The sequence below is a fragment of the Phyllostomus hastatus genome, unplaced genomic scaffold (assembly GCF_019186645.2).
Source record: "Phyllostomus hastatus isolate PE091 unplaced genomic scaffold, TTU_PhHast_1.1 phas_scaffold_317, whole genome shotgun sequence".
In the NCBI taxonomy this organism is placed as follows: domain Eukaryota; kingdom Metazoa; phylum Chordata; class Mammalia; order Chiroptera; family Phyllostomidae; genus Phyllostomus; species Phyllostomus hastatus.
In genome coordinates this window covers 1,775,916-1,913,689 of record NW_025334023.1, presented here as the reverse complement: position 1 = coordinate 1,913,689, position 137,774 = coordinate 1,775,916, and the positions used below count along the sequence as shown (strand labels likewise).

The 137,774-nt window shown below is 54.3% G+C and overlaps 3 protein-coding genes and 1 long non-coding RNA gene across 17 annotated transcripts in view; 2 read left to right on the top strand and 2 right to left on the bottom strand.

Annotated features, from left to right (window-relative positions):
* ATG16L2 (autophagy related 16 like 2) overlaps positions 1 to 10,350 on the bottom strand; it is a 14,075-nt gene extending 3,725 nt beyond the window's left edge. Inside the window, exons 1-10 of one of the 6 annotated variants that reach the window (XM_045818332.1) lie at positions 10,227 to 10,350; positions 8,067 to 8,166; positions 7,365 to 7,467; positions 3,551 to 3,624; positions 3,026 to 3,277; positions 2,772 to 2,837; positions 2,360 to 2,476; positions 1,274 to 1,336; positions 377 to 485; positions 1 to 7 (exon numbers count right to left, since the gene is read on the bottom strand). The exon at positions 1 to 7 is cut by the window's left edge and continues 99 nt beyond it. In XM_045818332.1, the coding sequence (XP_045674288.1) occupies positions 1 to 7; positions 377 to 485; positions 1,274 to 1,336; positions 2,360 to 2,476; positions 2,772 to 2,837; positions 3,026 to 3,277; positions 3,551 to 3,624 (688 nt within the window). In that variant the 5' untranslated portion in view covers positions 7,365 to 7,467; positions 8,067 to 8,166; positions 10,227 to 10,350. Of the gene's footprint in view, positions 8 to 376; positions 486 to 1,273; positions 1,337 to 2,359; positions 2,477 to 2,771; positions 2,838 to 3,025; positions 3,278 to 3,550; positions 3,625 to 7,025; positions 7,047 to 7,360; positions 7,468 to 8,066; positions 8,167 to 9,894; positions 10,082 to 10,226 lie in introns of those variants that run through there. The other 5 variants (XM_045818329.1, XM_045818330.1, XM_045818334.1 and 2 more) reach the window with 5 other exon arrangements.
* Positions 10,351 to 21,556: 11,206 nt separating this feature from the next.
* On the bottom strand, positions 21,557 to 35,684 carry LOC123805626. The gene is made up of 3 exons (XR_006783323.1): positions 35,590 to 35,684; positions 26,492 to 26,629; positions 21,557 to 21,664 (listed from the first exon to the last, which is right to left on the bottom strand). It is a non-coding gene; the product is annotated as an uncharacterized LOC123805626 (long non-coding RNA).
* Positions 34,326 to 61,678, top strand: STARD10 (StAR related lipid transfer domain containing 10). 3 transcript variants are annotated; one of them, XM_045818298.1, is made up of 7 exons: positions 34,326 to 34,462; positions 35,615 to 35,925; positions 57,341 to 57,488; positions 58,109 to 58,212; positions 59,103 to 59,220; positions 60,959 to 61,011; positions 61,255 to 61,678. In XM_045818298.1, the coding sequence occupies exons 2-7, from the start codon at positions 35,719 to 35,721 to the stop codon at positions 61,498 to 61,500; spliced, it is 876 nt and encodes a 291-aa protein (XP_045674254.1). In that variant the 5' UTR covers positions 34,326 to 34,462; positions 35,615 to 35,718; the 3' UTR covers positions 61,501 to 61,678. The 3 variants fall into 3 exon arrangements, with proteins under 3 accessions (XP_045674254.1, XP_045674252.1, XP_045674253.1); XM_045818296.1 differs by lacking the exon at positions 34,326 to 34,462 and adding an exon at positions 35,004 to 35,229; XM_045818297.1 differs by lacking the exon at positions 34,326 to 34,462 and adding an exon at positions 35,004 to 35,306.
* Positions 61,679 to 63,969: 2,291 nt separating this feature from the next.
* Positions 63,970 to 131,299, top strand: ARAP1 (ArfGAP with RhoGAP domain, ankyrin repeat and PH domain 1). Of its 7 annotated transcripts, none has more exons than XM_045817931.1 (35): positions 63,970 to 64,111; positions 83,135 to 83,215; positions 88,555 to 89,106; positions 100,211 to 100,383; positions 100,987 to 101,051; positions 101,671 to 101,801; positions 101,916 to 102,071; positions 102,452 to 102,521; positions 102,791 to 102,911; positions 103,312 to 103,511; positions 103,880 to 103,986; positions 105,076 to 105,275; positions 107,676 to 107,761; positions 109,047 to 109,229; positions 110,323 to 110,497; positions 111,631 to 111,765; positions 117,950 to 118,085; positions 118,401 to 118,503; positions 119,339 to 119,534; positions 119,777 to 119,828; positions 119,938 to 120,101; positions 120,279 to 120,491; positions 120,828 to 120,933; positions 121,360 to 121,507; positions 121,596 to 121,682; positions 121,765 to 121,833; positions 122,074 to 122,191; positions 123,592 to 123,705; positions 123,985 to 124,130; positions 124,632 to 124,664; positions 128,117 to 128,199; positions 128,905 to 128,955; positions 129,140 to 129,203; positions 130,290 to 130,439; positions 130,678 to 131,299. In XM_045817931.1, the coding sequence occupies exons 3-35, from the start codon at positions 88,598 to 88,600 to the stop codon at positions 130,693 to 130,695; spliced, it is 4,362 nt and encodes a 1,453-aa protein (XP_045673887.1). In that variant the 5' UTR covers positions 63,970 to 64,111; positions 83,135 to 83,215; positions 88,555 to 88,597; the 3' UTR covers positions 130,696 to 131,299. The 7 variants fall into 7 exon arrangements, with proteins under 7 accessions (XP_045673887.1, XP_045673886.1, XP_045673883.1 ...); XM_045817930.1 differs by having other exon boundaries at positions 63,971 to 64,111; positions 101,919 to 102,071; positions 103,309 to 103,511; XM_045817927.1 differs by having other exon boundaries at positions 63,971 to 64,111; positions 103,309 to 103,511.
* The last annotated feature ends 6,475 nt before the right edge of the window (positions 131,300 to 137,774 follow it).

Here is a 137,774-nt window from a genome sequence, read left to right as displayed (position 1 = left end):
GGGCTTCCTGTGGGGGAAAGGGGAGGTTGGTGCCCCTGATCTGTGTCATGGAGGCCCCTGTGCACACTGACAGGCTCTCTCTCGCGTGCACCCGAGCACACAGCAGTGTCCCATCACCTCTGCCTAGACCCCTGCAGCAGCCACGATACCCCATCCTCCCCTGCCTGGTTACCCTGGGCTCCCAGCCTCCTGCCTCTCCCTCTCCAGTCCACGTCCCCACTATAAGAAGCTGAGGGGTTCCCACCACAAGCTGTGGCAGGAAAACTCCTCCTCCTGCCGAGGAGCCCCACCCGGCTTCCCTGGCCTCCTCAGCCCGCTCCTGGGGCCCGCACTCCGCACACCAGCACCCCCTGCAAGGAGCCCAGGTCCTCCTCACCAGCACATCCTGAGCCCGGGTGGGAAGTCGGGCAGCCACACACACAGGGATGCTCTGGTATCGCTGCTCAGGGACTCCCCCAATGGAGTGTCCTCTCCTCTTCTTAAAACTGGGGGGCAGGGGGAGTCAGGAGGGCATTCAGCAAGGCCTTCTGCTGTGAGAGCCTCACATTCCCCCGAGGCAGCAACAACAGGAAGCGGACACAGAAGGCAACAGAACATGGCCAGAACGCGCAGGAAGGCCAGTCCCCAGCCCGGCCTCTGACCCCTGGGGTCAGTGTGGAGGTGGGAAGAGCACAGAAAAGACACAGAGGCAGGGCAGAGCCGGTGGATGCGGAGAAACCTTGGGGCTGAGGCTTCAGCCCTGGCCTTGCCACTGCTTGGCTCTGTGGTCCTGCACGAGTCCCTGACATTTTTTTTTTAATCCTCAACCAAGGATATATTTATTGATTTTAGAGACAGAGAAAGAGAAACATCGATTGGTTGCCTTCTATACCCGCCCCAACTAGGGATCGAACCCACAACACAGGTGTGTGCCCTGACCTGTCCCGCAACACTTCGGTGTATGGGACAATGATCCAACCAACTGAACTGCCTAGCTGGGGCCAGCCCCTGACATTTCTGAACCTGAACTTCCCAACTGAGTGGCAGTCCCTGCCCAGCCTCAGGCTGGAGCTCCTGGTCCCCTGTGAGAAAACTAGGTGAGGACAGAGCCTGGAGGACAGCTGAGCAGGGGCTGAAAGTGAGGCCATGCACCTCCGGGTCTCAGCAGAGACTCACACGGACTGCTGGACAACACACAGATGGACAGACGGAGGTGCACACACAGGCCGAGCCTGGGCTCTAGAAGCTGCAGACAGGGCTCCGGGGTGCCCTGGCCCTTCCCACACACACTTACTCCAGAAGCCCCTTCACCACATCCACACAGTGAGACAGGGTCAGGGAGGTGGCAGAGGCAGACCTGGGGCAGAATTGAGAGAGAGACGTGCTAAGGGACCAGCAGTGCATGTGCAGACAGCAGTCGCCAACCCTGCTCTGCCAGAGACCCTGGGGCTCACAGCGTCTGGAGTCCTGGAGGAGAACTTGGCTCCTCCAAGACCAGGAGACTGGCATGCCCCAGGGCGGTCCCATGAAGATGGAGGCAGAGAGGCAGCTGGCAAGGAAGTCTCCCAGAGTTTTCACCACGATGGTAAGAACTACCTCATCACCCCATTTCCCCCCATAATCAAAGTCCCTGGGAGGGTGAACTGGGGCCTATGGAGGGGTGGTGGTGAAGGTGCCCCAGGCTGGGACAGCATAAGGCTGGGGGCAGGGGATGGCAGAACCTAGACATACTGAGACCTCAAAAATGCCCAAGGATGTGTCCTGGGATGAACTGGCCCACCGGGGCTGCCAAGAGCTTCGGGGCCCAGCAGCGCATGCCCTCCCCCAGGTTCCTTCACTGCCCTGAGGCCTGGACACCAGTGACTGCAGGGAAGAGCTGGAGGAGAGCCTGGGGAATGGGGGCAGGGAAGGGCAGCGCCAGTGCCAGGCAAATCCAGACAGATGGGCAGACTGAGGGGAGGGCACAAGGACCAAAGCCCTAGTCAGGTCCTCCAGTGTGAACTCACATCCACACACACTCAGATGTTCATATACAGTCAAGTATGCTCGCCCAGGCTTGCACACTCATGTGCTCTCACACCCCTGGGTATGCAAACACATGCCTACAACAGCTGAGCCCTGGGCCTTGCCCACAGGTTCCCTCCTAGTGACACCCTTTCACCAGCCAGGCACCCCACCCCCAGAGACATGATTTTGGGAATGAAAGAAAGGGGTGAGGACGGGGGGAAGGGTCCCCGAGGCGGCTTGGGAGGTCAGACCTGTCTAAGGAGGCCTGAGCTATACGTCTCTCCAAGGCCCCTCCCAACGCAAGAGCCTGCTCAAGGTCCTACTGGAAGACTCTGAGATGGGGCCCAGTTCAGGGCTCTAGGACAGTCCTCACCTAAAAGGCCTCTTCCACTTCTCACCAGCCTCACTCGCTAGAAATTCCGGCTCAGCAGGCAGTGTCAGAGTCACCTCGGCCTTCTCCTTGATCCCGACACCTAGGGTGTCTGGGCTCCTGGAAGAGGGAACGGAGCTCAGGACTGACAAGGGACCCCAGGCCCCATATGGTGAAGATGTGCAGACCCTGCATGATGCCCCCGTACTGGCTCCTATGACCACACATGTCTGCACGTGTCCTGTGAGCTCGGTCTTCACACCCCCTCCCTACTGTGATTGTGCCCACGTGTGGTCAGGTGGCCGAAGGCAGGTGTGTGGTAAGGTAGAATTGGAGGAAGTGGCCCAAGAACAGGGCACTCCAGAGCACATGGGGCAGAGCCAGCATCAGAGGTTCCGGGCGCCTCGCCACTCACTCGCTGATGCTCACTGTCCGCTTGGCAGCCTTCCTTAGCTCCTGGGACACCCGTGCCTGCTTGGCCCTGTGGGAGAGGGAGGGGAATATCTTGGGATCCAGGCACAGGACGCTGCCACCTTCCTGTGAGGGCAAGGGTGGGTCACCCCTCCTGAGGAAGGTGCAAGGAGTTCCCGCCTAGAGGAAGGGATGGGACTCTCTCCTTCTGGGGCCGAACTGCTCACCTCCCTGAGGGGTGAGACTCGGCGCTCTCACCTCTCGCGGCGCTCAAGGCGCAGGTTGCGTTCCGCAGCAGCGCGAGCCTTGCGCTGCACCAGCCGCTCGAGCAGGTCGCGCGCCTCCTCTTCCAGCTTGCGCAGGGCCGCTTCCTGGAGTCCCAGGTGCGCGCGCAGCGCCTCGTAGGCCAGCCGCAGTGCCGCGTTCCGGGCCTGCTGCGCTTCCACCTGCCGGGTCTGCTGCGCCCGTGCCTCCTTCAGCTGCGCCACCCTTGCCTCCAGAGCCGCCAGCCTGGAACGGGGCAAGCCAACATCACCGCCTAGTGGGAACGGGTCTCAGAGCTGGGACAGACTTGCCATGGCTACGCGCCACCCAAGTGGCTAAAGCAAGTCTCCTACCTAGCCTTCCCCCTCAGAGTCCTGTGGTTCAGGTCTGGGGAATGAGGGGAGAGCTGTCGGGCCCTGCTAGAGGCACCAGGATCATCCCATCCACCCTCCCCTGCAGAGATGGCTCCGAGGCTTTTAGAGGTGGGTGCAGTCCCTGTGGCGCCCGCCCACACCTTACCTGCTGTGACGCTCCTCCAGTTCAGATTCTAGGGCGGCCAGGGCTGCGCTCTTTTCCACCACCTGGTAGGCCATCTGGGGGGTGGTTAAGGGACAGACAGGTGGGCCTCTGTGTAGAGCTTCAGCCAGAGTCTGCTACTCCACCCACCTGCCGCTTTAGTGAAAAGCAAGCTGAGGCGCAGGGAGACTTGAGTGTCTGGCATGGATGCACTGTTGTTTGATGGTACAATTAAAAGGCCTTAGGCTCTGGAGTCTAACACTTGGGTGTCAAGCCTGTGACCCCGGGGTAGTCATTTAACCTCTCTGAACCTGTGTTCCTTTACCATAAAATGAGAATAATATTACTTACCTAATAGGGTAACACGGAATTATTATAATATTAATAGTTGTTCAGCCAGGGCACATGCCAGGGTTGCAGGCCACGGCCCCCCGCAACTGCACATTCATGTTTCTCTCTCTCTCTCTCTCCTTCCCTTCCCTCTCTAAAAAATAAATAAATAAATCTTTTAAAAAATAGTTGTTCAAATAATGGCAAATTTATAACTTTTTAAAAAAGATTTTATTTATTTACTTTTTAGAGAGAGGGGCAGGGAGGGAAAAGTGAGAGAAAGAAACAGCAATGTGTGGTTGCTTCTCACGTGCCCCCAACTGGGGACCTGGCCCACAACCCAGGCACATGCCCTGACTGGGAATTGAACCAGTGATCTTGTTGGTTCACAGGCCAGCGCTCAATCCACTGAGCCACACCAGCCAGAGCTTAATTTTTTAATGTAGCACTTATGTGTTTCATTTCTTGTTCTAAGCATTCTACACAAACTAACTCTTAATCCTCATAACATCACCGTGAGGTAGGTGCTGCCACTCTTTCCATTTTACAGAGAAGGACACCAACACAGAGAGGTTAAGTATCTTGCCCAAAGTCACACAGCTAAGTGACAGAGCCAATATTGGAACCCAGACCACCTAACTTTATGTTCCAAGTAAAGAGCTGGTCTAGAGGAGGGGTTTGAGGGATGTGGATTCTGTTCCCCACCCCTCCAACACCTGGCTGATGCAAGCATAGATCCTGGAGAGGAAGAGGAGCCCTGAGCAGAGGCACACAGGCCAAGAACGGAAATGGACTTCAAGAGCACAGGGCCCAGACTGAATACTGTGGCTGAGGGTGATCTCAGCCATAGCCCAGCCTCACTGAACAGTCCTTCAACCAAGAGCCAAGAGAGCTGGGGAAGCCACAGAGATAGACTTCAACTCCCACCTTGGGAGCTGAGCAATCAGTGGGAGAGTCAGATGCCGGGCAAAGTAGTTCCCACCTGTGTGGCAGAAGGAGCATGAGGAAGTAACCAAGGCTGGGGGCTCTAAGCTGTTCCCGCGCTATCCCCTATCCCCCACATAGGCCTGGTGATGGCTGGACTGAGGAGCGAGGTAAGTGCCGGCCACCCGCACTGACGTCACTCCCCGCACTGACGTCACTCCCCGTGTGAGCCCGCCTAGGGAGCAGCCCTGCACACACAAGGCGGCGAGGCCTACTCACGGCGTGCCCGGTTTATACCACCTTTCATTCCTTTCACAACCAAGCAACCTGCCCACCACTTCTGCTTCCTCACTTGTCATTCACTTCATTACTTTCATGGATGTTTGGTAGTACTTTTTTTTATGTGATACTTTTCAGAATTCAAATAATAAGAGATAGAAAACAGATGAGTGGTTATCAGGAGTTGGGAACAACTGGGGGAGAGGGGTAAGCTGTGACTAAAATTGGGAGGCAAGAGAGGGATCTCTGGTGATGAAATAGTGCCGTATGGTAAAGTTCACACAAATATGACATGTGACAAAAACACAAAGGACTGCGTACAGCCCACACCAATGGCAACTCTCTGGTTGCGTGTGGTGCTATAGTCACATCAGATGTAACCATTGGGGGAAACCTGGTGAAGGGTGCACAGGACTTCTCTCTGCTATCTTTGCAGCTTCCTGTGAATCTATGCTTATTTCAAAATAAAAAGCTAAAACAGAAAAAAAAAGGAAAAAAGCTAAGATAGTAACAATGATACACGTGTGTTGTGATATGTGAAATAATACTACCAATCAAAGGAAAGCCCCTCCTCATCCCCTGGCACAGCCAATGGGAGCTGACTGCTGTGCCTGAGCCCATGAAGGAGGGGGATGCTGAGGGTGAGGGGTGTGTACCAGTGTCCCACACTACGGGAGCCAGGAGCTCAGAGAGGAGAGTGGCAGGTCACGTATATACCAACCTGACCACGGGGAGAGGTGGTGAAAGAGACTTTTACTTTTTCACCCAATGGACTTCTGTTCTTTTGAAATACTCACAAGCAAGTCTTGTGTAGCACTTGTCTTTTATTCATGGAAGTCATTTTTATTATTAAAATATGTAGCTCTGAGTGCTGTATGAAGAATGGGGGCTGCCAAGGGAGGAGCCATCCAGGGTGGAGGGAGGGTAATCTGGACCAGGCCAGATATGGTACAGGAAACAGAAGTGGATGGATTTGGAGGCAGGGTCTATGACCCGGTGACCAGCTCAGAACAGAGGGCTGGGAAGGGTGAGGGGTGACCCCGGGTTAACAGCCCGGTGACTGACTACCAACGGAGGGGTGTGTGTGATCTACCTCATTCATCACACTCATTCATCAGTTAGTCTCCAAATATTCATGAGCATGGACTGGAGACAGGCCCCAGGGACACAATGGAGGCAAACCAGAAGCATCCCAGGCCTTGGGGCACGCACAGCCTACGAATAGGGCTCAGATATTTGAAAACCACTTCTCCAATGTCAAGTTGTAACCACATCAGGACTCTGAGGAGAGGCTCTCACGGGGTTCACAGCCCCAGTCCCACATGAGGCAGGCAAGTGGCTGGGCGTGCTGTAGCTGGGCATGAGTTCACTGGCCAATCAGTCTCCTCGAGTGGACTCACAGCTCTGTGAGGCCAGGTCTTGTTTATTACTGCACCCGCTGGGCCTTGCATAGAGAAATTATCAATAAATAACTGCTGAAAGAATGGAGAGCACCGAGGATGGATTCACACGGTTTGTTGGAGTTCAAATCCTGCCTCCACCTCTCTAAGCCTCGGTGTCCTCTGCAATCATAAAGTTGCGGAGAATCAGCTAACACTTAGCACAGAGCCTGCAGGGAGTTGCCTCAATGTGATGTTGGCCACATTATTACAGGGGCGATGGGGAGTCCGACTTTAGATGTGAAGTCCAAAACAGCAGCTGAGCAAGACATTCTGGGTTAGAGACGGGTCTGGGAATCAGCAAACAAAGTCTCTGAAGCTGTGGGAGTGAGTGAACCTATCAGAGCTCCAAGGAGAATGCGCATGTAAAGGAGGGGGACAGGGAGTAGGGGAGGAGCCAGACAAGGAAGTTCAGAAGCAGCAGGTACAGAAGTGAGAGGAACACCAGGAGAGTGTGGTGACATAAGCCAAGAGGCCCCATGGGGGTGTGAGGTGGACCCCCTTACCCATTTAGTCTGTAAACGTGCATGGAGCATCAGCTGGAGACAGGCCCTGGGGCTGGCAGGCAAGTGGTGAGCGGAGCAGGAAGGGGGAACAGAGGCGGCCTGGCCCGAGTACCTCACATTCCTCCCTGAGCTCTCACCGCACTTCCTCCAGTTGCTGTTGGAGTCCACCTCACCCTGGGCTGCCAGAGCCAAGCGAGAGGGCACTCTGACCGTCTGGCCTCAAGGCGCTGGACTTGGGGAATGTCCCCCTTTTGCTGGCTCCCTTGGATCACAGCTTCCAGCCCCCGAAGATCCTGACCCCAACCCATTCTCTCTCAGACCCCTGCCCAACCTACCTACCTCACCACAGACCAGCTGGAGCCCCTCCTTCTTCTCTTGCCATTTCACCCTCAGAGTGGCTGGTGACGGGACCTGGTCGGAGTCAGACCCCAACTCCTCATCCCTGCCAACCAATCAAGAGAGTGGTGCTCACTGTCCCTCCATCCCTCCATCCCTCCATCCACCCATCCACCCAGGGGCTGTGCAAGGAAAGCCCAAGACCAGAGCCATGAACGTTCTCCTGAGGACTGTGGGAGCCAGAAAGGCAGCAGAGGAAAGAGCATGTCTCCAGAAACTGAAGTTGTCCATGACTCCTCAGCTCTGGTGTCCTTTCCATGGTCAGGGCCCTCCTCAAGAAGCACCTCCCCACTCTGAGCCCCAAACCATTCCAGATTCTCACCTTCACTCCCCCTTTGGAATAGGCAGCAAGACCCTTTCTGTAGGCACAGGGTAAGGAAGAGAGAGACAGGCAGAGAAGGGGAAAAGATGAGTGTGGGGGTGGGAGGGGAAGGAGATGGGACAAAGGTGGACATGGACTGAGACGGATGGGAGGGAAGGACATGCTAAGCAGCTGGCCTGGGGGAAGGCTGAAGAGCTGGCAACCCCCTCTTCTGGCAGCAGCCAGGGGCTGAGGAGGTGCCAGGGGGAGAGCCCAGCATAGGTAGCTGGGGCTGGGCCTACGCACAGGCAGCCCATGGGGACCATGAACACACACACACTCACCAGGGGCCCTGGTGGGTCGCAGGAGTAACATTGTTTGGCTCTGGGTGCAGTTTCTCTGAGAATGGGGCCAGCAGCTCAGCCTTCTCCAGGAGACGATTATCTAGGGGTGCGAGAGGGTGAGCCTGGGGCAAAAACAGACACCTTCCAACAGACTCCAGGCATGTGGGTGACCTCTCTGGCCGGGAGGACTTTGAGCCCAGGGGTGCAGCGTGGGAGAGCTGCTGGCACACTGAGCTCTACCCCTTGTGTACGGGGTTTTGTGCAGCTCTACCAGCACCTTCAGCCTTGGCACAGCCTCCTCACAGCTCTAGCCCTCAGGTCCTCCCAGGAGAAGACCTGCTCTCCTAGGGCAAAAAAGGACCACCACCATCAGGAAAGAAGATGGCTGGGCATTGCCCCACCAAGGTTCCTGAGAAAGGAAGGGGCCAGGGACTGATCGCCCTGCCGCAGGACAGGGCCTGGCCTCAGAGAGTGACGACACAGAGCTCCACCGGCCCACAGCCTTACTTCCCCTAACTTTTTGAACTAAAAAACAATCATGACTTCTCCAGGTAGGGGGAAGGTTCCTCTCCCCTCCTCACCCCGATCCCAGCCAAAAGAGAAAGCCCTTGCACGATTATCCAGGGACCCCCTCAAGTTGGCCAGTTTCTGCAACAGACCTGAAATTCACACCTTCCACCCCCTCCACACCCACCACTGTCACTTCCTCTTTTTTTTACCAATTCCAGGGCAGGGTGCGGGGTGTAAGTCCAGGCCTAGCTCCTCAGCAACTTCCCTCAACCAGTGCCCTGGCTGTCACCTCCACCCAGGTGGGAGCCTAGTTCTCACACAAAACCCCAGTCCCTGGGGCACTGCACTGTACCCCCCACCCCCCTGCCCGCCCGCGCCACGCCAGCAAGTCTAAAGATGCCGTTTTGCCCAGGTCATGGGTGAGAAATCTGAGGCTTAGGAATATAACCTGCCTTAAGTGTATCTGATTTCAGCCCTCCAGAGTCTCCCCAGTCTCAAGCATTTGCTGGGGAGAGGGGGTGTCTGTGGGGGACAGCTGGTTAAGCTTCAGCCAACATTAGGCCCAGTGATGGAGCTGCAGAGACCGTGGTTAGACTTTCAGTCGCAAGCATAACGATCTCAGGTGACCAGAGGCCCTATACACAAATGCACACCTGTTTATCGCTCTTGACCTACACACCCCCTGCTGACCAGCTAGCTCCCTAGAAACAGCGCTGTAAAAGTCTGACTTCCAGGGCTCGGCCAGCTCCCTCCCACAGCCTGCGGCTCCCTGTTTCTCCCATAGGCCAGGGCAGGCTGGGCGCAGAGGCACTCCAAAATCCTAAGCCAGGATCACCTATCAGGAAACTCTGCGCCTCTTCCTTAGAGACTGTTTCACTCCGTCCTTTGATTGGCCAAAAATAATTGCTCTTGATAGTCCCGCATTCTGTCACTGGGCTATGGGTACCAATCGGACTGACCTGGATCTATCTTGGGAACCGCCCAGCAGGGGGAAGCACAAGGGTGCCTACAAAACCAACGCTGTGCGGGTGCCTAGGAAGTACAGCTCGAGAGAGGCAGAGCCGGGCCCTGAGGAGCAACAGCGGGAGCATCAGAAGAAGCTCCAACCAGGAAGGGGCTCTAGGCAAAGCCTGGCCTGCAAGAGGCAGGAATGTGGCTAGTCGGAGATGCGGCGTAACACATGCGGGTCTACAGGCCCAAGGCTTCGGAGGGAAGAAGGCACTGGTGCACTTGCGTCACAGTCGGAGAAACCACACACACTGTCCCGGAGCCCCGTCCCCTCCACGGCCATCTTCTGAGCCCCCCGGGAAGCACTCACAGGCCTGCACCAGCTCCAGGAAGAGTGCCTTTTGCGTGCGGTCCCGCTGCCGCAGCTGCCGCACGATATGGCGTTTCCAGCAGGCAGCGGGGGATCCGGAGCTGCAAGGCCCCGCCATAGCAGTGCGCTCCCGCCTGCCCCACGCACACCCGGGGCCTAAAAAGGCGCTAGTGGGCTGGGGCGGGACCTCCAGGGGACTCCGTGATGTCATGGGCCGGCCTCAACGGGAAATCCCCGGATTGTACCAAGAGCATACTTGGTGGGGAGAACGAAATGCAACCGTTAGTGGGAGCGCACCGCCTACACCACGGGGACCCTCAAAAAATTCTCACCCAAGTTGGAGCTCCTATTGCTGGCTTGGGCAATAAGCAGAACTCGAGATCGGAGCCTCCCGGACGGCTTCCCCCGTGCCTGTTGGTGCGCTCCGCAGGCGGGGCCACCAGGGCCAGTGCTGCTGGTCCCTACCGCCCCGGCTGAACTCACCGCCCCAGACGTTGGTCCACGCCCCTCTGGGCCGGGCTGTGCTGTAAGGTCAGACCCGGAGGCCTCCTCACACCAGGCCCCCGCCCTCGCCCTCGAGGCACTCAAGATCGTGAAGGGAGGCCAGACTGACCCGACGCACCTTAAAGGACAGCGAGATAAGAAAGCTCAGAGGAGGAGGGGAGGAAGAGGCCCTGCTTTCCTTAGATGATGGCATTTGAGTTGGGTTGTGAGGGATGGATGAAATAGGAGTTGGCCAGAAGGAAAGAGAAGAGGATTCCAAGCAGTGGGAAGAACAAAGTTCGATGACATAAAAAACGGATTCGCTCCCGGAAGGACAGGCGGCAGAACTGCTCCTGTGGGGAGTGAGGTTTAGGGGTCCAATTTGTCGCAGAAAATTTAGGTCCCTGAGAGTTAAAGAGTGCAGCTGACTTCATCCAGCAAGCCCCTGGCCCAGAGGGTGGTTGGCGGAGCTGGTTAGCAGCCCATATTTTGATTCAGGGCTAACGAAAGGTTCGCCTTATTTGGTTGGCCGCTGGAGAAGCAGCAGCATCTCTTCCAGGTACACTTGTCAGTAAATCATGGGTTGCGGGGAGCTGTAGTGAAATTACCTCTAGCAAGACCCGGGTCCAGAGCTTTGCAGACACAAACTAGTGCGAAGAATAAGAGGAGGAATTCACTGGGCCCGGCCTCAACCCCTGGTACACTGTGTACGGCCCCAGCAGGCCCTGCTCCCGGTGAGTGAATGCAGACCTGTCCCCAGGAAATGAGAGAAACTGGGCAATGTTGGGGAGCCAGACAGGCCCTGGGGGTGACAGGTTTGTTGAGATGCAAGTGGTGGGTCACAGGACTTGGAAAGTAAATGCCAATGATGTCCCAGGAGAGTACACTCTGCTCTGCTTTGAAACCCCAGTGTACTGAGCTCAGTCCCCGACATGCCATTATCTCTGACTCTGGTTTCCTTTGCACGTGTTCCTTTGAAACACCTTCCCCTCTAGTCATCCTGGCTTCCACTCGTGGGTTACCTCCTCCAGTAAAACTCTCCAGCCCCTGCGCTGAGTTAAGGCTTCTCTGACTTCAGCCCAAGCTGCCCTGTCTGTGGAAGGATCGGCTGGTGAGCGGTAGCATTCACTAGAAGGCACGCCCAGGAAAAGGTCATGGTATACCCAGGGAGGCCCACAGCCAAGTGGCAACAGTGACGAATTAATTCCTTTTAGGACTGGGAACTCAAGGGTGCCTGGGGACACCATGAAGGAGTTAGGGCTGTGGGCATCGAAGGGCATATTCACAGGGCTCTGCCCAGCTGTGAGGTGCAAAGGCACTATTTCTCTCAGGCAAGGAGTCACGTTGGGGTCAGGGCCTCCTAACCCTTTTTCTGATTCACAAAACATTCCTAGGAAATTTTAAATCATTGACATTTTTAATGGTATGCCATAAAGATTTTGATTAAAAATATCTCCTGTCTTTAGGCTATGAGAGATTATATATAAAGTTCACTTAAAATAAAATTTTAAATAACATAATACATGACAACAAATTTCTACTGTTCATGTTTAGCATGAAAAATTTCACGTTTAATTTATCTTTAGTTATGTTAGAAAAACATGATTCTAAACAAATAAATATAAAAGTGATTATATCATGATTTAGAAATCTAATGTACTTGTGAAACTTGCACTTGGGTTAGACATCTCCCAGCAGCCAGAGTGACTATTTAAAAATGAAATCAGTCCTGGCCAGGTAGCTGAGTTGGTTAGAGCATCATCTGATACACCAAGGCTGTAGGTTCGATTTCCATCAGGCACACTTACAACAATCAACCAATAAATGCATGAATAAGTAGAACAACAACTCGATGTTTTTATCTCTCTCTCTCTCTCATCAATACATTTTTTAAAGAGAATTATAAAAAAATAAAATCCTAAATCAACTTATGTTATTCTCACTTAAAACCCTCCTAAGGCTTTCCGGCATGTTCAAGGCAAATCACAACCCCTTTCTGTGGCCTCACGACCCTGCTTAATCTGGCTCCTGCCTCTATTTCTGACCTTCCCTCCTTCTACTCTGCGAATAAAGCCTTACTCACAGGACCGAAATCACTGCTGCGCTCAGCCCCACTGTGGCTGCAGCGTCCTGGTTGGCTTCTGTTCCTGGGGCTCTTCCTCCAGAGCTTTCAGGGGCTGCCATTACCCTTCATTCAGAAGACCTTCCCTATTCACCCAATCTGTAATAGCCCCTTCCCAATCAATATCTACATCATGTAGATGCTCTTCCGTTCAGAGCACTTAACACGCCCAGAATGGATGGTGTATCTGTGTCGTTTTGGTGGTTTGTGATTTGTCCCTCCTAGCAGGCTGGAGGTTCTGGGAGAGCCGGCATCAAGTCAGCCTCCATCACAGCTCTCTCTTCAGCCCCTGAAGCAGCCCCGGCACCAGCTGAACAGGTTATTAGTAAATATTTACTGCTGTTGCTCTGGTTTCAAAAATATACAAAACCAGCTTTCATGGCCCAGTGCTTAGCAGTTTTGAGTTCAAAATCGTACCTATATTTGATTGAAAAATAAATCACATGCACGTAGCCAAAAATTTAAATAGCACGAGAGTGAAGCTCTTGGTCTCACACCTTCAGACTGGTCAGGATAGGACAGGCTGTTCTGTGGTCTTTCAGCTATCTGTCACTTCATGCCACTGTTTTTCACTATCATAATTCTGAGTGTGGCTAAGCTCAGCTGGCTGACTCTCACTTTGAGTCTCTTATGTGGCTGCAGTCACACCCAGGACTGGGGTCATCTGAAGACTGAGCCGGCCTGGCTGCTGGTGACGCTCACTCATCTGACTGGAAGAGAAGCTGGCAGTTAGCTGCAAGGACAATTATAACCGAAACCCGAAGTGCCTCCTTTCGGCCCCTCCATGTGGCCCCTCTATGTGCCTTAGGTTTCTCAGACAATGAAGGTTACATTCTAAGAGGGGCCATCCCACAAACATGCCATTGATCAAAACAGCTACAATCCCACCCAGATTCAAGGACAGGAGACACAGACCCCAGCTTTCAGCGAAAACAGCATCAAAGAATTTCTGACGCTCTTTAATCTGCCGCATGTGGTATACCAAATAAACCTTCGTATTTCAGTGGCTTAACACAACAAAGGTTGGTTTCTCACTGACATCACAGGGTGGGGGAGACAACGTACCCTTCTCCTCCTCCAGCAGTGACTCACAGCCAAGGGGCTTCCACTCAGTATCTCCATCGTCTCAAAATTCTTCAATCCCAACTGCTCAGAAGCAAGAGAAGTTGGGGGTTGGGGGAGTGGGGCAAAGATTCACACTGACACTTAGTTGCCTTGGAGCTGAAGTGACACATTCCTCTGCCCACATTCCCAGTGGTGAGATCACATCTCTGGGAGGGGTGGGAAATGTAGTCTTCTCATGTTCCCTGGAGGAGAAAAAGGGGTGCGAACACATCATTGTTGCTGACACACACTAACTTCCCAATCTCCTTCTCCAGAAGCACCATCATTAATAATTTAGTGTATATCCCCCCAGAAAAATGTCTGTATATGTAAATATATAAAAACAAAGGTAGGAACTGGCTGGGTAGCTCAGTTGGTTAGAATGTTATCCCCATACTCCAAGGTTGCAAGTTCGATCCCTGGTCAGGGCACATACAAGAATCAATCAATGAATGCATAAATAAGTGGAACAACAAATTAATGTTTCTCTCTCTCTCTCTCTCTCAAATCAATAATTAAAAACAACATAAATATAGCATTCATACACTGTTCCACATAACAATGCTTCTTTACATAACAATATATTTTCAATATATCTTAGAGAACTTTTGATATCAGAATAAATAGATCTATTTCATTCCTTTTAAGGCTACAAAGCATTTCATTGTGTGGATACACTATAATTTACCTAACCAGTCCTCTGTTGATAGACATTTAGATTTCTTCCAATTGTTCATTCTTACTATGTTACATCATATAGCCTTGTACTTAGATCTCTGCTTAAGTATGTTAGTGAAACTGTACCTAAGTTTTGATAAATAATATTTAGAATACATATATTCAGCCCTGGCTGGTGTGGCTCAGTGGATTGAGCTCTGGTCTGCAAACCAAAAGTTGATCCCCAGTCAGGGCGCACGCCTGGGTTGTGGGCCAGGTCTTCACTTGCAGGCATGCAAGAGGCAACCAATCGAAGTATCTCTCATACATTGATGTTCCTCTCCATCTCTTTCTTCCTCCCTTCCCTTCTCTCTAAAAGTAAATAAATATAATTTTTAAAAAATATATACATATTCAGTAGTTATCATATAACCCAGTGATATCCAATTAGAAGAGGTAGTAAAAATAACATCATTCACCACAGCAACAACAACTAATATACTTAGAAATATACTCAAGAAAACATTTACAAGCTGCAAATTAATGACATAGATTAATTTGAATGTTTATATCATATATATACACGTGTGTGTGTGTGTGTATGTGTGTGTGTGTAATGTAGCTTAATGTGATCAATTAAAATTACTGAAGGACAGTCATGACTGGTGTGGCTCAGTTGGGTGGGCAACTTCTGGCAAAGCTAAAGGTCACCAGTTCGATTCCTAGTCCAGGCACATGTCTACACTGCAGGTTCAGTCCCCCGTCAGGGCACATGCAGAAGACAACTGATGTTTCTCTCTATCTCCCTCTCTCAAAAAAACAGGTAATAATCAATAAACATATTCTCAGGTGAGAATTAGAAAAAAGACTACCTAAGAAAAAGGTTTTTAAAGAATGAGGTAAGGCGCACTCTCCCTCCCTGGAGCGTGCTCGCCCCTTTCCCTCCTCCTCCCCCACCTCCTCCCACACAGATATGCATCTCCTGAACTCTAAGCATCCTCAGGGGAAATGGGCAGGTGGCAGCTGTTCTGGGCATACCCCCTGAACCTGTCCCCAAGGCCGCCTTTTCTCTAGCTCTCCTGTGAGCAGCCTCTCCTTGATTTTATTTCTTTTTTAGAGAGAGCGGAAGGGAAGGAGAAAGAGCAGGAGAGAAACACCAATGTGTGAGAGAAACATTGATCTGCTGCCTCTCACATGCACGCACCCCAACCCTGGACCAGGCCTGCAAGCCAGGCATGTGTCCTGACTGGGAATCGAACCAGCAACCTTTCACTTTCAGGGAATGACACCCAACCATCTGAGCCACACCAGCCAGGGCTTTGGCTCACTTCTTTTCCATAACATTTCTAGACAACCAAAGCAGCCCAGCCTAGTCTCTGTCCTGTCGCTTCTTCTATCCTAAGCCCCTTGCTTATTTCACTGCCCCCAGCTTCAATAAACATGCTCTCACAATTAAAAAAGAAAGAATGAATAAGGGAAAAGACTGTTATAATGAAAATGGTGTGCTGTTGTTTCAGAAATAATCCAGATTAATAACAGACTAGAGATCAGAAATAGATACTCCTATGTGGGAATGTAATATGTGATTAAGGTGGCATTTCAAAAAAGTGGAAAATGGGAGTCTATTCAATAATTTGCATAAGGAAAATTATTTGTCCAGAAGAAAATATAGTTGGATTCCTTCACACTGTGTGAAAAAGTAAATTCCACATGGAGTACAATATATTATGGTTTATAACCATAAAAGAAACAAAGTTATTAGAAACAGTTAGGATAATTTATCTATAACCTTAGAACAGGAAAGACCTCCCTAAACAACATGCAAAACCCCAAAATCATAAGAGATAAGATAGATAATTTAACTACATCAATAGGCAAAACTTCTGAACAATAAAAGACACTATACCCTATCAAAATTCCTCCATTTCCCCAAGAGGAATTCGTTTCTTGGAGAAATGAAAACACCAATCCTCAAATTCATAGGGAATTGTGAGGGGCCCTGAATAGCCAAAATGCTCTTAAAAAAGAAGGTCAAAGTTGGAGGACTTCGCCCTTCGAGATATGCTGCTACAGAGCGCCACAGGGAAAACAGTGGGCACTGGCAGAAAGGCAGGTTAGACTGTTAGCACAGAACTAAAGTCTGAAAGTAAACCCGTATGCCTATGGCCAACTGATTTTTGATGAGGTTGCCAAGTCCATTCAACAGGGAAAGAATTGTTCCTTCAAAAAATGGTGCTGGAATAACTGCTTTGCCACGTGCAAAAGAATACATTTGGACCCTTACCTTACATTACCGTGTGCAAAAATTAACTCAAAGTAGATCTAAGGTCTAAAGTTAAGAGCTGAAACTTTTAAGAGTATAAAACTCTTAAAAGAAGCCTTGGGGGAAATCTCCATGACCATGATATCATGGATATGATACCAAATGCATGGGCAACAAAGGAAAACACAGAGATTGGAATTCATCAAAATTAAGAAAGCTTGTGCATAAGAGGAGACCGTAAAAAAGTCGGAAGCTGACCTACAGAATAGGGGAAAGAGTTGCAAATACACATCTGACAAGGGTCCAATAACCAGAATATGCAAAGAACTCTCAAAACTCAGCAACAACAAAAACAACACAATTCAAAAAATGAGCAAAGAATTTGAATAAATGTTTCCTCAGAGAAGATATACACAAGGCCAACAAGCACGTGGCGTGAAAGTGTGCTCAGCATCAGTACTCATCAGGGCAAGGCAAATTAAAGCCACGATGAGATGCCACTTTACACCTACTGGCATGTCTGTAATTTTTTTACTTGTTTATATTTTATTAACTGAATTTATTGGAGTGACAAAATTATACAGGTTTCAGGTGCACAGTTCTGCAACACAGCATCTGTACACTGCGTTGTGTGTTCACCACTCCAAGCAAGTCTCCATCCATCCCCACTTAGTCCCCCTATACCTTCCTCCACCTCCACCACCTCCCCGCAGTCACCACATTGTTATCCATGTCCGTGAGTCTTTTTTTTTTTTCTCAATCCCTCCAAAGCCCTCCCACCCACTGGGCAGCTGTCAGCCTTTTTAAATTGTTGGGTTTTTTTAAAAAAGATTGTATTTACTTATTTTTAGGGAAGGGAGGAAAAAAGAGAGGGAGAGAAACATCAATATGTGGTTGCCTCTCATGCACCCCTCACTGGGGACCTGGCCCACAACCCAGGCATGTGCCCTGGGAATTGAACCAGTGACCCTTTGGTTCATAGGCTGGCACTCAATCCACTGAGCCACACCAGCCAAGGCTTTAAATTGTTTTTTAATGGAAAATAACAAGTGTTATTTGGGAGATGTGGAGAAACTTGAACCCTTGTGCATTGCTAGTGAGAATGGAAGATGGTGCAGCTGCTGTAGAGAACAGTTTGATGGTTTCTCAAAATGCTAAATGTAGGATGAACTCCTGCTTGAGTGTGGTTGGTAGGGTACATGAATGTCTTGCATCAAATGGACAGCATTTTGACGATTTCCCCTAAAATTTCATATGGTGTGCTTGAGTGTGATATTGCTATGTTTCAGAATTACATGCTTATGATTTTGTAATAAAAGATTCTTTAATTTAAAAAAAAAGCATGTTATTTGCACCAGACCCTGTATATATAACCCAGCAATTCTACTCCTAGGTGTATACCCACAAGGACTGAAAGCAGGGACTCGAACAGATGTCTGTATTTGCATCCATGTTCATCGTAACATTATTCACAGAGTCAAAGATGGAGACAACTCAAATGTCCACCAACACATGAAGAGATAAACAAAATGTGGTACATTATTCAGCCACAAAAAGGAATAAAATTTTGATACGTGGCTGCAATATATGTGAGCCTTGAAAACATATGCTGTGTGAAATAAGTCAGATGGTAAGACAAATATTGTATGATTCCACTTTATGAAACATATAGAACAGGCAAGTTCATGGAAACAGAAAGTAGATTAAGGTTACCAGGGACTGAGAGGAGGGAGAAATGAGAAGTAATTGCTTAATATTTACAGAATTTCTGTTTGGGCTGATGTAAGACTTTTGAAATAGCAGTGGTGGTTACATAAACATTGTGAATGTAATTAATGCCACTGAATTGCACACTTAAAATGGTTAAAATGGCAATTTTCATGTTATATATGTTTTACTACCACAATAACCACAACAACAAAAAAAATCTCACTCAAAAAAAGCAAAAGATGCTACATACTAAGTAAAAAGGGAGACAATAGATGAAGAGAAAATACTTGCAACATATACTGTAGTCACCCATCCCCAATTTTGCTCTCTGTACCTTCAGTTACTTGAAAATATTAAATAGAAACTCCCAGCCCTGGATGGCGTGGCTTAGTCAGCTGGAGCATCGTCCTGTAAACCAAAGGGTCATGGTTCGATTCCCAGTCAGGGCACATACCTAGGTTTCAGGTTTGATCCCTAGTCAGGGTGCGTGTAAGAGGCAACAATCCATGTTTCTCTCCCTCTCTCTCTCTCCCTCTCTCTTTCTCCCTCCCTTCCCCTCTCTCTAGAACCCATGGGCATGTCCTTGGGTGAGGATGTTTTAAAAACTTTCAGGAATAAAGAATTCATAAGTTTTAAATTACATAGCCTCTGCATGGCATGATGAAATCTCGTGCCTTCCCACTCTTTCCCACCAGTATGTGAGTCACCCTTTGTCCAGGGCATCCGTGCCCTATGTGCCCCCTGCCCATGTGACATTTGGTGGCCATCTTGGTTATCAGATCAGCCGTCAAGGTATCACAGTGCTTGTGCTCAAGTAACTTCTATTTTACTCAATAGTGGCCCCCAGATACAAAAGTGGCAATGGTGGCAGTTTGGATATGCCAAAGAGAAGCAGTAAACTTTATCATAGGTGTCTGTGTATAGAGAAAAACATAGTATATTTTGAACTCAGTACCATCCCCAGTTTCAGGCAATCAATGGGGTTCTTGCAATGTATCCCCTTGGGTAAGGGGGGACTACTGTATAGCTAATTAGTAAAATCCAGAAGGCATGAAGAACTCCCACAAATCAACTGAAGAACAGAAAACCCAGTGTAAAAATGGGCAATAACTTTTCTCAGAAAATGAAAACAGTCCACAAAAAATACAACTATGCACTACTAGTGAGGTGTAAGTTAAAGTATGACTGAAAGGTCACGTTTTCACATTCATCAGATTGGCAAAATTAAGAAATCGAATACCCTTCAGAGTTGGTCAGGGTATGGGGAGATGAAATCCATCATTCTCACTGGTGGGGCTGTCAATCTAACTTTTTAGGAGGGCACTTTGGCCGTCTCTCTCTCTCCCACCTCCCTTTCTCCCTCCCTCCCCGCTGACCAACACGCACAACCTTGAAGCCGACAATTGCACTCCAGTGTGTACAGGACAAACAGTTACATAAGTCAAGGTCCATCCACAAGCTGGAATTCCATGAAATACAAAGATGCCAGATCTGCATGTCCTAACATTGGGAACACGTGTGTATGTCTGAAATACTGTATAACACTTCTCCAAATCCAACAGGTTTATTTTCTGTTTCCAACTCATGACCTAGGGCCCTGGTTGGGCAGCTCAGCTGGTTAGAGCATTGTCTCACACCAAGGTTGCAGGTTCAATCCTCAACCAGGGGAGGCTGTGTATCGATTTTGATTGGATAAATGCAAGTATTTGGTGACAATTATCTTGAGGTAAATTTACAGGTTTTTTAAAATTATATTATATTTTATTTTTTAAAGATTTTATTTATTTATTTTTAGTGAGAGGGAGGGAGGGAGAAAGAGAGGGAAAAAACATCAAGGTGTCAGACATACATCAGTCAGTTGCTTCTCGCATGCTCCTACCCGGGGACCTGGCCTGCAACCCAGGCATGTGCCCCAACTGGGAATCGAACCAGTGACCCTTCAGTTCACAGGCCAGCACTCAATCCATTGAGCTACACGAGCCAGGGCAAAAATTACATTTTATTGATTATGCTATTACAGTTGTCCTGATTTATCCCCCTTTGGCCCACTCCACCCTGTACCACCCACTCCCTCAGGCAAACCCCCCACCATCGTTCATGTCCATGAGTCATGTGTAGAAGTTCTTTGGCTACTCCATTTCCTATGTTGTACTTTACATCCCCATGGCTATTAAGTAACTATTTATTTGTACTTCTAATTCCCTTGCCTCTTCACCCATTCTCCCACACCCCCTTCCCATCTGGCAACCATCAAAACATTCTCGATATTCATGATTCTACTGTTTTTCTTGTTTGCTTAGTTTGTTTTTATATTCAATTTTTGATAGATATGTTTACTGACATTTTACAGTTCATAGTTTTGATCTTCTTCTTTATATTAAACAAGTCCCTTTAACATTTCATATAATAATGGTTTGGTGATGATGAACTCCTTTAGTTTTTTCTTGTCTGGGAAGCTCTTTATCTGCCATTTGATTCTAAATGATAGCTTTGCTGGGTAGAGCAGTCTTTGTTGTAGGTCCCTGCTTTTCATGACTTTGAACATTTCTTGCCAATTTCTTCTAGCCTGAAGAGTTTCTTTTGAGAAATCAGCTGGCAGTTTTATGGGAACTCCCCTGCAGGCAACTAACTCCTTTACTCTTGCTGCTTTTAAGATTCTCTCTTTATCTTTAACCTTTGGCATTTTAATTATAATGTCTTGTTTTGGCATTTAATTGTGTGTCTTGGAGTGGGCCTCTTTGCATCCATCTTTTTTGGGACCCTCTGTGCTTCCTAGACTTAAATGCCTATTTCCTTCACCAAATTAGGAAAGTTTTCTTTCATTCCTTTTTCAGATACATTTCCAATATCTTGCTATTTATCTTCTCCTTCTGGCACCCCTATGGTGGGAATATTGCTACACTTGCAGTTTTCCCAGAGGCTGCTTTATCCTCATTTCTTTTTATTCTTGTTGTTCGGTGTGGTTGTTTTTTGCTTTCTTATGTCCCAAATCATGGATTTGATTCTGGGCTTCATCCACTCTACTGTATATTGTTCTCTATTTTAATTAGTGCATCCTTCATTTCTGGGTGAATCTTTCTTATGCTGTTGAATTCCTCACTGAGTTCCTTGAATATCCTTATAACCAGTGTTTGGAACTCAGCATCTGATAGATTGCTTATATCCATTTTATTTAGTTCTTTTTCTGGAGTTTTGATCTGTTCTTTCATCTGGGCTATGTTTCTTTGTCTCCTCATTTTGTCAGCCTCCCCGTGTTTGTTTCTATGTATTAGGAAGAGTTGCTTTGACTCGGTGTCTTGATAGTGTGGCCTAATGTAGTAGGTGTCCTGTAGGGTCCAGTGGCACAGTCTTCCCTATCATCCAAGTTGGGTACTCCAGGTGCACTGTTTGTGTGGCTGAGTACAATTCATCTTGTAGTTGAGCCTTGGTTGCTGTTGGCAGATCAGTGAGAGGGATTTACCCAGGCCAGTCAGCTGCAAGGACTTGCTATGACCACTGACCACCAACCTCCACCCTCCGTGGAGAATCAGCTATTCAGGGGCAGGGTGGTGGTGCTCTGACATAGCCTGAAGCTGTCCCCTGGGTATGCTGGCCCTGGGGTTTTCCAGGTGGTACAGGCCAAGGTCAGCCCCCACCTGTGTTTTGCCTTAGGCTGCCCTGCCTGAGCTATAAAGCCATCTGAGATGGCCACTACTTGTGCTGGGCTTGGAGATTCCCAGGCAAAGCCAAGCTATGACTCTAGACCAGTTGATGCTAGTGCTGGGCCTGAGGCTCCCTGGGGCCAGCTGTTGCTTGTTTGAGAGGATTTAGGAAGTTATGTAGTATGAACCAAGACCAGCCACTCATATGGAAAATCGGCTTGGGTTGGCCTGTAATTTGAGTGGAGCAGAATCTCTGGGGATCTCCAAGATGGGTCAAACAATGTTAGCCAGGTTGATGGAGTCTCAGGTATGGCACCAGCTTGCCAGCTCCATGGCTCTGGGTGGGGGGACTCAGGAAGGGGACAAATGAAAAAGGGCAAACAGTGGAAGAGGGCTGCAAAGAGCAAGAGCAGTGAGTGAGCAGGAAGAAAACTGAAGTGTAGGTCTCACAGAGCAGAAAGATGACTGTTAGTGCTCAATGCTGCTAGGAGGTCTAGTATACTGTGCTGCTGTCCAATGGGGTATTAAAATGTAATTAAAATTTTAATTATTTGGCTATTAAATAAGCCAAATGGCTATTAAATAACCCAATGGCTATTAAAATTTAATTAAAAGTGATTTGTTAAATTTAAATTATTTTAAGGATAAAATCAATTAAATAAAAAATTTTTATAACTCCTTGGCACTTAGCCAATGTCAAGGGTTCAGCAGTCACAGATTAGTTGCTACCGCATTAGACGGTGCAGACTTAGGACATTTTGATCACCACAAAAAGTTCTATTCAACAGAAGAAATTGGAGTCCCAGGCAACCGTGATACCCCTTGAGTGGTGTCTCCAAGGAGTTGTGGTGGTGGCAAACCTGTGGGAGGTCCATATAGGTAGTTAGTAGTATTCTTTATAAACAGCCCTAACAATGCTACTCTCCTCCTATGATAGCTACTGTGTAACTCATGCGTACCTCAAACACACAAGCTCAAGCAAGAGCAAAGCACATCGTTCAACAGCTTTAAGGGTTTCCCTGCCAGCACAAACCCTTATAGCAGAGGTGGCAAACACAAGGCCGACAGGCAGAATCCAGCCCTCCACCTTGTCTTATCCTGCCAGGCACCTTGTTTCTACCCAGCAGCACCACCGAGCTCTCCCTTAACTGTTAAGGAGTAGTTACATTTACACAGACCTAAAATTACATTTGGCCCTTTGAAGGCAACCTGGAGGCTGATGTGGCCTCGGTGAAAATGAATTTGACACCCCTGCTTAAGGTCCCCAAACTCCATCTCCCATCATGCCCTGAACCCTTCTGCGACTCTAGCTCTTAGACTTCTGGGGAATGTAGTTTTTACAGAGCTCAACTCCAGAAAGGTTCTAGCCCTGAACTAAGGCTCCCATGTGGCCACGCATCGGCTTCCAATTCACTGCAGCAGCCAGTTCCAATTCACTGCGGCGGCCAGGTCTGTCAGGAGAAGGCGCCAGAATCAGCACCCGAGGTTCAGTGAAGCGGCGATGGTGGAGTCCCGGAAGAGGAGTATAGTGACAGCGCTGTGCCTCTTCCTGCCACTCCTCAGATCTCCGCCGCTTCGAGGCTGTGGGGACCGGTCAGCCGAAGTGGAGCCAATAGGGGCCCCAGGGAGCTCACTAGACGACTCGGGGTAGCGTGGGACAGCACGCAGCTTGAGGGCCAATGAACGGCCCTGGGCTGGAAGCGCAGGCGCAAATGCAGAACTTGGCGGCCTCTGTAAACACCGAAGGGCGCCTGCGCTAGAGGAACGAATGGGGATGGACTCTAGGGGGCGCCTTAGCCAAGATAACAGAAATAGTAACACAGCGGTCATGTCTTACTTCCGTTGTTCTGTATTTTATGGTTTGCAAAGCTCGGCCCCCTGTGTTATCCCTCTTAATTTGATCTCACGCCAGCCCTGTTACAGGTTGGATAACAGGTCAGAGAAAGTCCCACAGCCAGAGTCCTAGTATCATGGAGTTAGAAGGACCAGATATGGTTCACGGTTTACAGACTCTAGCCCAGGCTCGGCCTCTCACTCGCTGTGTCACCTTGGGTAATTTTGGTTCCTTGGTGACCTAAGCTTTCTCATTTGTAAATGGAAAGAGGTTACTGGGAAGATCAAATCGGATGCAGGAGTGACACTTAATTCCCAAGCTGTCTATAAAGGCAAAATATTATAGAGAGGTGATTGTAGATTGAGGGGCCCATTTTCTCATTCTACAAATTACAAAACTGAGGGCCCCAAAAGGGGCAGGAGCTTGCCCAGGTCTCAACAGTCTGTCAGCAAAGGCTAAGCTCAGCTCTTCTGCCTTCGGTTGTGGAGCCTTCCCTTCACCCAGCGATTTTGCCGGATGCAGTCTTAGAGACACAGGCTGTACTCTTGAAGGTCTGAGGGATGCCCTAGTTCCAATCCTTCTACCCAGCCTGGGCCTAATGGAGGAGGGCCCTGCTCTGTTGGGATGGCTACCAAGAGGCAGGAAGCTAAGAAAGATCCAGAGAATCCTGGAGAATGAGAACAGTGTAGCTGGAGCTGTACAGACCTTGCTTCTCAGGACAGTGGCCCAGGTAAGGGAAGGAGAGGAGCCCAGGTGGGACATATGTGGGGGTAGTTCTTAGGGAACAGACTTTGAGTAGAAAGGAATAGGAAGGCATTGGGCTGTGTTTATTTAAATTTTTTCCCTTCTATTGATTCCAGAGAGAGGGGGAGGTAGGGAGAGAGGGACAGGAACACTGATGTGAGAGAGAAACATGGATCGGCTACCTCCTGCACATGCCCAGACTGAACCTGCAAGCCAGGCATGTGCCCTGACTGGGAGTTGAACCCACAACCTTTTGGTTTGTACAAAGTTGCAAAGTAGCCCTGAGCCACACCGGCCAGGGCTGTGCTCTGTTTCTGAATGTGGGAGCAACTGGGCACTCAGGTGGCTCCAGCTAGGGCCGGCAGCAGCTGAGTTGATGCCTGGGCTGGCTTGAGCAATGAGGAGAGGAAGTAATGTACACTGAGGTGAGACCGTAGAAGCTACTGCCGCCAGTCAGGTGAGCAAGCCAGGTGGCACTATGGGCACACTGTGCCACCCCCAGGATCGGTCAGCTGCCCGCCAGAGAAATGAACTTTTCTCTGTCCCTGAAGTGATGGAGCTGGGCTGTACCCAGGTGTTTCTCTCTGGAGTGTACTTAGAGTTTCTGGAGATAGTAGGGGGAGGGGCTGGGAGACCCTGAGGTCTGGTTGCAGATAGGCCTCCTCAGGCAGGTCATGAAAGGCAAAGGTGTGTAGAAATGGAAACCCAAGATCCTCCCTACACCCAGTATCTAACTCTCTTAGTCTTCACTTGTCAGTGGGGTAAACTGAGGCTAAAGGGGGAAAGGTCTCTGTCAGGGATACACAGGAGTTGGGGTAGAACCGAACTAGGATAGAGATCTTTCCATTAAATGGCAGTATCAAACATCTTCATCAAACATTTATCGAGTCTCTAATGTATACTCAGGGAAGAGCTTCCTTGGGACAGCAGACAGAAGCCAGGATTGTAGTCGAATCTAGCTTTTAACCAGCCTTCCCAGTGACTTCACGCTGTTACCTGGTGTGAGTCACTACCCCTCTCTGTGAAGCATGTGTGTGTGTGTGTGGGTAGGAAACCTTATCCAGGGCTGCCTTGATGTATAACTATGAATTAAAGAAGTTAAGACTTGTAAAGTGCATAAAACAGCACTGGGCATGTGGTACAAACTCAGTAAACATTAGCCACCATAGTGACTGGGGGGCACAGGGCTGAGGCTAGCAGCAGACAGTGCTCTTCCAGAGCCCAGCGGGGGCGGGGATGCTGCAGCCCCAGGTCTGCTCACCTCTCGAATACCTACACTCATGCCCCGGGAGTCTATATTTCTGGGAGTCAAGGGGAAACTCACATCCCTATTTTTCCCTCTGACACTGGGAAACTGGCAGGGAACAGGCACCTTGAGTGTTTAAACTGTTCACACCTCCACATGCAACACGATTCCCTCCCCCACAGCCGGAGGCCCAGTGTTAAGCTGCATATCAGAACCCTGGACAGTCAGACCAGAGCCAGACCCTGGGCTCTTTCCAGCCGCTTCAGGCTGTGGGGTCATGCACAGCCCTTCCTCCCAGCAGGGCAGAAGCCAAAAAAAGGCTGCCGGCAGGGGCTTGGCCTGTGTGTCCCCTGAAGAGAGCACAAGGAGAGGGGGAGCTGGGGAGGGGCCTAGGTGGGACACGGGCCTCTAATGTGGTCAGATATCCTGCCCCTGACCACCCTCCCACCCCCCCACCCCCCGTTTGAAGGTGAATGTCAGGCTCAGTGCCTATTTCACTGTGCTCCAAAGCCTCTATGATGGAGGTCTGGTTCAAACCCCTTATTTATAGAGGGGGCAAGAGAAGTCCAGAGAAGCCAAGAACTCACCAAGGGCCCCACAGTAAGGTGGGAGTGATACTCTGCCTGGCAACTAATTTGGAGGGGGTAGGGCTTCATTTCATCTCTCCTTCCCTGCTGCCCCCACAGTCCTGCTTGGTGCCAGCCCTCAGTGTGGCCACCTTGGTGGGTTCTGGTCGGGGAGTGGTGGGTTAGAGGGGGGTGTTTGGAAAGGTAAGGGGTGGCAGAGTACAGACCTGGTCAGAGAGAAGCCCAGAGCTGACCTGGGTGAGTGGATGGGGAACTCTCCTTGGTGTGGCGGCTGCCGTGGGATTCTCGGGCCTTATTAATCAGTCTGAGACAGCAGAGGATGAAAATACCGTGGGAGCACAATCCTGGAGGAGGGGAGCAAAACGGATTCAAGAATGAGTCACAGAGCCCAAGCCCTAAATTTAGATGATATTGAAGGAGGCATCCTCCCCCAGGGAGCCCTGTGGAAATGCTGCTGACCCAGGGCCTTGGGGCCGAGGGCAGTGGTTGGCAGGTGGCGCCTGCACATCAGTGCCCCGTAAAGAGAAAGCAGTCATTTCGGGTTGCTGCGTAGGCATTTTACAGTGTGTCAGCCCTGTTCACACCCAGAATCTGGACATTTAAATAAGGACTTGAGCTTAGGATCCTGCCACAAGTTCCTGCCTCGCTTTTTCCAGGCACATTTTTAAATGACCACTCAGAGTTGAGCCTGTGAAAAAATTAGTGCCTCTGCTGGGTGCTTGTTGCTGCCCAGCTCTTTGTCTCCTGCCCCCTCGTGACCTGGGACAGGGGACTGCCCTTCTTCCCCTCTTGAGCTCCCTCATTTCTGGGATCTGTAAGTAATAAATCTTGTGACTACTTCCTTTGTGTTAAAGGATTGAAACTGCCTTCAAATCAAAAGGACGGTGGGGTTTTCACTTCTCCAAAGTCAGGAGTTCTGATGCTGAGAGAGCATCCTGCCACCCGAGTGTGGGTGGCTTGTGCTCCGTCATTCAGCAGGTCATCGTTTGCATCTTCTTAATTCGCCAGCTCTGAGTTTTCCAACACATGCCCCATGGAAAAGCAGAGCCTGTCCCAGGCCCACTCCCGTGTGGATTTGGCTCCAGAAGGATTCCTGACACAGAGCAGAGACCATGGTCCCATTCTCAGAGCCCCTGTCGACTCTTCCCTACACCAGCTGTTTGGGAACCAGCCCCTGGAGAGCCGACATCTCAGTACTGTCCTGCCCACAGCCGGGCATGGTTGAGCTCCATGTGTCCTGCTGCTGTCCCAGCATCCAGCTGTTAGACACTGAGGGGGCTCTGGAGATGCAAGGAGCCACTGAGTGAAGACCTCTCAAAGGGGACTGTCCAGGTCTTTTGACATCTGTTTGGAATTGGGGGTAAGGGAGGAGCACAAGACGTCACAGTGCCCGCCCCCCTGCGCCCCCCCGCCCGCCCCCCCGCCCCCCGTCTGCTTTATGCTCAACCAGGTGAACCCATGCTGTTTTGTTTCCCTCAGGTCAGAAGGGGGAGGTACTGTTTCCAGGTCAAAAGAGGCCAGATCTTGGGCACGAAGGCTGTCACCAACCCCTGCAGCTCAGGGACTCAAAATCGTGGTCATTCTGCCCATTGTCGCTTGTGCTGACAGAACAGAACTATGTTCAGTAAAACAGATCAGAAACTGTATCTTTTGACTAAGGAATGGAGAAAAATGATCTTGTGCTTTTCCTCATTCTGTGGCGTTAGGACAATCTAAGACTTAAAGGGTCTGGGGAGGAGTTGGGAGGGCTCAGGGGCAGAGATTTCCCAGAAAGGGGCGGAGAGTTCTCGGACTTCCTAGGGAGCAGGTGCTGTTCCCACCGAACATGCCCAGCCATACCCCTCACGTCTCGTTTTTTGTTAGATCTCCACCCCTGGATTTTTATTGTACTAATGAAGGAAGTTCATCAGAGGTCCCTTTGGAAGGGGTTTCGGGTGCCATCTTGGATTGTTCTGGAGCAAATTTCTTAGTCTGGTTTCTTAGTTGTGGTCCTCAGATTATCTGGTTCCAGCGGGCAGGTTTAGGTAGTCTGCCTGGAAGTTCTGTCTTCTCTTGACAAGCTCAACCTGCTTATGTCAGAGGATATGGGGAGATACAAGAAAAGTAATGGCAGCTTAAAGATGACTAATGTGGTGGCACAACCTGACGGCAGTGCCAGGCCTGGGGGTCGGGGGCTCAGGAGACTCGAGCTGACGGCAGCCGTGGTGTTTATGGAGCACTCGGTGCGTGCCCAGCACAGAGCCGAGCACCCACGTGCACGAGGTCGCTTCGTTGCGTTGCAATGATGTAAATCCCCACTAGTCTACTCGCTTTAGAAACGGGAGACTGAGACACAGAGAGATCAGTACAGTGTTCTGCATCGCACAGCAAGAGGTTCTCGCCCAGACCATTTAGCTCCCTGGCCCAAGCTCTTAGCGATTACGCTGGACTGCAGAGAAGGGATTTCACCAAATTTGTCCTGCCTCCTCTACCACCCTCCCCCCACCCCCTGCCCTCCAGCCCCTGCAGGATAGAGCCCTGGGAGCTGCCCTCCCATCCTGCAGGGCGACCTGGCTCAGGGGAGGGAGGAGTCTACTAATAACCCCACCATCTTGTAGGACTTCCCCATTACAGAGCCCTCCCACCTGCCCCGGTGTGGAGGGGTGTGGAGGCATCGTAAGCATCGCCATCTGACAGAAAAAGACGCCTAGAGAGGTGCAGGACCTTGTGCAAGGTAGGCAAGGCCCAGAGCTGAGCCATGGAGACTTCTGCTTTGGGAGGGCCCCAAGCCCAGCTGGACACCCACACTTCCTCCCCCAACTCTGAGTCTCCCTGCTGATGACATCTGCTGGGCACTGCCGCCTGCAGGAACTCAGTGCTGCTGCTGGGTCAGTGCAGCCTTCCAAAAGCCCTTGAGTTTCCTGTCAGATGTTCCCAGGCCATCTGCCTGACTCCAGGCCCTCCCGGATGAGGTTGTCTGGCCTTTTTACCAGGACCAGGACTCCAGCCCTGGGACCAGGCCCCTTTTCTGGCAGCCCACACAACTTCCTTCTTACGGTTTCTTATTTTTTCAGTCTTAAGGCTGGGCCCTCAGCACCCTGGCTCAGGACATTTTCTACCTTCTGGGACAAGAGGAGCCTCAGGGAAGCATTTAGGATCACCCTTTGGATGGTCAGAGGGGTGAAGGGTCCACCTCCAAAGCCCCAAGGCCCAGGCCATTTGCTCCTGAAGCGAGAAGCTCCTCCAAGAGTCCCACTTGAGGAGCTTGGACCTTCCCAGGGATGCAGCGTGGCCCAGGTGTGAGCATAAGAAACATGCAAACATACACAAAGAGAATTTTTATAAGTTTATTTGAGCCAAAACAAATGACAATTGCCAGGACGCAAGATCTCAAATGCTCCGAGAATGATAGATTTGCAGTTTCTTTCGTGCATTTGAAATTAAGGCAGGAACGCAAGGAGGACTGAAGGAAGGTGGGAGAAAGCACGGTGGGGACAGAGATACAGGACAGTTAATTATGTGCTCTCCTGCCAGTGGTCGGCTTCAGGAGGAGGGGCCTGAAGAGAGAGGCCTTCCCAAGAGGTGTTAGCTAGATGCAGGGAAACAATGGACGCTCTCACTTAAAGCAAAGACGATCCTTTTACTGAAGAAGTGACAGACTCTGGGGAGATGACCCACCACGACCCGCCCCACTAGGAATTTATGATCGAATCACCCTGTGAGGTTACTTTCCATAGAACCCCCTTTTCACCCACAAAGGCACAACATGATTTCCCACACACCCCTACTGCCTCATGCCCCGGGGGCCACAAGCAGGGACATCAAGGAGAGGTTGTTTCTTGCTGGGCCTTACTCGCCTCCTCTGTCAAATGGTGCCTAATGGTCCCTGCCTGACCTTCCACTTGCGGTTGCTATGGAGGTCGGACCAATGAGTGTGGGAGCCTCTTGCTCTGGCCCAGTGCCTCTCCAGAGAGGATGTGCAGACTGCTTGCAGGCAGGTGCATTCAACAGCTGTGCCTGTCTCTTCATCCCCAGGACAGGCGAGGCAACAAGGTCAGAAACGTCCCCTGCCCTGGGGATGCACACAGTCACTGCTGTTGCATGCACATGCTCCAAGCCCAGAGGGAACTTTTATGAGTTTATCTGAGCTAAACTGATGACATATGCCGGGGAGCAAGATCTCAAACGCTCTGGAGAATAACAGTTTTGCAGCTTCTCTTATGCACTTGAAAGTAGGCATGGATATAAGGAAGACTAGCGAAAGAAAGGCGGGGTGGGGTTACAGAACAGCTAGCAGACCAGTGCTCTCTTGAGGGTTAACACCCGCTTCCAGGGTGTTACGTCTGGCATTTCAAAAGCGTGTTTGCCTAGATGCACAGGAACAATGGACAGGGCTGGCTCAAAACTTTTCGCTAAAGAATTCATGGGCCTGGGCATGACTGCGCACCATGACATATAATCTGATCACCCTGTGAGTTTACTGTCCACAGAAGAACCCCTTTTTTTCCCTTCACAAGCGACAGAGGACGATGAGGGGACTGGTGAGACCTGAGCAGAGCTTCGAGGCTTTGTGATGTGGCTATGGCAGTGCCTCAGATGTAAGGCTGCCAGATTTAGCAAATACTTGGGACATACTTATACTAAAAATGATTCTTTGCTTATCTGAAAATCAAATGTCATTAGGCATCCAATGCTTTATCTGGTGACTCTACTTCCTGAGAGCTCCAGCTGACCTCCCATGCCCAAGCACGCCCACCTTTGGCTGGGTGGCTAAGGAAGAGACTGAGATGGTGTGTGGCTGTGTGGGACTGGGACAGGACATCGGTGGGAGGGTATGTTGGCTGTGACAGAGTCTCCAGGAAGAGTGAGGATGTGGGTGACTGACTGTGTGCCTCTCTGTAACTCCCTCAGGCTCCTGCAGCTGTCTTGAGGCAGGGTTTGAGCTGTTTGCTGAGGGAGGCCCAGCAGCTGCCCTGAGCAAACACTTAGATCCGGCTCAGGAAGGGACTAGGACACAGAGCCCATTGCCACCGGCCACCAGATTGTAAAGGAAGTGTCCTTCTCAAGGCCAAGCCAGCCCTGGGGGCCTCAGAGTGCTCTGCCCTGTGCCTTTCCCAGGGGCCCGTGGAAACTGCTCTCCACTCTGCTACTTCCTGGTGACATCACACAGGTCACTGCCCAACCTTCTAGAGCAGTGCCTCCTAGGATACTGCCTTGTTGCTCTAGGCAACCTGGAAATTTCTCCACCCAAACTGGCAGGGGCTCCCCCAGAGGAGGGGGTAGGGGGAGAAGGGACATCAGTGAGGGCCTTCTCATCTCCAGAGGGAGATGGAGGCAGCCAGCCATCCGTCCAACTAGAGGGTGAGTAGGAGGGGTACCCGGAAGCAAATCAAGGCTTGGGACACTAACCCTGGGGCTGAATCTTGAGGCAAAGAGAGGGTGGTGACTGTGTCAAGGTTGCCCCCAGGGTAGTGTAAGAGCTGGGAGCCCTAGATTCTTATCTCTGCTTTGTCCCTGCTGACTGGACCTTTGTTTCTCTCTCTGGGCAGTGAGGGGCTGGGGCTGAAGGACAGTAGTCTGAAGGTTTTAGTTCTGATGGGGACCCAGTGGGGGGAGTTGAAGGGAATGCTAGGGACTAGGCCAGGGATGGCTCCGGCAGCTGCCCTGCCCCTGCTCCACCGGCTTTCAGGGGGCAGTGTGCAAAGTCTGGCGAGAATCTTTCCAAGTGAGCCCCCAATCTCACTCCAATAGTCACAAACCTGAGGCACCAGAGGCCCCCATATGGGCTCTGACCTGCTGTGTGATTCAGGAGCGTCCTGTGCCTCCAGGAGACTCAGTTACTCTCTCTGTGAGGCACACATGTAAGACCCAGTGCTTGCTCAGCACCCTGGGTAATAGTTCCTCACATTCCCTTGCCACCTCTCAGTTTTCTAAGCACCTTCTCCTCTGGAACACACTCCTGCCTTCCACGCCCACTCTGACTCCTGCTTGGTGATGCCCATTCTGCGGTGGGACCCAGACAAAAGAGAGACCTGGGCCCTGTCCTGGGGGCCCAAGGGGCACCTCCATCCACTTCCTGTGGAGGGGGCCAGTGGCTGGGACAGGGCTGAGGGGCACAGCAGGCTCACACTTTATCAGCCTTTTCCACAGTTGATTTAACCTTTCATGAGAATCTTAACCATCGTACCTACATGTTGTTACCTTAACACTTCCTGTTGAAAACTTGCCATTTTGGAATAGTTTATTCCTCCCTGCTATCTTCCCTCCCACCCCCAGTTATATTTTTGATTATTTATTTGGGGGTGAAACTGACACACTGCCACTCTTTGCAATAATTCTCAAAAAAGTAGGTGTTACTATTCTAGAAGCTCAGAGAGGACATGAAACGTGCCCTTGGTCACACAGGTAGGAAATGGGATAGTCAGGATTTGAATCCAGGTCCACAGGCCCCTTGACTGCCAGACGGTAGGAAGCAGGGTTGGCTGAGGCCTAGGACTCCTGTTCAGGCTCCTTCTCCATGGCCCCTCCCAGCCTTCACTCTTCGGTCCTTGCGCAGATCCTTTCAGCTGCTTGGGAGTGTTTGAGACAGGATATGAATCTGCTTTGATGCTGGCATGTTTGGGAAGCTGTCATAAACCCCTGAGCCAGAGACATCCAAATTCCTGGTAGGGGGGTGCTTGCAAAGACAAATTATTGATGAGTAGGATGGGGAGTGATGCCCCTCTGTCCACTGGCCAGTTAGCATGGCCTGAGCCTAGCACCCAGGGTTGAGCCCAGAGAGTGGCCATCTAAGCCCAAGGACACCAGGTCACCCACCATTTCTGACCCAAGACTGAAAAGCTTCATTCTTGGTTAATCTACGTTAGGATTTAAGTAATGGTATGGTATTTCCGTCTCTATTTCCCTGTCTGCCTGAGACTGGCAGCTCTCTGGGTGTGGGAAAGTCCTTCTGTCAGCCTGTCCTCATTATTACCTCTTGCTGTCTGTCACCCCAGCCTGCCTTATCTGTTACCCTGGACTGGGTGATAGGCACGCGCAGTTTACTGCCCTAGTGCCTGTGGACAGCTAAAATGTGTGTTGTTGGGGCCCTCGGAAGGCAGCAGCCACCAGGCCTGTGCTCCCCTCTCTTTTCCTCATGGCAGATCCTAGAGGCTACCGTTCCATTCACAAAGCAGGCTCTGCTTACGTGTCTTTGTGTCTCCCACAAGCCTGAGTGTGAAGCTTTCAGACAAAACCACTGAGGCCAGGGCAGGGGCAGTGACCTGCCTAGAGTTGGGGTGGAGGCAGAGGAGGTACACAGTGAGAGCCAGAGCCCCAGCCTCCTGAGACCAGAGCCAGCCCGCCTGCCACCCGCTCCCAAGCACTTAAAGATTGTGGCTTAGGAGGGGAGGGGTGATTATCTGCCATCCGTACTGCAGATCTAAAGTCTCACTGCGGGCCCAAAACTTACTTTACAGGATTTCCTTTATAGAATACCATCTATAAAGGGATGTGATGGCAAGGAGTCACTTGTCATCCCATCCCTGCTGACCATCACCACTTTTGAAACATCTCAAAGCCCAAAGCTCCTCATGAAGAAACACCTGTATTTTCGAACCCATTGAACCCACTGTGATAACTCCTCATCTTCCTCTAGCGACTTTAGGAGAAGCTGTTCCATCCCAGAGCTCTAGAATGGTGAGGCTAGGAGGTTACACATTCTGATTGCCTCATTTTACAGATGGGAAACTAAGGACCAGAGCAGATAGGCAGCCAGAGCAGAGCAGAGCAGAGAACCCTGTGATGGGAGGAGGCTGAGACCTGGGTTCTGGACAGGATGCCGAAGTAGGATGTACTCACTGTGTGATACTGGGAAAATGGTGGGCACTTGTTGGGCCCTGTTAGCTGCCCATCACTCTGTGGTTAAGGGACAGTCACTGGGGTCAGTGAATGTTCAGCCTTGGGCCCTCTGCCACACTGGCTAGGCCTCAGAAAAGTTTAATTATTGACTTCAGTTCACACAGAGCAGTTGGAGGCAGAGCTGGCACTAGGACCCAGAGGGCAGATGGCAGCCTCCCAGGCTGGAAGGGGTGGCTGGAGGGCTGGTGGATATATCTCCCCATGGCTATGGAGCATGGCCAGCTCTGCCTAGCAAGGGACATGGAGCCCCAGTGCTCTGGAGCCAGAGTCTTTTGAGAGCCTAGTCTAGTCCATGGGAGGTGTGTGGACAAGCACATGGGTGCTCAGGAGGGGTGGTGATGGACAAGGGCCAGAGTCTCAGGCTGGAGGGTAGCCTTGTTAAAGCTCCCAGATGGAAGTGGAGATTTTGCCAGCCTGTGAGCCTTTCGGCTAGTGGTTGGTCAGGAATGCAAGCTGTGGGCACCTCTGAGCTGTTCTTGATTGTGGTGGGGGTGGTGTGCCCATCCTTGGGTCTCTGGGGTGTTGTTTGGCCGGGGGTTCTCTGTGCTCTGGAGTCAGCATGCCTGTGTGTAAGTAGGTCGTTGCAGAGTTGTGCACCTGTGAGTACGGGAGGTGGGTGGAGAGAAGGGGGTCACAATTACCTTCCAGAGTCTCTATTCTAGCGCCTTCATGCCCGTCTTCTCAGAGCCCGCTCTATCTTGGCCCCTCCCCGCCCTGTCTCCAAACCTTGCCTGAGCACGGGTCCTGCCCAGGTCAGGTCCCCTCCCGGAGGGCGGGGAGGGCGCTAGGACCCTGCGGGGCGGGGCGGGGCGGGGCTCCGAGCTCCGTCCGCTATACCTCCGCAGCCTGGAAAATACCGAGCTCCAGCGAGCGGTGGCCCCGAGCCCCCAGCCTAGCCCGGAGGGAGGGAAGGGGCGCGCGGGGCGGGGGGCGCGGGGCAGGCCGAGCGGCAGGACCACTGCTCCTCCCCCCAGACCCCCTGCGTGGCCCCGGGTCGCCGGGGTAGCGGTGGCGCGGAGGCTGCGGCGGTGCTCGCACTCCGGCCCCGGCGGAGCAGCGGGCACAGGTGAGCTGCCGGCCGGCGAGCGTCCACCCCGCCGGCACCCCGCCCCGCGCAGTTTCCGCGCCGGCGCCGCTGCCCGAGTGAGTTGAGCAGCCCGGCCAGCACCGCGCGGACACCTCCGGACCATCCGTCACCTCGGTCCTGGCCTCTCCCGGGACCCGACGGGCTCTCGCAGCCCCTCGCCCCACACCCGACACGCAGCCCCCACTCCAGCCCCAGGGAGGTCTGGGGTCGCTCCTTGGGGATGCCCCCAGTGACTGCTCTTCGCCGGTTCGCTCTCCCCAGGGGCCAGCCCCTGCTCATCTCGAACTCTCCACCGCCCAGGACCCCGGACAGCCCCACCCGCACCCCTAGCGCACTCACTCCGGTCCCCAAACCGGTCTTGCAGGTCCCAGGAAGGTGGCGTCAGCATCTGCAGCCGCGTCGACGTAGTTGGAACCTCCGCGGAGGACCCAGGAGAGCCGGACTAGGACCAGGGCCCTGGGTTTCTCCATGGAGAAGTCGGCGGCCTCAACAGAGCCGCAGGGGCCTCGGCCGGTCCTGGGCCGCGACAGCGTCCAGGTACCCGACGACCAGGACTTCCGCAGCTTCCGGTCAGAGTGTGAGGCCGAGGCGGGCTGGAACCTGACCTACAGCAAGGCCGGTGTGTCTGTGTGGGTGCAGGCTGTGGAGATGGATCGGACCCTGCACAAGATCAAGGTAGGGTTGCGCTCCTGCACGTGCAGCCTCACCGCCTCCGACAGGGACTCTCCTGGTCCTCCCTCAGAGTCACAGACACCTGCTTGTGCATTTCAGAACAAGCCTCTTGCCAGGAACCGGGAGGAGGCACAGTTTGTTCTATAAGCCCCCATCACACAGATGGGCCAACTGAGGCCTGGAGAGGGGGTGTGACTAGGTTTGTAGTTCAACAAGCTAAACCCAGGCTTCTGCATGCCCCTGCCTCATCCAGGGAGGTGGACCGCTGCCAGGCCCATCCAGGAGAGTGACTCCCTCAGGGACCCCTCTGCCCCCACTAGCTTTCACCTGGTACCTGATCTGAGTCATTCAAGGTGGGAGACTGAGCCTTCTCTCCCTGGTTCTCTCATTCCAAGCTGGGTCTCTTTCCCTACTCTCTGCATACTTGGGTGCCAGGGACCTGATTCCTTCCTGCCTGGTGCCCTGCTCTTCCCCCTTCCCTCCCTGTCTGCTCCCTGAGTCTCCTGTAGGGACTCAGGGTTGAGGCTGGCAGGTCCTGAAGGCAGGGCTTGGATGTGCTTGCTTTACTCAGGGCCAGGCAGGGGGTGAACTGGGGGGTGAGGGGGAGGCAAGAAGAGGCGGAGCACATCAGCCCCTTCACAGCCATCAGCCCTGTTCCTCATAGCCCCATGATTTTTCTCTCTTTGCCTCATCAGGACGGGCTTAGAGTGTGGAACCCCGTGAGCCCACCTCTCCTGGGGCACTAGATAGGGCAGAGGCTGGTGAAGACTCTGGTCCAGAGGCATCAGTCGCTGCCCCTAGCACATGTGGCCTTGTGTGAGTGCCACGTTTTGAGGGGGGTGGTCTCCCTGCAGTGGGCTCCTGGCAGTAGGCTGTGCCCTTTACCTCCCTTCCCCTTCCCTTGCCTCTCCCTTTCTGTGTCCTTCTGGAACTGTGAAGGTATGTGTTCCTGTTGCAAGGGATGGTGGGTCAGGGCCTTGGACTCAGACTTCCCTCCCTTCCCGCACTCCAGCCCCTCCTGCCTGGGCCCTTCTCTCAGACTTAGCTCAGGCATCTCGGTCTCATCCCCAGAGATGTCTGACTCTCCGTCGTCTCTGACCTTGTGCCTTTCTGATCCCTTTTTACAGTCATTTACAGGTTCGTCCATCTGTCCCCATGTGGCCCTCTGGCTACCCTTTCTGGTTTTCCTTCTCCCTTCTATGACCCTCTGCAATCTGCTTTTCCCTGTGGGACTCTCTGCCCAGGCCTGAGGACCATGGACTAGAGGACGGTGGGCTAGAGGACCTTGCCTGGGGGCCTGACCTGTGTCTGAGCCTGAGGTGCAGGGAAGGGGAGGGCAGCTGGTACCTGCCAGCTTGGCGCTCGCTGAAGACAAGGAATAGGTCCTATCCCAGTTTGTGTCTCCTGCACCCAACACTGACAGAGCAGGGATGTTGGTTGAATGAAGGATGGAATGAAGGAAGGAATAAACTGAACAACTGAACAAAAGGTGAACAAGGTTGTTGTGAGAACAAGGTTGTTTTCCTGACCTTGGCTTGGGAAAGGCTCAAGGATGGCTGCATGGCGGGGTGGGGAGTGTAGTCTCCCCACTGCGATGGCTCTCCAGAGGGGGGAAGGGGAAGATCTGAACTGAGTCTGGTACTCCCACCCTGTGTCAACAGGGTGGAGCTTCCTCCTCCAGCTGCCTTGGTTAATGAATAAACCAGCCCGGTTCAGGACTCGAGTTGATGGTCTGGGGGCCAGACCACCACTACAGTTCAGACTTATCCAATAGCCTTCCCTGGGGGCGGAGGGGACCTGGAAAAATCAGGGTGTTGCGGGCTTGTGGTTGGGGCAGTCACCCTCCCTAGCAGCCAGGACACTGACCCTTCTTCCCTCTCAGACTGAGCAGAGACTGGAGGTGCCTAAGGGCCCTTGGCAATCCCCTGTTTCAGACTCCCCCTCACTAGGGTGCAAGTGAGGACGCCGAGGTCCAGAGAGGGACAGGGGCCAGCCCAGGGTCATATAGCCAAGTTCCAGCAGAGCTGGGCTTGGAACCCAGATATCCAGCCTCTCAGCTTAGCCCTCTCTGTCTTATTTTTCTCCCAGTTGCTGCCTTCCAGATCTGCTCCCTCCGGTGGGGTGAGGGTGGGGGGCTGTAGGTTAGGCAGAACTGGGGTGTCATGTACCCCACTCCTGATCCCCTCAGCAGTCAGGTGGACCTCTGGGAGATGGACAGAAGTCCCTGACCTGCTCACCCCTAAAATTTCAGGAATACCCTTTCTAAGAGCCTCTGTTTTGAGCCAAGCATTTTTCTCCAGCATCTAATGTACCCTCAGGCTAGGCGTGGGCAGTGGTAGGCTCGTTTCTGTGCCACAAAGAAACTGAGGCAGAAAACTGTGATGACATTGACCTAAGGCTGCAGGGCAGCTGGGTAGAACCCAGGCCCACCTGGCTCCAGAGCCCCTGCCCCTCTCTGCCTGGGCTCACATCTTAGTCAGCATTATGGCATTTGACCCCATCAATTACCATGTGAAGGACACCGTGTTCTCATCCCATTCTCTTTTGACAAATGAGAAAGCTGAGGCACAGAAAGGGGCATGGCTTGCCAAGGTCACACAGCAGGTCTGAAGCCAAAGTCCCAGAGCTGATTGGGTCACTCCTGGAGGCTGGAACTCAATCACAGGTGTTTGTTGAACTTCTGCCTGCTCCCCCCACTCCCTCAGAGGGCGCTTTCTAGGCCCGCCCGCCCCCTGGGCTGGGAAAGCCAGCAGCCCCTGGACTGGGCCTGTACTGGTAATCACGGGGTGGGTGTGTAGATCTGGATCCGACTGTCTGTCTACCTGATTGATTTTCTCCATCTTATCTCCCTTCCCCCACGCTCCTGACTTATCTCTTCCTACCCCTGTTTCCAGAGGTCCCTGGATGCCACTGTGGCACTGGGCCCGGCATTCGGTGCCAGGACAATGAGAAGGGGCTGCTGGAGGCCCTTTCCCTCCCTCTGGCCTCCAGCCCGGCCTGGCCCAAGGCCTGCGCTGTGCTCTGGGCACTAGAGAGAAGGCAGACGCCACCTCCTGGGAGGTCAGGCCCTGTCCCAGAGGCAGATGTCGAACACGCATCCTGGTCCAAGGCAGAGGGCAGCCTGGAACCTGAACCCAGGTCTCTTGGCACCCAGACCAGGCTTCCTGTGACTCCCGTAGTGTTGCGAGAGACAGGTGTCCAGAGGCCCCGTCAGTCAGTCGGGGCCAGCTGGGCAAGAGGTTGGTGTCTGGCTGAGCTGTCCTCTTCTGTGTGTGTGACAGTGGGCACATCCCTGCCCCTCTCTGAGCTGTCTGTCTTTCTGTGTCATGGGGCTCTCTGGGCCCCAAGAGCCTCTGAATTCAGTGTTTGTGCCGGGGCCTGTGGGAATGGAATGAGGAATGGAGGACGGAAAGCCAGAGGGGACATGGCCTGCCCAGCCCTGCCCAGTGCTGCTGTGCTCAGGCTCTCCAGTGCTGCTGCGCGCCTCGCCTGGCACCTGGCTGGCCGTGTGGGAGAGAGACAGAGAGACAGAGGAAGAGACCTGGCCCTTGTCCTCAGAGGTTTTCGACCCTGGTGGGGAAAGGGTTGACAATTCCAGGTGACCCCTGTCTACTCTTGGAGCAGGCAGACCCCGAGGCAGGAGTGGGCCCGGTGGGAAGGGTCTTGAGGGGCTCGGTGGCTGGAGTAGGGGTGGGCGATCTCTTGGGGGAGCGCGGCTGAGAACCTGAGGTTCCTGTTGCCATAGGAAGCTGGGCAGCGGGGACCTGTCTTCTCTGACTTCCTGTCCTATGGCTCCTCCCCTTCCCCCTTGGAGAAAGCTCCAGTAGCCCCTCACTGCCCTGTCTCATTATCCACCTGCTCCCCACCCCCCACCCAAGCTCTCAAGCCAGCGCGCAGTCCTGTCAGCTCTCGGCACTTATTCTCTCTGCCTTTGACATGGGGGGTCAGGGGTCCTATCGGGGTGCTCCAAGGGCCCTTTTCACTCATACAAGTCTGTGGGACTCAGAAGGTCATGGGGAAGGTGGGGGCAGGGGTGGGGCCAGGTGTTTGGTCTTTCTACTGTGTCTTCACAACTGTCCTGTGGCATAGGTCTTATTAAGCCCATCAAACAGATGTGGAAACTGAGACTCAGAGCAGGAATTTACTTGGGCAAGGGCAAATAGAAAGTGGCTAAAGCAGGATCAGAACCCAGGTCCTTGAGTTCAAGGCTGAGACCTCTAAAGCTGAGATCTCTCTGCTCCCTTAGGCCTTTCTGTCTCCAGGACCTCGTGGCTCATAACTTTCTCTCTCTGCTCATTTGGGTCTTGCTGTGCTGTGTCACTGTGGGAGGGCATCCTGGAGGGGACCCAGCTGGGCATGAGCCCAGTCTTTGCTGTGTGACCTTGGGGGTCATTTCACCTTTTAGAGTTAGTTTTCTTATCTGTGGTGGCAGAGCTGGGAGTTAGTCTGGTTTTAGGGCTTTGCATTAGGTGAGTTCAGGTGCAGGGTGGGCCTCTGTCCCCTCTGGGCCTCAATTTCCCCATTTCTACAGGAAGTTGCTGGGCAGGTGGTCTGTAGAGGCCATCCTGGCCTTAGGCCATGGTAAGGGGTTGTGGACACAGAGTAAGGGCAGATAGCTAAGGCCTTGCCAGTCTTTAGGTGTGTGTGTTTGGGGGGTGGGGGAGCAGTGCTCAGAAAGGGAAAGATCAGAAGTGGCTGGAGGCTTTAGAGAAGGCTTCCTGGAGGAGGTGTCTGGGTCAGTTTGAGGCTGTAAGTGAGAGAAAACTGGGTCCAAAGTGCCAGCCCCATGGCCATAGGCAGGTTGCTGCCCCTGCCTGGGCTTTCACTTCCTCATCTGTCAAATGTGGATGGCAGTGCTGCCCTGCCTGTCCCAGGCATTTTCATTCATTCACTCACAAATTTAGTGGGCATTCACTTACAGCACCTCTGCCTGGCTTTGTGCTGGAGGTTGGGGACAGAGAGGGGAATCAAACTTGAGCCCTGCGCTCAAGGAGCTCCCTATTTGGGTGCTGCGGCAGCCACTTGTCACGGGAGCTGTGGAGACCCAGTGGGGGGCTCTGAATCAGCCTTGGGGGCCTGGGAAGACTTCACATAGAAGGAACACTCAGGTGGTCCCTTTTGAACTGGGTGGAGAAGGAGGCATACCAGTTTGATAGTGCTGGGAGCTGGCTGTGCAGAAGAACAGCTATATGGAGGAGGCAGGAAACAGGGCGGTGCGTTAGGAGAACTGCAGGTGTCTGGTGGGGGGCTTGGATCTTGGGGCTGGAGGTGTTGAGAGAGCTAGACTAAGGAAGGCCCCTGGGACTTGGATCCTGGAGCTCTTGGGGTTTCAGGGGAGGATTTTACATAATGCGGTGGGAGGAGGAGGCTGTTGCTGTATCGTCTGAACAGAGGGCCTGAGGCCTGCACTAAAGGAGGCTCTGCTGGAATGGAGCAAGGGATTGCATCCAGAGAGAGAGAGCTGGGAGAGACAAAGGATGGGACATGCCGGCCACAGGGTAGCCCTTTGCAGTGTGCCAATTGGGGAGTGTTGTTCAGGTTGAGGTGTGGATGTGCAGCCCCCTTGGTGCCCTTTTGGGGACAAAGAACCCTGTGAATGGGAGTAGGGCAGGGGGTGGGGTGGGTGCCTCTAGTCAGTGTCCCCTGGGGCTAGAAGAGCCCCCAGCCGCCAGGCTGGCTCTGTGCCCTCCATGCCCAGCTCCCCAGGCTCTGGCTTTTAAATTTTAACGAGCCTCAGCTCAGTTTCCAGTTGAAAGTCTTTAAAGTTTCAGGAGATAAGAGAAAGGAAGGAGTCCAAGAGACAGATGGGTCTTATTTCTTCCCCTACGTCCCCACGCCTGGCTGGGCCACCTGGAGCCAGAATTGAGGCGCCGTGACCCCACACATCTGGCACTCTTTGGGGATCTGGGACCTCCCTGGGCCACTCTAGCCTGTTCCTGAGGGACTGGTGGCCACAGGCCTGAGTGCCAGGTTGTCACCAACATAGACAGGGATAGAAACCCTATTCCAGCCATGACCCCTGACCTGGGCAGATGCGCATGCTCCAGCAACAGGTGGGAGGAAAGCTGCTCAGACCAGGTGGCAGGCTCGAGGTGCCTCCCTTTATCTCTCTTGGCATGCTTGGACTGGCGTTGATACTCTGGAGCCCCTGGAGCTTCAGAAACACAGGCAGTGGAAACAAGTAGTGGGTCCAGAATTTAGTGGTGGGTCCCATGCCAAATGCAGGCTCTTCTCACCTGTCATTAAAGAGAGCCTGGAGCAGGTGGCATGTGGCACGGGGCACAGAGCAGCTGGAGCAGTTCTCTGGGGCTTTAGCTTAACTATTGCCTCTCTTCCTCTCAGCCTGGGCTCCCTGCAGTCAGGTAGGTACTTGCTACCTGTGCTGTCTCTAGAATCTTTATGTCCTGGGGCAGGAGAACAATGCTTGCACATGTACACCCCACATTACCCCGACACACAGGGGGAGTGAAGGAGTGAATACCCATGCAGTGCCCAGGCCATTTAATTTCATCCTTTCATTGCACATCCTCCATCTTCCCCTGGTTCCCTGAGATCCCCTCTACCATCTCCAAGATTCCCCTTCTTAGTCTTTGGACTCTCTCAGATTGCGTGGGACCTGGTATTGGGCCAGGGAGGTGATGAGGTGGAGCCTGACAACCAGAGGGGATGGTATTTCCTTGTGTGTTTCTCCAACATTTAGTCATTCAATACATATTTATTGAGCACATACTATATGCCAGGTTTTGTGTTATATCCAGGAACTTAGTGGCAAACCAGACAGATTAGGCCCTGCTGTCATGGGTTTACATCTTGAGGGTGAGATAAGCAAAACAGAAGCAAGCAGTAAGTAAATAAGACACCAGATGGTGGTTGTGTGCTTTGAGGACAGGACAGTATGATGGGGGTTGTCTGGCCTTCTGCGTGTGGGCGTTCTGTGTGGAGCTGGGTTGTGGGTGACTGTGTCCTTATTGAACACATGCTGGTGCTCCTGTGAGGTTGTGTGTGTGCCGCTGAGTGTGAAGCTGTGTGTGTTTCTGTGTCTGGTCTTACTCTGCGTGTGAGTCACACCCCCTCACTGCAGCAGAGCTGTCTCTGATCCAGTTACGTCTCCTCAGCTGTCTCCTGGTGGCTCCTGCCCCCTGCTCTGTGCAGCTCTGACTCTGCGGAGGTTTCTTCCCTGCCCCCATCCAGCCTCCTGGCCTGGCCTCTGGGCCTCTCTCTGGGTCTCAGAATCTCCCCGAGGGGTATGTTTCCTATTCCTGTCTCTGATGGTACTGCCTTTGCCTTAGTCCCTTATCCTTTTCCCCCATTTTTTTTTTCTGTCCCAGTTGTTTATTCATTCAACAAACTTCTCATGTCTCCCACATACCCTGTCAGCTATTATGCTGCTGCTGGGGACCAGACACATATTGGACCCAGGCCCTGCTCTCCAGTGCTAGTGGGAGACTGATGTGACAGCCCTCTGTGAGAGCTCAGGCTGAGGGAGACCAGGGCAGCAGGAGTCTGGGGGGAGGGACTGGGAGGCCAGCAGGAGCCAGGCAGCAAGTTGAGAGGGTCTTGGTGGGTCCCTCAGGGAGGTAGACTCCCAGGGGCAGAGGCATGGGCTGAGGGTAAGAGTGGAGCCAGAGCCAGAGCGAGGAGGATGCTTTGCAGTGAGGGTTTGCTGAAGGCAGAGAGGCAGCAGAGTCTTTCAGGTTAGTCAGTGCCATCATTAGCTCTGGGTTTCAGAAAGCTCCCTGGCTGCAGGGGACAGATAGTCCTGGGAGCCAGGAGATGAGGATGTGTCTGCAGTACTCCAAGCAAGGATGGCGAGGCCTGCCTGGGGTTGTGAGGAGGAACTGCTGGGAAGGCCCTGGCTGAGTGGAGTCCCAGGGATGTCAGTGGGGGACGAGTCCAGAACCTTGCCTGGGTTCCAGGCACAGGAGGGGAGTGGAGCCGAGCAGAGCAGGCCTTGGGGTAGACATGACAACAGTGGTGGACATGGTGCATATGAGAGGCCTGTGCGCTGTCCGGGGGCTGATCCCCAGGAGGCTGTTGAAGAAGCAGTCTGGAGTTTATTAGAGAGGTTTGGGGACATTAGGCCACTGGAACCCCTGAAGGAACCCCTGCAGCCCAGGGGGACCTTTATCCAATTTGTCTTTGTCTTGATGTCTGTGTGTAAGCCTGGCCTTTTCTTATCTCTCTGGTCTCTTGCCACCCCCTCCCTTTTCTTCCAGGCCCACCCACTCTCTGCTTTTTTTCAGCTCTCCCTCCCTTGTCTGGCTTCCTCACCTCCCCCAGGGCTGGAGCTCCAGACCAGGAGGTCAGCTTCTGAGACGTCAGCAGGATGTTCCTCACAGCTCTGCTGCAGAGCTGGGGCCTGCTGCTCGGGAGCCTGGGGGATGGGGGTCCAGGTAGACGAGGGGGAGGGAGAAGGAAGGAGGCCGAGCAGCCATGAGTCATTTAGCCCTGGATAGAGAGCCGCAGAGGGCCCAGCTTGGTCTGCCTGAGCAGACCCAGGAGCAGACTCAGGGAGCTCTGTCTTGGGGCAACGTAGCAGCGTCCCATGCCCCCCCAGAGTCTCGGATAGGCCCCACTTTTGGGGAGAAGATGGGTTATGGGTATATTATTTTATTTTTTAAAGGTTTATTTTATTCTCATTTGAGAGAGAGAGGGGAAGGGAGATAGAAACACTGATGTGAGAGGAACATGGATCGCTTGCCACTCGCCTGTGCCCCAACTGGGTATTGAACCCGCAACCTAGGCATGTGGCCTTACCAGCAAGTGAACCAGCGACCTTTCAGTTGCAGGATGATGCTTTAACCAACTGAGCCACAGTGGCCAGGGCAGGGGGTATCTGATTTTAGACCCCCTTCTTTTCAGAAGAGCGGGCCGCAGGACTCGTCTAGTCATTTTGCAAGTGGGAATACTGAGCCTGAGGTGGGGGAAGGAGACCCTGCATTGGGCCCACCACACCACACGTGCTCTCTGTATCCTTCCGGCTGCCCCCACTGCAGGCAGAGCCAGCCCCAACAGCCACGCCCCTAGTGTGGAACCCCCAGGGACAGTCCTCCTCTGGCCAGGGGCTGGCCCGCCTGGGATCCCCTGGTCCTCCACAGAGCAGAGCCTGGTTATTGGGGAACAGCTTTGGGGGCAGACTTTGGGTCACAGTGGGTTCCAGGTTGTTCCTCCACTTCACCTTCCTGAGCCATTGTTTGTAAATGGGCATAATCTTCCCTCCTAGGCAATTGAGAGGGTAGGACTTGGTGAATTTGCAAAGCCCCTAGCACGGAGCATGGGGCAGAGCTGGCACACCATTCACATTTGCTGAATGGACGAAAGGATGAACAGTCTGAGGCACCCAAGGGACAGCTCCGTTTCCTCCAGCTCTATCCGAGTTCACTCAGGTTACCTCATGGAACTGTGTGAGCCCTCTCCTTCCCCCATCCCATTGAGGCTGTTCCAGGCCTTGGGCTCATGTCAGCTCCTCTGCCAGGAGTCTCTTCCTCCTTCTAACATGTGGGTGCCGTCTGCTTTCTTTTCATCCCTTAGGGCTCCACTTCCTGAACCTTCACCCCTAGCTCCCCTCTGTCCTTGCCCCGACTGCCCAGGGTTGTCATGCCTGTGCCCCGGCTGGAGGGTAGAAGGGCCCTGAGCCCCCTGGCTCCACTTCCAGCATGGCCACGCGATGCAGAGCCTTTCCAGAGTGACTGAGCGTCAGCATGGGCAGCCTCAGGCCCCATCTTACCTGAGTCCTGGCTTCCATGTCCAGGGAACAAGGACCTTGGGATTCTGGATATTCTTTTTTAATTTTATTTATGTTTTTATTTTTAACCTCACCCGAGGACAAGCTTATTGATTTAGAGAGAGAGAGGAAGGGAAGGATGGAGGGGGCAGGGAGACAGAGACAGAGAGCCATCGATGTGAGAGAGAAACATCAATCAATTGCCTCTTGTATATGCCCTGACCCTGACTGGGGATCGAACCTGCAACCTAGGCATGCACCTTGACTAGGAATCACCCCTGTGACATTTTGGCATATGGGACAATGCTCGATCAACTGAGCCACCTGTCCAGGGCAACTGGACAACATTCCAAACTTAGGAAAATTCATATATAGTTTCTGTATCTTATATAAACTATATTGTATCAACAGTAACAAGAATCCAAAAATGAAAAATAAATCACCCAGAGCCTTAATTTCTGTGTAAAACTTTTTCTGTGTTCCTTCTAGCTCTCATTCAAGGGTGTAGATAATTCATACATAGTTTAGACCAGCAATTTTCAACCAGTGTGCTGCCGTACACTGGTGTGCCACAAGAATTTTTGAAACATGCAGTATCTGACTATTTAGTCAGGGGCACTGACCTCTTTTCCCTGAGATTGTCAAATAAGACAATGACAACAGCCAGCACAACAATAGCTGTCTGCTGTGAGTGAACCAAAATTTTTTTTGTCAGAGCAGCAAAAAATATATGTCTTGATGTGCCGTAGAATTGTAGTAATTAGTGTATGTGTACCATGAGATGGGAAGGTTGAAGACTGCTGGTTTGGACTATGGCACAGGTAGAGGTTTATATTCTCCTTTTTTCATTTAACTTTGCATCTGTGAAAGTTTCTCACATTGCTGAAGGATTATTAATTCGTGAACATTTCTGGCAGCCGCTCCTTGCCAAGCCTGTCCTGGGTTTTGAGGGTTCAGAGCCGGCTCGGCGCCTGCCCCTGCCTCCGCGCTGGGGGAGCCCACAGTCCTCCATAGCTGCCAGCAATTCTCGAGGGGATGTGTCATCCTTTTCTGTAACTTTTGGTTTAGGTTTTATTTATTTTTATATTTTACTGTTGTGTTATTACAGTTGTCCTGATGTTTCCCCCATGGCTCTCCCCTGCCCCCTCACCCCCCTCCCATAGTCGTCCCCTCCCTGTTGTCTGTGTCATGGGTCATCCATACATGTTCCCTGACTAGACCCTCCCCCTTCTTTCCCCCTCTCCGCCTTCCCCCTCCCCTCAGGTCATGGTCAGTCTGCTCATTATTTCCATGCTTCTGGTTCTATTTTGCTCATTTGTTTTGTTCTTTAGGTTCCTGTTAAAGGTGAGATCATACAGTATTTGTCTTTCACCACCTGGCTTATTTCACTTAGCATAATGCTTTCCAGCTCCATCCATGCTGTTGCAAAGGGTAGGAGCTCCTTTCTTTCTGCTGTGTAGTATTCCACTGTGTAAATGTACCATAGTTTCCTGATCCATTCATTTACTGATGGGCACTTAAGTTGCTTCCAGCACTTGGCTATTGTAAATTGTGCTGCTATGAACATTGGAGTGCATAGGTTCTTTTGAATTGGTGTTTCAGGGTTCTGAGGGTATAATCCCAGCAGTGGAATTGCTGGGTGAAAAGGCAGTTCCATTTTTAGTTTTCTGAGGAAATTCCATACTGTTTTCCACAGCAGCTGCACCCATCTGCATTCCAACCAACAATGCACTAGGGTTCCCTTTTCTCCACAACCTCTCCAACACTTGTTGTTTGTTGATTCATGATGGCCATTCTGATGGGTGTGAGGTGGTATCATTAAGGTTTTAATTTGCATCTCTCTGATGATTAGTGATGCTGAGTATCCTTTCATATGTCTCTGGGCCCTCTGTATCCTCCTTGGAGAAGTATCTGTTCATGTCCTTTGCCCATTTTTTAATTGGATTAGTTGTCTTCCAGGTATTGAGCCATATGAGTTCTTTATATCCAGCACAAATAATGCCCCTTTTTAATCACAACATCACAAGCATGTAATTCTGTGACATAATAGTATCACATCCAAGCATACCATATGCCATTTTAGGCAAAATGTTCGAATTAAAACTATAAGTTATTATACCCATATTATTACTCTTTTCAACCACACTCAAGCAGCCATTACTTCTGCCAGACCCTGTCTTTTGGAGACCAAACCCTTGTCTGAGGTGTCATTGGCAAATATGTTTTCCTATATGGTTGGTTCCCTTTTCATTTCGATCGTTTTCTTTAGCCATGCAGAAGCTTTTTATTTTGATGAGGTCCCATTTGTTTATTCTTCCCTTTATGTCCCTTGCCCTAGGGGACACATCAGTGAAAGTGTTGCTGTGTGGAATATCTGAGATTTTCCTGTCTGTGTTCCCTCTAGGACTTTTATGGTGTCACACTTACATTTAAGCCTATTATCCATCCTGAGTTTATTTTGGTGTGTGGGGTAAGTTGGTGGTCTAGTTTCATATTTTTGCACGTACCTGACTAGATCTCCCAACACCATTTATTGAAGAGGCTATTTGTACTCCATTTTATTCTCCTGCCCCCTTTATCCAATATTAACTGACCATGGAGACGTGGGTTTCACGTGTCATTCCTGACTCAGCCAGGCCCTGCTGGGGGTGGTGAGCAGGGTCGTTCTCCAGCACACGAGGCATTTTGCTAATTACAAGAACAATAATGTTCTCATGAATATTGTAACAGTACTTTTTCTTATTTTGTATTTTTTCCCTGAGTATAAATTTTTGGTCCTGGTCCCGGGAACTAAGGTGAAAGATACATTTTTATTACTTTAAAAATATTTGCTGAGCGTGGGCTGTGAACCAAAGCATCGCAGGTTCGATTCCCAGTCAGGGCACATGCCTGGGTTGCAGTCCACGGCCCCCAGCAACTGCACATTGATGTTTCTCTCCCTCTCTCTCTTTCTCCCTCCCTTCCCTCTCTAAAAAATAAATAAATAAAATCTTAAAAAATATATTTGCCAGAGTACTTTTCAGGATAGTGAAACCCAGATTTGCTGTCACTCACCGTACCAGTTTTACCACACCCTCACAAGCAGGGGGTATTATATATATTTTTGCTAATTTACTAAGTATAAATTGGTACCTCAGTACAATTTTACTTTACTTTTCTTTAACTATCAGAACCATGAAAGATCTTAAAACGAAGTCCTGGGGTCGCCCCTGGATCTGTCTCAGACATGCCTTAGCCCTGCACCCCATTTTGTGAGGATGATGGCAGAAGTGGTAATCAGCTTCAAATGCCCTAGGGGTTTTCACAAGCATCCCGGAGTCAGGCTGACTCTTCTCCGAATTCCATAGCCCCAGCACTCTTGACTCTGGAGATCAAGAGAAGCTCCCACGGGCACAGTCTCTTTATTGGCTCACCTGTCCAGTCTGCTGTTGAGGCAACAGGTCTTTGCTAAGCTGTGCGGGGCCCAGGGGATGTGGGGGTGAACAAGGGGCCACGGCACTGCAGGTGCATCGGTGCATCCAGTGTGTGCTGATGGAGCAAGGCATGGGGCTGGAGGGCTGGTCCCCCAGCCCAACCTGCATAATTTAGGGACAGGGCAGGCTGCCTGGACAGGGGTCAGCCGGGCCAAGTTTGAAGAAAAAATAGGAAAGGAGCCAGCGAAGGAAGGTCCTGGGAGTATCAGTAGACCGCTCTCCTCCTGCCCCCGTCCCACCACTGCTTCCCCTGACCCCAGTGTCAGTGCCTGAGTGCTGCTGTCCAGACATTGGAGGGCATGGAGGAAGGTCTGAGGGGGGTCTCCCTTCTAGGGGCCCCAGAAACACAGAAGCAGGGGCAGGGGCTCTATCAGCCTGTCTCAGTGCTGGCCCTGTGGGCTTTGGGAAGGGCAGAGTGGAGGGCCCTGAAGCCAGCAAGCAGGCAGTGAGTGGGCCCTGGGTGGAGAACCCGAGGCAGGCAGGGAGAAGGGGTCCCTGGAGCTGGTCTCAGCATCTCTCAGCCCCCATGGGACAGGAGAGGGTGCGGCGTCTGGCTGTGGTGGGGAGGGTGGTGTGTGTGTCGGGGGCGGTGGGGGGCAGGGAGGGGGGTCTGTGCTGGGCCCTGGTGTAAGAGGGCCACCCACCCGCTTCTTGTTGGTCTGCTCTGTGGAGAGAGAGGGGGCTTTTTTGTTGTTCTTAATGTTGTTCCTTGTCCCTGTGTATCTTGGCTGCCCTTTGGGGACCATAAGGAATGTGGTCCCCTGAGCAGGGCCTGAGAAGTCAGGAAAGCTGCTGGAGCTGGGGCTGGAGGAAGAGCAGCTGCTGAGGCTTTACATCCAAGCCTCATTTAATCCTCACAGCTCTACTCTGAGGGGAGGATTATCCCCGTGTGAGAGATGGAGATACTGGGACGCAGAGCTAGAGTCCTTTGCCCAAGCCAGGGCCCCCCAGGCAGGATGTGGCCGGGGCAGAGGCCTGTCCAACCCAGACAGCCCCTGGAACTGCTGAGTAGACTGTAAGCCTGTGGGGCCTGGTGGGGCCTGACGGGGCAACGCCATGGCTGAAAGGTTCACAGAGGGGCTTCCAGGGGTAGAGCTGCAGAGCTGGGAATGCTGGGGGTTGGGAAAGCGCGGCCCTGCCTTTGAATCCAGTGAAGGCTGAGCAAGGAGTCAGTGACCTCATTCAGAGGAAGAACCTCTGGGCTTCACCTCCCTGGTGAGCAAACCCTCTGAATTCAGTGAGCACTGCATAATAACCATCAATTAGCTCAGACAGTCTCCAGTTGCAGCCGGGCCAGTCCTGCTCCCTGATGAAAGTGGCAGAATGTCCTGACACTTTGGGGTCAGGCACATGCAGGCTCTGGTTCTCTGCCTCGCCACTGTTTAGCTGTGTGGCCTTCGTCAGTCATTATGACCCTCTAGCCTCACTGTCTGCATCTGTAAAATGGAAATGATGACACCCACTGGGGGTGCCGGGACGGTAAGAGATGGTTTCTCCACAGGATGCAGTTTGGTGTCTGTAACAGTTGGCAGAGGTGACCTGGCCTAAATTTTAGCCCCTGTGGGGTCCGTAGCCCAGCGCAGCACAGTCCATGCTGCTGTGTCCTTTGTGGGGTAATAAATTAGTGACTTGAGCACATGGTAGTGGTTATCGAGGTTGTGGCTGTTGCTTGGGGCTGGATTGAGTTGTTACTTAGTGCCTAGGAGGACTTCCTCTGATTTGAATATGGTTCTGTTGGGAAAGGGCAATTGCCTGTTACTCCTTTTACCAAACTGTTAAAATGCAGCATGGGGAGAAGTCAGCACAGCCTGAGGGGTTGAACCCAAATGACCCCATTACCCTTCTCTGGCCTCAGTTTCCCCAGTGCAACCCAAAGAGTTGTGGTGGAGGAGGGACTTTGGGAGGGACTATGCCGTGTGCCCCACATAGCCCGTGGGCAGGGATACTGGAGACCTGCTGTGTGAGGTCTTGGAGTGGGAGCCAGATTCAAGTTCACCTGTCCGTCTCAGTTTGCTTGTTACTGCCCTGGCCTCTGGCCCTCAAGGCTGTACCACAGCCCCATGGGGGTGACCTGACTGACTTCTTTCCCCCTCTCTCAGGTCAGCCATCTCCCTGGGTCCTGGGCAGTACCTCTGCCCCGCCTTCCCTCCTCCCATGGAGACCCTCCTCTAAGGCTGAGTGTTAGGAAGTCTCCCAGAGAAGTGCCCACTAGGGATGGGGGAGAGGGGAGGGGGAGAGTGAGACGCAGCTTCAACCCTGGGCCCTGCTCTGTACATATTTAGTGAAGCCTCCAGGCCTTTGAACCCACCAGCCTCTGCCTGAAGTGTCCTCCCCCCTTGTGAAACTTCAGCTCCTTCTCCTCTGAGACTCCCTCACCCTCTGCTCCCATGGTTCCCTCACCTCCACCCGCCATCCCCCAACACTGCACATTCTCTGCTGGGATTTTGTGCCTGTGTCTTTCCTACCACCCACCTGTCGGGGCTCCTTTGGGGCAGGGCCCAGGTCTGGTTTGTCTCTGGGTCCACGCTTCCCAGTTGCAGGCCTGCAACAATCGGACTCCCAAAAGTGGTGAGTGGATGGATGGACGGGCAGGGCCAGGGTGAGGCAAGAGAGGTGCCAAGGGCACAAAATAAAGGACGCACGTGTGACCTAGTCCTGGCCTGTGGGAGGGTGAACTGCTGCTTGAGGGAGCCCACAGGAGCAATAACAGTTACCCTGTTTTGAGTATTTGCTATGTATATTTGAGTATTTTTTACTATATTTTAGTATTTATGTACATTATCTCATTGAATGTAATCACAACATCCCCATGCCATAGGTACTATTAGTTATCCCTATTTTTCTTTCTTTTTTAAAAAAAGATTTAATTTATTTTATTTTTATGGAGGGGAAGGGAGGGAGAAAGAATGAAACATCAATGTGTGGTTGCCTCTTGCACACCCCCTACTGGAGACCTTGCCCAAAACCCAGGCATGCACCCTGACTGGGAATTGAACCGGTGATCCTTTGGTTCGCAGGCCTGAGCTCAATCCACTGAGCCCCACCAGCCAGGGCAGGTATCCCCATTTCTCGTATGAGGAAACTGAGACTCAGGAGAGTTAAATCTTGTGCCCAAGGAGAGGATCAGAACCTGGGATTGCCAGACCCAAAGTCTGCAGGAGTCTCCCCAATGGCCTGCCTTGATTGTCCAGTGCTTTCTGCTCACGGCTCTGTGGGACTCAGGGTGCTGGGGGCTGGGGTGGGACCAGGGGCTCAAGGCAGTAACAGTTCTCCCCTCTGTGAGGTCTGGAGAGAATGGAGTACAGGGGTCACAGTCTCTATTTACCCTGGGCCTTAGTTTTCTCAGCTGTGAAATGGCTGCTTGTCAGTCTCCCTGCTGTAACCAGGCTTTAAGGGCTTTGTAGCCCAGTGTGGCTCCTCCCCTTTAGTTCTGGATTCCAGGGGGAGCTCCCAGGTATTCACTGGAAGTGATTGACTTGCCCAGGGCCCAATGGATGTGCTTTCCACGCATGGGCCCCATCCACCAGGTGCTCTCCAATAACTCACTCCTACCCCCATGCATGCATCCCAAAGCCTCTTAGAATTACACCTTGTCTTTGCTGATGTGGCAGCTGGCCCTGCAGGCAAGAACAATGCTAGATGTAATTTACCGGTCTTGGCGGCGCAGCCGCACTGGCCTCCTGGGGCTGTGGAAAGAGCTGGGTCAGGAGCCAGGCCAGTCGCTATGGGTTGTGGGAGCCCACGGACACTCTCTGCTCTGTAGACCGCAACCCAGGCCTCAGTGTCCCCACCTGGAGGGCCACCACGGCTAGGACTCTTACCTTCCCAGTGCCCCCGCCCCGCCCCAACAGGGCTGTCCTCCCTGAGAGTCTGCCACCAGCTGGGAAACCTTTGAAGTTTCCATCTGTATCTTGAAGATAAAATGTTATGCAGAGTTGACTCTTGACATGTGCCCAGTCTGTCTTGGGGCTATGCGTGCTCCGCCCACGGCCTGCTGTGCCAGAGGGAGGCCTTTGGTCCCAAAGCCACAATTCTGGTCCGAAGGCCCAACTGAGAATGGGCAAAATCCCGGCCGTGAGGGCCCCTACTCAGTGTGCACTCAGCAGCGGCCGCAGCTGGGCCCCGGAGCCCTGGGGCCCGCCTCAGGGAAGAGGCATTCCCACAGAGCATCATCCTGCTGCATGGCCCCTCCACGCATGCGCCGTCCAGCATAACACATCTGAGGACTTGCAAAGCCAAATCAACTTCCCCACTTGAATTCAGAGCAGTTCTGGTTTCCTCAGGAGCCACACCTGAGTGCTCCTTGATGGTCAGGAGTCCAGGAAGGTCTGGTTTTGTCTTGAATCCCTGCTAGGCCGCTTTCTGGCTGCCGGACGTGGGCAGGTTGCTCATTCTCCTGCACCTCAGTGGTTTTATTTTGCAGCACAAGCATGACACCGCTCGCACATGTGAAGGGTGAGGGCGTGTTGGGTGTCTGGTGCGGCACCCAGACCACCACATGGCTGCTGACTAGAAGGTTGTCTGGAATATCCCAGTGATGCCTGGTCAGCCTCTGCGGGCTCCTCCCTCGCCCGTCTCCCCCTCGCGCCCCTCCCCTCCTTGTGCCCCTCCCATCGCGCTGTTCACGCACTTACGCACTCAGGCACTCACGCACTCAGGTTTCATTAGTCTCGTTAGTTTCATGAGTCAGCCTGATACAGCTCTTGAGTCTTTCCTTGACTTTTATGACCCTGACTTAAAGGCCAGTTATTTTGTGGAAGTTCCTCATTTTGGCTTTGTCTGACTTGCCCCATGATTAGATTTAGGTTATCCATCTTTGGCAGAAATGCCGCGTCAGTGGTGCCTGTATTCTTTTCGCTGTGTCCTGTCCCGCAGCACCCGGTCGCACTGATGATGCTCACTTACTGATCGTTAGTAGTGATGCTCGTTACTATGACGTTCTCTTTGATCGCTTGATTAAGGTGGGATCTGCCAGGCTTCTCTGTCATGAAGTTACTTATTTTCCCTTTGTATCAGTGTTTGATGAGAAGGTACCTTGAAACTATGTAAATACCCTGATTAAGCATTCAATTTATTTATTCACACCTGTATATACTTTGGTTCCCTATTTTATTAACTGGAATACAATTTGTTACGATCATTATTATCTATTTTAATACCTGGATGCCCCGTCTTTAGCCCACGGGAGGCGGCCGGCTGTCCTCGTCTGCCCTGGTCTGAGGGGTTTCCCAGGACGCGCACTTTAAAGCGAACACTGGGAAAGCGCCAGGCACGCACTGATGAGCTGGCCACCTAAACCAACGGGAACTCGTCGTGCTGGTTCCGTGTCCTCCGGGCGAGGTCCCTGGCATTCTGTGGGTAGGTCCTTTTTTGCACCATAAGGTGTTCCAGGCTCATCTTATACTTACTCTGACCCAGCCCCAGAATCACGTATTTCCCCCAAGGAGACCTGGAACTGGGGCCTTTTGACTGTTGGGCTATATACCACACCATGGGGACTGGAGCGAATGGAGCGAATGGAGCTCATCCGGCTCCCTGCAGGCCCCCTCTCATCTGCCTCTGTGCCTGCTCCCTGGCTGCTCCCTCTGCCAGGGCCACTTGGCAGATACCTACCGTCCAGACTAAGCTTCTGCATGAAGCCTGGCCCCTCACTCACCCCACGGAGCTGACCTCCTCTGTGCCCCTACTGGGCAGTTTAGGGAACCTCCTCACTTTCAAGTAGGTCTTCTCTTTCCACTGGCAGCCTTTTGAGGACAGGCCCCAGTTTCATCTCTGGCTCTTCTGCGGTCCACACAGGGCGGGAACCAGGCTGTTACATGATTGGATCTAGTCATGCTCCCTCATGGAGCAGGAGAGCAAACAGAGAGGGAGAGTGTTTGCAGGCTGAAGTCTGTCCTTGAACTCTGGTTTTCTTAATTCTAAAATGGGGCTATTACCTTAGAGTGTTGCTGTAAGAGTAAAATGCCGTAATATATATAAAGCACCTATTAGGGTGGTACCTGGCAGGTGGTGAATGCACCTCTCAGTATCTCTGAGGGAACTTTTTTTTTTTTTGCGAGTACATTGATTAAAGCTTGGGGCAGTGAAATAGAGGAAGGGCTTAGGGCAGAAGAAGCAACAGAAGAGCCTGGGCAGTGGGGCTGTGCTTTGAATCCCAAGAAACGTAATAGGAAGGAAGGAAGTCGAGGTGGGGCTGCTGTAAGCTCACTACAGGTCAGAGAAAAGGGGCCTTGGAGATAGGGTCAGGGAGTGAGCCCAGGACAAGCTGCTGCTGCCTGCTGCTTCCCTTGCAAGTCTCATAGGGACCCTCAGAGTTTAGGGAAGAAAAGTAAAGCTACGAGCCTGAGAGAGAGAAGGATGTGGGTGTGCTCCAGAGAGAAGTCCCTGGGGGACGTTTTTATTTAAATTTTTTCCTTTATTCCAGAAGCAGTGCTATACATTTTAGAAAATTAGAAATACAAACAGGAAAAACCCCCAACAAAATAAATACCATATTCTCATCATTTAGGGATCACTGCTGTTAACACGTTAGCGATTGTGATGCCTGAGCTTTTTCTGTGCATCTATTACCCTCCACCCAAATGAGATCACACCATGCATTCCGGTGTGTGATTTGCATATTTTTTTTCAGGCAGCAATCTCCACCATTTTGATTCAGCAGTTTTTGGCACATATAATATTCGGGTCATGTTCACATTTCTCCAGTTGTCCCAGATCTGTCCTTTCCAGCTGTTGGGCCCCAGCCAGCGTGCACACCAGGACCACACTTTCTGTCTGGTTGTTGTGTCCTCTGAGTCTCTTAGTCTAGCCTAGTTCCTTATGACAATCTGTAGAAAAGACTGGACCAGTGATCCTGCGGAATGCCTCACCACCTGGTTTTGTTCTCATGGTGACACTTAGTTTGTTCCTCTGTCCTCTGTGTCTTCTGTAAGGTGAAGTCTGTCCAGGGCTTGATGAGTTCACGGGTGCCGAGAACCCCCAGTAGGTGGTGATGTGTCCTTCCTGTGGCCTCTCACATGGTTAGCAGTGCCAAGGCCTAACCTGAGATTCTGGGCAAGGCGGTGCAACCCTCCCTCGTAGGGTTGTGTGTAGGCCCTTTTAGGAGAAAGCAGTGTGTGTGCTTCCCCTGGCGCCGTCTGAACATGCAGTTCCCAGAGACCTTTCTAAACTGCCAGAAAACTTGTTCCCTTGCTGAGGGGAACTTGATTCTGGGGGTTGGGCTTTCGGGTAAAGGAATTACAGAACAAGGCTGTGGACTGAGTTTCCTCTTGCTGAGCCCAAATCTGGCCCCCTGGCACCGGGACTCCAAGCCCGGCGTGTCCCTGGCAGTCCATGTGTCTGTCCTCAGCGACGGATGGAGAACCCTGAGATGGTTCTGTTTTCACCCGCTTTCCAGGCACGTGATCTGGAGTAAATCCCTTATCTCTGCCGCTTACCAGCCGGCAGACCTTGGGCAGGTTACTTCACTTAAACTCTCTGAGCCTCAGTTTCCTCCTTGGATTTCTTGTCTGGCAGAGTTGTTATGTGGGCTAAATTTTAAAAAAGGTATCCTTGGCTCTTTTCTCCTCTAGATGGAAAGCTCTTTGAAGACAGGCTTAGTAAGTAATAAGAAATCAAAATAATTTAAAAAAAATGCAGACAACTGTACTTGAACAACAGTAAAATAATTTAAAAAAAAAACAAAAAATGTTTATTGGATTTTAAAAAAGGGAGGACAAATAGTACGACCTGGTGATAAGAACCATAGAGGAAGGAAATCAGCCATTTAGGCATTCGTTTGTTCCTTCATGCTTTCATTTCATGTCACATGTGTCCATACCAGACTCTGTGCTGAATCAGCTGTGAGCCTCCAACCGTGAAGGTCAAGGGTCCAAGAGGGCACAGATATACAGAGACTCAGTGTATGGGAGTCCAGAAAATCTGGCTGGGTAATTCAGGAAGGCTCCCTGGAGGAGGAAACTAAGACAAATGGGGAGGTTTGGTGGGGGCTAGGATGGGGGAGATAGTCTCTGGAAACAGGGGCTGCTGTCTCCTGGCACAGGTGGCTTCTGGGAGGGTTGGACAGGACTCACAGCAAGTGGTGAGCCCATGCTGGCTTCAGAGGTCACTGATGCTTCTAGTTCCTCTTTTCCTCTCTGCTTTGCCCATCTGCTCTCTGGTCCCCTGGCACCAGGGCTTTGAGCCTTGTGTGATCCTGACAACCCACGTGTCTATCTTGCAGTGCCGGATGGAGTGCCGTGATGTGCCAGCCGAGACACTCTATGATGTCCTACACGACATTGAATACCGAAAGAAGTGGGACAGCAATGTCATTGAGACCTTCGACATCGCTCGCCTGACAGTCAATGCCGACGTGGGCTATTACTCTTGTGAGCAGGCCCCCGCACACTGCCCCGCCTCCTGCAGGCTGCCCCCACCTCCCGCCCAGCTGCCTCCTCCCGTCTCCCTCCTGGTGATGGCTCCCAGGGCCAGGCTGCCCAGGGACATGAGTGCTGAGATGTAGGGCTGCCCTCCTCGACATCTTTGTCCACTGCCAGACAGTTGGGTACACACACCACACACACGCACACTTACAAACACATGTGCACTCCCATGTTCGTGTGTCCACAGTCCACACAAATACATTGGTGTACATGTATACGACCCACAGCCATCTGCCACATGTTTGCAGCCATACGTTTTCATGTACACACACCACAGTAGTCCTGTTGTCTCATACACTCACACGTACGAGCAGGCCAGGCCAGCAAGGTAAGGACTGTGTGAGGTTGTGAGGAGCAGGGATGGCTGGAGACAGGAGGGGAGAGGGTTGTGCTCTGTCTCTTTCCTAGTTCCAGGTCTGGGACTGTGGTCTGGTGTGGGGGGTACCTGTTTGGTCCAGGGGAGATGGCAGTTAACTAGGCATCCCTGTGGCTCTAGCATCTGCCGTGCCCTCCCTTGCAGGCAGGCAGGCCAGTGGTCTGGCTGAATTGTCCCTTGCCTTCCACAGGGAGGTGTCCAAAGCCCCTGAAGAACCGTGATGTCATCACCCTCCGCTCCTGGCTCCCCATGGGCACTGATTACATCATTATGAACTACTCAGTCAAACATCCAGTGAGTTGATGTGCCTTCCCTGCTGGGTGGGCAGGGGAAGGTGCCAGGCAGGGCTGGCCCGGCAGGCCTCGCACACAGAGAGGACCCCGGTTGCTGCCATGGCTTCTCTGTGACTTCCCACGGGCCCTCAGTTTCCTTCTTTTTTTTAAAAATTTTATTTGATTTTTAGAGAGCGATAAAGAGAAAGAGAGAAGGAGGGAGAGAGAAAGAGAGACACCTCAATTTGTTGTTCCACTTATTTATACATTCATTCATTGATTCTAGTATGTGCCCTGCCTGGGAATCAAACCGGCAGCCTTGGCGTATCAGGACAATGCTCCAACCAACTGAGCTACACAGCCAGGGCTTGTTTCCTTCTGATATAGTGAAAATAATGGTCCTGTCTCCCTGCTGGGGCTCTGAAGCAGCTGAGGAGAGGGCAGTGTGGGCCATCACTGTGGGTGAGTGGGTGGGATGGGCTGGATTTTGTTGGATGGAGTCTGGCCTGGCCTGGCTGGGAAAGTGGAGAGCAAGAGGTGAGGGCAGGGCTCCCCGGCTTTCCTTGAGGCTGGGCTGCTTCGATCTCCATGACAGGCAGGACGGGCAGGTACAGCCAGTCTGGGCAAGGATGAGAGAGAGTGTGTGTGTGTGTGTGCACATGCGTGTGTGTGCTTGTCTGTGTGCTCATAAACCCTGACTCCAGGCTGGGGTCTTCCCAAAGGGTAACAGGGAAAGCTTAAGAAGGGTAAGAATGACCTAGTCTGACTCCTCCCTTTCTCCTCACCCCAGCAATGGGCCAGGCCTGGAGTGGACGCCAGGGGTGTGAACTAACTGTGTGTGTGTATGTGCTCACAAAGACACCTCCTTTGCCCCCGCCCTGAGTCTTACTTCCCTGTGCCTTCCATCCCCAGAAATACCCACCTCGAAAAGACTTGGTCCGGGCTGTGTCCATCCAGACGGGCTACCTCATCCAGAGCACGGGGCCCAAGAGCTGCGTCATCACCTACCTGGCCCAGGTGGACCCCAAAGGTGAGGGCTTGGCCCTGGCAGACTACCATGGGATCCTCCCCATATACTGCAGGGCATGGGACTTGATCTCCTTGGGATCTAGAAAGGCCTCTGTTAGGAGCTGTTTTGTATTTTGGGGCATACATCCAAAACACCATTTGAACCAAGGTTTGAGACTTTACAGTGGTTTGAGAAGCAAGGGCTAAGGTGGTGGCCACTGCCCCATGATGAAGCTTAGAGCTGTCTTCCTGGGTACCCACACTCCTGCACTCTGACCTGCTCCCTGCTCGCTGGCTACTGTCTTGCTGGTTCCCAACCTCTGCCCTTCCCAGAGGCCTGGATCTTCCAGCCTCAGGTCTCTTCCCCTTGAGAAGGCTCTGCCACTCCCAAGGCTCTGCGGCCTGCTGAGCACATGGCTCAGATGTGTGTGGCCGCTGACCTCCGAGACACGCCCCTCAGGATGTCTTCTAGGACCTGAGACTCCCTGTATCCAATGCTGAACTCACCATCTCCCCTCCTGACTTGCCCCTTCTCCTGAGTCTCCCCTGCAGTCACCTATGCCAACAATCTGGGGTCATGCAAGGCTCCCTCTTCTCAGCTCCCAAACCTAGTCACCGATTCTTATTGATTCTACCCCTAAATAGCTCCTGAATCTGGCATTCCTCTCCATACTCATCCACCTTGTCTGTCCGTACAGCTACCAGCGGCATTTTTCCAAAAATACTTATTTCCTCATGATTCTCTTCTGCTTAAATTTCTCCTGTGACTTTCCATTGCCCTCAGAGTGGAGAGGCTAAGCCCCCTCCCAGTTTTCTGGGTCCTCCTCACACCTTTGCACACATTTCCATCTCCCTGTCTAGGCAGACCTGTCCCTCAGCCTAGAAACACCTGTCCTCCCTTACTCATCCCTTCAGGGCTACTTCAGGTGTCTCCTCCTCTGTCTGATACCCAGAGGCGTCACGGCTCCCTGCTCTGTTGGCCTGTGTCCCTCTAGCGGAGCAGTTGGTGTACGGTTGGACCTCCCCTATAGTCTGTTCCTCTCTGGGTCCCCAGGGCTGGTCCAGGGTGGGTATCATGGAGTGAACGTGGAGTGAGTGAATGGATGAGTGGCTGGAGGATGGGTAGGCCCTGAGCACCTTTGCCTGGGTATGCTCTGAACGCCACTGAGGGCCAAGTGCCCAGGCCCAGGGCTCCCCAGCATCTCATTGAGTGAGTGTGTTGGGTGTCAGAGGCAGAGCGGACACTTGGGAATGAGACAAGGTGGAGAGCTGGGCTGTGGATTCCAAGTCAGGCCAGGCTGGGGTGCTGAGCCATGAGGCCTGTGTAGCAGGTAGGCTTCTTGGGGCAGGGGACGTGGAAGGACAGGCAAAGGAGGGGCTAAGCATCCGGACCATTCACCATAGAGGGGCTGGGTATGAGAAGGATGTTAGTGTGAGTGGAGGTAACTGACAGGAGCTCAATGGGTCAGGATTTCAACCCATCCGTGCATAGCCTGTGCTTATCTAGGACCCTGTGGTTTTCTTCCCTGCAGCCCCCTGGGGCTCAGCAGAAGAGAGCAGGACATAGAGTTGTGCCTGAGGGCCTAGGTCCGAGGTGGAAAGAGGGAGTGAGGATGATGAAGTCTTGTAGGACTTGTCTCACCCCCCACCCCTATGGAGAAGAGGGTGGCCTCCCTGGAAACCCCAGAGTGGAAGCAGGGGCTAGGTCCCTGAGGCTGCTTCTTCCCCTCTCTTCTAACTACCCTGTTCTGCTCTCATAGGCTCCTTACCCAAGTGGGTGGTAAATAAATCTTCTCAGTTCTTGGCTCCCAAGGTGAGTGGCCTTGGGACTTTGAGGGGTATGGAGGTTGGTGGAGAGGGTTTGGGGCCACAAGGGTAGAGTCAGGGATGGAGACTGGGAGTCAGGGGGTGTGGTTAGGGCTGGGGGCGGGGTTATGAAACTGTAGCAAGAACTCTGAATGCTCAGAGCTGGGGCTGAGTGGCAGCAGAGGAGGGGATATGGGCGTGCCTTGTTCTGCGCTATTTCACCTGACTCAGCAGTGCTGCGGGTCCACAGGCCATGAAGAAGATGTACAAGGCGTGCGTCAAGTACCCTGAGTGGAAGCAGAAGCATCAGCCTCACTTCAAGCCGTGGCTGCACCCGGAGCAAAGCCCGTTGCCAAGCCTGGCGCTATCGGAGCTGTCGGTGCAGCATGCGGACTCACTGGAGAACATCGACGAGAGTGCAGTGGCTGAGAGTCGGGAGGAGAGGATGGGTGGTGCTGGCGGAGAGGGCAGCGACGACGACACCTCGCTCACCTGAGCCCCGAACTACAACAGGGACTGAGACAAGACGGGCAGAGCCCGGGGGTGGCAGATCTTCTTCCAGCGCTTTCTCCCCTCCCACATCCCCTGCGCCTCCTGAGGACGTTGGGCTCAGGCCTAGGTTGGCGCTGTGGCCTGGCTGGGCACAGCCCTAATAAACAATCCCACAGCCTCAACCGGCTCGTCGCAGTGCCTGCTCCCCACCTGCCCCAGCCAGCCTGCTGCCCTTGGCCCCCTTGTTCTACGGCTCATTTTGTTAATGCTTTCATTGATCCCCTGACCTTTGCGCCTTTAGGCATCCCCTCATCTCCCCGTGTGTAAGTGGAGGGCTGGGTTGTTCTGTTTCCTTTGTGTCTATTCAGTAGTTCACTGCAGTTTTTATAATTTTTAAAATATGTATTTATTGATTCCAGAGAGGGGGAGAAACATCTATGGGTTGCCTCCTGCATGTGCCCCAACCAGGTACTGAACTGCAACCTAGACATGTGCCCTGACCAGGAATGGAACCCGAGGCCCTTCAGTACACAGGACAATGCTCTAACCAATTGAGCCACACTGGCTGGGCCATTATTTCACTCTTTCTAGCCACTTGTCCTGGTTGCATGTTCATTCTGTCATTCTCTCCAGGCTATTTGACTGTCTTTCACTGCTCTGAGAGAAGGAGCAGATCTGGCTTAGAGGCCCTGCAGCAGGGGTCAGAGGGTGGGCTTCTTCCATGTGACCTTCAGGTCCATGGGGAGGGACGTTCTACTTTGTGACCTTCAGCCTCCCAGGGTTCAGTGTATGGGCTGGGGGCCTGACACTCTCCAGGCATCAGGGAAGGGAGGTGGAGAGGTCCCTGGGTCTCACACCACAGGGCTGAGGTTGGGGCAACGTGTTCTGGAGGAGGGAGGTTGGAGTTGAGGTGAGAGTCATCAGACTCCAGTGCATTGAAGGGACCAGGCCCTGTTATTTGAGCCCTCCTTAGGTCATTTTGAAGACCTCTGGGCTGGCCACATAGCTCATTAGGTTAGAGCAGTATCCTGATATGCTAAGGTTTTGGGTTCAATCCTTGGTTATGACACATAAAAAAAAATCAACCAGTGAATGCGTAAATCAGTGGAAAAACAAATTGGTGGGCATTTTGCCCTCTGTCTCCCTCTGTCTGTCTGTCTCCCTCAAATCAATTAAAAAAAAAAGAGAGACCTCCAGCCTGTGGTAACAAAAAGGATGGGGGTCCCTAATCCCCTGCCAGTGGTCGAATGCCAGGCCCTTGTTCCTGTGTTCTACCTTGATGCTTTGAAGTCTAGAAGGATGCCTGGGTCTCCCCTGTTCTCTGTGGCCCCCAGGTGCCCTCTGCTGCCTGAGGGACACCTCTGCTGTCAGGTTGGGAGAAGGGCCCTGTGCTCTGCCCTCCCCAGAATTTTTGCACCTGATATGAATTTGGGGCCAGAAAGTTCTCTCCGAGGTATGGCCCTGTCTTCCCTTCTGGGAAGCGACTTGCCTCAGCCTCGTCAGGAAGACGCAGTAGTGGACTTTCCTGGAGGGGCAGAGTAAAGGGCCAGTGGGAGGCAGGAGATTCTATAACTCACCAAGACTTGGGTTCCAATCCCAGGTTTGCCCAATACTGGCTTTGTAATTTGGGGTAAGTTGGGGAAATTTTTGGAGCCTCATTTTCTAATCCATAACCTGCAGTGATGATTTTTGCCTTCAAGCAGAGGAGGATTGAGATAAAAGGAGTGAATTGTTCAGCACTGGGCCTGGCGTGCAGTAGGTGTAGGCACTCAAATTAATGACTCCCAATCTCAATGAGTAAACCTTCATGTCCCACTCCAGTGAGGGCTGTTCTTCCAAATGTGTCCACAGGGCATTTGGAGAGGTAGAGTAAGATCTCTGGCTTGGGTGGCCCCAAAAGTGCCCCGGACACAGGAACCAGGAATGCCTGCCCAGGACCGTCATCTGTGTGTGTGCTTGCAGAGTGGTAGAGAATATCCCGTTCTTTAGGCCAGCGAAGGTGCCTGTGTGCCAGGGCCTTAGGCCTCAGCCTTCAGCCATAGGATCTTTAGGCACTCTGGGCGGGCCTGTTCCCCACCACCCCGCCTCTGGGGGCGTGGCCCAGGGAGAGAAGTGAGGCAGCCTCAGAGAAAGCGGTGGGGAAGGACTTCCTAGAAAAGGTCAGAGACCTAGGTCCTACTGTCTTTCACACCCTGGGGGTGGGGGCTCCTGGGAGGGGGGTGTGGCTCATTCCGCTGGGGCACAGTCATCAGAAGAGTAGTAGCAAGAGGCCGGGAGACTCTGGAAGTGATGGAGTCTCAGCGGGTGGTGGGGATGGGGATAGAACCTGAGCCTCAGGATACAGAAACGGACCTCCGAGTAGCAGCAAGAGGAACCAGCGAGACACACACACCCTTCTAGTGCTGGGCGAGCCGGGACTCTACAGAGCCGGGTCAGAGAGGGGGCGTGTCCATGCCCCTGCCCCGCCCTCCCCTCCCTAGGGCGTCACGTGGGGCGGACGGAAGCACCCGGGGGGGTGGGCGCGCCCGGCCTGAGGCCGCGAGTTAGCTGGTGCGGATGAGTCTGTGGCTGCTCCGGAACGCCGGGTCCCCGTGTAGAGTCTTCGCTCAGAACAGGTCAGTGTGGTTGCCGGGACCTCCCCGTTGCGCTCCTTCCCCAAGTGTGGCCCGGAGTTTCCCATTCCGCAGAAGGGAACGCTGAGGCCCCGCGACAATTCTGTGCCGGCACCTACTTCCGCGGATGTTTCGGGTTGTGTTTTCAGTTCTGCTATTCAGTGGTGGGGATAGGGATCGCCTCCTCAAGGTGCGCTGTCCGGTCAGACTGTAGGCAAGAGGGCGAACCGGCGGGACCGGGAGCTTCCAGCCCTCAGCCCTATGGCATGAAGGCTCTCGGGATCCGGAGCCAGCTCTTCCCTGGACGCCTTGCTTTTCATATTTGTGAAATGAAGGCTCCCACCTCGTCGACAGCGGAGACCCCTACAGCTCTGCACATGGCAACGACCCTGTGCCCAGGACCTGGGCAGTGACCTTGGGAAGACTATTTCCGGTCTCTGCGCCCCAATTCCCCACCAGTAAATGGTGGCCTGGACTCCCAAGAGCCCCTACCTGGCCCAATTGCTGGAAAAAGGAGGTTTGTGTTCACACTGAATGGGGTCAAGGCAGCAGTGGGTTTTTGGGACTGGAGAGAGCAGACTTGGAGTTCAGCCTGCAGGGCATGGTGTGGGTGTTTAGTCCCAGATGGCCAGAGGTTTTTTTGGTGCTTGGGGGAACTTGGGTTAAAAGCCATCACCGTATGGCTTCTGGCGTATGCACACCATCCCCCAAAGCTCCTGCCCTGGGAGCCTTCCCTCATCCTCAGGCTTGGGGACAGGGAGGGCTGCGGGGTCAGGCAGATATGTAGAGGTACTCGGGTTACTGCGTGAGCACTGAGGTCCAGACAGAGGCACCCAGGATGCCTGTCCTCAGACAGCAGATAGTGCCCAGGCTAGGGGAGACCTCCCAGTAAGCTCATTACAGGTTAGAAGGATACTGGCAGAGTCACAAAGACAGATGCAGGTAGGCACTGAGGATCAGGGACTGGAGCTCTTGGAGGTCCAGGAAGGAGATGACTGGAATGGTCCTCAGCAGTTACGTGGCAATTCACAAGGATAAGGACCCTCCCGAGGAGGACATAGCTTGTGCAAGGGCAGGAACTTGCACGGAATATTTGAGGAATGGCACGGAAATGGGTATGGTGTGAAAGGGTGTCAGGGGCCAGGTGTAGAGAGAATTGACCCCCTGTCCCATGGCAGGTTTGGGATTGGCCAGACCTTGGCCTGGGGACTCTGCCTCCCCATTTGCCACTTGCTTACTGGAGTAGGGCAAGAGGGGCCTGTCCCAGGCAGAGTCCTGACAACTGGGGAGGTGAAAGTTGGCAGAGGCCACCAGGGGCTCAGATTGTACCCAGGCTTCACTGGGGCATTACCTTCTTGGTCCCAGCCTCACCCCGGTCACCTGTCAGGGTCCAGTCATGCTTGTCTGTACATCAAGCCTCAGCCCTTTGTGCAGGTTGCTTGTCTTCCCCCACCCCCAAAGTTTTCTCTCCTCCAAATGTCCCAGATCCTTTGGGGCTTCAGAAGTGGGCTGCCCTATTGCTGCCTAGCTTTTCAGTGCTGTGTAATGGCTCAGCTTAGCAAGGGCCTCCTTGGAGCCCTGCGGGGAAGGGGCCTGCAGCGCTAAGGGAATGTCTGGGACCTGGGGCAGTGTCTGTGCTGCTACCATGCCCCATGTGATTGCACACCCTTGGACATCTCAGTTCCTCAGAGCCTCCATTTCCCCATCTGCAGGATGGGCTGGTAAGCCCATGCTCCGAAAAGAGCCTGGTCTGGGCTGGAGCTGGGCCTGAGTCTAATCCTGCCCCCAGCAGTGAGTATTTGAATGAAGAAAAGGCAGAACTTGGGGGAAGGGGTCAGCTCAGAGGGGTAAGGGGCCTCGGAGAGTCCTAGGGTCTGGTGATGGACTAGCCCAGTACTAGGGCATCAGCTGGAAGAAGGGAGTCCCCTCTACTCTTCCTGGGGTTGGGGGGAGGGGCAAGGGGCTCTCCCCTCTCCATCCCCTTCTCCCTTTGGCCAAGCTCAAAGCCAGCGGGCTGATGCCCAAAACAAGTAGCTTCTGTTCCCAAGGTAGGGGGAGGGGAGGCAGGCCCTGGGCTCTAGCCCTGACCCTGCCTCTTCCTCCCCCCACCCCCCTTCACTCTGGATCTTAACCCTTGGAGGCCTGGGATGGGCCCTGGGCTGCTTGAGGTCTGGTACCCCTTGCCTACCAGCTGTGCCTTTTAACCTGCTTTAGGCTTCCAAGGTTTCTGTTGCAGTGGCGGCGGGGGGTGGGGGGGGGGTGTGCAATAGGACAGGAGCTGGAAATGGAGAAGGAAGGAGGAAATGAGGTGGGAGGAAGGCTGGAGCAGATATGGCCATGGCCAGTCAGTGACCGCTTGGCCCAGCTTTTTTCACAGATGGGGAGACTGAGGCCAAGGCCAGAGATTGGACCAGGGTCACACAGAGAGCTGTGGTGGGAGCCCAGACTGACCCTGACTCCTAGTCTGGCCCATCTTGGAACCTCCAGTAAAAGGGGAAGACACTCAGAGCTGAGTAATGGCTTCAGCCGGAATGACAGCGACAGTGAACATGCACACAGCACTGCTGCACTTGTTCTTACAATTTCATTTATCTGTTAGGGATGGGGTGGGGGGAGGGAGAAAGAGAGGGAGACAGACATGGATGTGTGAGAGAAACATCTACTGGTTGCCTTGCGCACACTCACAACTGGGGACCTGACCTGCAACCCAGGCATGTGCCCTGACTGGGAGTCGAACCCTTGACCTTTTGGCGCTCAGTCCACTGAGCCACACCAGCCAGGATGCAGGCACCTTTATGTATGTTAACCAGTTTCATCCTCCAAACAATCTTGGAAGTTAGGTTTCAATCTACAGAGAAAGAAACTGAGGCACCGAGTGGCAAAGTCACTTACCCAAGGTCACAGCAAAGAAGTGGTAGAGGCAGAATCAGGATCCAAGCTTTTGTTTACCGCTTTGGCCTGAATTCCCCTTCCCTAGTCTGACCTCACCCCGTGAGCTCAGTCCAGGGTCTCACTCAGTAAGGGGCTTTCCCCTGGTGGTGGCCAAGGCAGCAAGGTGTGACCTCAGCCCAGCAGACTGGGCCCTCCCTCAGAAGCAGAATCCACTCCCTTGGGCAGCCCCTGTCACTCCTCCTCTGGTCCCAGTCAGGCCAGACTCATTCCTTCCACGGCCCTGTGCAGAGGGGTCTTTGGTGTTTTAGGAAGGGGTTCTGCACTAAGGGTGGCCACTCCAATGGTCTGAACAGCAAAAGGATATGGGGGTCCTCAGAGATCCCCTATAAGTGCGCTACTGATAAGGCTCAGGGCTTGCTGCTGACTCCTGAGAGCCCCCGGCCCTGCCCAGAGAGGACAGCTTGTCCGCTGAACCTCACCCCTGTCAGGCCCCAGACCTGTGCATTCCAACCAGGGCTCCGGAGTGGACAGTCATAGCCCAAAGAGGCAGCCGACCCAGGTGTCAGGGACAGCCTGGGGGTGGAGGGCGATGCATGGTTGGCCTTCTGCATGACCTTCCTTCCTGTGGAATTTCTCTCCAGCTCATCCTTTGGAGTATGTCCAGAAGGGAAAAGTCTGTTCCATAATCAGGACATCTGTCCTAAACCATTGGGACAATCCGAGTAGCTGGAAGGGCATGTGGAGTTAAGCGATCAGTTTTATAACCACATTATTAAATAGTAGTAGTGAATCCTGGCTGGGGTGGCTTAGAGGATTGCGTGGCAGCCTATGAATCGAAGTGTTGCCGCTTCGATTCCCAGCTAGGGCACATGCCTGGGTTACGAGCCAGGTCCCCAGTTGGGCATGTGTGAGAGGCAACCAATCTATGTTTCTCTCACACACTGATGCTTCTCTCCCTCTCTCCCTTCCTTCTCTCTCTAAAAATAAATACATAAAATCTTTAAAAAATAGTAGTAATGATAGTAGTGGTAGCTACTGTTTCTTGGAAGCTCACTCTGTGCTAGGACCACTGAGCTAAGTATTTCATGTCATGGTTTCATTTACCATTTTCATTGCACAGATGAGGAAACTAAGGCCTGCAGAGGTTAAGTGATTTGCACAGGATTATCTGCTCCATAGTAGAGCCCTGAGCCTGGGTTTCTCTTGTTTCAGAGTGAGAACCCTGAGCGCTGGGAGACACTGCAGCCCAGAGGGGATCCAAACCTTGTCCCACCCTGGGTCCCACCCCAGTCGGGGTGGCAGGCAGGGACTGGAGGGCCACCTGCTCGGGTGACATTGCTGGTGACCAGCTGTGGCGATGGAATGCCTGTGAGGGCCCCCTGCTTGCAGGTTGAGCTGGCGGCTGTCAAGCCCTCAGCTCCTGTGGGCCCAGCCCTAGGATGAGCTCCCCCTGAGGTCTGCTCCCTGCTCTCATCCTGTCAGCTTGGCTTTGCTGAATGCAGCGGTTCTCCCAGAGCCCATCTTGTTCATGAGGACACTGACATCAGTAGGACTAAGTGACTTGCATGTGTGGTCATTCAGCCCAGGAAAGGGGAGAGCTGGGCCTGGGAGCCAGGCGGGGGGCTCCGAGGCCTGCATTCCACCCCCCTGCCTAAGGCCTGATCAGGGCCTCCTGAGACTCTGACACCCTGAGGTGCCTTCAGTCACTGCCTACCTTCCTTGTTGTATGGCCCAAGCCTTTCTTCCTGGCCAGACCAGGGGCCTGATTCTGCTCAAGGTGCCTGAGATCAGCTGGGTGTCAGTGACTAATTGAACAAACCTGGAAAAAATGGTTCCGGAACTAAGAGGGCAAGAAGCAGAGACCAGCTGTGGTCAGGAGTGTGGTGCCCAGGGTCGCAGGGGTCCAGAGGAGGAGTCAGGGCTCAGAGAGCCCGCCCCAGGAGGGAAGGCTGTGGTGAAGTCTTCCACCTTTCCTTATCTTGTTATCTTCGTGGTGGGGGTCAAGACTGTGAGCCAAAGGGGGTAGGAAGAGGAGGGTTCAGACCTCTCACAGCCACTTTTTATCCCTGTTCTCAGGGCAGGGAGACAGAGGTCAGCCTGGAATCTCAACTGCCCAAGCCCCCTGGGCAGCCTGGCCTCCCTCCTCCTGGCCATGCTGGGGTGGGTCCGCATCCAGGATGGGGGTGGGGGGCGGCAGTTGGGGGGGCAGCAGCAGGGCTGAGCTACCACTGCATATTTCTTCCCCAGGTGCCTGAGTCCCCTCTGCCCCCTTCCCTACCACTCCAGAGGGCATCGCCCTGCCCCTGGGCACCCCCTCTTTCTTCCCTTCCTTCCTACCATAATGCAGGGCCGGGGCTCTGCCTACAGTCAGGCCTGCAATCAGGAGTCCATGGTAGGTATGCCCCTGACCTTTGGCTCAGCGAGAGGCCTTGGGTCACTTATTTCCAGTGGACTTGGCTTCCCTGGAGCTTCAGGGAGGGAGCAGCAGCCCCTGGAACCTCCCAGGTCCATCAGCCCCAGGTGTGGACAGCAACCCACTACACAGGGCAGGTGAGAGGTGAGGCAGATTGAGGTGGGGGGCTTCTCCATGCCTCTCCACTCTCACCCTCCCTCTCCTTATATGGAGCAGTTGCAATTTTAGGATTCTGAGTCAGATCCTAGGTGTTAGGGATTCAAGATTCTAAGGTTTTATGTGCCTGCGATTCCCAGCTTCCAAATTTCCAAAATTCTAGGTTCTATGAGTCTCAAATTACTCACATATGAGTCTGTGGTATGACTCTCAAACCCTCAAATCGGGTAGGGTGGACCCTGAGTTGAGAGCTAGGTAGACTCTGCCACACCTTGGCCAGCTGGTGCCACACAGGTGAGGACTGGAGAGTTCCTCAGGGCCGCTTGGGGGGCAAGTCGGTCTCCAGGCTGTGTGTGCTCTGTGCATTCACCACCCGAGCGTACATACCCAACTGCCTGCTCTCAAGAAATCTGAGAACCAGGCCCTGCAAGGGACCTGGTGAGGAGGGGACAGACAGGGCCAGGCCTCCTTTTCATTCAATGGTGGTAGAACTGTCTTCCTGGATACCAGGATAGGACTGACAGATGGAATGCCCCAGGAGGGCTGGTGATTGGCTGGGTCACAGAGCAAGGTCTGGGCCACACTGCTGGGCAAAAACCAGTCCTCTGGGGACAGGATGTGGTTTGGCAGGCCCGGGGCCAGTCTTGGGGGTTGGAGTAGCAAACAGAGCCCAGAGCCCTGTAGCCTTCGAGTGTCTCACAGCACCTGCCCCAGCTGCTTCTGGTGCCCACTGGGCCTGTGGGCACAGCAGCTGCCCAAAAAGAGCCCTGGGCGTAGAGGGGGACCTGTCCCTGAAGGGGAGGCCTGTTGCCTCCTGTGAAGGAGATGCACCCCATCCTGCCCCAAGGAGCCCCTTCCTACTCCACAGCCCTCTGGGGGCACTCTGTGTGTGTGTGTGTGTGTGTGTGTGTGTGTGCTCGCGCACGCGCGCACGTACCTGTGCACTCTTGGGTCCACACACGCCCTTGAAGGTCCTGTGCTTTTCCCTGTGTGTGGGTGTGACCAGCAGTTGATGTCCTGCTGGGTAGGGGGAGGAAGTTCTTGGCTCTGCAGCCCTTGGTAGGTGAGCTGGGTGAAACTTTCACCCACTTGAGTGGGGCCCTTGCTCCAGATGGGCCGCTTTGTGGGTCTGCAGGTAAAATGCAACAACGTGTTCCCAAAGGCCTCCCTAGCCTGGTGGGGGAAAGGGACTGCCCTGAGGGCAGGGCTGGAGACTGCGCCTGGTCAGAGGGTCAGAGGACAGCGGACCAGCTCTGGGGCGGGGGCCTCTCTTGCTTGGTGCCACAGCCTCAGCGAAAGGCCTACCCCTGCCCTCAGACTGGGGCTGTTCCTGCTCCCTCTGTCTTCTCCTCAGCTTTAAAGATGGGCCTGCTAGGCCCAGGGAGGCTGAAGATCCGGGGATTGTCTGGTGGTTCTGTTCCAGGATGTGAACTAGGACACTTACCTGCCTCTACGGCCTGTGGCCTGAAAACCCACATTTATCAGTGCAGGGCCCACCTGGCCAGCGCGCTAGGAGGATGGGGTTGCTTCAGTATCTGGGAAGTCACCTGAGAGAAGCTCCCCTTCTTGGTTCTTTCAAGGAGCAGGGGGCTGGGGTGGGGCCGGGGAAGGCCTTGGTCTTGACTTATTGGGTGGCCCTGCTTGTGTTCTTGCCTCTCTCTGGGGTTCCCATTCCCCTTCTGGAAGTGGGAAAGGCTAGACTAGGTGGTCCCTACATGCCTAAGGAGCAGGTGGTTGTGGGGTGGGGAGGTCCTGGCAGAGAGGATAGTGCAAGCCAAGTAAGTCTTGGAGGTAAAGAGCCAGGCAGTGGGGCTGGGGGTAATGGGACAGGAGAGGAGGAGTGAGCTGCAGGAGCCAGAGGGTGGAGGCCTTTGAACCCCCGTGGGTGATGGGGAGCTATGGAAAGGGCAGGCAGGTAGTGGAGAGGCCTTGAGTTGGGGGCAGGGGGTGTTGGTCTCGGAATCTCCTGGAAGTCCAGGTGGTTCCGACCTGCTCTGGGGGGCATTGTAGGGGTGGGCAGCTCTGGGGGTCTGAGAATCAGCACTTTCTCCTGTGAACAAGGGGCCCCCAACCCAGCAGTGTTTATGGCCAGCACAGCAGGAAGTGGCTGGGGCAGCCTCAGAGGCAGAAATACCTGTCAGGCTTAGCCATGGAGGGTGCCAAGGGCTCTCAGAATCGAATCTCTGACACCTGACTCAGCCGACCATTTCCCTCCCTACCCTTGTCACAGGCCCGAGTCCCAACTCAAGCTCCTGACCCCAGTGAGCCAGGCCTTTGTAGATTTCCATTCCTCCATTCTCCTTGTGGCTGGGCGTTGCTAGCCACGGGGGACAGAACTGTGAATGAGACAGTGTCCCGGCCCTCCAGCTGAGACTGACAGTGAACAGTAAATATAGAATACAGTGTCCCAGTAGTGGTGAGTGGGATGCTGAGAAATGGCACAGGGTCGGGGGATGGGGACTGGTGGGGGCACTTTTTAGGGAGGATGGCCGTGGAAGGCAGGCCTTGTGTTCGAGCAGGTGCTGGGCAAGCGTGGCCGTGAGTCACGTCGGTGGCTGCCAGAGCCTTCCAGGCAGAGGGAGCCCCAGGGCCCACCCCTGAGGTGGGGCGCGTGGAGTAACAGCAGGGGGGTGGGAGGCGGCAGGGACGGAGCAGCCGGCCTGGTGGGCCATGCCTGTGCTGGCTTTGGGGTCCTCTCTGGGGCAGGTGGGACGTCCCTGGGAGTGACGACCGGTCAGACTGGGGATCTGTTTTGAGGGCCTACATTTATTCCTCATAAGCCTGCAAAGTGGAGTTGCCACAATCCCCGTTGTGCAGGTGACGAAACGGACTCAGAAGAGCCGTGGATTTCCAAGTCTCACAGCAGGAGGAACCCCTGCCTGCCTGCCTGCCTGTCCCCCCATGCGTGGTCTGGGGCACCCTGCCGCCCTTTGTGGCGTCCCGTTGCCTGGTCATCAAGGGCGAGTGTCTCAGCATGGCCCCCCAGGCCCTCTCAGCTGGCCAACCGCCCCGCTCCCTGCCTCTCTGGTGCCCTCTGAGGAGATGGAGTGGAAGCAGGGCCCAGGCAGCCCGTGGGTCCGATTCTGGCTCGTGTCATTTTGGGCAAGCCATCCGCTTTCCAACATTGTCGGGGCAGGGGTGTCCAACCTGCCACCCGCGGGCCGCATGCAGCCCAGGGTGGCTATGAATGTGGCCCAACACAAAATAGTAAGCCTGTTTAAAACCTTTTTCTTGCTCATCAGTTTTTGTTAGTGTTTGTGTATTTAATGTGTGGCCCAAGACAACTCTTCTTCCATTGTGGGCCAGAGACACCACAAGCTTGGATGCCCTGGGGGAATTATGTGAAACAATCCGTGTAACGTGTTTAGCACATGCCTGGTAGGTGGTAAGCACTCCCTAACCACGATCTTTAAGCAGGTAAGGCTGGATGATAAGTGGGTTGGAATGTTCCCTCTGAGTTGGGGAGGCGGGGCCTCATCGGGATCTTTCCCATCCACTGTCTGATTACCCGGCGGAGGAGGCTGAGGTCACACATCTAATTGCAGACTGGGCTGGTGGGGCTGGTCCCCTCTCCCTCTCTCCCTTCTGGCCCCGCCCCCGCCCATCTGGTCACCTCCACCCACCAGCACAGCCGCTTCCCCTTTCAGGTGCCAGCAGCGTGGGGCCACTTATCTTCCGGCTCCGGCTTCTCCGTTTCAGGGGCCACTCAGGGAGAGGACGAGTTCAGGTCTCTCTTCTCCTGGGCTGCTCCTTCAAGTCTCTCTCCCGGGTGGGTGCATGTCAGGTTCCTGGTCACTCAGAGGGTGGAGTCCAGCAGCCCTCTTCCCCTCCCCTGTCAGGGCCAGGGATGGCCCTCAACTCCTCTGGTGAGTGGGGGGCGGGGGGGCCTGGCATGTGGCTCTGGTACTGTCCACTCTTGCTGCCTGGGAGTCTGTTGTCCGCAGGGCACTCCCACCCCCCTTGTGGTTAGCCTCTTTCTTCCTGTTTATGCCTTATTTACAGTGTTAAGGGGGCAGTGGTCACAGAGGAGGGTCTTCCCGCAATTACCTGGAACACCTCAGGCTTCCCCTTGGCCAGCAGTTTTGGTTGGGGAGGCACTCCCTGCCCTACCTGGGAAGTCCCCAGCCCAATAGGGTGTGTCTGTGACTGAGGGCAGAGGGCCAGTGCAGGGCCAGTGCAGAGCCGGGGCTCTCCTGGTGGGAGTGCCCCAGGTCTCCACAGGCGCTGTGGGGCTGGCTGGGTCAGCCTTTAAGGTGGGAGGGCCTGGGTGAGGCCTGAAGAGGGACTGGTGGGGGGCGTGGGGAAAGGTGGATGTGAGTCAGGGGTGTGGGTTTAGGGTTCCAGTTAGGACTCTGCCTTGTGGCAGGTTGGAGGTGTAGGTTAGAGGGTGCCCTGGCTGCGGGTGGGGGAAGGGCAGGAGGCAGGGAGGAGAGCCGAGGGGTCCAGGCGGACTGGGGAGGCCTGCGGTGGACAGGGGCAGTGGGGATGGAGAGGAAGGGGATGTGTCAGTGTCAGCGTCGTGGTAAGGAGGCGGCAGTTAGGGGAAAGTCCAGGCATGGCCCGAGGGATCCATCTGGGGGTGGGGGGTCCACGGTAGGGCTGAGGGGGATTCAGATGTCACAGCTCTTTGACAAGGCCTAGAAACCAGACCATGTGACTTTCAGTGTCGTTTATTTGCAGTCGAGATACTTCAGACCTTCGCACTGCATCCTCACGCCTTACTCCCTGTCTGACCCTCTCCAGGTGGGGCTCGGGCATGAGGGACTCCTGGGTGGGGTTTGGGGGGATGTGGGGTAGGGTCAGGAGCTGTTATAGGACAAACCGCAGGGACCCGGAGGCTCTCGTGTTTACTGATGGATCTCAGCCGCTTCCCATTTGAAAGTCCACTTTGTCCCTGCCCCTGGGTCCCGGTGCGGGGACCTGATAAACTGCGCCTTAGACCTTTGGGAGGGTGAGCCGGTCAGGGGACGGAGCAGGCTTTGGGTCTCAGTTTCTCATTCTCCCGTCCAGGGAACCGGCAGTTTTGCTTACAGCAGCTCTCTTGGTGGTCTGTTCGTGTTGTATCTAAAATCACAAAGCTGCTCTGTAACGACAGTTTGAGGAACAAACTCAATTCTAACAGACTTAAATACTTTTCTCATTTTGTCTTCTAATTATAAAGTGATTCCCAGCTGCACAGACTTGGAGCAGGACAGGCCTGAAGGCTGCAGGAAGTGGCAGTCTTTCGGGGCTAGGGTGAGAGTGAGGGCCAGTCCTGAGACCCAGGTCAGGGGTGTCTGCGGTCGCTGAGTCTTATTCTTGCTTTAAGGTTTCTCTATTTATTTATTTACTGTTAGAGGGGAGTGGAGGGAGAAAGCGAGGGAGAAAAACAGTGTGCGACAGGGACATCCATCCATTGGTTGCCTCTTGCGCGGCCTGGCCCGCGACCCCGGCACGTGCCCGGGTGGGACAGTGAACTGGTCACCCTTGGGTTCGCAGGCCTGGGCCGGCATGCAGTCCACTGAGCCACGCCAGCCAGGAGGCACGTAGTCTCTGATGTCCTTTGGTCATTGGTAAAACTCGATTTACTGTCCACAGGTCAAGGAGGTGGTTAGAATACCCTGCCCGTTGCCGAGCCTGCCGTGTGGGGGTGTGCATGCTGTGCGCCACCCGGGGGTGCCTGCCGGGAGCCCTGGTGTGGGGGGCTCCTGAGGCAAGAGGCATTTTTTGATTTGCTCAGCGGCCCTGTGTAGGTTGGAGGCAGCCTTGCTTTATCTGGAGAGGGGAGCTGGTAAATTCAGTGTGGGATGAGCACTGTGTGGTGCCCGAGCCCACCCAGGAAGAGGTCCAGGGGATAGTGGGGTGTCTGGTCCTGAACCCCGGCGGGAGAACAAGGTGGGAGGCAGGGTGTGGTGGTCACTGGTGTCTGGGGTAACTGAGAGCTCCAGGGTGCTGAGGGGGTCCAGACTAGAGCCTGGCTACAAGATCAACACCAAGGGCCCCTTGGGGCTAGGAACCGGAAGTGTCTGTCTTAGCAGCGTAGGAGAGAGCAGATGACCAATGTGTCTGCTAGTACACACCTGGTGACATGTCACAGTCATCTGGATGACAGCTCTGCTTTGTGGAGGGGGAAGCTGAGGCTCAGAATGTGACCTGACTTGCACAGGGCTTCAGGTACGAGGAGGTGGAGCCAGGACTGGAACAGGACTGGCCCTGTGTTCTGCAGGGAGGGGGCTCTGGCCTGGAGCCCAGGGAGTTGCCAGTGGTGCCACCAGGCCACTGATGTGGCTCTTTATGCGCCTAGGCCCTGGGGGCCCCCGACTCAGTCCTCGCTGGCCCGAGGGCTGCTTCTTGACCTCCCCCACTGCTCCTGGGACGCCTGTGGCCACAACACAGATGGGATGGGGCAGAAAATTGGTACAGGGCAGAGATTCGGGGCTGGGGCAAGGCAGGGGCCTCCTTGGGACCAGTTTGCAGTTGCCTCCAGTCCCTGAGAAACAGAAAATGGGCTTCTCGGCCCAGGGGTCAGGCAGCTGTGCACCTGCTTGCTGCCTCGCCCGGGCTGTGGGGAGCTGGCTTCTGCAAAGCTGCAGGAGCCCCTTCTGCACCCTCCGGCTGGGAGCCCAGCCCCACCTAGTTCCTCATCTGGAAGGGAAGTGTCTCCGAGGTGCTTTGCCTCTGTTAGTGGAGTACTGAGAACACCCTGCAGACTGAGGGAGGCCTTGCCCATAGGTATCCCCTGGTGACTGGGCTGGAGGGAGGAGAGTAATGGACATCGGGGCCTCTGGTGCAGTTGTACGAAGTCCAGCTATTGGTGGGGAGAGTGGGGAATGAAGGCTGTGTGTGTGTGTGTTCGCACGCATGCACGCAGATCCGTGTGACTGCTGGGTCTGGTGGGACGTGTGTGTCCCTGTTGGCGGTGTGAGGTGTGCATTTGCGGTATGGGTGGGGTGTGGCCTGGCCAAAGCTGAATGGGTGGGGCCCTCGGTTCCTGTGTGGGGAGCTCTGAGGGGTTTCCTGAGGTCTGGACGCTGGGGTCCCTGCTCAGCCTGCCTGGGGTGGGGGATGTGCAGGGGAGAAAATGGTGGGGGTGGGTAAGCTCAGGTCTCAGGTCTGGACCCCTGAGCCTGCCTTCCTCCCCTCCTCTTCCCCACACTGTGGGCCTTCCCTTGAACCCAGAGCCCAGCTTAGTGTGGAGGGGCGATCTGAAGATGCAGCTGAGGCAGGGTGTTGGCTGCAGGGCCTCCAGTAGTGAGTGTGGAAGGACTTAGGACCTGCAAGGCTGCCCTGGCTTAGGCCAGACCCACTGGTGCGGGTCAGAATGCACCAGGTGCTGTCATCCATGTGGTCAGCAGGCCGTGTGGACACCCGAGGGAGGGTCTCCAAACCTCTCTGCATGTCACTACTGTCTCTCCACATTCTCTGTTCCTGCCCCACTGAAACCCCCAGTGGCTGCATTGTCAGGTCCTAACCTGTCCCTGGGCCTTGCACACGTGGTTTCCTTTGCTTGGAAGGGCACGCTCCTCTGTGCCCTTCAAGGCCCGTTCAGGAGTGCCCTCTGGAAGCCTTGCCTGCCTCACCGGATGGCAGTGGTCACATCCTCTACGGGCCCTGTTGGCCCTTAGCACCTGCCCTGGGTGGATTTTCATCTCACACAATCTCCATGAAATGGGGTGAAAATACCAGGCCTTGGGCTTGTTATGAGGGTGACGGAGATGAAGGTGGAAATTGGCAGTGGCTGGGTGCGAGGTGAGCACTTAGCGAATGAAGGAAACGGTGTGTGCCTGTCCCTGAGGAAGGCTCTGGGCCGCCCTCCTGCTGGCCTGTCAGAACTGGTGTGTCTCTTCAGCAGTGGGCAGGGATGGCGCTGGGGACACACTGGGCTGGGACAGAGAAGGGGCGAAAGGGTTTAAACTCTGCCCTTGGGGGTTATAAACTCTGCCCTTGGGGGTTAAAGTGGTGGTTAGAGACAGAAGGGTGACCGCTGTGGCTCCAGCAAGAGGGATGCGGCCAGACCTGAAAAAGGGTTAGAGACTCCAGATGACCCTCACTTGCCTCAGGACTGAGTGCTCTGTGAGCCTAGTCAGGTCCTGAGCTCTACTGTGGAGGCAGGGGGCACATAAAGGGGTGCAGACTCCCAGGGCACCCCAGGCCAGGTTAGGGGTTGGATGGAGATAGACCCCCACAAATAGAACAACCAGAAATAGAATAGAAGCAATTCTGAGCTGCATGGCCCAGTTTCTGAGGCCTAAGAGCCCAAGGGCAGTCAAGGAGAACTGTCTGAAGGAGGCAATATGTAGTTAGTACCTGAAGGTGAAGAAACTTTTGGGGGCTCCTGTGTACCAAGCTGGTGCCTGATGCAAAAAAAAAAAAACACCCCGAAATGGAGGGAGCTGTGGGCCAGCTTAGCCTGGCTGGGGCTTGGGGTATGTCACAGGCAACTTGGGCAAGTCACTTCCTCCTTGTGGGTGTTTGTTTCTGCATCTGTAAATGTCAGGGCTGGAGCAGGTTGAATGACAGTCCCAGTGGCTGGACTTGAGGGCACGGGGACTGTGGGAGGCCTTGAGCAGTGGCAGGACGGGTTGGCACAGCAGAGGAGGGCTGGAGGGAGACGGGGAGAGGCAGGCACAGGGTGGAATGGAGGGGTGTTGAGTCCCAAGCGCTGGGTCTCTGGGATGGGGATGGAGGAGAATCCCCCAGCTTGTGGCCATGCTGTCACAACAGGACAGCACTCCCCTCTGACTGGGTCCCTGCCTCTCTGGGGGTGGAAACTCAGTGATGTGCCATAGCAGCTGAGGGGCTTAAACCCGTGGGGGAAGGGGACACAAGAACTCAGTAATCAAGATAAGTAATATATTTTTTAAAGTCAATATAAAATGAAAAAGTCCAAAATAAACAAAATATCCAAATTTTAAATAAAGAAGTTCAGTATTGCTGATTCTTTCTTTGCCTCAGGCTCTGGCATGGCTCAGCAGGGCACTGCTCCAAACTTCTTTTTTTAAGGAGCTGCCTCCTCCAGGAAGCCTTCCCTGACCCCTGGTTTGGTGAGGGCCATGTGGGCTGTTTCTGCTGGCTGGGTGATATCTGATCCCACCCCCCACCCCCTGAGGTTCCTGGAGGGCAGGTCTGAGGTCTGGCTCCTGCTCCCAGTGTCTGGAATGGAGCTATCCTAGAGGGTTGTAAGTGCGGAGTTGCTGAGTCTGACCTTGGCCTGAAGTCTCTGGTGCAGGAGTAGGAACTTGAGAGAGGCCCAGGATGGGGCTGGGCCCTTTGCACATCAGAAGTGGTTTCCTGTTTTCCAGCCCTGGTCATTCCCATAGCAGGGTTGAGGTCATCATCAGGCAGTCCACGTCGAACCAACCTGTATAGCAGGGGCTCAGTTGCTCGGTCAGTGTTAATTGTCATTTTTGAGAGGCAGTGAGCAGAGTGGTTAAGAGTCTGGAGCTGCACCATCCAACAGAAATATAATTTGAGGCAAGTGCAATTTAAAATTTTCTAGTACATGTTAAAAGAAACATGAAATTAATATTAATAATATATTTTATTCAAATAGCCAACATATTGTTCCATTACAAAATAAGTAGAAAAAAATTATTGAGATTGTTTATATTCTTGTGTGTGGGTTTTTTTTTTCCGTACTAAGAAGAACACTGATGGGCAAGAGGAACATTGATTGGCTGCCTGTTGCAGGTCCCCAGCCAGGGACCTGGCTGGCCTGCAGCTCAGACACGTGCCTGGATGGGAATCAAATCGGCACCCTTTCGGTTTGCAGAGTGATGCCCACCCACTGAGCCACATCAGTCAGGGCTCCAGTGTGTATTTTGTAAAAAATACACTTTATTGATTATGCTATCACAGTTGTTCCAATTTTTCCCCTTTTGCCCCCCTCCACCTGGTACCCCCATTCCCTCCAGCAGTCCCCTGCCTTAGTTCATGTCCAGCATTGTGCATGTAAGTTCTTTGGCTTCTCCATTTCCTATACTGTTCTTAACATCTCCCCTGTCTATTTTGTACCCACCAATTTGTATTTCTTAATCCCTGCACTTTGTCCTCCGTGGTCCCCCTCCCCTCTCCCAGCTGATAACCCTCCAAATGATCTCCACATCTATGATTCTGTTCCTGTTCTGCTTGTTTGCTTAGTTTGTTATTTGGATTCAGAGATTGATAGTTGTGAATTTATTGCCATTTTAATGTTCATCATTTTGATCATCTTCTTTTTAAAGTGTTTGCTTTTAAGATTTATTTATTTATTTTTTAGAGAATGGGGAAAGGAGGGAGAGAAACATGTGTGGTTGTCTCTCGAGTGTCCCCTACTGGGGACCTGGCCTGCAGCCCAGGCATGTGCCCTGACTGGGAATGGAGCTGGTGATCCTTTGGTTCGCAGGCCAGCACTCAATCCACTGAGCCACACCAGCCAGGGCTGATCATCTTCTTTTTCTTATATACTGTAATTCCCTTTAGCATTTCATATAATGACAGCTTGGTGATGATGAACTCCTTTAGTTTCACCTTGTCTGGAAAGCATTTGATCTGCCCTTCCATTCTAAATGATAGCTTTGCTGGATATCTAGGTTGTAGGTGCTTGCTTTTTATCACTTTGAAGACTTCTTGCTAGTCCCTTCTAGCCTGCAACGTTTATTTTGAGAAATAAGCTGACGGTCTTATGGGAACTCCTTTGTAGTTAACTGTCTCTTTTTCTCTTGCTGCTTTTAAGATTCTCTCTCTCTTTTTTTTTGTAGAGAGTAAAGTTTTTATTCACTCTCCAAGAAAGGAAAAGGGCATAGTGTTAAGATTCATCTTTAATATTTTGCATTTTTAATTATGATGTGACTCAGTGTGTTCCTCTTTGGGTCCCTCTTGTTTGGGACTCTCTGTGCTTCCTGGACTTGTATGTCTATTTCCTTCACTGAATTGGGGAAGTTTTCTTTCATTATGTTTTTCAAATAAGTTTTCAATTTCTTGCTCTTCCTCTTCTGGCACCCCTATAATTCAGATGTTGGCATGGCTTAAAGATGTCCCCGAGGTTCCTAAGCCTATCCTCTTTTTTTTTTAATTCTTTTTTCTTCCTGTTCTGATTGAATGGTTTGTCCTTCACTGTGTTCCAAATCATTGATTTGATTCTTGGCTTCATACCCTCCACTGTTGTTTCCCTATAGATTTTTCTTTATTTCACTTAATGCAAACTTCATTTCTGCCTGGGTCTTTTTTTATGCTGTTGAAGTAGCCAGTGAGTTCCTGGGGCATCCTGATAACCAGTGTTTTGATCTGTGACAGGTTACTTATATTCATTTTGTTTAGTTTTTTTTCTGGAGTTTGTTCTGTTCTTTCATTTGGGCCATGTTTCTTTGTCTCTTCCTTGTGGCACCTTCCCTGTGTTTGTTTCTGTGTATTAGGTACAGCTGCTTTGACTCCCTGTCTTAGTTGCATGGCCTATTATACAAAAGGTACCTGTAAATTGTATGGGGCGGAGCCTTAGGTAATCACCAGGGTGGTGCAACCTGTCTCACTGCTCTGTGGCTCTGTGTGGGGGAGGGCTTGGAGAGAGGACAGTGCCGCTGCCTGGTCTCTGGAATTTTGCCCGGGAGGAAGCTGTCTCCCCCGCACTTGCCCAGTTGTCAGTCATTTCACTTCCTGCCCACATGCCAGAGGTGCCCTTCTAGATGTTGCCCTGGTGCTGAATGCCAGAGTTAGTAGGTCTGCATGAATCCTAAGTCTGTTGTGGAGTTTCTTCTTGGCTGGTGTGTCTCAGTGGATTGAGCATGGGCCTGCAAACCAAAGGGTCACTGGTTCAATTCCCAGTCAGGGCACGTGCCTGGATTGCAGGCCATGACCCCCAGTAGGGGGCATGTGAGAGGCAACCACACATTGATGTTTCCCTCCCTCTCTTTCTCCCTCCCTTCTCCTCTGTCTAAAAATAAATAAATAAAATAATAAAAAAAGAGGAGTCTCATGAGAATCCTGCAGTTTCTTCTGGCCTCCCAACCCCCCATTGGTTTTTACAGCCAGAAGTTGTGGGACTTATCTTCTTAGCACTGGAACCCTGGGCTGGTCTGGGGCTGGGATCCCTCACTGCTGAGGTATCCCTCCCGATTTTTATCCCCACCCGTGGATGTGGGACCACCCTTCCCTGTTTCTGCCCCTTTCCATTCCACTCCACACCTCTCCACACCGCTGCACCTCTCTGCGTGTCTCCGTGTCTCGCCACTCCCACCATCTGTGCCAGTGTGGCTTTTAAAATCCTGGGTTGTTGGACTTCCACACAACTTGACTTGCTGACAGTTCTGGGTGGTGCTCGTTTTGTAGTCTAGTTGTGTTCTTGGCTGTGGTTGTGCGAGGAGGCGAGGCACATTTACCCACGCGTCCGTCTGGACCGGTGGTCTCCAGGGTGTGTTTGAGATGGCACACTTCATTCTGCGGGTCCATGCTGTATTCACACTGCCCCTGTCCTCACTGTGCGATGTTGGGCAAGCTGTTTAAACTCTCTGTGCCTCAGTTTCCTTATCTTGATGGTATAAGTTACGTACCTCATACGGTTGCTATGAGGATTAAACAAATTGATACAGAGTGCTTAGGTACTTGGCATACAGGAAGGACTATTTATGTTGTCTATTTTTTAAATTCTCATTTGAGTAGCATTGCCATTTTTTGCCAATTCTTTCTGAAGTACTAATTACTTAAAATTTATTTTTAAAATATTCACTTTTGAAACATACCCCTATTTTAGCTGTGTCCTGAGAGATAATGGTTGAGTCCACCTGAGATAAATACCTGACTAGTACATTACAAAGCCATCGTGCAGAGCCTAGCAGTTTGCCGCTGACCCCGCCCCTGTGGCAGGGAAGGTGGCTCTGCCCAGGACCTGCACGTCCCACCCCCCTCCCAAACAGAGCCCGGCAGTCCTCGCTGGCTGGTGGTGTGCCTGCAGGGATGGCTTGTTTCCTTCTCTGGGCTGGGAATGCTTCTTTTGACCCCTGTCCCCTGGCCTCTGTGGTCTCATGGCCCTGCCTCAGTTGCAGCCTCTCTGTTCCTACCCCATCCCCTGACTTCCAGGTTTAGTGGAGAGGGTTCTGCCTCCTTGGGTCTCCCCAGGGTCGCCCACCTCTCTGACAGGCCCTGTGTTGTGGGGAACTGCCTCCTCAGTCCTGGGGCTGTGTGCGCCTCCCCCCTGGGGTCTTCCTGGGGCCGTGCCCAGCCTCCTGGCCAGGCCAGGGGTTTCTACCACAGCCCGCTCCCTGCTCCCTACCGTTGGTCCTGGGGGAGGGCCAGGCAATAAGGAGTCTTGACTCCCCTTTAAGACAGGCCTGCACCTCTGGGCAGGCCCGTCTGCTGGCCTCCTCGCCCCCCACCGGAAGGCCCTGGCTTCCACTAGGCTCCCTGCACCCTCCCCTCTTCTTCCCCCCTCTGCCCTCTTCCCCATCTCTCACTCTCTTCCCTCTCTTGCCTTTTCCCCCTCCCTCTCTCCCTTCCTCCTCCGCCTTCTTCCCTCCACCCTCCTTCCCCATCCCCATCGCCCTCCTCTTCCTTTTGGCATCTCCCAGCTCCAAAGGGCCTTGCCTCATGGACTTTCTCCTCTATTGTCCTTGCAGCTTCCGCCTCAGGCCAAGATGAGCTGCTGTTCGGAGTAGCTGCGCCCTCCGGGAGGACCAGTGTCCTGGGCAGCCCAGCAGGTGAGTTGGGGGGGGTGGGCTGGGTATGGTGGGCTAAGCCCCAACACAGGTCAGGGAGGAGACTTACTGGAGGCAAGACCTGAGGGCCCATTTCCCATTTTGAAAACAGGTTGAGAGGCAGAGAGAGGGGTGAGGCCCAGAGACTTTGAGAAGAGCCTCCCAGGTGGGCTTCCAAGGGTGGGCGAGGCCGGGGGGGTGCGGGTCCAGTGGGGGGGTGGGGTTTCAGGGTGAGTCTGTGGGTGTGTGGATGTGTATCTGCTTATTTGATTTCCTTCTGTGCCTGGTGAGTTACCGTGTCTTTCTCATTCCAGATGATCACATTTTCTCTTGAACTGTATTTCTGTTTTTGAAAAATGGTACAAAACTAAAAAGAGACAGGGTACAGTGAAAGGAAACCTTCCCTCTCTTGCCTTCCCAGCTGCCAGTGCCCACTCCTCCACAAAGGCAGTTTCTTACGCATTGCATCGGAGGCCTTCTGTGTATGGGTGCTACACCTGTGTTTTCTTGTGCTTCTAAAGTTAAAGGTATTGAGGTAGCATTGGTTAATTGTATAATAATTTATAATTACATAAATTTCAGGTGTACAACATTGTATTTTGATATCTGTATTCTCTGCTCTGTTGCATGCTCACCACCCCAAGCCTAGTTTTGTTCTATTGCCTTATATTCGCCCCCTTTTCGCAGTTCACCCTCTGCCACCTCCCTTCTCTGGTGACCTCCGTTCTGCTGTCTGTATCGCTGAGTCTGTTTTTGTGTGCTTTGTTAGTTTAGTTGTTACTTGTTTTATATGTCACATGTGAGTGAAATTGTACAGTTTTTGTCCTTCTTTGACTTTGCACTTAGTATAATACTCTCAGGATCCGTCCCTGTTGTCATGAATTGCAGTATTTCATGCTTTTCATGGCTGGGTAACATTCCATTGTACAGAAGCACTGAATCTTCCCTACCCTTTCCCCTGTCGGTGGACATACAGGTTGTTTCCATGTCTCAGCTATTGTAAATAAGGCTGCAGGGAACATAGGGGTGCCTGTGTCTTTACGAATAACTGTTTCCATGTTTTTGGGTAAATATCCAGAAGAGGAATTGCAGGGTCATATGGTAGTCTTATTTTAATTTTTTGAGGAACCTCCGTGCTCTTTCCCATGGTGGCTGCACCAGGGCACATTCCCGCCAGGAGTGTAGTGCACGGGGCTCCCTTCTCCCCACGGGCTCTCCAGCACGTGTCGTTCTCGTCTTTCTGAGAGCAGCCTTTCCAGCAGGTGTCAGGTGACGCCCGTTATGGTTTTGATGTGCATTTCCCTGATAACCAGGGATGATGAGCATTTTCTCAAAAATGTTTTCTTTTTCTTTACCCAGATGTTTACATCATAAAACACTTTTCTGCATCTTGCTTTTTCACTTACAGATAAATCTTTAGTATCATTTGACATGCCCTTTATTTTTTAAACTTTTTAAAAAAGATTTTATGTATTTATTTTTAGAGAGAGGGAAAGAAAGGGAGAGAAACATTCACCGGTTGCCTCTCACATGCCCCGGATCAGGGACCTGGCCCGCAACCAGCCCTGACCAGGAATCCTGCTGGTGATCTTTCAACCTGCCCGTTTGCAGAAGGACACCCAACCTACTGAGCCACACCAGTCCGGGCTACATGTACTTTAGACTTTGCCACCGGGAAATTTTATTCATTTATTTATTCATTCATTCATAATATATATTTTATTGTTGTTCTATTACAGTTATCACAATTTTTCTCCTTTGCTGTCTTCTGCCCATCCCATCCTACCTCACCTCCCACAGACAGTCCTTGTCCATGTCCATGTCCATGTCCATGGGTCGTTCACACATGTTCCTTGACTGGTCCCTTTCCCTTCCTTCCACCCTCATTCTTCCAGAGGTAGCTTGACTCTGGAGGAACCGATGACTTTATGTTGAGAGCTGGCCTATCCAAGACATCCAGTGTATTTCTGTTTGTGTCTTCCTTTGGGGCTCTCATTAACCTTTTAAAAAATATTCATACATTTCATAGTTTAGGTGATGGAAAAATATGTGGAGTGGAAAGGCCCCCCACCAGTCCGAGGTGGGCTTCCAGGGTGGGGCCCACCCGTGTGTGTCTGCAGTCGTGTGTTTTGTAAATCTGTACAAAAGTAAGGTATTCTTTTTTTTTTAATTAAAAAAATTTTAATGGAGATTTCATTGACACATAGCATTATATTAGGTTCAGGCATTATAACAATGATTTGATATATATATTGTGAAATGACAAATTAAGATACTTGGTATTCTTTTTCTTAAAGAGGACCCCTGGGTTGTATCAGCCTCAGGCCGAGGGAAGCCTGGCTCGGCGCCTGCTCCCCCGGCCCGCTGGCCCGCATTCCCCCTCCTCCGGGCAGCCGGCATCGCCTGGTCTGCTGTGCATCTTTCAGAGAGATCTTGCACATCTGCCACTGGATGCGCACTGTTCTGTCCTCTCCCTTGGTGTTTCCTTCCCCTACATAAAAGGCAGAATGTTATACACACTGTTTTGTGCCTTCCTTTAGTCACTTATCAACAGCATATTTTGGAGGAGTTTCCTCATGCTGTATAGCAGCTCAATATTCTGTATGACTGCACTGTAATTTAGTTAACTGTTCTCTGTTTTATGGATGTTTTGACGGTCTCTGCCCTTTTGTTATTCTGCACAGCATTATAGCCACACTGTCTGTAAGTGTCACTTTGGGTGTGTGCCAGTGTGACTGTGGGGTGAGCGTCCAGGGACGGCCGGGCACGAGGGCAGCAGCTCTGGGGTTTCCCACCTGCTGTGGCCTTGCCCTTCCCGGGGGCATCCAGCCTGCCTGTCGCCACTGTGTGTGGGCAGTGGAGTTCTTTTCATCTGTTTCAGAGCCATTTATAGTTCCTTTCTGTGGATTTCTCTGTCCATGTCCTTTGCTCATTTTTCTTTCAGGTTATTGATCTGTTTCCTATTTTTAGGCAATTTTCAGTTTTTGGGAAACTATGTTTGGGATATGAACGGCAGATTGCCCCTAGTTTGTCATTTATCTTTTGGCTTTGCTTACGGTGTTTTTTATCATGTGGGAATGTTTGATGTTTATATAGTTGAATTTTTCACTTCTTTCTTTATCCTTCTAGGTCTGTGTCATTTCCAAAAGGCTTTCGCTCTCTGAGATGATTCTTAAAATCCGTTTATGGTTCTTTTTATAACCAAATCTTGGATTCTTCTGTAATTTGTCCTGTTGTAAGTTAAGTTGTGAGGTAGGGAGGGGTCCAACTTAGTTTGTTTCTAGATTGCTCTACAGGTATCTCAACAACTTAATAGTCCATCTAGTTTGAATTCATTTCATTGTATGCTACATTCTTATATGTATTTGGGTTTGTTTTTGAATTATCTGTTCTGTTTAATCTATCTGTCCAGGTGCTGGTAACATGTACAGTTATAGTCACCCCTGGGTACCGCCGAGGAATGGGTTCCAGAACCTTCTGTGATGCCAAAGTCCACGGGTGCTCAAGTCTCTTATTAAAAATAGCGTAGATCAGTGCACACAGTCGGTCAGTCCTCTGTGTCTGCGGACTCCCAGCTGTGGATGGAAAGTACAGAGGGCCACCCGCACTGTGTGAATTACCATCGCTTCACACGCTGTATGTACTAGGTAGTGAGGCTGATTCTCACCCATCACCCTTCCTCTCTCTCACCCCCACTTCCACGGTTTTCCAGGATCTTCCCGCTTATTTGTTTTTTCACGTTGGCTTTCAAGTCAGCTTGTCTAACTAAAAAAAAAAAAAATTCTTTGTGTATTTAATAGGATTGTGCAGATTTGTAAATGAGAGAGAATTGCTATCTTTTTGCGGTCTTCTGTGCTAGTGCGTACTGTGTGCTTCCGCCGGTCCAGGTCTTCTTTCCGCCCCTAGTGACCCTCCAGATGCCCCCCACCCCCACCTGCAGAGCTCGCTTTGATTCTCGATTCTCCTTAGATTTATTCGCGTTTTAGATTTTGTGTTGCTGTTGTAAACAGGGCCTTTCATCCTGGTTTTTACCTGGCTATTGGTTATAAGTATCGATTTCTGTTACCTTACTTCTGAACCCAACTATTTTACTAAATTCTTTTATTGTTTATAATAGTTTCTCAGTTGAGCTTCTTGGGTTTTCCAATTTAAAATTCATGTTATTGGTAACTAATAGATCACTTATCTCTTCCTAGTCTTTATAACCTCTTATTTATTTACTTAATAATAAATAAATACTTTTAAAATGTTTAATAAAACATTTTTATTGTTCAAGTACAGTTGTCCGCATTTACCCCATCTCTTATTTATTTTCGGCGTTTAGAACTTTCAGAGCAATGCGGATAACATTAATAGTAGTAGTAGTGAAATGGATATCATTGTCTCATTCGTGACTTTAATGGAAGTTTTTCTACTGCTTTTCCATTAAGCAAGATGCTGGGTTTTGGTTTAAGGAAGTACCATTCTATTTTTACTTGTTTGAGTACACTGGGTGTTGAGTTTTACTGTGTGCCTCTTTTGTGTCTGTGGAGGTGATCACGTGACTTTCCCCTTTTGGTCTGTTAATCATCATCTCTTTACGTCATCTGTTTCTTGGTTCTGGCCAGGCCAGGAGCTCTTGAGTGCAGGGGTGGGACCCGAGTCCCCGTTGCCCAGTGCAAGGCTATTTTGGATGAACAAATGAATGAATGGCCTTTCCCATACATCACTCCTCTTCCTCCTTGGTGGTGAGAGAGGTCGCTCACTCACAGGGCCATCGCACATCAGACTGTGTGGTGCTGGGTTGACTCACCTCCTGGAGCGTCCTGCTTCCTCCAAGGCCATGCAGATGCGGTGAGGCTCAGCCCCTAGCCTGGGCCAGCAGTGATCTTTCTCAATCCCAACTGTACTCACTAAGCCACTCTGCCTGGCCCTTAACTGGTACCTGGCCCTCAGAAGGAATTGGGACCTTGCCTGGGTCTGGCAGGGGGCAGAAGGGTGTGTGTGTGTGCAAGACACAGACACTGGCCAGCCTCTCAGCGTAGCTGAGGCTGTGGATAGGGGTGAAGGGTGGTACCAACTCAGGAGGTCCTGGAGGGCCTCCTAGAGGAGACATGAGCTGAGTGCTAGGCGGCCACAGGGGTGGGGGTGGGGGTGGCTGGTTTCAGGCAGAAGGAAAAGCCTATGTTTCCAGAGTCCCAGCAGTACCTGGCCTTGCCTGGCACCCCATGTGCCAGGGGAGAAAGCTCAAGGACAGACCTTGAGCCCATGGCATGGGAGAGCCACAGAAGGAGGCTGGTTGGGGAACTGCACCTGGGCGGCCATGCCACTGCCTCTGACCCATGCCCGTCTGTCTCTTCCAGGTCTGTGCAGAGCCCTGCTGGCTGGCCTCCGCTGCCAGGAACCATGACAGAGGCGGGGGATGCAGCACTGTCGGTGGCTGAGTGGCTGCAGGCCCTGCACCTGGAGCAGTACACCGGGCTCTTTGAGCATTACGGACTGGTGCGGGCCACAGATTGCCAAGGCCTCAGTGATGCTCGCCTGGTGGCCATGGGTGTGCTGCTGCCGGGCCACCGCCGCCGCATCCTGGCTGGCCTGCTCCGTGCCAATGCGCCCCCAACCCCGGCCCCCCGCCCCACCCCACGGCCCGTGCCCATGAAGCGTCATATCTTCCGCCCACCCCCTGCACCCACCACTCCACCTGAGCCACTGTCCACAGCTGGAGAAGATGAGGGACTACCCGCCATCCCGCCCATCCCGCCCCGGAGGAGCTGCCTTCCTCCTGCCTGCTTCTCTGCCCCATCCACAGCCGTCCCAAACCCTGTGCTGCCCCCACTGCCTGCCAAGCGGCATTTGGCAGAGCTAAGTGTTCCACCTGTGCCTCCTCGCACTGGGTCCCCCCGTCCACCTGTGAGGTGAGTGGATGCCATCCCGGATGGGAGGTACACAAGCAGAGGATCCTGGAGGGTGGAAGGGGAGTTTGTGGCTTTGGGCACTGTAATAACAAAGGCAGTTCAGTGGAGGGAACAGCGTGTGCAAAACTCAGAGGTAGGAAGCACCTTCTGGGTTACTCTGGGCAGACGCTGTGGCTGAAGTTTCAGGCGAGTGAGGGTGAGGCTCGTCGATGGTGCTGGTGGGATGTGCTGTGAAGGCCAGGTGGGCAGCCTGCGGGGTTTTAAGCAGAATGCTCTGATGAAAGCTGAGTGCTAAAAGGATGACTCTGGCTACTGCTGAGGTTGCTGGGAGAGGACCGAGGAGAGGAATGAGGCACGGGGCCGGGGGGGTGGGGGGGGCCCCACTCAGGCTGTGTGAGAGAAGCAGGCAGACTAGAGTGAGACGTGGTTTCTGGAGTGGACAGGGCTTGAGGACAGCCAGGGCGTGAGTGGAGAGGTCGTAGGGAGTCACAGGGGGGTGTCCAGGTTTCCATCTTAGGTGGACACCGGTGCCATCACTGATCTGGGGGCCCAGAGACAGAAGTTAGTGCGGGAGGAAGTCTAGAGTTCAGGCTGGGGCCTGCTGTGTGTGAAACCCTGTGGGTGATGAGGGTACGTGCTGGAGTCAGGAGGCTGCATGTGGAGAAAGTGGGGAGTCTTGGGTGATGAGCTTGTCGGGGAGCAGGGCCTGCCCAGGGTCTGGTGCTTGTGCGCCGTCTTTCCTCTTTTCACTGCTCTTGCCACAGGCCGCCAAACCCTAGGGATGCTTCTCTGGCCTCAGCCTACCTGCTCTCCTCAGAATTATCTTCTCCCCTCCTGGCTCCTGGTATTCTTTTTGTTTGTTTGTTTGTTTGTTTGTTTGTTTCCTCCTATTTCTGTGGACATTTCATTTAAAATTCCTTCACATGTGCCCTCCCTTTCTTCCTTTGCTGGGGTGCCCAGCCAGGAAGGGAGCATTCCCAGATGGGCTTGGATATGTGTTCAGGGGTGTAATGGAGATTTATTGCAGCACTCAGACCTAGTCAGCCTAATCTGGGAAGACTTCTTGGAGGAGGAAAACATGTGCAGTGAGAGGTCTCCTGGCCCCTGTATTATTGTTGGGCTGTGCTGGGTGCTTTGCTTACATGATCTCATTTGATCCCTGCAGCAAGCTTTCTGGGGGATTTGTGTCCTGTTTTCAAGCAGAGAAACTGAGACTCAGAGAAGGGAGGGGGGCACTGACTAGATCTATGGCAAGTTCATGCTTAGGGAGCCCCTGTGGGGAGGGCCTGGGAGGTTTTCCCCAGCCAGAGAGAGGCGTTGAGTAAGGGGCCTTGAAGGCAAGCCAGGCTGTGGTGTTTTGAAGCTTGATTGGTGGAAGCAAAGGAAGGGTTTGTGGCTTTCCCCTGGTTCATGTAACTGGGGATGGTGCTAGGGTCCCCCAGGAGGAGCCTGACTCCCAGCCGAGATGGGAGTTTCTTGGTGCTACTCCGCCCTCTAGTGGCTATTGTCCTGCATGCAGGAGTACTTTGTATTTCTTTCAGCTCCATCATCAGGATTGGGGGACGGTGTCTGTGTGTCTGTCTCTGGGGGCATAGGAATGGGTAAACAAGGGAAGGAGGTAGGGCCCTGTTCATGGGGAGTTCACAAAGGCTGAACAGGCAAACCCCCAGTGGAGTGGTGGAGGTCTGGATTCCTGCTTAGAAGGCGGGATCCCTGGGGCAGGCCCAGCTAACTTTGTGACTCCTGTTAGGAGCTGTCCCTCTGGGCTTGTTTCCCCATCAGGTTTCTTCCTTGGCCTGTCATGGTCCTTCTGGTGCTGACCGCTGAGCTCAGAAGACTTGCTGGGTACAGTAAAAGTCTGTGTGCTCCCCAGGGTGCCAGCCCCCGCTCTCAGAACCCGTTTGAACTTAGCCATGTAGCCAAGTTGCGGGGGAAGCCATGTGTCCATGTTTAGGAATCTGGCTCCTTGCAGCGAGACGGTCATTCCCGAAGTTCAGTCCATGCCGAGAGAATCCGTAAACAATTACTCCTCACAATTTGGGGCTATTCCTTAAGGCAGATGGTGGTGGACTGGCAAGCCTGGCTTCCTGTGTTCTGGGGCCTCTGGTGTCGGGAATTGTGGGCACCTGTACTCCTAGTGCTCCCAGGCTGTACAGAGGCTTTAAAGTGGTAGAAAAATTCACGGCAGAGGGAGCCTCATATATGTGTACCAGGTGCAAGCTGGGCAGGGTAGGAGTCAGGATGGAGCCTGGTTGGCTATCCCATCCCCTCACTCCCCATTCCTGTGACCCTAGGCTCCACGGTGCGTGGTGGGAGACTGCTCAGCCTGGCCCGTCCTGCCCCTCTTGCAAAAGTCCTACTTCCTGTTCTCACTCGCAACCTCTGGTGATGGGAACCTCACTCTATCTTAGGGCCACTTACATCAGATCATGTGGTGGCTGAGCGAACACTTCTGCCTAACTGCAGCCTGTCACCAGGCTCCCAGAGGAACTGGGAATTGTATGCTGTGTGTGCATGTGTATATTCCTGAGATAGTGACTCCGTATGAGGGCATGCCTGGCCAGTTTGTGCTTGCACGCCCCTAGGTCTGCGTGTTTGTGCACGCTGTCAGGGGAATCATGTGTCTGTATTTGCACATCTGACAGGTTCTAAGGGAGGTGGTGTGTGATCCTGATTCACCATTCTGGTGGTGCCTTGTGAGTTCCCCAGGCCCCTGTGCACATGCATGTGCCCGTGCGTGCTCCTGGGGTGGGGACTCCAACAGCGTGAGTCCATTTTTGAATGCTCATTTCTGGGTGGGTGGTGGAGTGGCCAGTGTGGTATTTATGTATCGTCAGGTGTGAACCAGCATGCATGTGTATGCTTGCGCGGGTGAGGTCAAGAGGAGTCCCCTGGAACGTCAGCTCCATTAGGGCTGAGAGCCTTTTTGGTTTTCTGTATTGCTGAGTCCCCACCGCCTAGAACAGTGCCAGGTACCTGACAGGCACTGAGAAGGTGTCTGTTGTGAGAGTGAGCGGACAGAGCCTGGTGAGCCCCTGTGCTGCTGCCCTCAGTGCCCGCGGGGCACCGAACGAGAGGGTTAGAGGGCGCTAGGCTCACCACGCCAGGTGCTGTCCCACCACCCAACCTGCGTCAGTCCAGACGTCTCAGAAGGGAGAGGCCCTCGGAGGAGACAGGCAGAAAACCAGCAGGGGCAGGGTCCTGTCCACCTGGCTTCAGCTGGGGCAGGACTCTTAGAATTGTGCTCACCGTTCTGTCTGGCCTAGGCGCTACCCACAGGCTTATTTCAGACTGGTAGGGAACTTGCTGATGAATCCAGAGATGCTGAGAAATTTGCTCAGAGTTATGTAGACCTGCCGATGGAAGCCGATGTTCAGACTCTGCTCTGGGCCTGGGGGCCCAGTCTACCCAGCTCCGAGTCTCGTTGATGTGAACCCTCTGAGCCTGCTTCCCTGAGAGTGACACAGGGGTCAGTTATGATCCAGGGTTCCAGGGTCACTTCACCCCTGTGACTGTACCGATCAGCCTTCCTGTGCTGATCTGGGTCTCAGTTTCCTCCCCTGATACTGGATGCCTGGAGATACCGGGGGAAGATGGAGTACTTGCCTGGAGTGGGCAGCTGCCATCTAGAGTCACACTGCAGGGCCTCCTACCTGTGCCTTTGACTGCCCCATAGCCCAGCCAATCCCCGGTCTTCCTGAAGGCTGATCACTTGTTGCCGTGGCAGAACTTGCTCCTTTCAAAGAGCCTCTTTCCCAGCCTCTCTAGGCTTCTTTGTTGGGGTTGGGGAGGGGCCAGCCAGGGCCAGAGCTTCCTGGGCGTCCACTCAGTAAGTCCCTGCTAGATGGCACTGGGGTGGTCTGTTCCATTCCAGCTTGGGGTGGGGATTGGAGGGGGGCGGCCTCGGGGCGGGAGGAAGTGTCTGGCCCGGGGGATTCTGGGTGACTTTTCTCTTTCTCAGTCAGTGTTTTCAGGAAGTGTGTGTTGACCAGGGCTGCAGGGGTTGGGGGAGGCGGAGAGCAGGAAGCCAAGGGAAACCAGGGCTGGATGCAGACACACACACACATACACATGCACACACTCCTCTGAGACAGATCCACAGTTATACACAGAAACACACGCTCACACAAGTGATCAGAGGCACTCAGTGACACAGGCACGCAGAGCCATACCTGGACCCAAATGTAGTCTCAGACACACCCAGGGAACAGGTGCCAAGCTTCTGCTAGACCAACCCAGGTTGGCCGGGAGCTGCCGGGGCAGGCACACAACATACTTGGGCACATGCTGGCCCCACCTGGCCAAAGCTGTGGGAGTCCTCAGGACCCGGCAGGCATCTGAGGGTGAGCGAGGGGCAGCTGGGGGGAGGGAGGCCCCTGCCGAGGGCCCGTGGAGGCAGGAGCCCCTCTTTGCCTGCCTGTCTCCTCTGCGCTGTTTCCTGTGGTTCTCTCCTCCCCATTCCCTCTTTTTGCTCTTCAAATTTTCTCTTTCCCTTTTTCCACATTTTTGGTTTTTCTCCTGCTCTTTCCTTTTCTTCCCTTTCCTCTTCCTTCCCAATGCCTTGGGCTTTCCAGTTTTCCATCTCTCCGTAAGCCTGTCTCCCGGGTCCACTGGGAGCCTACGGAACCTGTTTGCCAAGCCACACAGATGGCTCCCCTGTGGGGCCTCTGCCCTCTAGGGACTTGGCGCTGATCTCCTCAGTTCTAGCTCCCGGCATGCCACTTAGGGTTCTCTCAGGAGGCTTACATGGGCTTCTCTCAAAGTCAAGTTCAAGGGTGCTGTGGCTCTGGGCAGCTCCTGCCTGAACACCCTTGCCCTTCCCACCCCTCACCCCCTGCCCCAGTTCAGGATGACAGGGAAACCTGTGGAGGGCTGGCAATTGGTTGGTCTGGTCCTTACCCCTCCTCCCCAGGGCTGGTAGTGTGGTGAGTGCCTGTGTTTTGGGGGTCAGTGCCTCCCCACCCCCCAGTTGCTGTGGTTCTCTAATGCACTCAGCAGCCCTGTGCCCTGTGCTTGGGTCACTGGGGACATAGAGATGCCTCTCACCAGGTCCTGTCGGTGCACCCAGCCCTGCCGCCTTGGCTCATCTTCCACAGGGCTCAGCGGGTGTCTGCACTTTCTCCTGCCAGGCCAGCCTGGGTTGGGCAGTTTGGATGGGGTAAGGGGTTCAGTAGAGTGTGAGCTCCTTGAGGGCTGAATTTCCTCCCCCTGCTACCCTCTGGAGGCAGCACAGGACCAGGCCTGGGAAGCACATAGAGCTACCATGGCAGACCCAGGCCTCCGCCTCCTCCTGCCCGGACAGCAAGGCTGGCCTGTGAGGAAGCTCAGTGGTAGACCTGGTGGTAGATGAGCCACGAAGGGCTCAACAGGCTGTGTGAGCTTAGAGAGGGGAGCAGCTGGGTGGACTTCCTGGAGGAGGAGTCGTGTCTGAGCACAGTGAAATTGATGATCTGGGTCATTGCGGGGATTAAATGAAAAAAGGCCCCCAGCAGAATGCCTGGCATATAGTGGGTACTTAGCAAGTAGTAGCTCTTGTTCTAGGGAGAAGTGCTAAAAGCTGGGTGAAGCCTTACTTGCAAGGATAGATGCCAGGTTAATGGGGCATTGCTCTATGGAAAAGTGAGGGAACTGCTAACCTTCTCCGGTGATTTGCACATGAGGGGATGGTGACCCTCAGTCACTCAGCATTCTTGCTGAAGCCCCCTCAGCATTGGGTGGCGCTGCAGCATGGAGAGGGCTCGGTCTGAGGAGGCTCACAGCATGCGAGAAAGCTACAGATACCACGTCTAAGCAAGTGAAGTGCTGGGCAAGGTTTTCTGTGCTGTGGCCTGAGCAGAAGTTAACAGAGCATAACCATGCTGGAGGCGGTGGCCTTTGGACCTCACAATGGGGAAAGAAAGACAGGGGTAGCTGTGTGGAGGAAGTAAGAAGTGAAGGACTAAGGCCTGGGCCTTGTGCAGCCAGGGACCAAATGAGGAAGCAGGCAGCTGGGAAGGCTTCCTTGTAGGGAGGGGAGGTCAGGGTAGGAGACAGAGGTGCCCAGATCACTGGGCCTTACCCCATCTCTTAGCCCTACTGGTGGGAGTCCAGGGGCTAGGATTGGCCTGGGTCCCTTTGAGGCCTGTGTGAGGCTCTAGGGAGAAGGTCCTGACTCCAGGACAGGGTGTAGGCCTGGGTCCTTGGTCCTTGGTCCTTGTTCAGTTCAGTGAAGCAAATATTGCCAGACACAACTCTACTGAGTGACCGGAAGTGTGGAGGCTAGAGGAGCCCCGAGAGGGCTCCAACCCAGCCTGGGGCATGAGAAGAGGCACAAAGTGGAAGAGGATTTGAATCTCTTAAAGGAGGAGTAGGAGGTGGCTGGACAGGGAAGGGTATTCTAGGTGGAAGGAACAGCACATACAAAGACCTGGAGGTATGCATTTGTGCAATGCAGCTCAGGCAAGGATGGCTGGAATGGAGTGAGAGAAGAATTCAAGGCCAGCCTGAGGTAGTCAGATCGCCCTGCTCTGTGGCCCACCTGCACTTGTGGTGAGACCTGGTTCCTTTTGCCAGAGATTGATGCAGACAGAAAGATGTGAAGGGAGAGCCAAGCGCCGCCCTGGAAAAGGAGGCTCTGAAGCAGGTGGGTTCCTGGCCCAGCCTGTGGGGCCTGAGCCACCTTCAGCGACAGCCAGGGTGAGAAATCTGTGCTGGTGACATATGGGAGTGGCTCTCCTTCCTGAGCAATCAGTAATAACCCTGGAAGCAGATCAGACAGGAAACTGAAGCTCAGGGATGAAGTGACCTGCTTTGTGAGGTCGCAGACTTCTGAGTGGTCAGGCCAGAACTCAAGCCCAGGTCCGCCTGGCTCCAAAGCTCTATTAGCAGGAGTGGCTGCACATCTCGTTTTGCCCAAGACGGGCCCTGTTTACACCTGTGCCCTGACATGGTTGTTAACAGTGCCTCTTTTAACCCTCAGGAATGTTCTGGTTTATGCAATCAATTGTGTGTGATCCCTCTGCTCTTACCCATTCTGGTTTGGGTCCCTCACATGTGCCCCAATCCCGAGGTGTAAGGGCGGCTCTGTGTAATTTGCCCTAATCCAGTGAGACAAACCTTAGGCTGAGGGCCCAGACTGGGGTGGATCAACTCCTGTCCATGAGTGTCCAGTCTTGCTGTGGGCATAGAGGGGAGAGCAGATGGGTCCACGTGTCACTTGGATAGAGGAGAAAGAGGCTGAAGGAGCAGGGGAGCCAAGGGTGGGGGCAGGGGGAGAGCAGCTCTAGATTGGTATCTCGGAGGCTGCTAGAGGCCAGGTCCCTTGAGCTGTATTTTGGAGTACAGATGGGCTTTCCATGGACTGAGATGGTAGAGAGAGGGCAATGAGGAAGAGGAAGCTGTTCTAGCACAAGCTTGGCGGTAGGGCTGCTGAGCACATGCTTAGGGTTGGGGCTGATATCTTCGTCTAGTTGGTCACAGGTTAGTGGGAAACATCCCGGCGAGGCCTCAGCTGCAGATTGGAGCTGGAGCTGGGGCGGAGGAATCAGATGCAGGCACTGCATGGCCAGGACTCCAGCTGGGGAAAGAGCACTCTGTAGCCTCTGCCCCTTCCCCTGGGGTTTTCCCACATGCTGTACCATCCGGACTCCACTTCTCCTTTTCTGGGCTCAGTCCTGACTCAGCATGGCCTGGTTCCCTGTGGTAGGCAAGCAGGGGTCAGCCAGGAGGCTTCCTGGAGGAGGTGGCTAGAATGAAGTATGGAGGTTCATGAAGGATCCCCTTGCTCCCACCATCTTGGCACACAGTCTTTTTCCTGTAAAGGCTCTGCCGGAAGAAGATCCCTTTGCACCTGTCCCCTTCTCCCTTCTTTCCAGGGTCACAGCAGTCGTCAGAGCTGTGATCACATCCCCTCTGGCACCAAACGTCAGCCCCAGAGCAGCTTAGATCTCAAGTCAGGGTGGGGTGTGAGGGGCCGGCCTCAGAGAAGCCCTCAGATCCTGGCTGTGGTTGAGCTTTCAGGCTGCGGTGCCAGACTACCTGGATAGTCTAATTCCAGCTGCGGGATGCAGGGCAGATTACTTTGTGTCTCCGAGCCTCAGTTTCCTCATCTGTAAAGCGGGGAGGACAGTAAGCCATACCTTATAGAGTTCTGGTGATGAGTAAATGAATGAATTCATGTGAAGTACTTAGAAGATGGCTAGGAACACGTACACACGTTAATACAAATGAATTAATCTAGGTCTTCACTTGTTTACTGATCCCCTGCTGAGTGCTGGGCCCACCTTAGTGATGGGGTAGTGTGGCATTTGCCTCAGGAGCCCACATGCTGGGGAGGCCTCGGATGGTCAGGTCCTTTGAAGATGATCGGGACAGTGACAGGGGAGGACTGGGAGCCAGAGGCAGGAGGCCCGAGGCTGCTTGGGCTCAGAGGAGGCTTTGTTGCTACTACCTTCCCCTCAGTGCTGGTCCTCATGCCTGGGGGAGGTCAGGGAGCCAGGCCCACTCAGCCCTGCCTGGCTAGAAGGGGCAGAACCTGTCCCCATCTCCCCTGCACCAGCCTGACTGGTCCTGGCCCCACCGCTGGGAGCTCTGCTCTCAGCTCATCAGCCCTGGCCCTCGGCGACAGGGTGAGGTTGGGGGGGAGGGGCGAGGTCCTTGGAGTCTGGGAGGCTGTGTGTGACAGATTGCTTTGCCCATCGAGGGGCCTCCCAGGGCATTGTACCTGACCAGCTGGGGCCATACCCCAGGTCATGCCTGCAGGGACTCAGTCTCTTGGTCATCATTCCTCCTTTCCTTTCCTTTGCTTTCCTCCCTTCCCCGTGGACACCATATCCACTTACCTGTCCGCCCATTCATCCATTCATCCACTTGTTCTGTCCATCCATTCGTCCGTCTGTCTGCCCACTCATCCACACATTCAACATGCTCTTATTGATGACTCAGCCAGGCCCTGTACCGGGTTGTGGGGATAAAGAATCAAGTCCAGTGCAGCCTCTGCCTTATAGAGACTCAGGGTCAAGTGGGGGAGACAGCCTGGGCAGTACCTACCAGTGGGTCTCCTCAGGTCCAGCTGAACACTGATGCCCTCAAGACCACCATACGCCCACTTGGCATCAGATTCCCCGAGAAGCATATAGGGAGGGATCAGCTGGCCACCAGGCCACTGACAGGTTTTCCTCTGCTGTTGGGGTCCTCTTAGCGTCACTGCCACTGTCCACACAGCCGCCCAGGAGCCATTCTCTGTGGCCTTTCAGGGGACAGCTCAGGGGTGAGGGACTGAGACTCACAGTGGACAGGTGTTGGAGCCACCCTGACTTAAAAATTCTTGCCCCAAGGGGCCGATATGTCTTCTAAACCCCCCACGGGTGTGGTGTCAGGCCCCTGCATGGGGTGTGCCCAGCTACCAGCCACCACACTCAGAGAGGCCCAGAGCTCCTGCTTCTTCACTGGGTGGAGACCGTTTAACAGTTTCTCCCAGCCCAGTGCAGTTCCTCACTCCGGCCGCCTTTGCCAAAGGCAGTGTTGGCCCGGAACTCGGTGATGTGCCACCTTTAGCAGGTTTCTAGGGGAACGGAGGGAGGAAGCTAGCGGAGGTCAGCTTCTCACACAGAAAGGAAGAGTTTCCATCATTCCTTGCCCGCACATGGAGAAGAGGAGACAATTTGAGTGCAGGGTGATATGGAAGTAGCCACGTGTACTGAGAAGCACATAGACTGTGGATTCGGGGGCCAGGTTCTGGCTCAGATGCCAGCACAGCCTGGCACAAAGGAGGGAGACACTTAAACATTTTATTTGGACACGGGCAGGGACTGGGGGAGCATGCGGGAGGTGTCAGGAAAGGGTTTCAGAGAAGGGGAACCTGAGTTGGGAGTGAATGGAGGGTAGGTGTTCCCTAGCCAGAGACCAGGGAGAAGGGTATTCCCAGGAGAGGCGGCAGCAGGAGGAAAGGCCAGCGTCATGGTCACACCCCAGCCCTCCCTTGCTTTTGTAGTAGTCACACTGTCAGTCACTGCCTGGAGCATTGGGCAATCGGCCAGGCTGAAAGTCACCGGAGGGGAAAGCTGCCCGTGCTCCGTGCACTGTGGTGCTCCTCCTCGGCCCGGCTAGACGTTCGCAGACGGTGGGTGGGGCCAGGGCTGCAGGGCGCAGATGCCAGCTGGGGGTCCCTGTGCTTCCTGTATGACACTCCTTGACTTGGTCAATCCTCTACTCCTCCCGCCAGGTTGAAGGTACAGTCCCCGCTCTACGGAAGAGGACAGTGAGGTTCATAGAAGTTAGGGACTTATGACACACAGAATTTAGGGCTGAGGCAGAGTTCAGAGCCGCCTCTCTGGTGCCAGAGAGAGATGCGTTCAGCCTTCAGGGAGCAGTGCGATCTGTGCCGAGGCAGGTGGATGGGAGCACTGTGCCTGTGGGAACCCGGGGACCTCGAACCTGGCCTTGGGAGTCAGGGCAGGGCTCCAGGGGCTGACAGCAGAGGTGAGGAGCTGGTGCTCAGAGGAGTGCGGTGGGATCAGGCGAGCTGGAGAGGTCTGTGGGCGTCTGCGGGTGGTGAGCATTTGTGTCTGGGAGGAGAGAGAAGGTGGTCTTGACGAGAGAGACCTACAACTCGGGGCCTCAGGACTTGGTTTCTGAGGCTTTGATCTGCTCCTTGGCCTCAGTGCCCATTTCATTCCCCCACCCCCACCCCCGCCCCTGCTGTTTGCCAACCAGTGACTTCTTATCTTTAAAAACTCAGCTCAAGCTTCAGGTCTTCCAGCCTTCCCTGTCTCCCCAGGCTAAGATGTAAATCACCCACGCCTGTTCTGGTCTGCCTTCCTCTTCTAGACTGTGGCTAAAAGCTGGAGCTCTGGGGACAGGCGACGGTGTCACAGGGATGCAGCCAAGCTGTAGGCCTTGGGGGGCTTGCAGCGTTTGGGGCAGGGGCGGGGGCAGGGTGGTGGTGATGAGTGGAGGGGGGCTGGGTGGAGGGCCCGTCTGAGTTTGGGGAGTGGGTGAGTTTTGCGGAGCTCAGGTGAGCCGGGCCGTGGGTTTGAGCCGGGCCCTGCCTCTCTCGGGGCCCTTGGTGACTCAGCGGTGCTGAGCTGACTGATCCCTCGTTGCCCAATGTTCCGTCTGTTCCCAGCCTTCCCTGCAAGGAGGAGGAGGAGTTACTGTCGTCGCCACCGCCACCGTCACCCTCTCCCCAGCCAGAACCCGAGGAGCCCCCGGACAGCTTCCCCCGGGAGCCTGCCCAGCCCCCCTCTCCCAGCCCCCCAGAGGTTCCCCCAAAGCCTCCTCGCCTGTTCCCAGAGTTCGGTGAGTGCCACAGCCGGGCCCCGGGCCCTGGGTGGGCGGCCTGGGCTCTGGCCCCCGAGGTGTCTTCGAGGACACAGGGTGTGTGTTCCCCTTTCTGTTGGGCCCTGCCAATGACCCGCCGTGTGGCCCTGCACAGGTAAGCATCCCTCTCTTCCTTCTCAAGGAGAGACAGCAGCCACCTGTCTGGCCTACTGACTGTTTGGCGTGGGCACGTGGCAGACTCTCTGCATTGCCCACGGTTCACAGTCCTTGGGTATTTCCGTGCTCATGGTTGGTTTGCTGCCCCTCAGATCATCTGCTTCTCCTGATTCTTTGCTCATGTTCCTTTTACAGCCCTTTTCAGGCAGTCCCCACCCCGACCCCCAAGCTTGCCGCCCTTCAGACCTCCCTGTGGTGTCCAGGCACCCCAGTGCCGTCCTGTGCGGCCCTAAGAGTATAAATAGCACTTCCTGTCCCTTGTGCCTCTTTTTTTTTAAGCAGGCCAGGCCATGGGGTGTCTCTCTTGGGCTGAGGGTGGCCTCTGTGATGCCAGTCCCGGGTGCCTGGGGGCCAGGAGGCCAGGCCCCTTGCTTCTGAGCCTCCCCCACCGATCTTTCTCCCCAGATGACTCTGACTACGATGAGGCCCCAGGGGAGGGGCCAGGAGCCCCAGCTGGCGCGATGACCAAGGTGGGGCAGGCGGTGGCAAGGGTTTGGGCTATCTTCTGCCAGTGTTGGGGGGGGGCTGCCCGCTGCCTTTCAGGCCCTGGGGACCACTCGATAGGGCATGGGCAACCATCCCAGGAGAGTTCCCTCCATGGGAACTCTCGTTGTCTTGCCATGCAAGGGTCAGGGGTCAGGCACAGGGTCCCAAGACCCAGTGCTGGGCCGGAAACCTGGGGGGTCTGCTTGTGGCTCCAGCCCCAGTCTTCAGCTGCATCTGGGTGGCTGTGTGTGGCCTCTTCTCTCCCTTGGTGTTCGGAGCATAGCTGTTTCAGGGCATCTGTTCCACTGTCTTTGTTTCACTTTCTGTGTTCCTGTGGCACCTCCCTCTGAGTGTCTTCACTCTCCATCCTGAGTCTTTCTGTTTGTTTGGGTTTTTGTCTCAGATCTGGGCTGGTGTGGCCCTGGCTCCCTGGGCCCCTGTGCAGCCTGCCAGTGGGAAGCGGGGAGTGTGAGGAAACGGAAGTGAAAGTGCTAAGTTGTGTGGGGCCGGAGTGGAGTGGACAGGAGGGGCGTGGCAGCCCCTGGGGGGGTATTATCTGGGGCTTGGAGGGAAGCATGACTCTGAGTGGGTCTGGTGGAGCAGGAGGAGCCTCCAGTGAACTTAGTTCCACGTGCTGTGCGTGTGGCCAGTCTGCTGAGCGAGGGGGAGGAGCTGTCGGGGGACGACCAAGGGGATGAAGAAGAGGATGACCATGCCTACGAGGGCGTCCCCAAGTGAGTGTCCACCTCTCTTGGGTGGCTGTCCCACCCAGCACCCCCGTCTCCTCAGCCCCCACTCCCCGGAGCCCTCACCGTGGTCCCCCCTCATTCCCTGTCCCCTTCTCCCAGCAGTGGATGGCACACCAGCAACCTGAGCTCATCCTTGCCCGGCAGCCTCCCGATCCCCCAGCTCCCACCCCACCCCATGGACCGATTGCCTGGGGGCCCCACCCCCACCACACAGGCCATCAAGGCTGGCTGGCTGGACAAGAACCCACCACAGGGGTGAGTGAGGCCTATTGGGTCCTGCTAGTGCTCTGCACGGCGTGTGATTGCTCTAGTATCCTGGTGTCCTGGACCCGAAAACCAGGGGGGCCAGAGCTATTTAAGCAGGACTCCCTCCATGCCAACTGTAACCGCTGATGATTGCCACAAGACCTATGTTTTATTATCTTTAATACTGGGAAGTCCTATTTTGAGTCTCACTTCAGTCAGTCTTGCTGTAGGTAAAGTCCATCTTAGTGAGCATTTGGGATCCTTCCTCTCCTGGACTTGGCTCTTCCTAACTTTGTATGTGGCTGCCAGAGCAGGCTGGGGTAATCTTGGAGTCTCTCCCCTAATGCCCAGTCCTTTGCTCCATTGTCCCTCTGCCTCTGCTGCTCCAGATCATATATATATCAGAAGCGATGGGTGAGACTGGATGCCAATTACCTGCGATACTTTGACAGTAACAAGGTAAGGCTTGTATTGGTCCCTGATGCAAATCCCCTGTTCTAGCCTGGCCCAACATTGAACCCAGGCAGCGTCCCTCCCCAGATGAGTCCGCACCAGGGCTCTAGTCTGACTCCTTAACCCGTATTCTTCTGGCCCATCAGCCAGCTATGGGCTGTGGTCACGGCCAGCATAGAGGTTGTCCGTGTGGGAGATGGGGCTGTAGCCTTCATTTCAACTGAGGTCGAGGGACTCAAGGGAGACTGGCAGCACAGCTCCTCTCTCTTCCCCAGGATGCCTACTCTAAGCGCTTTATCTCTGTGGCCTGCATTTCCCGTGTGACTGCCATCGGGGACCAGAAGTTCGAAGTGATCACGAACAACCGGACCTTTGCCTTCCGGGCAGAGAGTGATGGTGGGGAGCAGGGCAGGGAGAAGACCGGCAGTCTGGCTGGATAAGGGTTGGGGGAACCAGGGCGCTTCCGCTTCCCCTGCATGAAGCCCGGAGAGGAGTCACCCTCTGTGAGGTGGGGGGCAGCGAAAAGGGGCACCCTCTGGCTGGCTCTGTGCTTGAAGCACCCAACGAGCCCTCGGAACCACATTCCACTTACAGGGGGAAACCGGCTCACACGGGCAAAGCGAAGCGGCTTGCCCAGTTTTAAGCGTCACAGCTAGGACTGGAGCCTGAGGTTGTTCAAGTCTGAGATCTCATAGACAGACAGATAGGTGTGCCGGTCCGGGCAGGCTTGCTTGTTCTTCGGGGGCCTCCTGCCAAGCTGGGCTCTGGCTCACTCCTTCCCCCGTGCCCACAGCAGAGCGGAAGGAGTGGATGCAGGCCCTGCAGCAGGCAGTGATCGAGCAGCGTGCCCGTGCCCGGCTGCCTAGTGCTTCTCTGTCGGGTGTTCAAGGCTCAGAGCCGCCTGACCGTGCTGGCAGCCTGGAGCTACGTGGCTTCAAGAATAAACTGTATGTGGCAGTGGTTGGGGACCAAGTGCAGCTCTACAAGAACCTGGAGGTGCGAATGGGTGGACTAGGCTGCTACCCCTCTCCCCTGCCCCATGCCCACCTGGTCCCTTAGCCCTGCCCCATGCCCACCTGGTCCCTCAGCCTCTCCCTTGCCCACCTGGTCTTTAGCCCTGTCCTTTTTCTTTCCCTCTTCTGCCCAAGCCCAGACCTTTGCCTGCCCCTCTTCTCATCCTGTCGCTACCTGGCCTCTGAGCCTGGGTCCACTTTCCCATGCCCAGGTTCCTGAATCCTCCCTAATCTCCTTCTTAGCCACTTTCTAGTCCCTACAGTACCACCTCCCCCTCCTCTCTTCCCCTTCCTGGGCCTTGAGTTCCATCCTGTAGGCCATGCCCTCACTCCTCCCCACCTGCCTGCCAGGAGTACCACCTGGGCGTCGGCATCACCTTCATCGACATGAGCGTGGGCAACGTGAAGGAAGTGGACCGGCGCAGCTTCGATCTCACTACCCCCTACCGCATCTTCAGGTGAGTCTCTGTCGTGCACCTGTCCGTACTTCCTCCACTGTTTGCTTCTTGCATGTGTGGGAAGCTGCCCCTTCTTCTAGGATGGATTTCTTCTCCCTTCCTACCTCTGCCCACCCCTGCTGATCATTTACTTTCACTCACTGTCTTCTCTGACCCCTTCCTTTTAAGAAATCAGCCTCCCTCCCTTCCCCCCACCCACTGGCCGTTACTGCCCTCCCTTCCCTGCCACACTGCTCCCAGAGTTGCCCGTACTGGCTTCTTGCACAGCCCACTCACCCTGCTGTCCCCTCTCGTCTGCTCATGCAGCTGGATGCAAGTGCGTGCAGACGGGCTTAGCACCTGGCTGAGGCCTTAGCAGCTTTGCAGGTTCCACTGCTAGGCCTTCGTAGATGAGGGTCGCCTGTGGCACCCCTCGTAAAGCAGTGTTAACATCCATTGTATCTGTAGCAGCAATGTCTTCTTTGGACATGGTGGGGGTTACAGATGGAGTCAAATCTTCAATACACGCATGCCACTCCAGGGTGACAGGGAGAGAAAGAGCTGGAGTGCAAGACATCTCTGTTCCCTTCTGTCCTTCCCACTGAAACCTGTCACTACTCCTCCACTGCCCTCTGGGTGCCTTTTGAGCCCGTCTGCCTAGCATAGGCTTGTCCCCATCTCTCTCCCAGCTCCTCTCTGCCAGTCTGCCCATCCTGCCCACAGGTCCTGGGCTTTCCCATGTGCCATCCTGCCCCTTTGCACATGCTGTTCCCTCTGTCTAGAATGTCCTTCCACCTCTTTACCTGGCCAGACCTTTGTCATCTGTCAAGTCTCAGCCCAGGTATCATGTTTTCCCAGCAGCCTGTTCTACCCCCTGGGTGGGCCAGAGTCCCTGTGGGACGCCCCCAGCCCTCACACATCTTTCAGGTTCTTGCTGTCCTTGCCTTTGTCCATGCCCACCTCCTCACAGACCCAGGATGGCCTCCCTCTTCTGACCATGAGCTCTTAACACTTGTCCCCCTCGACTTCATGCTCTGCCCCTTTACGCTGCCCCCAGATCCCTCTGAGCCCTTGTCCACTGGCCTCCCTCCCCCATTCCTGTGTCCCCAGCTTCTCAGCCGAATCAGAACAGGAGAAGGAGCAGTGGCTGGAGGCCATGCAGGGAGCCATTGCCGAGGCCCTGTCTACCTCAGAGGTGGCTGAGCGCATCTGGGCCGTGGCCCCCAACAGGTTCTGTGCTGACTGCGGGGCTGCCCAGCCCGACTGGGCCTCCATCAACCTCTGTGTCGTCATCTGCAAGCGCTGTGCAGGTCTGTGGGGGGTGGGAGGTGGAGATGTCTGGGCCGAGGCATGACGGGGCTGGTGGGCCCGCGTGTCTGGGAGTAGGTGGTCTCATCTGGCTGGAGGGGCTGGAGTGAAGATAGTAGAGATTGTTTCTGAGGTTGCACTTGTGTGCCGAGCCTCTCCCACTGGGGTTTAAGCTCCATCCTTACATTGCAGGGCAGGGGTTTAACTTCTCATGTCAAGGGCAGGGCACTGGGGCACAGACAGAGAGGCAGGGAAAATGGCTGGTTCAGGGTCATCTGGCAAGTAAGTGAGTCTTAGTTTTAGCCCAGGCCTCTTGGGGTTACGCAGCATCCCTCTCCCATCAGAAGGGTGGAAGGAAGCCAGGCAGGAGGGGCTGGCAGGGGCTAGGAGGAGGGAGGAGCTGGTATTTCATCTGGAGGCGGGTGGGAAGCAGTGGTGGGGGTGGGGGGTCTGGCTCTTTGGAAGCTGGGTTTGAGGGAGAGAGGGAGAGGGAGAGACAGAGAGAGAGAGAGAGAGAGAGAAGGAAAGAAAGAAAGAAAGAAAGAGAGAGAGAGAGAAAAAAGCCCTGGTTTGGGGAAGCAATGGAGAGAATCCAAGAGATGTTTAGAATCTATGGTGTAAAATTCCCCTTGACAGCTTAGGTGAGGAGGAGGAGAAAGAAAGAGAGTGGAACTCGAGATTCATGTGTCTATTCAGCCAGCACTTACTGAGGGTCTGTGCCATGTCAGGTGCCGGGAACTTGGCACCCTTGGGAGCTAACAGTGTCCCGGAGGCCATTTTGGGTGGCTGGAGATGGGGATCCAGGAGGAGAAATAGTTTGGGGGAGTTTCTGGGTTTGGTGAAAAACCCTGAAGCCTCTGGGGCGGGCGGGTGTCCAGAAGGCCTTGGGCTATGAGGTCTGGGTGCAGAAAAGCAATGACTGGATCGGGGACCAGCTCACGGAGGGTGAGGGCGACTGGGGTGGATGGACGCAGAGGAGGTGAAGCCAAAGCCAGAGCCAGGCCTTTCTGGGCATCTAGTGCCTCCAGTCCCCGCCCTTCTCCACGGGTCCTTCACGGGCCCTGTAGCTGAGTGAGGCTGCATGCTGTTCAGCCCTGACTCCCCTCCCCCCTTACTCCACGGAGATTTATTATTAAGAGCTCACCGTGTGCCAGGCTTTGTCCTGAGCTCTGAGGTTAGACCCTAAAGCAGACAGTTGAGGTGCCTGCTCTTAGGCAGCTTACATTCTAGGAGGGAGAAGCTGAAAAACATACACAAACCCATGGAGGGATCAGGTAATAACAAGTGCAGGGCAGCAAATATGTTTGTGGTAAGCGCTCTCAGGAGGTGACCGTGTTCACTGAGATTTGAATGTCAGGAGGGGCCCTGGTGAGATGGGGGAAGAGAGTCCAGGCAGGAGAACTGTGAGTGCCAAGGCCCTGAGGCTGGAATGTGCGGGGATTAGAAGAGGGAGGAGAGTGTGGCTTAGTGGGATGTGAGGAAGCGTGAGATGAAGTTGGAGGAACAACAGGTAAGGAATTTAGACCCAATCTGGGGGAGCCATCGGAGGGTTTCAGAGGGATTTGAAGCAAGGGAATTTGCTTTTTTTTTTTTTTTTTAGGATACATTCATTGAAGCTGAGGACAGTAAAACAAGGAAGGGCTTAGCATAGAGGAAGCAACAGGAGAGCCCGAGCTGGGCTGCCTTAGCTCTCTGGGAAGTCAGAGAAGAGGGGGCTTTAGGGAAAGTTTCAGGGGACCAGCTTGGGGCAAGCTGTCACATGCCCATTGCCTTAGAGTTTAGGAGATGTGTGCCTGTGAAGAAAAAAGTTGGGGTGAGGGGAGGAAAAGGAAAATGCTGCTGGCTACTCCCCAGAGGAAGAGCATGCGTGTGGAATTTGCATTTTTAAAACTGATTTCAGAGACACGGAATGGGGGAGGTAGAGATTGTCATTCCACCCACCCACGCATTCGTTGGTTGATACCTGAATGTGCCCTGACTGGATCTGCCCACCAGCTAGCAACCTTTTAATATCAGGGTGGGAAGATGCTCTAACCACCAGGGTGGTAATTTGCATTTTAAAGAGATTACTCTGGCTGGGCTGTGTGGAGAGTGGCCTGCAGGGTGCCAAGACTGGCTGTAGGGCAGGGGGGTGCTGCTGCAGGAGCCCAGGGGCTGATTGCTGGACTCAGCCCTGTGGTACAAAGGGAGCAGTGGCGTGTAGCTGGTTTCTGGAGCTGTGTGGGGGCGGAGCTGCCGGCCCAGCCCCTGGGTCCTGCCTGTGGCCTCTGCCTGCCTGCCCCTGGATGAGCACTGGGGGTTGGGTGTGGGGGGGGGGTGATGGGAGGAAGGGGGACAGGACGGGGACGGGAGTGCTGCCTGAGGGAGAGGGCCAGAGGACCCAGCCCAGTCTTTGCCCACAGGGGAGCACCGCGGCATGGGCGCCGGCATTTCCAAGGTGCGGAGTCTGAAGATGGACAGGAAGGTGTGGACGGAGACGCTCATCGAGGTGGGGGAACCCCGCTTGGCACCTGCGTTTGGGGTCCAGCTGCTGTTGGCCCCTGTCCCCCATCTCACAGATGCTAGCATCCTAGAACTAGAAGAGACCTTTGGGATCATCTAGTGGGTGTGGATTTTGGAAAAGTTGATTTTTGGCACAGTCGGCAAACTGGCCAGTGAGCTAAGGATGTTTTTACAGTTTTAAAGGGTTTAAAAAAGGGTAAAAAGACGATTCAACAGAAACTTTGTGTCCTGCAAAACCTAAAATAATTACTTCATCTCTCCTCACATGCACCAGTGTGTTTAGTACGTGAACCTGTATGTTTAGGGGCGCACACTCATCTACGCCCGTCTGTGCTGGGGTCCCCAGGCACTGCTGTGTGGAGTAGTTACAGGGCAGGACCTGAGACAGCCGGCCAGACCCGGGCCTTCCTGACAGCCCCGGCCGAGCTGCGGGCTCAGAGCAATTTGAGTGTCACATCCCCTGTGAGTTGGGGTTGGAGTTCCCAGTTTGCAGATGTGGACACTGAATCGCAGGGAGAGAAAATGACTTGGCCGAAGTTACCCAGTGAGTCAGTAGTGGCAGGGGCTGTTTCTGCTCTTTTCTCTGCTGTGACCCCAGCACCCCACACAGACCTGACAAAGAGGCAGCGGTGGGGTGGGGGGTGGGGTGGGGCAGGAAATGGCGGTGGAACAGATAACCAACAGAGTGAGAGACTGAATAAACTAGTATCCTGAGTGCTAGACCCCTGCACTGCTCCAGAGTCCGCTCCTGCCCCCTTCCCCTGCAGGAGCCCAGCTGATGATCGTGGGGCTCAGGCCTGTGGGGCCAGGAGCAGGGGTATGTGGCTGGATTCTGGGGCACGTTGGGGTGGAGCTGCAGGCCCAGCCCCATGGAATGTCCTAGAGGAATACCAGGGAGGGGAGCCAATTCCAAAACCCCTGCCCACCCCATTGGCTGACAGGTCAGTCACCACCCCCAAGACGTGGTAGCCTCAGGAACACAGAGTTCCAGATGTGGGACTGGGGGTGGGGACAGCAAGTCCCCTGACCAGGTGCTAGGCCTGGGGTGTTCACCTGTCAGACTGTCTGCCTCTGGTCCTGTCAGAGAGCTGAGGAACTGGGCTCAGGTCTGGAGTTGATAAGGGAGTGCCCAAGGCCACCCACAAGCAGGCTGCCCATGAGCTTCTTTGATGAGAAAGGGGGCTGGTGGCCTGGCTTCCCAGCCATAAAGTTTTGCAGGGCATGGGCCCCCTGGTCATAGGCTGCCTCTAACCTCTTGCTCACACCCACAGCTCTTCTTACAGCTGGGCAATGGTGCTGGGAACCGCTTCTGGGCAGCCAGCGTGCCCCCCAGTGAGGCTCTGCAACCCAGCAGTAGCCCTGCTGCCCGGCGGCGCCACCTGGAGGCCAAATACCTGGAGGGCAAGTACCGCCGCTACCACCCACTCTTTGGCAACCAGGAGGAACTGGATGAGGTCAGCTCATTGGGTCTCTGGATCCCCTTAAAAGCACCCCATTTTCCTTACACTGTGCCCTTTGAAGCCCCCTCCTTTCCTCCTGTCCCCACATTCCTCACTGTCACAGCCCATCTTTTCCACGAGCTCTGAGTGATGAGCTGGCCCAGACAGAAGGGCCCTACCTAAGCCACAAAGGAAGTTGGGGCAAAGCAAGGAGAAGCCAGGCCTGAACCTTGGACCAAGACCATGTCCCCAGCATCTGTCTGCCTCCCTCCCCAGCTGATTCCTCTGTCTCCGCACCCTGTCCTGCTCTTTCTGTATCCTGCCAAAAGGAGTGAACTTGATGGGGATGCTATTTCCTGTCAGGCTCATGAAAAACAGCTGGCTGCTCTGACCACCCCCCCATCCACACCCGACTCAAGATGAGGCCCTGTTTGGGCCCCAGACCCTGATAGGCTGGGAGCCAAGCCCCAGGCCCTGGCTGGCTCTGCCCAAGCAGGAGGTAGCCAGCTCCCAGGCAGGGGGATGCCACTTATGACCTCTGGTTGGCCTTCGGCCCCTCCCCCCAGGCAGCCCCGCCCAGGCAGGCTCAGTCCAGCTAGAAGCCCATTGGGAGCCAGGCCTCCACCTCCCAGGAACCCCCAGGCGTCCAGCCCCCAGTCCAGCCCAGTTTGACTTGCCAGCTAGGAGGGGCGGCAACTCCCATTGGTCGGGAGGGCTGGGCAGGCGGTGAGGAATTCAAATGTGGGAGGAATTAGTTACAAAGCACCCCCCTCTGCCCTTCCACAAGGCAGAGGGAGCTTGAGATCCTCTAGAGAGCAGGCTTGGCAGCTCACAGGGTCCTGGGGGCTGCCAGCAGGGGTGAGACCTGGGTTGGTGGTACCCTGGCCTCTGCTGGGCCACCCCTGCCCACCCTCTCTCCCCTTGGCTTTTCGCTTCCTCCTCCCCTCTTCTCTGTTTTTCTTCATCCCTCTTCTTCCTTTCAGTGTGAGATGGGCCCCCAGACCTGGGTGCCTCCTTCCTCTTCCTACCTCTCCCCTCACTGCCCCCTCCCTCACTGGCCCCACTCCTGCTAGGACTGACCCTTCCTCCCTCCTCTCCCCACTCCCAGGCCCTGTGTGCTGCAGTCACCACCACAGACCTGGCCGAGACCCAAGCACTCCTGGGCTGTGGCGCTGGGGTCAACTGCTTCTCAGGGGACCCTGAGGCCCCCACACCCCTGGCTCTTGCAGAGCAGGCGGGGCAGACACTGCAGATGGAATTCCTTCGGAACAACCGGACCACGGGTGAGCAGCTGGTGGGACAGTCTTCCTTGAGGGATGAGGCCTCCCTGCTGCCGGGGTCTGGTCCTTTGCGGGGGATGCCGGCCAGGGGCCCTCGGGGCTGTGTATCGTCCTGTGAGGCATGATTACGTGCCGTAGTGTGAGCTGTGGCGCTGTAAGTGCAGCTCCTCAAGGGTCCTGAAGCAACGTGTGTGATTTGGGGTGTTTGGGTTTGCATGTCAGTGTCTGGTGGTGCATCTGGCTTCCCCTTTATATGTGTGGCCCTTTGTGTCTCTGTTGCTGCATCTCTGTGTGTTTGTGTGTCCCTCCCTGACCTGCAGTGTGGGCCTTCAGTGCCGAGGGCTTTAGGGGTGTGTGTAGAGTGGGTCTGTGTTGCTGTGTGTGTGCTGGGGGTGGGTGTGGCATTTCTCTGTGTGCAGGTGACCCATGAGAGCAGCCCCGGCTGCTGCCCTGTGTGGGTGGGGCCGTGTCCAACACAGACTGAGTTTGGGTCACGTTTGGCTCCCACTCGTGGGGTGGGTGAGGTGGGAGCAGTGGGGGTGAGCTCTGCTGATCATGGCCCAGAGCTGGCCTCTGGGGACACATTCTAGGACTGAGGGTGGAGCTCCACAGCCAGGGCTCTGGGCTCAGGGCCATGGGTGGGTGGGGCGTGCTGGGCTGGAGAGAGCCCAGGTGTCCAGGGAGGCCCAGGAGACCACCCAAGCTGGCCTGGGCTTTGGGATCGCTGGGAGCAAGGCTGAAGCCAGGCTGCTTCCTTAGGCTTTGCATCATCTGGGATAACCTCCCTTTGAGGATTGTTATCAAGTTTGCCCAAGGCCCCAGTCATTCTAGTGTCCTGGCTCTCTGCCTGGACAGACAGTAGGGAGAGGAGGGTGGGCCGGGCCATGCTGGGGAGTCAAGGAGATTTCCTGGTACTGGACCTGGGCCTTGGGAGCAGGGTGGAATTTGGGTATGTGGGGAGAGGTGGAGAATGGCTGGGGCAAAATCCTGAATGTGGCAGTGAGAGTCCAAGGGTGCGAGTCAGGGGAACTGGGGCTGGAGACTCAAATGCAAGCTTGGGTGCCCAGCCTCGGTGGGGTGAGGGAGGAGCGCTCGGAGGCAAGCATGACCAACCATTCTCCCCCACTTCCCAAAAGAGGTGCCTCGGCTGGATTTGATGAAGCCCCTGGAAAAGCACTACTCAATTGTCCTGCCAACTGTGAGCCACAGCGGCTTCCTCTACAAAACCGCCTCTGCTGGCAAGCTGCTGCAGGACCGCCGTGCCCGGGAAGGTGGGTGCCTGGGAAGGTGGCATTCTGGCATGGCAGCAGGGCCGGAGAAGCCAGGGCTGGCCAGGTTGGTGGGCTCACAAGGGCTCCATGTACACTCTGGCTATTATCACCCTGGAGGGCTTCCTGGATATGGTCTGTGGTACACAGTTGGTACATAATAAATGGGATGGTCAGGATGTGTGTGGGGCACAGCACTGCCTGTTGCCTTTAGACTAAGAAGCCTTTATTGAGCACCTGCTGGGTGTGGGCCCTGTGCTGGGTGGGCATCTGGTATTTGGAGCTGGTAGATGCTAGGACAATTGAGGACTAAGCTTAAAGCACCACCCCTCTCTTAATCTCCACCTCTCATTTGCTCCTCAGCTTTTAGTAATTCCAGTCCTTAATCCCACAAGGGCCTCCTTGTCACTGCCCCACCCCATTGCCTCCTGACCCCACCCCCTCACTCACTCCACTCCAGCCTTGCAGCCTCCTTGCTGTTTCTCAGTTTTGCATACTCACTCCCACCAGGGCTTTGTATCGCTGTGCCCTCTGCCCAAATGCTTTTCCCCAAATACTGCATGGTTAGTCTCTTGCTTCAGTTGGGTCTCTGTTTGAAAGGTCACTCCTTAGAGACTTTATCCCCAACCATTTTATCTGAAATAGCACTCCCTACTCACCCTACTTTTACCCTCCTTTCATGCCTTTTATCAAACATTAATCTGTTAGCAGGTCTGTTATTGATTCTCTGAGCCCGCTGAAACATACGCTCCTCTTGGTCCCCATGTGGCCCCCAGAGCCTAGAACAGTGCCTAGCACACAGTGGCCCTGGTCAGATGTCTTCGGGATAAAGCATGCCTGAGGCGGGGCTGGTTCTCCTCGAGGGAGCCCTGCCTGGGGGGCTGGTTCTGGGACAGCCACCCTCAGAGGGCGATGCCATGTTTTCATAGATAGGATAGGGAGGCAGCATCTGCTGTGGGGACACTGCTTCTCTCAGCATTCCCGGATGAGGCCCTCTGACTCCAGAGAGCTTTCTTTGGAGCTCTGCGGTGCGTCACCTCACTGCCCCGGGGGCACTGTCCAAGTCTACCTCTCTCTGGCTGATGATGTCATTTATGTAACTTCCTGAGATATCCTTTTTGTCCTGGGTACCAGAAAGCCCTGAGCCAATGCAAAGCTCAGTGTTATGAACTAAATGAGTCTGAATGGCCTTGGCATTCTGTTCTTTTCTCCTGCCTTTCCCGGCCCAGATTCCTATTTCTGTTCCTTCATGGAATCTTATTAAACTCCTTAGGGCCATTGTAAGAGATGGAGGTTTCTTATTTTTATTTTGTATTTCTTTTCAGTTTTTTTTTAAGATTTTATTATTTATTTTTAGAGAGAAGGGAAGGGAAGGAATAAGAAATATCGATGTGTGGTTGTCTCTCTTGCACCCCTCACTGGGGACATGGCCTGCAGCCCAGCCATGTGCCCTGACTGGGAATCGAACCTGTAACCCTTGGGTTCACAGGCCCACACTCAGTCCACTGAGCTGCACCAGCCAGGGCTCTTTCTAGTATTTTTGTATTGTATTTTTTTCCATTACCATTTAGCCCCCTTATACCTCCCTCCCCCCTACAATCACCACTCTGTTGTCCATGTCCATGAGTCCTTTTTTCTTTTTTGCTCAATCCCGCCACTCCCTCCCCACCCCGCAGCTGTCATCCTGCTCTCCATCTGTGAATCTGTCCTGATATTCCTTGTTAGTTCTGTTTGTTCATTAGATTCCACATAGGAGTGAAAATATATGGTATTTGTCTTTTTCTGACTGGCTTATTTCATTTAGCATAATGTTCTCCAGGTCCTCCTACACTGTAGCAAAGGGTAAAATTTTCTTTTTTACAGCTGAGTAGTATTCCATTGTGTAAATGTCCCGTAGTTATTTTTATCCACTCATCTACTGGTGGACACTTGGGCTGCTTCCATATCTTGGTGACTGTAAATAACACTGCAATGAACGTAGGGGTGCTTATGTTCTTTCAAATTAGTGTTTTGGGTTTCTTTGGATATATTCCCAGAAGTGGGATTGCTGGGTCAAAAGGCAGTTCCATTTTTAATTTTTTGAGGTAACTCCATACTGCTTTCCACAGTGGCTGTACCAGTCTGCATTCTTGCCAATAATGCAAAAGTGTTCTTCCCCTTTGTCCACATCCTCGCCAGCACTTGTTGTTTGTTGATTTATTGATGATAGTTATTCTCACCGGTGTGAGATGATCTCTCATTGTGGTTTTAATTTTCATTTCTCTAATGATTAGTGATGTTGAGCAACTTTTCATGTCTATTGGATACCTGTGTGTCCTCTTTGGAGAAGTGTCTATTCAGGAGGTAGAGTTTAACACAGTGGGTGCTTCTGGCAAAGGAGGATGGGGTGCAGGAGGGGGAGGGATGCATAGAAGGCTTCCTATGGCTTTTTTAAAATTGATTTTTAGAGAAATAGGAAAAGAGAGAGAAACATTAATGTATTGTTCCACTCATTTTTGCATTCATTGGTTGATACTTTTTTAAAATTATATTTTATTGATTATGTTTTTACAGTTATTCCAGTTTTTCCCCGTTACCCCCCTCCACCCAGCACCCTCCACCCCCTCAGGCAATGCCCCCATCATTGTTCATGTCCATGGGTCATGCGAGTAAGTTCTTTGGCTGCTCCATTTCCTGTATTGTACTTCACATCCCCATGGCTATTCTTTTTTTTTCTTTTTTTTAAGATCACAAAGTCCCTTTTTTTTATAACTTAACATTTTAAAAAAAATTTTTTTAGACTTTATTTATTTTTAGAGAGGGAAGGGAGGGAGAGAGAGAGAGAGAGAGAAAGAAACATCAACGTGTGGTTGCTGGGGGTTATAGCCTGCAACCCAGGCATGTACCCTGACTGGGAATCGAACCTACGACACTCCCGTGGCTATTCTGTAATTACCTCTTTGTACTTCTTATTCCCCTCACCTCTTCACCCATTCCCCCAGTTCCCCTCCCATCTGGCAACCATCAGAACCTTCTCCGTATCAATGATTCTGTCTTGTTCTTTTTGTTTGCTTAGTTTTTTTTTTTAGATTCAATTGTTGTGAGATAATGTATTTATTGCCATTTTATTGTTCATAGTTTTGATCATCTTTTTCTCGAATAAATCTCTTTCACATTTCATATAATAATGGTTTGGTGATGATGAACTCCTTTAGTTTTTTCTTGTCTGGGAAGCTCTTTATCTGCCCTTTGATTCTAAATGATATCTTTGCCCTGGCTGGTGTAGGTCAGTGGATTGAGCACCAGCCTGCGAACCAAAAAGTCGCTGGTTTGATTCCCAGTCAGGGCACATGCTTGGGTTGCGGGCCAGGTCCCTGGTGTGGGGCACATGAGAGGCAACCACATACTGATGTTTCTCTCTCTCTTCCTCCCTCCCATCCCCTCTGTCTAAAAATAAATAAATAAAATCTTTAAAAAAATAAATGTCTTTGCTCAGTAGTCTGGGCTGTAGGTCCTTGCTTTCCATGATTTTGAATATTTCCTGCCAGTCCCTTCTATCCTGCAGAGTTTATTTTGAGAAATCGGCTGACAATCTTATGGGAACTCCTTTGTAGGTAACTAACTTCTTTTGCTGTTTTTAAGATTCTTTCTTTAACTTTAACCTTTGGCATTTTAATTGTGATATATCTTGATGTGGGCTTGTTTGCATCCATCTTGTTGGGACTCTCTGTGCTTCCTGGACTTGCCTATGTCCTTCACCAAATTAGGGATGTTTTCTCTCATTTTTTCAAAAATATTTCCAATTTCTTGCTCTTTCTCTTCTCCTTCTCCTATGATGTGAATGTTGGAAAGCTAGAAAGTCCCAGAGGTTGCTTATAATATCCTTGCTTTTTGGATTCTTTTTTCTTCTTGTTCTGATTGGTTGTTTTTTGCTTCCTTGAGTTCTGTATCATTGATTTGATTCTCGACTTCATCCACTGTACTGTAGTTCTCCCTATAAATTGTTCTTTATTTCAATTAGTGTATTCTTTGTTTCAGACTAGATCTTTTTTATGCTGTTGAGGTCCTCACTAAGTTCTTTGAGCACCCTTATAACCAGTGTTTTGAACTGTGCATAGATTGCTTATAGACAGACTGATAGATTGCTTATGTCCATTTTGTTTAGTTCTTTTTATGGAGATTTGATCTGGTCTTTCACTTGGGCCATGTTTCTTTGTCTCATCATTTTGGCAGCCTCCCTGTGTTTGTTTCTATGTATTAGGTAGAGCTGCTCTGACTCCATGTCTTGGTAGTGTGGCCTAATGTAGAAAGTGTCCTATAGAGTCCAGTGGCACAGCCTTCCCTATCACCCCAGTTGGGTACTCGAGGTGTGCTCTTTGTGTGGCTGAGTACTCCCTTCTCTTGTTGTTGAGGCTTGATTGCTGTTGGCAAATCAATGGGAGGGATTTACCCAGGTCACGCAGCTGCAAGGACCGGCTGCGACCACTGACCACCAACCTCCACCCTCTGTGGAGGATCAGCTGTGCAGGGGCAGCATGGTGGTGCTTGGACATGATCTGTAGCTGTCCACAGGATGCACAGGCCTGGGTTTCCCAGGTGGTATATGCCAAGGTCAGCCCTCACCTGTGGTCTGCCTGGGGCCACACCGCCTGAGCTATAAAGCAATCTGAGATGGCTGCTACTTGTGCCGGGCTTGGAGATTCCCAGGCAAAGCCAAGCTGTGAATCTAGCCTGGCTGCTGCTAGTGCTGGGCCTGGGGCCTCTTAGCAAGAGGCACAGGGGCTTGGGGCTCACTGATGCTAGCTGTTGCTTTTTTCCTAGTATTTAGGAAGTTGTGAAGCATGAACCAAGACCAACCATTCGTATGGAAAAGCCATGGTTAACAGTTTGGGTGGACCTGTAAGTTGAGTGGAACGGAGTCCTGGGGGATCTCCAGAGTGAGGCAAACAGTGTGGGCCAGGTTGATGGAGTCTCACATTTGGCACCAGCCTGCCAGCTCTGTGGTTCTGTGGGGTGAAGGTCCAGAAAAGGGACAATGGCCTTTGCCTGCCCCTCTATCTGAGAGAAACCTGTCCCCCAGCTCTTGCCTTAATGCCAGACACTTTGGTTCCTCTCTGTATGCCACTGTTGCCTTTTAAGACCTGTTACCCAGTGCTGGAGCTCAGAGGGATTAAATCTGAATTAGTCTGTGTGTGGGGTCTTTTAAGAAGAATGACTTGGGATTCCAGCAGTTTCTTCCACTGACTCAGGACCTTCAGCTAGGAGTTATGGGGACTTATCTTTCTGGCACCGGAACCCTTGGCTGGGGGGCCTGGTGTGGGGCTGCGACTCTTCGGTCCTAAGAGATCCCTCTTGGATTGTTATTTACCACATGTGGACGTGGAGCCAGCCCGTTCTACATCTCCACCTCCCTTACTGGTCTGAGTGAATGTGGATGTGGTTTCTTTAATTCCGTAGTTGTCAGACTTTCATTCAACTTGATTTCTGGTGGTTCTGAGTGATAGAACGATGGTTGCTGTATAATTTAGTTGTAATTTTGATGTGGTTGTGTGAGGAGACAAGTCGTCATCTTGCCTCCTATGCCACTGTCTTAACTGGAAGTCCTTGGACTACTCTCATTGGCTGATTCTCGTATGTGCCCTGACTGGGGATCCAACCTGGAACTTTGGTGTATCAGGATGACGCTCCAACCAGCTGAGCTACTCGGCCAGGGCTCTAATTGCCTTGGATAGGGCTTGAAGGGTAAAGGGTGTGGGGAGGGAATAGGACGAGCAAAAGCAGGGAGGTTGAGCGAGTGGCCAGGAGTGGTCAAAGAGGAGCTGGACAGGTGGGAACAGATAGACCTGGCAGGACCTTGAATACCAGGCTGAGGGGCATGGACTTTGTCCTGAGGACAAGGAGGGTGGGTAATGGAAGGGTTTGGAGCAGAGGAAGGACAGAATCCGGTTCTGCTAGATCACTTTTGAACCTTGGAAGAAGCAAAGCTGCGAGAGCCGTGACGAGGCCGCTGCAGTGGTCCAGGGGAGGGGCGTGGGCTGGGTGGGCTGGCGGGGCTGCAGGGAGGAGGGTGGAACGGGGTGGGTGCTTGTGAGTTGGAATGAAGAGCACGTGGATCAGGTGGGTGTGGGAGCCCAGGGAGGACGCAGAGGTGGATTTCAGGTGAGGGTGGGTGGCTCCATCATGGTTCCCCTGACCACCTTCTCCCCAGAGTTCAGCCGACGCTGGTGTGTCCTTAGCGACGGGGTCCTGAGCTACTATGAGAATGAACGGGCAGTGACCCCCAACGGGGAGATTCGGGCCAGCGAGATTGTGTGCCTGGCAGTGCCCCCTCCTGACTTCCATGGGTGAGCACCCCTGGGCACAGTCACAGACTATTATTGCTGTAAGGTCCAACCCTTCTTCCCCTGCCCCCATTGGGAAGACAGGGAAACAGGCCTAGAGAGGGGCGGGACCTCCCCAGGGTCACACAGCAAAGGAGGGCTCTTCAGGGGCTGAGCCAGTATCCTGAGGGTCTAGCCCAGGGCTTTCCCGTCAACTCTTAGGGGGGCCACGTGAGGGTGCTCACAAGGAGAGTCGTGGGTGGCAGGACAGAGAACACCAGGGATGCGGAGGGCAGGGCTGGATGGGGAGGGCCTGAATCCTGGCCTGTGTATCTGCAGCTTTGAGCACACCTTTGAGGTGTACACAGAGGGAGAGCGACTATACCTGTTTGGACTGGAGAGTGCGGATCTGGCTCGTGAGTGGGTCAAGTGCATTGCTAAGGTGGGCCTGGGTTAGCAGGAGGGTTTGGAGGGAGTCCTACAGGGCATGTGGTGGGACCTCCTGGCGGATCCCATGTATCCCCGCTCCCTCAGGATGGAGGGCAGTCGACACAGTGCTGGCTCTCAGGCCAAGGGCCTCCCATCATCCGCAGCACTCTGGGGGGAGGTCAGGAGCCCTGTCTCAACTATGTGAGCCTTGCACTCCGTAGGTGCTCCATACATGTTTGATAACGAGTGACAAGCGTCTTAGGATGAACGGAGCTGCTCTCAGGGGGAGTGATCTCCTTGTCCCGGGGGAAGGAGGCAAGGAGCCTGCAGAGGAGCACTCTGGCCTAGGGACTGGAGCCCGGTGCCCTCTGGGGTCCCCTGCGCTGAGGGTCTGTGACTCTTTCATCATTCCCTTGTTCATCGATCAGTCGTCTGTGCAGCTCCTGACGGTCGCTCCTCAGAGCCCTGTGGACCCAGATGGATCAGTCTTGGCCCTGGCTCTTCAATAGCTGCCATGCTGACGGGGCAGACAGATGGGGTCCGGATAGCAGTGACATATAATCAGCACTACAACAGAGAGGGAGGATGCTTTGGAACCTTGGGGGTGTAGAGAAGGGGAGAAGGGACATCCCTCTCTGGTGTGTGGGAAGGTTTCCCAGAGAAGGGAACACCTGAGTGGGTATGATGTGGGGCATGATATACTCAAGTTCATTCACTCTGCTGGGTTCTACCCTGAAGAGGAGAGGAGGCAGCTGGGTGGGCAGTGGGCACCCACTCACAAGCCAAGGACAGAGGTGTCTGGGCTGGCAATGCTGATGGCTGATGCAATCTCTGGCCTCCCCCACCAGGCATTCGTGCCTCCCCTGGCCGAGGATCTGCTGGCCCGGGATTTTGAGCGGCTTGGGCGCCTACCTTACAAAGCTGGTTTGAGCCTACAGCGGCCCCAGGAGGGCTGGTTCTCCCTCACCGGCTCTGAGCTCCGTGCCATCTTCCCAGAGGGAACTTGCGAGGAGCCACTGCAGCTGCGGAAACTGCAGGAGCTTTGTGCGTGCACCCAGACCTGGGCCCTGACCGTATCCTGGGCTCCCATGTCCCCAGCCCCTCCCTGGAAGTCTGAATACTAACTACCCTGGCCTGGCCAGAAGTAGCCAACCTGCCCTCATGTTCTGCCCTGCCTTTGGTGGGTGGGTTCAGGGGGGTGTGTGTTCAGAGAGACTCAGGAGGGAGCAGGTTGAGGATCATGAACAAGGCCTGGGAGTCACTTCTTTCTACCGGCTCCTCCACAGCCATCCAAGGGGACGGTGAAAACCAGGTGCTGGTGCTGGTGGAGCGCAGGAGGTGAGCCTTGGCCTCCCTGAGGGGCTCTGAGAAGCCTGCGGCAGTCAGACTAGCCTGGGATGGGCAGGGCAGGGATAGACCCTCAAGTGACTGACTATCCCGGGCCCAGGACACTGTATATCCAGGGAGAGCGGCGGCTGGACTTCACAGGCTGGCTGGGAGCCATCCAGAGAGCAGCGGCCAGCTCTGGGGATACACTGTCGGAGCAGCAGCTAGGGGACTCGGACATCCCAGTGATTGTGTACCGCTGTGTGGACTACATCACGCAGTGCGGTGAGCCCCCGCGACACAGGCTCTGGTGCGCCCGGGGTGACAGTCACCTCATCCCCTAGAGGCCAAGCCTGGCCTCCCAGGATCCCTGTGAAAGTGGCTGCGAGGCCCCGCCCCATGACCAATACCTTAGGCCCCTCAGTTTTGCCACGCCCCCAGCTCAGCCCCGCCCCTCTCCAGGCCTGACTTCCGAGGGCATCTACCGCAAGTGTGGACAGACTTCTAAGACCCAGAGGCTGCTGGAGAGCCTGCGTCAGGATGCGCGTTCTGTGCGACTCAAGGAGGGCGAGCAGCATGTGGACGATGTCTCCTCCGCACTCAAACGCTTCCTGCGAGACCTGCCTGACGGGCTCTTCACTCGAGCCCAGCGCCTGTCTTGGCTGGAGGCCTCAGGTGGGCCCTGAATCCGTGTCTAGCCTGAGATCCAGGCCAGTGAGTGCCCTGACTTGGCCATTCCCGTCTCAGCACTCTAGCCCCTTCCCATCGTGCACTTGGGCTAAACATGCCCCAGTGGACAGGCTCTGGTCCTGTCCCTCCTTCCTGTTTCTCCTTCCTGTTGCCACACCATACATAGCGGGCAACTCTTGAGTGCCTGGTAGGATTTGACCTGCAGGGATCAGGGAGTACTGTTCCCTAGGGTGACGGGTGGAACAGCCAGAGGGTTGGGATGGAGAGGTGGTTCCGGGGGTGGGCGGGCAGACCTGACCTGATCTGTCTCCCCCAACCCAGAGATTGAGGATGAGGAAGAGAAGGTCTCCAGGTACCAAGAGCTCCTGGCACGTCTGCCCCCAGTCAACCGGGCCACAGTAAAGGCCCTTATCAGCCACTTGTACTGGTGAGGAGTGATCCTATTGAGAGGCTCTGGGGGGAGGAGGTAGAGAAGATTCTTCTATGCCCAGCCCTGCTGCCTGCCTCCCCTGGGATGCAGGTGGGCCTGGGGACTGAGTGCTGACTTACAATGTGCCCTAGTCCTGGGCGTTGTGTCTGACAACTTACCTTCTGCACCTGGGAGAGGAGGGAGGGTTTCGGTTAGGGGCCGGGGACCTTGGCCAGGTCTCCCAGTTCTCTGGCCCTGTTCTTTCCAAGGACCCCAAGACATGGCCACAAAGATTGCCCCCATTTCCCCTTAATTAGCAGTCTGCTCCGACTGGAACCTTTCGTGGGCTCACTCCAGTCTCGGACCTGTCAGGAACCGGGAAGATGAGGTGGGGAAGTTCTGGGCTGGACTCCTTACTCAAAGACTCCATCCTTCTCTGTCCAGCGTCCAGTGCTTCTCAGACACAAACCAGATGAACACACACAACCTGGCCATTGTGTTCGGGCCCACGCTCTTCCAGACCGACGGGCAGGACTACAAGGCCGGCCGTGTGGTGGAAGACCTCATCAGCCACTATGTGGTGGTGTTCAGCGTGCGTCCCCCGCCAGTGGGAGGTGGAGGGCAGGGCTGAGCGTCCTGGGCGGCAGTGACCGTCTGTCTCTGTCCTTCCCCCTCCCCAGGTGGACGAGGAGGAACTGAGGAAGCAGCGGGAGGAGATCACTGCCATTGTGAAGATGCGTGTGGCTGGCACTGCCAGTGGGACCCAGGTGAAGGACAGGGCCTGGGGTGGGGACCTCGGGCCATCCACCTGTACCCAGTTCCCAGGCATCCAGCCCTCTCTCCTTACAGCATGCCGGTGACTTCATCTGCACAGTGTACCTGGAGGAGAAGAAGGCAGAGGCTGAGCAGCACATCAAGGTGGGGGCTGGGGAACAGAGCATTCGTCCCAAAGGGAGCCTGGTTGGGGCCCGGCATCTGGGCGGCACTTGACCTGTCCCTGCCCTGACTCCCCACGCATCTCTTCAGGACCACTCAGAGACACGCCCCTGCACCCCAAGACTCCAGGGGTCCCTGGGAGGGGTGGGCTCGGCCCCTGGATCACACAGCAGGGTGGTGGGGGCAGGGGACAGGGGAGGTTGACCTCCTTGGTCATTGCAGATCCCGGCATCCATGACAGCCGAGGAGCTCACCATGGAAATCCTGGACCGCAGGAGCGTGAGCGTCAGGGAGAAGGACTATTGGACCTGCTTTGAGGTCAATGAGCGGGAGGAGACAGGTGGGTGCTCACTGGCTTCGGTGCAGGACAGGGTGTCCAGGCTGACCCCCTACCCTGGAGGGTGGGGACAGTGGTGGTGAAGGGGGCTGCGGATGACGAATGCTGCTGTGACCCCGGGAGGTCAGCAGTGGCGCTAACAGTGTCCCGCCGGTGCCTGAGGTCGCTGCTGTAGTGCTGCTGGCTGGAGAGACAGTGGAGGGGGCAGATGGTGTCAGCCACGAGGGTGTTTTCCCAGGTGTGAGTGGCAGTGATGTTGCTGGCAAGGGCAGTGACCCTGAATTTGGTAGTGGAACTGCAGGCGACCCTGTTGGCGGTGAAGGGGGTAGAGGGTGGTGACGGCCGTGCCGGGGGCGGGGGGGGGGGCCGGGCTGCTGGTGCAGGGAGGGGTAGCTGGGATGGCGTCGTGAAGGGGCCGTGATGGTAAAGGGAGCCGGGATAAAGGCATTTTAGGGTGGCCTTGTCGGCAGTGAAGCGGGGGTCTCTCTTCCTGTGCTGTGGTGCTTGAGGAGGGCCAGGCCCTGGGCTGTGGAGGCAGGCGGCAGCCCCTCCCCTCCTGGGGTCAGTGTGGTGCAGAGTAGACACTCCAATCCTGCGACCACGTCAGGAAGTGCACGGGAAGCCGGCTGTGTCGGCTGCTGGGCAGACAAGGGCCACCATGCCCCCGGAACTTCGAGTCCCCAGCTCTGGGGTCCCTGTACTAGGAAGTGAAGGAAGGAAAGGGGTCACTTGGTGAAGAGGGGGTGGCAAGTGCTTCCAGGCTGTGGGAACAGCATGGGCAAAGGCCCCATTATGGCCGGAGGCAGCGCCCTTTCAGCGAGCTGGGTGTCGGGGCGGTGTGCGGGCGGTGGCACCCAGTGGGGCTGGGACGCAGAGGCAGAGGCAGCCACCTGGGGCCTGGGCCGCGGCAACAGTGCGAGGCCAGGGGAGGGTTAGTGATCGGGAGTTGGAAAACATGGCCCCTTGCTGCTAGGTGGAGAGAGATGGGAAGAGGGGGCTGAGAGCACAGGCAGGGGGCGGCTTCGAAGGCCACAGTGGTCGTCTGAGGAGAAGAGGCAACATGGCCGGGGGCCGCGCTGGAGATGGACAGCGCCAGAGAGATTTGACCTGTGGAGGGGGCTGTGAGGGATCGGGGTGGTGTGGGGGGGTGGGGGGGCTGGTGGGGGGCGCCGAGTCCCCTCCTGAGGACAACAGGAAAGCTCGCTGGCTTGCGGTTGTACGCGCTGGGTTGGAGAAGCGTTGGCTCCGGCAGGATGCGTGGTGCCTGAGGCTCGGGCGTGGGAAGGCGCTCACAGTGCCACATGTGGCGGTGCCAGTGGGTGGCGAGAGTAGGCGGTGGGTGTCCCTGTGCCGGCCTCTGCTGGCAGGTGTGGCCCTGGTGACGGGGTGTGACCTCCCCCCAGAGCGCCCCCTGCACTTTGCGGAGAAGGTGCTGCCCATCCTGCACGGGCTGGGCACAGACAGCTACCTGGTGGTGAAGAAACACCCGTCCATGGAGGCCATGCTGCTGTACCTGGGTAGGTGCTGTGCTGGGGCGGGTGCTGTGCCAGGGTGGGTGCTGTGCTGGGGCAGGTGGTGCCTGCAGGGCCGGGCAGGCTGGGGGTCCCTCCATTCAGAGCGGGGGCGGAACCTGGTGGGGCCCAGGAAGAGCAGCTCAGGCAGTGGGTGCCAGATGGGCAGGCTTCTTCCGAGGTCAGGGCAGGATGGGCACTTTCCTCCATCTTGGACCCTACCCTGGGGGTCAGGCCCCTGGTAAGGGGTTGGCATAGTCCATGCCCACTCCACTTCCCCCCCAGCCAGCCACGTGGGCGACACCAAGCACGGCATGATGAAGTTCCGAGAGGACCGCAGCCTCCTGGGCCTGGGCCTGCCCTCGGGGGGCTTCCACGATCGCTACTTCATCCTCAACAGCAGCTACCTGCGGCTGTACAAGGAGATCCGGGTACGTGGCGCCACTGGGCCCTGCCTCGTGACGGGCACCTGTGCCTGAGTGCACACAGACACCCACGCACGGATGTTCCCTTGGGTGTGCGGTGGGGGGCATCCTTGTGGGGGGTCTTGGGCCAACATGGCAGTGGGCAGAGTTGAAGACACCCAGGGATGTGCACGCTGTGGCCGGGGTGGCCGCCCTGCTCTGCTCTGTAGTCCCGGTAGGTGCTGGCACCTGGGTGCCATCACACCAGGCTCGTGCCTGCCCACCTGTGCCTGTGCCTTATGGCACGCGCAAGAACATGCTGTGTGGTGACAGCCCACGCTGTGGCCCACGCGTGTCTTTCTGCTCTTGGGCCATACCCCTCTTGGCCCACTCCAGGTTCCATCCTGGCAACCATTCCCCAACATCCTTTGCACACACATCCACATCCTGCCACGCCCCACACCGCACGCCGTCCTGGCCCTGGACCTGGGCCTCCTTCTTCTGTAACCCTGATCCTCTATCAAACAGACCCAGAGGACATGGAACGGGGTCCCTGAGACCGTGAGTAGCTGTGGGCCAACTGCCAGCTGCCTTACACCGCCTGGGGGCCAAGGGAGCCTGGTGGGAACGTAGGGACACAGCCAGAGCTCCTGGCCTCTCCAGGCGTGACTCCCTGCCCCCTTGCCTGTCAGCACTGGCCCCACCCTGCGACTTGTGGCCTAGGCTCCTGCCCTTCATCCCCAAGCCTGTCCCCAAGTCCTTTCCCCAAGGTGGGAGCCCCCATCAATATGATGCTCTAGAATTATCCAAGGGACTCAGTTTGGCGGCTGTGGGGCCAGTAATGGAGGCTCCTAGGTTTGAATTAGAGTACCGATCTTCATCTCCTGTTGCCCCTGGCCACCCCCTTTTTAACCCTGGAGAGAATTCCAGGATTGTCAGAATGTCCTTTCCACTGTCCTGATCTTAAAATGCCAGGGTGGGGCTGCAGAGGCTTTAGTCTCCAAGCCTGTCCGCCTCCCTGGCCAGCCCTTGTTTGCATACCCTGGGAGAGGAGAGCTGGTCCACTCCTCCCATGCGGCTGCGCTCAGCCTGCAGGGGTACTTCTGCCCGGGAGAATGTCCCCACTCAGATTCAGCGGAAAATATGACACCCCTGTGGGTCCCAGCTGTGCCTCAGGGGCAACAGAACATAGATGCCCTGTGGAAACAGGCGGCAGAAATGTGTTCCCAAGCCCAGAGGACCAGCCTGAGCTCCCACCCCCACCCCCATCGCTGTCTCCAGCCCTTCCTGCCCTTTGGTCTCCTGAGAACGACTGGACAGGCCTGGCTGCCGTGGGGGAAGCAGAGCAGATAGAACAGACCCTGCCTCCCTCTCTTTGCACGTCATACTCCCATTAATGCAGCCTGGGCTTCTGCTGACCCTTCTGGGGAATGCCTCCTCTTCCATCCTTGCCTCCTTCTGTGATCACACCCTTCCTTCTGGGTCTGTCCACCTCTCCAATCAGTCCCCCTGGGTCCTGGGATATTATTTCCCTGGCACCCTCCCTTTAGGGGCACTAGCCCCTTGGAGCTGACCAAGCCCATGAGTGTGGACAGGGAGGGAGGATGGCTAAGGCACCTGGGGAAGCAACAGCTGACCCCTTGGCATGGGGGAGAGAAGGCAGGAGAGCTACAAAAAGGAAAGACGGAATGTTTGTCCAGCCAGGCTTGGGGACCCACCCTGAGCCTACTGGGACATGCAGTCTCACTGCCACCCTGGGAGGAGGGGTGCTGTTCCTGTTTCACAGGCTAGAGAGCAGGCTTTGGGTGACGTGCCTGAGGCCACCTCCAGGTCAGGGTGGGACTCAGACCCAGATTTGTGAGCATCAAAGCTTGAGCTTTTTATTCCTTGAAGTATAGGAAGGAAGGACTCCACAGCGGGGGGCTGACAAGTACAGGGTGAGTGGTGCCCGCCCCACTGGCAGCCAGCACCTCAGGCCTGACAGAAGCCTCAGGACGGGGTGTTTGGCTGCTGAGGTGCTGGTAGTTTTGGTATTTGCTGGTGTATGGAGCAACAGGACAGAATAATTTGGACAATCCGCAGTATTCAGGATATGTGAACCCTCGCTTTGTCCTGGGAGTCTCCCATCCTTAAAGACCCTCAGGCACCTGGGAAAGACACATTCTAGAAAGATCTTGATTCTAGCAGATGTCTTTGATCATCAAAGGGTGAACTTCCTTCTCTGCTAATGACCTCAGACCTCAGAGATGCTGAAAACATGAGCTGGTTGGTTAGAAAAGAACTCCTTGGGGACCAGAGAAGATTACACTGATTAAGGCTCCCCTTGCCCCCGCCCAGACCCCCTCAACCTTCCCGTCTCAGCCGTGCATGTGCCACGCGTGGCCATGCACACAGGAGCTGGAGGACGCAGAGGCCTGGGGTTGTTTTTCAGATTCTCGAGGAGCCACAGCCCGGGTTGAATTCTTCAGTTCCCACAGCTCTCTCCACTCCCCACTGGAACCATCATTCCTGCCACACCCACGAGCCTGTTGCTCTCACTCTTGATCGGCTTTACTCCTTGCCTCCACTTTGCTTCCTCTGGCACGCACAGCCTGAGCCCGAAGCCCAAGTTCCATTCCCTCCCCCAGTGCCTCCACGCCTGTGGCCCGTGGGCCCGCACCCTCTCCTCCGCTGTGCCCGCAGCCTGGGGCTGCAGCCAGTTCCCTCCACAGCCCGTCTCAGTCTCACCGTCCCGCTGCCTGCTTTCTTTGAATGTGCAGTCTGAGTTTTTCAGCTCTCAGCCTCGCTTCCCTGCTGGCCTGCACCCAGGTTTCTTCCTCATCACAGTCTCCCCACACCTGTTCCTCCCGCATCTGCAGCCCTGATACCCTTCCCCCCACCCAGTTTCCCCCTTGCCTACAACCTGGTTTGCTCCAGGTCCTCTTGGGCACATGACCATCATCAGGTCGGCTGCCATGTGCAGGATACATAGGGCATCTCTGTCAGTGCCTTGGTCATTAGGGGGGATTGGGGCAACAGCAGGGTGCAGTCTCCATGGGTTCCTAGGCAACCCATCCTTTCCTGACCTCACAGGAAGCCCGCCAGTTCCCGAAATTCTCCACCTTCCCTGCCTTCCCCTAGTTCCCTCTTTCTGTCCTTGCTGAGGAGCCATGCCTGGGGGTGCCAGGAGCAATGGTAGGGAACATAGTGGAGATGGCTCAACCTTTGACCCCCAGTTCTGGTTGTAAGTGAGTCCCCCTACCCTGCCATTCACCCCAGCACCACTGCTGGCTCTGGGGTGCCTGGTGGGGGCAGGGCTTCAAGCAGGTGGCTCCCAGAGCAGGAAGAAGGCTCATTAGCTTGACCTCCAACCAACCTCTTCCTTGGTGGGGGGTCATTGCCCCCGCACCCCTGCCTCTGAGCCAGCCTGCTCCTTCCAAGCCCAGACCCATGTGCAGAGGCGGGGCCGGAGGTGAGCATGTCAGCCATCTGGTGCCCCTCCCCAGTACATTGGTCTCTCGCTTCCTGACCTAGACCTTCGGGAAGTTCTTCCTTTGGTCTACCGAAGAGCTGTTCCGCTTCAGCTTGAGTCATTAGCCTTCCCCTCATGGAACCAAAGAGCTAGTGACTGCTGGCCCCACAGCTTTCTGTTCACACAGTCAACCCTGGAGCCTCCGTGGGGCAGGGAGCGGGTGAGGGGTAAATAACCTGAGACAGGCGCCAGCAACCAGCCCAAGGTCCCAGCTGTCACCCTGGTGCAGTTTGGTGCCAGACTTCTGCCTCCGGGACTGGGACGCACGGCCGCCTCGGGGACTGAGGGTTGACTGTCTGGTGCTGCTGCAGGGGGAGAGGCCTGGGGGCTTCACTGGGCCGGAGTGTGGACGGGGAGGGCTTGGTCCAGAAGGCTTCCTGGTGCTGGGGTGCAAAGGGGGCCAGGGGAGGCCGGAGGGAGGCAGGTGCCTAGTCAGAAAAGCACCCTAAGCCCACCCTGACTGGGCGATGTGCCTTCTCCCTCTGACCTCTTCCGCCCCCAGAGTCACCGCCCGGAGAAGGAGTGGCCCGTGAAGAGCCTCAAAGTGTACCTGGGAGTGAAGAAGAAGCTCCGGCCGCCCACCTGGTGAGCTGGACCTGGGGCCTACGGGGACAGCTGGGGGAAGGCTCGCCTGGGGGCTTTGACCTTGACGGGTTGATTCCGTGGTTCTGAAGGTGTGGTCTCCCAGGCCAGCAGCACCAGGGGCACCTGGAAACACAGGAGAAACTCGGCTTCCCGGGTACCACCCAGACCTGCGGACTTGTGGGTCCGCAGGGGTGGGGCCGGCCGTCTGCCGGAATGAGGCGTTCAGGGAACTGGGACGCTTGCTGCTGTCTGGGGACCACTGGCCTGGATTCAAACCCTGTTGCTGTCTCTGGCACCTTCCTGTGCCTCACTTCCCATGTCTGTAGAGTGGGGGAAATAATGGCATAGTTGTTTCAAAGGGTGGTTTTATGTGTGTAGAAAAGTTGAGAAGTGATACATAGCCATTATTATTGTTACTAGTTTAAGGAGCCACCAGGCTTGGTGTTCCAACTTTCTCCTCTCATCTGCGGGTTGTGCATGGTTTTATCTGAGGGGCCGAGACAGGCCTGGGGTGGGGTGGGGTGGGGTGGGAAGTGGGGGAGCCTGGGCCTGGGAGGCTGTGAGGGAGGTAGGGGCTGTGAGAGGAGAGGCAGTGGCCCTGGGCTCTGGCCCCAGCTCTGCCCCATGCTTCCCGGCTCTGTCCCGGGGGCCCGGGCTGTGAGGCCTCCGGGGTCTGTCCAGTGACCCATCACCCCTCCTCTGCAGCTGGGGCTTAACTGTGGTGCACGAGACAGAGAAGCACGAGAAGCAGCAGTGGTAAGCGAGGGCCCCATCTTGAGACCCCAGGCCAGGGAGAGATGGTAGCCCATCCCCCTTGAGTGGGCCCCCGCACTGTCTGGATCTGTGCCCTGCCCCGAGACCCTGGGCTGGGGAGCCGGGCAGGGTGTTCCCTGCGTAGCCAGGGCCCTGGCGGCATCCAGACCCGAGCCTCGCCCTGCAGGTACCTCTGCTGTGAGACGCAGATGGAGCTCCGGGAGTGGTTCGCCACCTTCCTCTTCGTGCAGGTACCTGGTGCAGAGCAGGGGGGTGGGGTGTGGGCGGGGTCCCAAGGAGGCACTCCTTGTGAGGAATGGGGTGTTTGCTGCTTCCCTGTTCAGGCTACCAGTTGCTTCAAGGAAATTTTGAGTTGCTTTTAATTCATTTTGTTTGCTTTTTTACTCCTCAAACTCTTCCCTATGCCCACTGTGGTCCATCCCAGAGCCAGGCGTGCTAGAAACAAAGGGTGCAGACCCCTGCCTTTGGTTGGGTGCATGGGGAAGGCACTGGGGAGAGGGTGTCTCAGGGGAAGGGAGAATGTTCAAGCAAAGGTAGGGGCTGGGCTGGCTTCAAGGCAAAGGGGACAGTTCACGCAGAGGCGTGGCAAGAGAGCTGCCGGTTGTCCAGTGGGGCGCAAAGGGAGAAGCCAGGCTCTGGACAGGGAGTCAGGGGGAAAATCTCAAAGACCCTTGAAGGCCATGCTGGGGAAGCAGAACTTGGCCTTGTTGGCAGTTTTAAGGGAGAGTGTTAATCAAGAGAGAGTGGTATGCAGGTTTGGGTTTGCAGGTGCATTCTGGGTGTGGCAAAAGGGGGAGGACGGACGTCTGGGCCGCGCGTGGACATGAGGAGGCCAGCGAGGGGGCCGCACAGCGAGCTGGGTGGGAGCAGCCCGGGGGCTTGGAGCAGGGCCAGAGGGGTGGACTTAAAACGGAGGTTTTTATGCGAGAGCTCAGAATTGTTTAGGGAGAAGAGGGGCAGAAGTGTGCCAGGCCTGGGCTGAGCCCTTTCGGCAGTCAGTGTCTGCGGGGAAACAGAGTGGCTTCCGTGGTTTTCTCGGCTCCGGTGAGAGGGGCAGGCTGCTTCTCTGTGCCACGTTCCTGGAGCACGGCGTGTCTGTGGGTGGGGGGGACAGTTGTTGGGTAACACAACTGGCTGGGTTGCCAGGAATGCAGTCATTTCTCCTAACAGCTGCTTCTCATATCGGCCGGGATCAAAGCTGAGGGTGTCACCTCGGATCACAGCTGGACTCATTTCTGGGAAGAGAGGGTGGGTCTGGAGCCCCGAGTCTGGGCCAAAGCTGAGCCCAGGTCCCGATGCCCCTCTCCTCCCCCCAGCACGATGGCCTGGTGTGGCCCTCGGAGCCCTCACGCGTGTCCCGGGCGGTGCCTGAGGTCCGGCTGGGCAGCGTGTCACTGATCCCCCTCCGCGGCACGGAGAACGAAATGCGCCGGAGCGTGGCTGCTTTTGCTGCGGACCCCCTTTCTGTGAGTGGCCCTCCGTCCCTGTGGGCAGGGGGCTGGGGGTGGGCTGGAGCCCGCCTTTCACTTGACCCACCTACTCAGTCTTCGCTTCTCCGAATGCTCTTGGGCCCTTTCCTGTGTCCTCAGAGGAGCCCTGACAGGCCCCTTTGGTTCACATGGTCATGGGAGTCCCCTGTCCGCCCGGCGCCTGTCAGTCTGCACAAAGTGCTTACGAAGTCTGGGCTTCTGTGTCTCCCTACAGCTCCTCAGAAACGCGTGAGTGCAGCAGCCGGCCCCTGGCTCTGGGATTCTGCTGCCTGGAAGCCTTCGTGTTCAGACACCCTCATGCCCTGCGTGCCTGCCGTGAGCCCACAGGGGCACATGAGGAAGTGGCACCCCACATTCCGCATCCAGACTGCAGCGAGGGGTTCTCCGGCTGGGGAGCGGGGGCAGCAGGGTCTGCCTGAGGAGGAACCCTTCACCTGCTCTGTCCAGGTGTCCAGGTGTCAGCCCCCAGGCCTGGTCTTCCCCCCACCAGGGCCACCCACCCTGAGTTTGAGAGGTTGGAGAGATGGGCACCAGTCAGGAACTCTGGGGGAACACCATCCTTTCAGAGGCTCAAGGCTCTGGGGCCCCCGCTGGAAGGGAGCGCACCCCCTTGCCACAAATTCCAGAACAGCAGAAAGCCGATACTCTAAAGGAACACTCAGCTGGGGTGGGAGGGAGCTCCTGGTAGTTTTCTCCAGGCCAGCGGTGGACTTTGGGGACTTCAGCCCACCTTCTGGTCTGGGCTGACTGGGAGGGCCCAGGTTGCCTGGTGCCCCTTCCCCACTTTGGGGACCTTTTTTTGATAATATAAATATATCTGTATATTTTATTCTATGGTGCTGTGAGGCCTGTGATTGATTGGGGGTTTCCGGTGTGGGGAGAGGTCCGGAGGCCCAGAGGCGAGTGCTGCTGCCCTGAAGCCCGGGACCCCCGGGACCGCTCTGCTGCCCCAGGCCCCGAGCTGCTCAGCTGCTCTCCCCTGCCCCAGGCGGAGCCGCAGCCTGACTCCATGCTGTCCCCTCTGTGCTCCTGTGCAGCCGGGTGGGGAGTGCCAGTCCTGACCCTGACCAGCACAGACCCCCATCTGGACTGAGCCCCCTGTTCCTGAGCAGGAGCCTGAGTGTGGCCAGTCAGTGACTCGGGGCAGCCCCTCACCTGCTCCTCTGAGACACAAGGTCACAGGGTCACAAGAGCATTGTTAAATTAGGAAGAAGAGCATCAGGTTACTCTTGGCCCTCCTGCCGGCCCCTCCAGAGGTGGGCCCTGCCTCCCACCAGGAAGCTGCCCTCGCTGGGCACTGCCGGGTCATTTCCTCCGAGAAGACAAGGCCCTGTCAAATGGAGACATTCAGAGATGGATTTGGGACTCCCTGGGAAGATGCCAGACACCGCATTCCTGCCTCTGTCTGGTCTCATTACTGGCCTCTCTCCAGGGGCCCAGCGGGCAGACAGGCTGACCTCCCAGCCTCAGTCTCAGCCAGTGGGGCTGGGCAAAGAGATGGAAGATGGGTCACATGACCTCTGACTCATGTGATTCAGCTCTGTAGGGAGGCCTGGGTGCAGATCCTGGGAACCTGGGATCCAGGTTCCTTGTTTCTTGCAAAGGGGAGGTGGACACCAGGAGACTGGAACCGGTCCCCTGGCCAGTTCACAGGCTGGGCCTAAGCCCCTTGAGTCTCCGACTCTTGTCCTGTCCTAGGTGGGCTTCTCCAGGCCAGGTGACGTTGCACCTACAGACAGGGCAGACCTTTGTCCAGATGTTCAGGGGCTGGGATTCTTCCCTGGATCTGACCTTGGACTGAGGCTCAGAGAGAAGGTGGTTGAGACTGGGGTCCCCCCCTCTGCTAAGTTGCCAATGTCTCTGCCCTGGTTGAGGGGCTGGCTGCAGTGACTTCATTGAGCCACCAGGGGGCAGCCACAGTTCAACACTGGGTCTCAGAACAGGTTCTAAGGGGCTCCAGTGTGGTCATCCTGGCTCAGGTCTTGCTCTTTCCGACCGTGGGGTGGGACCTGTCCCTCCCTTTGACCCCAAGGTGATATTCTGAGAAGCACCACAGTGCAGGGATGTGTTTCAGGCTCCTGGGATCTAGAAGCCCCCACTGTGGGTCAGTGCCTGTGCTCTATGCACTGTCTCCTCCTGGCAGAGGAGGAAAGTAAGGCCCAGAGAAGGGAGGTGACTTGCCCAAGGTCACACAGCTCTCCTGAACCTGGGCTGAGGTCCATTTCCACTGCCCCACTTTGGGGTGGTCTCCCTCCTGCGCATTCCAGCTCCTCGTCTTACTCCAACCCTGCTCTCTCTCATCAGTGGCCCCACTTGTTCTCTGGGGAAAGGGATCTAAACTGTCAGGACTTTCAGGTACTTTTGCTTGACATCAGGAGCTTTTAGGGCCTGGACTTGAGTGAATTATGGCAATGACAGCAGTGTTGGCTGGATTCAGGCAGGAGGCTCTGCTGGCCTTTGCCATGAGGATTCCTAGAGATGGGGCCTCTTGAGAAGTTGGCTCACATGTTGTGTGAGGTTGGGTGGAGGGGTGGGGAATGGCTGAGGAGCCCAGAGCTGGACCTGCTGAGGTGTGGGGAGCAGCTCTGGGAGAGGTGGGGGGCTTCCTGTAAGAGAAGGTGCCGCTGAACTGGCCTTGAAGATTGGGGCACATGCAGCAGCGGGACTTGGAGCGGGTGTGGGGTAGGGTGTTTGGAAGGAGGACTGGGCTTCAAGGGTCGGCTCAAGTCTGGGCCTAATTGCAAGGGACCATGGGGAGCCCTGGGCGAGAAAGCCGTGGCGAGTCAGGGCACTGTGTATGGAAAGGAGGCTGGGATGGGTAGGATGGCTGTCTCTCTTTCATCTCCTTGCTCAACCAGCCCATTCTGCAAAGCGGCCATCAAGGGTGCCTGGGCCTCAGGAGTCCGCTGGGCTCTGCAGGAAATCTAGGGCAGGAGAGGAGAAGATGGACCCTTCCCCCTCCTCTCTTCCCCCTGAGCCAGATTGGAAAGGGTCTTCTTTCCTGCCCCCATGCTCTGATAGCCCCCAAGCCTCCTGTCCACAGCTGACTGTTTCCGAGAAGTGGGTGGGGATGCCAATGCTGTCTCCCACAAACTGTGGAGATGTGGCTGGTTCCCAAGGTTTCTGGTCCTCGGCGTTCTCGTCTGTGCTGCGGAAACACTGATACAGGGACATGCCTCGCTGTATTGCGCTTTGTTTTACTGTGCTTCACGGAGGTGCTTTTTGCAAGTTGTAGGCAGGACCCTCCACCAGCAAAGACTATGGCTCTTTATTGCAATGCTTGTTTTATTGCACTGGCCTGGATCCATTTTCACGATATCTCCGAGGTGTGCCTGCACCTACCTCATCTGGGAGGATAGATGAGCCAATAAGTAGAAGTGTGCCTGTACCTATCCTCATCTGGGAGGATAGACGAGCCAGTAAGTGGAAGTACCTAGCACTGTCCTTCAATAATCCCTTCCCAAATATGTCTGGGGGGACATCATGACATCCAGAATCCTCTCCAGGCCCAATATGTTTTCATTCAATGAGCATTTCTTGAACACCTACTGTGTGCAGAGCATTGCTGAACACAGAGCAGGAGCAGGTGAGTTTACGGTGTGGGGGAAGGAAGGGGTCCTTCTGTTGGGGAGGGGTGCTGATCAGGAAAGACTCCATGGGTGAGGTCAGGCTAGAAAAACAAGTGTATTACTGAAGGTGGAGTTGGGAGGGAAAGACACCTCCAGGAGAGGGAGTGGCATGAGCCGAAGGCAGAGCAATGTCACTGCAGTGAGCAGCCTGCTATAGCTGGAGCTTAGTGCCCCCAGGAGCCTTCCAGGGCCTGTCCCTCATGCCTCTGGTGTTGGGATTTTTGCCTGTACCTCCCGCCTCTGAAATATGACCAGAATGCAGTCAAACGGGCTCCTTGGAGTCTTTTGCCACCAGAAAAATGAGCAGTTCCTATTCCTTTAGCCAGCTCTGTGACCTAAGTGACCGAGACCCTAATCTGGGGAATGTCTGTCTCTCTCATACACATGTAAGTACAGCTCGCATAAACCTCCCAATCCCTCCTCCAATGACACTTCCTCTAGGAAGCTCTTCTGGATTGTCCTTTATTTCTACTGTACTGAGTGCATTAGGGTGTGTGTGCATGCGTGCATGTGTGCTCTGGTCATTTGCATCTACAGAAAGGGCTTCCTGGTCACCCCAGCTGGTTCAGCCCTAGCTTGTCCCCTCTCCCATGCCACTTCCAGCCTGTGGAAATTTCCGCACTTTCTCTGTCCTGGTTATAGCTCCTACTGCTGTATTTATCACCCTGGAGACACAGTAGCACAGGCGCACATGTGCCACACACACTTGCCTGGCACACATGTGCCTGCACACCTCAGCCTGCACTCACACACACACACACACACACACACACACACACACTCATGCACGTGTGTGAACGCCCCCACACACAAAGCTCTCTAGGAAAACTGCCCCGCCTCCCTCCTGCTGCTCCTCTCCACTCTGTCCTCCCACTGCCACCCACCTCAAAATGCTGAGACCAAAGAGGTGGGTTGGATGGTGCCTCACACTGCCTGTCAGCCTGGGAGGCGCTTCCCCTCCCTGACTACAGGGGTGCTCCCCCACCGCCCACCTTCCCGCTCCAGCCTGTCTCCCCAGCTCTCCCTACCCTTCCCTCTGCCACTTCTCTGCACTCCCATCTGTGCCTCCCTCCACAGCAGTCCCTCAGTCCCCTCGTTGCCACTCTCAACCCTCTGTGGTGGAAACTGCCCTTCCCCGTGCTTCCTCCTGAGGCGCCCAGGACTGGCACCTCGCAGGAGCTGATGGAGACAGAGGGACAGGCCGAGGGGTTCAGGGCCCGAACCTCCTCAGCTCCTGCCACTTTCTGTACCTCCTCCCAAGTGAGGGGAGGGCTGTGTGCCTGGCACCATGGAGACCAGTGTCATGGCAACTCAGCCCGGGTGGGCACAGCCTGCCTTCTCCTGGGAGGGGCCCCATAGTCCCCTAGGAGGAGCTGCCACGAGGCCCTGCGGAGGGGGGCCTTGATTGCTGCCCAGCGCTGGCTGCCACGCCAGCCTCCACCTCCTGTCACCCCCAGGACACCCTGCCCTGGCCAAGTTTACTTTCGCTGTAGCTTCTGATGCCTTAAGTCAGTAATGGGGGAGAGGGGGCGAGTCCTCTCAAACACCTGCGGGATCATCTAGAGACTATGGGCCAGAGAGGGCAGAGGCTTACCCAGGGCCACACAGCAAGTCTGGCCTAGCTGCCAGGTCAGCAGCCACTGGGTCAAAGAGGTCATTCCAACATGGGATCCTGCCCTGGGAGGTCTCTTGCCAGATCTTAGCATTGAAACAATAATGATAGAAACTGATACAACTGATACACCGTTAGGAAGCACCCACCACCTACTGGGTTAAGGCTTTGCATGTGTCATCTTGTTTCTTCCTTAAACCCAACCCTATGAGGAAGCCACTCGTTTGTTCCCATTTTACAGGTGAAAGAAACAGTGTCAGGTAACGAGTAAGTGGGGTGGCTGGGGTAGGAACACAGGTCCTCCCCAGATGGTACAGTCAAGCCAAGGCTTCACGCCTCCCCGGCAGGCACTCCTTTCCTATTCTAGTGGCAAATTGTCCCTTCAGTTCCGTCTTTCCTTCTAGAGAGAGTTCACAGGGAAGATCTGGGGCTTAGTCTAGGTCTGGCCTTGGAATTGCTAGAAGCCAGGAGGGGTTTGTTTTCCTAAGATGGAGAGGGAACAGAGCCTCGTGTGCTTGGTTCTAAGGAAGACCTCCCTCGCCGTCTGGCAGAGCAGAAACTGGCTCATAATCCCCAGGACCTTTCAGAGTCAGGTCTGAGCCCGGGCTGCAGCCTGGGGATGGAGCAAGGGGGCTCTGCCTCCAGCCAGCCTCAACTTGCCTCCTGATCTTGATAGAGTCACACGTCAGCTGCCTCCCTCCTGGCTTATGTAATTATTCAAATATAGCAGCTGCCTTTATCCCACTGAGTCACACCTCCTCCCGCCCCTCCAACCAGGTGCAGAGACTTAAGCGGGGAGAGGTAATTAGGAATGAGTGGGTGGCTCAGGGTCTCCTGGCAAGGAGGATCCTGGTGTTCTGGGTTGCCAGGGGCGGGGGCAGGAGCTGGGCCCAGGGCTTGAGGGAGAGCAAAACTTTCCCCAGAGTATGCGGCCACAGGGGCCTCTTCTGCCCTGACCTATCCCTTCTGAAATCTCATTCCGAGATTCCTTCCCAGAGTCAGAAGCTGTATACACAGCCTTTTCTCCTGGGCCTTTGCCCAGCTGGAGGAGGTGAGGAGGAAGAGCAGAGAGAGGTGGAGGGTTACAAAGGGGAGAAGGTGGCCTGGTGGGGCAGTGGCTTAAAGTCCCTGGTCCGAAGCCCAGCCCTGCCCTTTACTCGGCCTCTCTCACCTCCGTTTTCCCATCTGGAGCATGAGGGATTGGAGTCTGCTGCATCATATGCTGCCTGGTTCATATCCCTGGAGATAACCTTGACCTTAGCCAGAAGGCATTTCCAAGTATCTGGCTGACTTCCCTCTCTTCCTTTTTTCTGCCCACCCTCCCTGGGCCAGTTCAGCCTCCCCTCCCCACCCGCAGGGCAGTGTAGACAGGAAGGGTCACTGGATTCTGGGCTGAGGGGCCGAGCTTCAGCTGCCTCTTCCCCCCCTAAACTTGCCATCTGTTCCACTGCTCCATCCCCTGCCCGGCGGGAACAGGGAGCTCACTGCTCCCACCTGGGGCCGTCCTTTCCCTCACGGGGCAGCTCTGACTGATCTGGAACCTTAAGCAGACTCAACCCTGGGTCCTGGGTCCCCAAAGCCACCTTCCTGCAGTTTTTAAGCTGCTCCACCTTAGTCTGCAGGCTGTCGTAGCCTTTTGTTTCTTTGTCAGCAAAGGCTTTGTTGCCCATGGTGTGATGGGGGTGTGCTTAGTATGGGAACCCAGGAAACTATGCCAGGCCCGTGCCAAGGACATGGTACTCCTCCAGCCCTTGTTTTTGGAGCTACAGGTAGCAGCTCCCTAACCAAGGAGGAGACGGGGAAGCACTGAACTGTCTCCCGGAGCTTCCCACCCCATTGCCAAGGCCCAGATGTGGGCCCATCCTGGCCCCCAGCCAGAGGGAGTCACCCAGGGCTTTTCATGCCAACCCTCCGTGAAATTCATGTTCTGCCAGTTACCAGCTTTCCCTGGAGAACTGAGGGCTGTTTCACACTTTACGGCCTCAGGCTGCTCCGGGTGGGGGTGGGCTCCCACAGGTCAGTGAAGCCGCTACCTCTACCTCTCCTGTGTCCCCACGCCCATCTGCAGCC

What these genes read in the sequence shown, in the direction of transcription:
- STARD10 (XM_045818298.1), top strand. Translation starts at nt 35,719, where the DNA reads ATGGAGAAGTCGGCGGCCTCAACAGAGCCGCAGGGGCCTCGGCCGGTC. An exon ending in CGACGTGGGCTATTACTCTT is followed by an intron (nt 57,489 to 58,108) that starts GTGAGCAGGCCC and finishes TGCCTTCCACAG; the next exon opens with GGAGGTGTCCAAAGCCCCTG. An exon ending in GGCCCAGGTGGACCCCAAAG is followed by an intron (nt 59,221 to 60,958) that starts GTGAGGGCTTGG and finishes CTGCTCTCATAG; the next exon opens with GCTCCTTACCCAAGTGGGTG.
- ARAP1 (XM_045817927.1), top strand. Translation starts at nt 88,598, where the DNA reads ATGACAGAGGCGGGGGATGCAGCACTGTCGGTGGCTGAGTGGCTGCAG. An exon ending in CAGCTGGCGCGATGACCAAG is followed by an intron (nt 101,052 to 101,670) that starts GTGGGGCAGGCG and finishes CTGGTGGAGCAG; the next exon opens with GAGGAGCCTCCAGTGAACTT. An exon ending in CCCCCTCCTGACTTCCATGG is followed by an intron (nt 118,086 to 118,400) that starts GTGAGCACCCCT and finishes GTGTATCTGCAG; the next exon opens with CTTTGAGCACACCTTTGAGG.